The sequence below is a fragment of the Nothobranchius furzeri genome, chromosome 1 (genome assembly GCF_043380555.1).
Source record: "Nothobranchius furzeri strain GRZ-AD chromosome 1, NfurGRZ-RIMD1, whole genome shotgun sequence".
NCBI lineage: Eukaryota > Metazoa > Chordata > Actinopteri > Cyprinodontiformes > Nothobranchiidae > Nothobranchius > Nothobranchius furzeri.
In genome coordinates this window covers 85,232,485-85,376,663 of record NC_091741.1, presented here as the reverse complement: position 1 = coordinate 85,376,663, position 144,179 = coordinate 85,232,485, and the positions used below count along the sequence as shown (strand labels likewise).

General features: G+C 41.0%; 6 protein-coding genes and 1 long non-coding RNA gene across 13 annotated transcripts in view; 2 read left to right on the top strand and 5 right to left on the bottom strand.

The window, feature by feature from the left end:
• Window positions 1-9,318: 9,318 nt before the first annotated feature.
• Window positions 9,319-29,925, top strand: apln (apelin). The gene is made up of 4 exons (XM_054739174.2): window positions 9,319-9,510; window positions 9,718-9,828; window positions 24,635-24,801; window positions 29,721-29,925. The coding sequence occupies exons 2-3, from the start codon at window positions 9,762-9,764 to the stop codon at window positions 24,793-24,795; spliced, it is 228 nt and encodes a 75-aa protein (XP_054595149.1). The 5' UTR covers window positions 9,319-9,510; window positions 9,718-9,761; the 3' UTR covers window positions 24,796-24,801; window positions 29,721-29,925.
• A 32,170-nt stretch (window positions 29,926-62,095) lies between these two features.
• LOC129162886 (uncharacterized) lies at window positions 62,096-63,722 on the bottom strand. The gene is made up of 2 exons (XR_008562869.2): window positions 63,387-63,722; window positions 62,096-63,263 (listed from the first exon to the last, which is right to left on the bottom strand). It is a non-coding gene; the product is annotated as an uncharacterized lncRNA (long non-coding RNA).
• Window positions 63,723-77,000: 13,278 nt separating this feature from the next.
• Window positions 77,001-104,136, bottom strand: vimr2 (vimentin-related 2). Its single transcript, XM_015947922.3, has 10 exons — window positions 103,894-104,136; window positions 102,809-102,953; window positions 102,582-102,731; window positions 102,382-102,501; window positions 97,170-97,265; window positions 94,028-94,156; window positions 92,690-92,821; window positions 85,841-85,951; window positions 85,580-85,704; window positions 77,001-77,255 (listed from the first exon to the last, which is right to left on the bottom strand). Exons 1-10 carry the CDS (start codon window positions 104,001-104,003, stop codon window positions 77,213-77,215), a joined length of 1,161 nt encoding a protein of 386 aa, XP_015803408.3. The 5' UTR covers window positions 104,004-104,136; the 3' UTR covers window positions 77,001-77,212.
• A 1,843-nt stretch (window positions 104,137-105,979) lies between these two features.
• On the bottom strand, window positions 105,980-127,197 carry ocrl (OCRL inositol polyphosphate-5-phosphatase). 5 transcript variants are annotated; one of them, XM_070550866.1, is made up of 24 exons: window positions 126,980-127,197; window positions 126,066-126,146; window positions 124,155-124,246; window positions 123,774-123,812; window positions 123,322-123,435; window positions 121,315-121,509; window positions 120,910-121,156; window positions 118,310-118,471; window positions 117,979-118,080; window positions 117,763-117,877; window positions 117,483-117,599; window positions 117,109-117,290; window positions 116,782-116,893; window positions 116,376-116,485; window positions 115,968-116,103; window positions 114,782-114,892; window positions 114,480-114,645; window positions 114,060-114,295; window positions 113,468-113,491; window positions 108,868-108,987; window positions 107,176-107,260; window positions 106,726-106,853; window positions 106,521-106,632; window positions 105,980-106,321 (listed from the first exon to the last, which is right to left on the bottom strand). In XM_070550866.1, exons 1-24 carry the CDS (start codon window positions 127,018-127,020, stop codon window positions 106,197-106,199), a joined length of 2,952 nt encoding a protein of 983 aa, XP_070406967.1. In that variant the 5' UTR covers window positions 127,021-127,197; the 3' UTR covers window positions 105,980-106,196. The 5 variants fall into 5 exon arrangements, with proteins under 5 accessions (XP_070406967.1, XP_070406954.1, XP_054595155.2 ...); XM_070550853.1 differs by having other exon boundaries at window positions 118,310-118,468; window positions 126,980-127,156; XM_054739180.2 differs by lacking the exon at window positions 126,066-126,146 and having other exon boundaries at window positions 127,027-127,159.
• Window positions 127,198-127,680: 483 nt separating this feature from the next.
• si:ch73-335m24.2 (protein eva-1 homolog C) lies at window positions 127,681-133,767 on the bottom strand. 2 transcript variants are annotated; one of them, XM_015947935.3, is made up of 8 exons: window positions 133,493-133,767; window positions 132,455-132,660; window positions 132,255-132,378; window positions 129,911-130,063; window positions 129,633-129,776; window positions 129,478-129,549; window positions 129,321-129,401; window positions 127,681-128,421 (listed from the first exon to the last, which is right to left on the bottom strand). In XM_015947935.3, the coding sequence occupies exons 1-8, from the start codon at window positions 133,587-133,589 to the stop codon at window positions 128,018-128,020; spliced, it is 1,281 nt and encodes a 426-aa protein (XP_015803421.3). In that variant the 5' UTR covers window positions 133,590-133,767; the 3' UTR covers window positions 127,681-128,017. The 2 variants fall into 2 exon arrangements, with proteins under 2 accessions (XP_015803421.3, XP_015803431.3); XM_015947945.3 differs by lacking the exon at window positions 129,321-129,401.
• Window positions 133,768-139,363: 5,596 nt separating this feature from the next.
• Window positions 139,364-143,163, top strand: clic2 (chloride intracellular channel 2). Its single transcript, XM_015947953.3, has 6 exons — window positions 139,364-139,589; window positions 140,404-140,513; window positions 141,041-141,166; window positions 141,259-141,359; window positions 141,447-141,628; window positions 142,543-143,163. The coding sequence occupies exons 1-6, from the start codon at window positions 139,536-139,538 to the stop codon at window positions 142,702-142,704; spliced, it is 735 nt and encodes a 244-aa protein (XP_015803439.1). The 5' UTR covers window positions 139,364-139,535; the 3' UTR covers window positions 142,705-143,163.
• A 2-nt stretch (window positions 143,164-143,165) lies between these two features.
• Window positions 143,166-144,179, bottom strand: part of urp1 (urotensin-related peptide 1) — a 1,936-nt gene continuing 922 nt past the window's right edge. Inside the window, exons 4-5 of one of the 2 annotated variants that reach the window (XM_054739184.2) lie at window positions 144,028-144,133; window positions 143,166-143,356 (exon numbers count right to left, since the gene is read on the bottom strand). In XM_054739184.2, coding sequence (XP_054595159.1) covers window positions 143,325-143,356; window positions 144,028-144,133 — 138 coding nt within the window. In that variant the 3' untranslated portion in view covers window positions 143,166-143,324. Of the gene's footprint in view, window positions 143,357-143,769; window positions 144,134-144,179 lie in introns of those variants that run through there. The other variant, XM_054739183.2, reaches the window with a different exon arrangement.

The window sequence follows — 144,179 nt, the reverse complement described above, 5'->3', positions numbered from 1 at the left end:
CAAGATGGTTTGGATCAAAGATTATAAATGTTTACACTCAGTGGCTCAAAGTGAATTTAGAGGATACATTATAGATTCAAAACGTTATTTAGCATGTTCTCATTGTTAGATCCAATATGCAGACCAATACATTTTATTAGATCCTGGATGCTTGAGAAGACAACAAGTGGATTTTTTTTAAAATGGTGGAAATATTTCACTTCCTGTAGTAAAAAGAAAACATCTTCTATTTATATACAAAAGTACCAACATTATGTCAAAACAGTTAAAAAAAATATGTAAATAAATTAAAAATCATAGCAAAGGGGCACTAATCTTTTGCTCCAGGTAAAAACAAAACTACATTTCATTTTTTCTAATAAACTTCTCACAACTGGCATCACAGCAGATAAAAATGAAATCATTCACCAGCTTTGAGCCTGTTTTCAGAGTGCCTTCTCTCCCAGAAAACATTTCCTCATCTGTCATCAGCCGATTTTCATTTCTCTGTTTTGCTGTGAGTCAGAAAGACCAAGCTGCAGCACACTTGGACCATCGCTCTGAAAAGGAAAAAGAAAGAAGCCCACCGTTTCCAGATGATGTTTCTGTTCAAACAGATCAAAAGTCTGATAACTGCACCAACATTAGACCACTTTAAGCAAAGCATCACCTTTACTTAGCTTGTTTAGCCTTTGATGCTTTGCTACCGTGAAGTAAGGGTGGAAGATCACTGTGCCTTCATTTTGAGAACACTGAAGAGTAACACACTCATGGACCTGATGGTTGGTATTTCTAAGGGGGACTATGTAGAGGCCTGACGATCTGTCACTGATTTATTTTTCTGCAGATGAAACGAGATCATCACCAGCAAAGATGCACAGTAACGTTACAGGTGAGCACAGAGACTTCTCTGTGTTGGAGAGACATTCAGCACTTGCAGTGAAACATAGCGGTGATGTCAGACGGGCGGATTTCACCTGCCACTTGGGGGAGCGGGTGGGGGGGCTTACAGCAGATTTTAGTTGCTGATTAGACTTTGGAGAACACAGACATTCAAAAGGCTTTATTTATTGTTTTACAATATCTGTGGAGAATCTGCGTTCCACAGTGAGATGAGGGTGGAGTGTGTTTTGTTGACGTAATGAGTTTGGACCTGCTGCTGGAGAGTCGAAAGATGAGTTCAGCATAAAAATGTTTCATGGTTGTAACTCTATGATATCCATAGATTATGTTGTCCTGTAAATGAAACATCAGCACTACAAATCCACTTTGAATTAATTATTTTTGGACTCAAACTCTTCTAAAACTTTTTACAGTTTTTTTTTCGATTGCTAAAACTCAAAAAGCAAAAATGAGGCACAATCTTCACAACCTCTACTTCTGTTCCCAATCGCTTGACTCAATTTATCACTACTTAAGATCATCATATTAGAACTCTGATTTTCCTCCTTTACACTCTGATGTCAGTTTCACATTACCTTGCTGTCAAAACACAGCACACAATTTTCAGGTTTACACACACTTTCCACATAAATTCTCAAAGCTTCCATCAACAACACACAAATATTCAAATCTCTAAACTTTTGGGTCTGGCGAGCAATTTGCAATCAGGGACTGCAGCATAAAAGTAAGTTTCCACAAGGCTACCCAGGTGTATGAGTGGTTTCAGGAACACCCACGGTTTTCCATTTTATACCTTCCACCTTATTCCCCCTTCCACAATCCCACTGAGGAGTTTTTCTCAGCCTGGAGGTGGAAGGTGTACGAAAGGAATCCACAGAGCCAGGTCCCACTGCTTCAAGCCATGGAGGAGGCTTGTAGAGATGTGGCCTTTGAGGCCTGTCAGGGCTTCATGAGGCACTCGAGGCGGTACTTCCAGCGCTGTTTGGACCAGGAGGACATCGCCTGTGATGTTGATGAGGCCCTCTGGCCAGACAGAGACCGGAGGCATGATTCCCCATGATTATGCTTGAATGGGGGGGGGGGGGGGGGGGGGGTGTTAACTGTAACAATAAAATGTTTTGTCTCAAAATGTGTGTGTGTGTGTGTGTGGGGGGGGGGGGGGGGGGGTAGTAACTAAAAATATAATGTTTTGTCTCAAAATTTGTGTGATGTCTAATGTTTGTCTATGAGAGAAGTGGGCATTGTAATAGATTCAGTGTGTAATTGATTGTGTTCCATTTAGACAATTGAGTTTTCAGTTTTGCTCTTCAGTGTTCTTTCCATGCTTGGTAGTGTTCACCCAAAGGCTACTTGTGTTTAAGCAATGAATGGTATGTGTGTGTCATGTGAAAAAGTGGCTGTGCTTACCAAATGAAAACACGTGTTCCATTTTGGGATCATGTTACGATATGTGGTGGCAGGGTTTTGTTGCAAAGCGAAGCCACGGTTTACAAATTTGTGTGTTATGTTTGGGGTTTTGTGTGTGCAGTTTTGAAAGAAACATACAGTTTTGCAAAACGCGTTTTAGCAATAGAAAAAAACTGTAATTGTTCCTGTTTTTATTCATTTTTACAGTAAATGTTTAGGTTGCAATTTATAGTGTTTTTCTTTTTTCTTCCAGGTTTGTGTCGTCATGCGTTTACAGTGTATCATTTTGCCCTCATCCAGTCCCACATCACCACACTCCCACCTCCATGCTTTGCCTTCAGCACCAAAAAGGCTGACCCTAAATGGGCCTTATTTATTTTCAGTTTGATAATGAATGTGCTCCCAACATCCATCAAACATCCTTTTTTGTTTCTCAGCAAAGCAACATGTTGTACTTTGATCTGGTCATAGAGAGTAATGTCATGCAGAACTATGCCTGAGCTTTCACTAAAACTCCCTTGATTTCCCTCAATAACCCCTGTATCAAATGTAAGACATCTGCCAATCTCTGTGTGTGTGTGTGTGTGTGTGTGTGTGTGTGTGTGTGTGTGTGTGTGTGTGTGTGTGTGTGTGTGTGTGTGTGTGTGTGTGTGTGTGTGTGTGTGTGGTTGAACTAGCTATTTTAGAGACACTGTGTATTTTGAGCTGCAGACATTTTCCAGACATTAAGTGTTTTATGTAGATAAGTGGTTTTATTTCTGTGATCACAAACCTTTTGAACAAGTGTATTTATTTACTGACATGATCTTAAATGTTTTTGTTAGGTTTCTTTTCAAAGCAACAAAAAGTGCCGGTCATTCGTAATTTGTTGTTCATTAGTGTCGGCAGCAGGAGCTGAGTGGTATAGAGCCAAAATACAAATGGGCCATTCCCATCTGCACCGGGTCGGCCCGGGCCGGGTAGCGTAGGTTGTTTACATATCTGGGTGGCCTGGTATTTTTCCGGGCCAACCAAGGCTCATTCTCAGCCCTCTTCTCGAGGGGGTCTGCTTCAGGCCGACCAGGGCCAACACACCCACTGCTGACAGCAAATTCACACCTTCCATTAGAGCAAGCCTCTGATTGGTGGGTAGAATCAGCCCACATGGGCTTAAGACAAGGATGTGTGGAATCAACCGGGCCAGGCTGGGGCCGACTGGGGCTACCCGGCCCGGGCCGACACGGTACAGATGGGAATGGCCCAAAAGATGCCAAGAAAGGAGCAAGTTGATGAAAGTGTTAAAAAAAATTACTAAGGTGCTGCAGGAACAAAAAATCCTGAACTTGAGCTTCATTCAGAAAAATGTCCACAAGAAAAAATGTAAGCATTAAAGACGTGTTATTATATTAAGGTTAGTTCTAAGGTCAATACAAAACATCTTCATGAGGCTCTTTGCATTAAATCTCTCTCTTAGCAGTTTTTGAGTTTCAGTACCCTCCTGAATGAGCCGTTTCAGGGCTCTGTCATTTTATTAAAACAAGCAGGAGTTGGCCCCACTCAGGCTGCTATAAGCCGAGAAGCTCTAATATTTGGGAGGCGCTCAGAGCAGAGCTGCCACTCGTCTAACATTGAGAGCAGGTTCTATGTGGTTTTTCCTTATTATGATTCCATAATAAGAACTTTCTGAAACAACTTGATTTGGGAACATAATTGCTAAAACCAATCACTGACAGAAAAAGGGGGGACAGTTTTTTTCTTTGACATTTGGATCCCACAGGGCATTACAATAGGACACTAAAGGGGAGTTTTGCATAATATGTCCCTTTTAACATTTTAGATATTTGTGTAAATCTTTCCAAAAATAGGTCAATTAATATTGATTTAATTATTTTAGGTGCAATTTTAGGTACAATGGTTCTGTCACGACACGCTGGTGAGTGGAGCGGAGGTGAGGATCCAAACGCTGGGGAGGGATCAGGCAGGCAGACAAACTAGAAAACGTAAAAGGTTTTTAATGATCACTGGACACAGGACATGGAAACAACGAGGCAACAAGAGACACAGAACTGGAGAAGTTTAAATACTGGAGGGCTGGGAGCTTGGGTGATTGGGAAACGAGAGGCAGGTGGGAGCAATCAACAGAGACACATGCTGAACCAAATGGGGAGACAGGACAGGGTGTGACAGGTTCCCATTCCCATTTTGAATAAAGTTTTTGTAGATTAAATATTTCCCTTCAAAATTAATTTTATGAATAAAATAAATGTCACGGACTATGACACACTAGGACACTATGACACAAGTGTGTGAGTGAGTCACTAAATGTCAGCGTTTAGCTCTGTGAAAAAATGAAGTCTGTTCAGACAAAAATAAAAGTTTTTTTCAAGATTATACTGTAATTACTCTGCTGTTGTGTAAAGTAATTTCCTCTCACAGCCAGACCCCTATGAACAGACCTTATTTATTGGGTATTTTGTATAAAAGAGGTTCAGCATAAAACGACTGAACCCACTGAATCTTAAATCAAACTCAGCTACTGTTGACTTTTAAAGACCATTAAAACCGAATTCACAGATTAATTAAGTAACAGGATGTGTGTTAGTGAGAGTGTTTGAAGAAGCAGATCCTGGCATAAATAACTAGCTGTTTTTCCACACTGCCTTCAAAGAACCTGAAGCCTTTTTCAGCTGAATTAGCTGATAAAGTCCTGATTAAGTGAATCCACAGAGCCTCCGGTTCTTGACATTTAATAACAGTCAATCACCTGACCTGAATGGCATTAAATTAGTCTCAGAGAACAAAGTAAAGAATCTTGGTGTTATCTTTGACCAGGACATGTCATTCAAATCCCACGTTAAACGGGTTTGTAGGATTTCCCTTTTCCACCTTCGGAATATTGCTAAGATTAGATGCATCCTTTCCAGGAGTGATGCTGAAAAACTAGTTCATGCATTTATTACATCAAGACTGGATTACTGTAATTCATTACTCTCAGGAAGTCCACAGAATGTAGTTAAAAGTCTTCAGCTTGTCCAAAATGCTGCAGCTAGAGTTCTGATGAGAATTAAAAAGAGAGATCATATCTCTCATGTCTTAGCTTCCCTACATTGGCTACCTGTTAAATTCAGAATAGATTTTAAGATCCTTCTTCTCACATATAAAGCTCTTAATAATCAAGCTCCATCATACATCAGTGATCTGATTGTTCCATACGTTCCTAACCGAGCACTTCGCTCTCAGACTGCAGGTTTACCGGTGGTTCCCAGAATATCTAAAAATAGAATGGAGGCAGATCTTTTAGTTATCAGGCTCCTCTCTTGTGGAACCAACTCCCAGCTTTAGTCCGTGAGGCAGACACTTTGTCTACTTTTAAGACTAGGCTTAAAACATTTTTATTTGATAGGGCCTATGGTTAAAATCTGATGTTAGCCTAGATCTGGACAAGTGGGGGAGTAGAGGGAAGTGGAGTGTACAGTCGGTAAAGATGACTCTCCCTTGCCCTGCCTCCAACATGCCTCCATCTAAATGGCTAGATTATCCAGAGTTATCTCTGTAGTTATGCTGCTATAGGCTTAGACTGTTGGAGGATACACTGACCACTTTCCACACTCTACGACTTTCTTCTACAATCTGCTCTTTAACTGTATTATTTCCTGCTATTTCAGCTGTTAACTTTATTTATTCTCTAAGTATTTTTCTCCCCAGAAGAAGCTACAACAATGTTCTGCTGAGCTGTGGTGGCCTCATGGAGGGGGCCGTCAGCTTGAACACTGCTGCTAACCACTTAAACATTCTCCCTCTCCTGATAATAACATCTTACTTTTTTTTTACATTGAATGTGCTCCTACTAGATTACCCGTTTAATTATAGAGTCACTAGGATAAATACAATAAAATGTATCTCTTGTCAAATAGAATATTTACTAAGAAATCACAATATAACTATAGAAACATTACTTGGTATATATGTTGTGTGCGTGTGTGTGTGTGTGTGTGTGTGTGTGTGTGTGTGTGTGTGTGTGTGTGTGTATGCATGCAAGCGTCCGTGCGTGTGTGTGTGTGTGTGTGTGTGTGTGTGTGTGTGTGTATGTGGATGGGTTGATGTTGGTGTTTGTGTGTCTGTCTGCTCTGTCTTCTCGATCCCCAGTGAGTCGTGGAGGATGGCTGCTTATACTGAGCCAGGATCCTCTGGAGGATTCTTCCTGTTAAAAAGGAGTTTTCCTCTCCACTGTTGCTGCATGCTTGCTTGGTAGGAGGATTGCTGTAAAAACACTGACACTAGTCGTGACTTGATGCAATCTGCTGGGTTCCTTATATAGGAAACTTTTTTCTGATTGGCTTAATGAACTGACCTGTATTGTAATGTTTACCATGTGAAATGCCTTGAGACGACTCTTGTCGTGATTTGGCGCTATACAAATAAACTTGAACTGAATTGAATCGAAGTGATGTCTACCCACGGCTGTTTGTTTAAAACTTCCAATAAACAAACTACAGCTTTCATTCTCCCATCTTTTACTTTAAAACATCTAAATAAAAATGTCACATTATTTGCTTTATAGATAATTGCTTCAAAGAACCTAATTAGTACCTCGTCTGACAGTCGAGTTAATGGCCTCCATCGAGACGGAGGTTTGATTTGTTTTCCATTTTAATAAAACTTGATCACATCTAATGGATGCTGTAAACAGGAAGGTGGATGTGGAAGTGTTTATTTTAAATTTGAACGAAAACAACAAAAACATGAGTAACCTATTCATTTAATCATCAGTGCAAACAAACATCCGCACACTTCATTAGCATCTCAAAAATCTGTAGCTTTATTTAGAAGCGGAAGATAAACAGGAAACAAAATAACTGTGACTGTTGTCAATAATGCAAGATTTTTTCCAGATATCTGTTGACGATTCCTGCACTGCACACACAGACTTGTATGTAAAAACCAAACGCCACTCAGAGGAAAACAAGGAAACCTTTGCTCTCATCTATGTTACACTTATCTTAGGAATGTCTGTTTAAAGAAAACAACTCAGGAATCAGGAAGAGTCGTCACTGGTGACTGCATCCAGACTTCCACGGCATTCCTTCATCAAACGCTTCCTGTAAACAGCCAAGTGTTTCCTGTGTCGGGATGCATGCAGATGCATCGATGACCTCTGACTGTGTTGTGCTGCCAGGTTTCACCCTCTGCATCCCTGAATGTAAAACTAAATCCATTGATACACTCCCAGGGAATGCCATCTGTCGGGTTTTCATTACAGGCTTTGCATCAAGCTAAGACACTTTAAGCTAATAGAGTGCAAATGTTTAAGCTCGCACAGCCAATTTTCCCGTGTCACATGTTCTTATCCAGCGTCCATATTGCATTTTAACGACTAATCAGTCCACAGTCGTGAATTATCCCAGCCAACACCTGAACTCAGCACGTTCAGGATCAACTTTGCTGGCTGTTATTCCAGACGGCTTTGAAATAATTCCTGAATCTTGTGTTAAACTGCATTTTAAATTACGCCCAATCACTCGTGACAACTAAGTGGGTTGGTAATGGCACTATAATGCCCTGTATTTCTAATTAATGTACTATTAGAAGGAATTACTCAGGATTTCTGTCAGCGATCAGTGAACACCTCAAAAGACACTGTGGACAGACTCTTCTAAAAGCACTTGGGTGAATTATCTCTGGTTCTAAAAAAGCACAGGCTTGGATAGGCATCTTTTAGCCCCCAGGGAGGCTTGGTCACCCGTGAGGTGTGAGGGATTGTTTCATGTAACGCAAACGCTTCAAGTGCTGCGTGTAAAAATGGAAGGTGCTCTTGTTGTTGGATCTGGAGTGGGTGGCGGAGACGCGCTGCCCTCCGGGACCCCGGGTCCAACGGAGACAATGATTGGGCTGTGTGAAGCGGGAGCTGCAGAGTCGAAGGTCACTGGGCCTCTATTTTTTAGGTCTATACCACTAAAGTGACTGTTTAGAGACAACACATAGGAGGGGGGTTGTGTTTGAAGGCTGGAGCTGAAATCGGTTCATCCATCTTGTGTTGCTGCAGCCCTTTTCTGTTCTCAGACCTCTGGACTCAGTAAATTTTCTACATGTTAACAGTCAATCTCTGCAGAAATAATATTATAGTGAAATCAATTAAAAGTTTTGTTTATACATCTTGTTAGCTCAGCTGTGGTTTGGTGGTGCCATCCAACAGGGTGGGGTCCAATGTTTATTTTCCATAATCTGTAAGCTCACGATAAACAATACGCAATTTATGGTCCTTCCTGAAAAACCTTTATTCCCAAAAGAACTCGTAGAAACGTTGCCTTCTTTGGTGAAACGCGATAAGAAAACTTGTTGTGCTTCAAGTGCTCGCTTCACGTTTCTCACAATTCATGGCATGAAAAGCAACCTTTCCTGTTTATTGTCTGATAAACACATGAAATGACACATGATTTGGGTTGTTTTACAGCCGTGTAGGGTGGCGTCTCACTTGCAGCTTTTGTTTGAGGGAAGAATAAAATCATTTTTTAACTAAATAAAACAAATGACTTCAGGGCTGGTGAAACAAATGATGCAAGTGATGGAATCAGGCATGGTCTGATGAGTTTTTTCCTGCTGTTACTTCAAGTGTCACGGACAGTAACTTCAAACGACGCAAATGATTCAGTGCAAACGTTTAGCAAGACTGAGCTGCCACTGTGGGGGAAAGAATGGGGGTGAGGAAGAGAGCTGGTGCTGATACAAAAGGTGGAAATCATGAACCTCATCTCACATCTTCCCCCCTTTCATCTAATTCCACTCATAAGCTTGTATTTTGATCTCTGGATTCCTGGCGAAATGCCCTGTTTGCAATTCAAAGGCTTCTGAACAAGAGCATCTGTTTGGGTGTTATCATAAACCTGCATGCACCACCACCACCCCTCCCATCATCTCCTCCCTCCCTTTGCTAACTCTTTCCCCCGTTTCCTCAGCCTCTTGTGTGATTCAGGAGAAAAGGGGTGGAGATGATGGGTGCTGGTGGGGCAGGAGGGCTTGTCCATGACCCATAGAGTCAATGATACATAAGCCACATGACCAACTAGTCTTCTTATCCAAGGAGAACAGGACTCGCACACACACTCTCACACACACACGCAGGACTAGCAGCGCGCTCACAGCTTCATTGAACTTGCTGCTGATTCTCTGACAGAAGAAAAGAAAAAACACTCGCGGACCTCCGTGGGAGAGCTCAGATAAAGACGTGCCTTCAGTCTCAGAGAGGTGCTGTCACACTCATATACAAATACAATTTTAGGCCAATACACACACATTCCTAGAAACACACACACACACACACACACTGGAAAGCAAACAGTCTCTCTCTCTTTTCTTGCTCAGCTGCTCACTCTCTCTCTCCCTCTCTCTCTCTCCCCCTCCCATCCACACACACACACACGCTTACTCATACACACACACACAACACTACAGTATATCAGCGAGTGACTAGCGGAGAGCCAGAGGGGAGTGCAGAAATGAATGTGAAGATCCTGACGCTGGTGATTGTGCTCTTGGTGTCTCTGCTGTGTTCTGCCAGTGCTGGTGAGTAACCCGAGAGGCCAGCCTTGTTGCTCGTCCTCTCCTTCTGCTGCTTTATTTCTTTCTCTGTTTGCCTTCAGCCTGTGCAGGCAGCTGTAGTTGATCAGTTACCCAGCATGGTGAGTCTTGTGTGGGCTCTGAAAGGCAGGAATATCAGCACCTGGTTGTGTACAGTACTGCACTGCAGTGGTTATACTGTCTGCTATTGTACTGCTTCAGCTTTCAGTGTAAACTTAACTGAGAATTCTGGGTTTGACTGGATATTCTCCACCCTGCCTCACCTTGATGTGTGCTTCTAAGACTTGAGGATGAAATCTGAGGAGGGATTTGTGTGCCGAGCTGCTCCTCTGAGTGACAGATATGCTGGGTGTGTGGGTGTGTGTGTGTGTGTTATGAAATATAAGATATGCATGGCATATGTTGTGAAAGGTGTGGTGGATCTGATTCATTTAAGACTTGATTTATTGCAGCTCAGTTATGATATGACAGTGATTGTGCAGCAGCACCTATAGATGTGCCTCCTGTGGTGATGATGGTGATAACAAACCCTCAGTGAGGGAAACAGATCTCAGATGGGATGTTTTTGAGGGACTCTGTCCTGATGCTTTTATCTGTAAAGTGCTGCTGGGTCTCTGGAGCCAATATTAGACTGGTTATCTATTCCTTTGTGAACCAAATGTGCATTTTATCTGGAGCAAAAGCACAAAGTTGTGACAATCAGAGAAATGGGGAATCTCTCTGGTGGCTCGTGGGAGGGGATGAGTTACCAGATATGTGGCCCGTTTAAGAGTGTGATGTGCGGTCTGCAGATGTCATGCGGGTAACATTGTGGTGAGAAAAAACAACACTTAGGCCTATGTCAACCTAAAGTCTATTCTTGGTATGCTCATCCAAACACAAACTGGACTGGCTTAGAAAACACACACATACTGGATTTTATTTCAGCTGGATGAATAGAGACAGTGTGCTACATGATTTAACATAAAATATGTTGCTAGGTGTGGTAGACAGAGGCTGTGAGACACTGTCCACTCTGCATATCGATCCACGACCACAGCGCTCCTAGCTCCCATGCTCCCCGGCACATTTGTTTCAGCGACATGCTATTTTTGTCTGATGCTTGCAGCACACAGCTAAATGGGAAGCAATTATCTAGCATCATAGCCAGTGTCGCTTTTCACGCCCTGCGTGTGGCTAAGCATGTTCCTCGCCTGAAAACCCCACCGAGCTTTTCAAATGATGGCTTTTGTGGAAACCTATCCCTCTCTGCAGCCTTGTCATGCTGCCTGTTCTGCACCTTCCTGCTCCCCGGCTGCTTACTGCAGCATCCGTACAGTCATGGGGGAAAGGAGGGATAAATGGGGTGGAAGTGAGGGGCAGGGATGCGAGTGTGTTGCGGTGTTGATGGGTGTGGGGAGGGATGCTAGCTGGAGTGAGTTTGCATAGCACAAGCCTCTGCTACAGTATGCGCTGTCGCGGGAAGGTGTCGGAAGAGACTCTGCATGTAGGCTGTGGGTGTGAAGCCTTTCATCTTGAGACAAACGCATTTCACGTTCAGTGGGCTTTCTCTCTCTCAGGCATCTGTGTGTGTGTCTGCAGGGAGAGAAACATAGGCAAGGAGAGAGAGAGAGAGAGAGAGAGAGAGAGAGAGAGAGAGAGAGAGAGAGAGAGAGAGAGTGTGTGTGTGTGTGTGTGTGTGTGTGTGTGTGTGTGTGTGTGTGTGTGTGTGTGTGTGAGAGAGAGAGAGAGAGAGAGAGAGAGAGAGAGAGTGTGTGTGTGTGTGAGAGAGAGAGAGAGAGAGAGAGAGAGAGAGAGAGAGAGAGAGAGAGAGAGAGAGAGAGAGAGAGAGAGAGAGAGCTAGATAAAGACCCATATAGGGTGGGGAAGCGTGCATGTGTGATTGTTCTTATTATGGTGCAGATGACTATTAAGAACTCCAGTGCAACAGGCAATTCACCCAACAACCTAACGATACTTCAAATATTCATTCATTCATTCACTCATTCAGTACACTGAGATGAGCTGCTGAGGCCTTTTCTGTGTGATATTAGCATCCTTTAGCATCCTTTAGCAGTGCACTTCAATTACCCATCCTTGAATAGCACTCTGGCTCAAGAGTGGGCTCCAGCTTTAGACATGTGGTATCCATAATTCATCCTGATGCCAAACACTCTTCCACCCTCTGTGGAAGTCTCAGGACCCACCGGCATCTAAACAGTCCTCATCCTCAAAACATGTCCGTCACAGGCTCCGACAAGAAATCAAAGCTTCACTTTTCTTTTCCCTGCAATGGAAACACCCAGTCGGTCTTCACCGAGAGACTCATGAGATAAAAACAACAGCAGCTGGCTCAGACATGCACACACACACACACACTCATGCATGCACATACACAGGTGCAGTTTTGCAGCCTAGGTGGAACAGGTGAGGATGTCGTGAGTGTGAGGAAGTCACGGGGCCCAGATCACAGATTATCTGAGGTAGAAATCGTCTGCTTGGGAAGAGGGCAATTTCACCAGAGCTGTCAGCAGTACTATTATTCTGTATTAAACTTTGATGTATTGTTGGGGCTTGCTGCTTAGTGGCACCAGCATGTGTTCACACTGTATGCCTAAAAGTCTTGCATAGATGCTCAACCGGGTGTTATGGGTCAAAGTCCAGCCAAAACAATACATTCAAACACTAATTAAGCTGCATAAAGCCATAAAAGAGTTTACTCTGGGCTTGATATTTTTGTGAAACTGCACCTATAGATGAAAAAATAAACCGGAACCAGGAGGTTCTTTCTCATAATCCTCTGTTTTCTAGTGCATATAAAGTATCTGAGTGTGTGGACGGGATTACGGAGGCTGCAGAGAAAAGAAAAGCAGCTAAACTTTTCCAGATGTCCAGGAAAAACACAACAGCGGGCAAACAGTTGTGGTAAATGATAAATGACCCGCACTTGTAGAGCACCTTTCAGAGTCAGAGGACTCCAAAGCGCTTTACACTACAGTGTAACATTCATTCGTTCACACGCTGCTGCTGCTGCTGCTGCTGCTGCTGATGAGCTACAATGTAGCCACAGCTGCCCTGGAGCGCACTGACAGAGGGGAAGCAGTGGAGAGGTTATCACACGCTTACAGTAAAATCACTTTTTATTTTAGGTTCATGAGCTGGTGAGGAACAGCTGAGTTTGTAATGTACAGGCACGTACGCACACACACTAAGCAACAAAACTCACTGAGTCATGAAATCTATTTCATAAAGAACCCAGATTTAATCTTGATGCAGCTTCATAAAGAAATGGAGTCAATAGTCCGCAAAGTTTTCCTCTGCAAATGTTACAAAAACAAATAACACATTCTGAATTATGATGGGACTTTTTATACTTTGTCAGCCTAAATAGTTAAAGCAGAACAGTCTTTATTAACTAAGTTGTTCATTTCCACTTAAAGCCAACATCAGATACATACCTTCATGTGAGCTGCAATGCTTCACATATGAATGCATTTCTTTGTACCATTATTTATTTTCAAGCCACACATAACCAACATTTAGAAGCAGTATCTGCTTGCCTTTTCCATAGATGCTTCTAATTAAATGCATATATTACATCTATTGTGAACTTCTCTATAAATCAGAATCAGAATCAGAATAGGTTTGTTGCCATTGTCAGTGAACAAACAATTCACAAACTAGGAACTTGCTTTGTAAAAGCAATCGTTTTGTCTCTTTTTGTTGCTCTGGAGCATACGGGCGTGTGTAAGCATGCCACAAACAAAATACATCAGCAATGATAAGGAAACATCTGAGACTTTTAAAGTCACAGTTAGCATGTTGATTCTACAAGAACACAATAAAAAACTGTTTTTGTGTAAGAAGTGAAGGGATGAAAACCTACAAGGTAGCATAAATAGTATATATATATATATATATATATATATATATATATATATATATATATATATATTTTTTTTTTTTATTATTTTGGGGGGGGGGGGTAAAAAGAAAAAAAAACACCTCAGTTCCAAGGCACAGAGGTGGAGGAATTATGACGCAACTGGAACATATCTCAATATCTATAATATTTGTCCTGAATTAACTGGAATGTCGTTGTAAAGAAAGAAGAGAGGGATGGAATACTCACCCGGAGAGACGGATGATATCAGGTGTATGATGAGTTATTGTTGGAGTCAGTAGCTGGATTGTGGTCTGTGTTTATTTAACTGACATCTGACTAAATTAAATGTCTTCAACTGAATACTTTTGTAGGTTTAGAATGTGTTTTAGATACACTGACATTTAAACAGAGCAATTCTCATGTTTGGAGTATTTTAACATTTCTGTCTGTTTTTTATGTTATTTTAACACAATTGAGACCTGAGAATCACAAATAATTTGTTAAAAAATAAATTTGTTTTAAAAATCTGATTTACAATAGTGGATGTTTGCACTTTCCTCTGGTTTGTTCATGTAAAAAAGATCACTTTATGGTCAGATCAGCCTCCAGATGACTGTACATGTGTTTGAGGGAGATGAAGTACTTTGATTTAATTATCAATGAGCCAATTCCCATCCAGTAGTTTCATCACTCTGACAATCCCACCTAAATGACAAAGATAAATGACTCGATGTCAAAATTTGATTCATGTTGGCCTAAAAGTTCAAGATCCTCACTTTAGTTTTACCACAAAGCAAGGCGATCGTTAAGATGTTTGGTGTGAAGATAAATCCTTCACATCTGTTTGTTATCACTCACCGTGAGTTTCGTGAGTGATGCCCTCTAATAATGCTGCAGGGTGGGAGTTAATGAAGAGATTTGGAGGGAAATCATAGCTCATTTGGTGGAGATATGAGGCTAACCTTTGGGCTGACTGTCTCCAGAGAGCTCAGCTGTTGAAGACTTCTGCATGTGTGACTGCTGGGCTGCTGTAATGTAATTCAGAACCTTTTGAATGAATAAATCTACTCACTTAGATCTTCCCGTGAGAGCACATCCAGTGAAGGGGAAAAAAGCAAAAAAGAGTCCAAGGGGCTGACAGGAAGTGCGTTTAGATGGAAGGAAGCTGCAGCTTAAACAACGTTTTTTCATCTGAGGCATGACAACTCTTTACAGTCTTTATAATTATTGTCCTTTGAGTTTGGAGAGCACCCCTTCTGATTTGGGTGTGTGGAAGAAAGGCTGGGGGAGTGGTCTAGTGCTAACCAGACCTCATGTGATCACCAGACCTGATCCTCAGGCCCGAGGCACTGCTTAAAGCCTAATTAGAGCCAGATATTTTCAGAAACAGCTCTGTTTTCCACCACCATCCGTTATTAAAGTGATTTATGACCCTTTTGCTAACATTAAGTGTTACATTGATAGTGGTTGTAGCGGCAGGTCGGATTCCTGATCACAATCTGAGTGGACGGTTTTATTAACGGGCTGCCACACCACAGGATAAATATTGCAGACTGTAATAGTGCAGGTGGGCTTTTAAATTACTTTCAGGCTCAATTTGAGTCGAGTACGTAAAAAATACAGTGCTTTTGCATCGCTTTTCAGATGTCACTAGTGGTGGAAATGCTGTCTTTGGCAGCCAAATTATTCTGAAAGATGAAATAAATTCAGTCATTACCGCCGGCGCTGCCTTCATCAGACATCTATAGGCGCTGTCGTGGATCCAGAGATTTCAGAGGTGTGAAGACATGTAGAGATAACAGGGCGATGGATGTTGGGCTCATTTAGTGATTCACTCGCCAGGTTCTGTCTGAACTCACAACATCAGGCCACAGGATGTTCATGTCTCCCTCACTCTCAAAGAATTATGGGATGCCTCGGCGCTTCTCATGTGGTTTAGCAAAGGATGTCAAATACCTTTAAGTTCTGATCTTTAATTAAATTCTTGAAAAATGGGAAATACACCGTCTCCTCCATCTCCGGGTTCCTTCTGCAACACAGAAATCATTCGTTTGTGAAACCATGCATTATTCATCACGTCTCTGATCACAAATGTAATTTTCCCTGGGAGACTAGTTCACACGTACGTTTAAATGCTGGCCAATGGGCTTCCTGACTAATAGCATGGTTTCCCTCTCAAACCTGATGTCCAGATCAGGACGGGGCCCCTGCCTGTGTCCCTCTGTGAGGACGAGAGGCTGCCTGCACCCAGATCCCTGAACATGAACAGATGTTTGCTCAAATTGAGGATATGGAATTCATAAACAGAAATGTACAACTGTTTATCCTGTCCCTGTGGATCCAGCGGTCCCATAAACATGAACTTCAACTCACCTGCAGCTGAACATGTCTCACAAATTTTATTTCCTCGCTAAATTTGTGAAACGAATTTGGTTATCGTGTATCATTGCTTTGCCTGTACCCTGAAGGGTGATTTTACTGTGCAGTACATGCTAAAGAAAAGAGTAATAATATGTTTCAGGAAATAATATCTTTAATGGACAAATGCTGCATTTAGCAAAGCAAACTTACTGACAAAATGAGATTTTGCATAAATTAGAAGTAATTAAGCTTCTCAGTTTATCAGTTGATAAAAGAAAAAAATATTTAAAATGACTTTTTAATAGAATTTGACCTCTTTGCTTGTTTTTCCTTTCATCGGTTACTGTCGAGTCTCTAACGCTTCTGTTATTATGTTATCATTGGGTCATTATGCACAACTCACCATCTTTCTGTGCTGTTATGTGGGTCTCTAATGCCTTTATAAACACTCCAAACATGAAAAAAAAAACTTACCCATCTGTTGTCGGTGTTTACGTTTAACAATTACATGCCCAAAACAAGCCATTTCAAAAAGTCCCCATTTGTGATGTCACAAAGTAGAATGAAACACCCTCTCACCTGGAAGAAAGAACTGCTGTTGTTGGGGAAGTAGAGCTTTATTCCAAACCCTTCTCTGGGGAGCTTCTCAGCTTATAGCAGCCTGACTAGGGGACGGGTGGGCGGGGCCAGCTTCAGCTTGTTTTCTTAAAGCGACAGAGCCCTGAAACGGCTCATTCTGGAAGGTACTGAATCTTTCAAAAATAAAACTGCTAAAATTGTTTTATGTGAGAAGGATCAAGTGCAAAGAACTCCATGGACATATTTTGTGTTGGCTTAATGGCTATTAAAAATCAAGAAATACCACATTTGACAAGCCTAATGTCTGTTAGTAGTTTAAGAGTAAAACAATCAGATTCAGTGTTTTAACAGTACAGTGTGTGTTTTAGGGAGACCCAACGATCCCTTTGGGCTTTTTTTAAAAGCTGCAGTGAACCATAGTGATCTCCCTTTTTTCCCCACCTTCCTAATGGTGGAAGACATGCAGGTTCTCAGCATGGAGGAAATTATGACACAGGTGAGGGAGGGGGCTGTGTTTCACATCTGAATTGTGTGTCCATGGAAACCAATGGTTGGAGGATCCCTGTGCCCTTGACATGCAGTCCCCGGAGATGGGGGCAGTGGCTGGTATCCTTACCTACCTACTGTACCTGCACAGTAAGGTTACGTATGCTGCTGTTATCGGAAACAGCAACCCCAGCATCTCCCATGCCTCTACCCTCTGCTGTTTGCCACAGCGAGTGGAAAGTTGCGAAGTGAAATCTCCCAGTGGAGTTAGTTTGTATCATGTTTAGTAGGTTCCACTCGCAGTAACCTTGTAGCCACAAACTCACCTTTAAACTAGAGTGGGATTGTGAATAAACCATCAGGCAGTCAAGTGTTGAGGGGAGTCGGTGGCTTCATTAGCTGTCTCACTGCTGCTGGCAGGCCCTTTGAACTCACAGCGCTCTGATCATAGCAGAGTATGCAGTCTCACACCTCATCATTTCATACACTCTGATTCAGGAGCGTATAGCACCGCACTTCACAGGCAGCAGACTTATTCAAAAGGACATCTGTGGAAAGTCAGAAGCCACAAGGAGGTGTGTTTTGTTTTTAATTAGTTTTGAACCTCTCAGAGCAGGGTGGACAAGGGGTTAAGCTTAAAAGCTCCAGTAATGGGAGCAACTTCTCATGCACTTTGGTTTCCTCGGTGGATTTTGTGTGGACAAAGCCAGCCTTCAGCTCAACCACAAGCCTGGCATTATCACTCCACAACAATGCTGCATATCAAACAGTCCCTAACAGAAATACAAAAAAAAAGTGCTTGTGACCAAAATAAACCCCTTCCCCCCACCCCTCCCTTTGAGGAACACTCAGATGCAAAGCAAGGTGACTGCAGAAGAAGGCTGGAAACATCACAAGCAGTCCGAGAGCCCATTCTGGAGTCAGACTCTGTGTCGTGAAATTTGTAAATTGAGAGCCTGGTTGATATCAGCTGACATTGTCATTCTTTCTTTCCTATAAACTGAGCACCACTCACTGTGGCTGCCATGGTAACTTGGTCTGAAAGTCAGCAAGCAATTGGTACCAGTTTCTACCGAGGCCTAGATACTGGTAGCAAAGCAATATGATGCGTTTCTGCCACTAAACGCTGGATTGTAAAAGATGAAGCACAAAGCAGAACCTCACTGGTAAGCATCCTTCCATATGTGCAGGATGAGTGTGTGGAGAGGAAAACAAATCCACTGTGCTGCAGCAGCAGGGCTTATGCTAGGCTAAAGAGCATTTGGCTGGTTTCTGGCACATTTAACACATTTCATTCATGACTTAAAACCCCTGATCCCTTAATGTGCTTAGGCAGAAGGAGCATCTCTGGTCTTGACGTGATCCTTTCTGGTCGTGTGAGTTTGTACGTGTGAGCTAACTGCATGCTATGGGGATTCATTAGCTAAAGCTACTCCTCTCCTTTTTAGTGAATGAAAGAGGGAAGCACACGATGGAGAAAGCAGGCCTGCTTCTCCAACGTCATGGTATAAACCATGGATACACACACACACCAGGGCACTCATTCTTCCTGTCTCCCAACACAAATCTTGTTCCATTACACATGCACATCACAACAAACTCCCATACGCTCACAATTAATCTTGTTATCTTTATTTTTAGATAACATTTTTGTTTGCTTTTATGATTTGCTGGTTTGTGCAGTTTTGTGACATCTAATTTTACAAACAAAATCATTAGAGCTCAAATTTCTCGAGATCCCTTCCTAATAAGGCTCCTCTTATAGATGGTTAATAACATATGTTATTAATTAAACTGTAATGCTTTAGGAATATTAATAAGTGTTTATTATGCATTAATTAAGGGTGAGAAAGACCTGTTTCGTGCAAAACAGTGAGCCAGAGAGTTCTCCTGTCTCAACATCAATTTGTGCATAATAAACTCTTAGTAATGATTTATGATGTGGTAAAGATTAATCAATAACACATTCATAAACTATTCATTTATCATTTTTAAGGGGAGCCTTGTTTTAAGGTGGTGCCAGTTTTTTGTGTATTTCACTCAGTTGTGTTGCAAACAAGGAAGAAATCTCAGTTTTCATAAAAACGTGAAACTTTTGGGGACAAAGTGCTTTGAAGGAAATGCTTCTGTCAGCATTTAGACACACTCACCAGGACAATTTTAAAAATCTTAGATCTACTTCTCTTTACTGCACACTGCTCTTTCATGTTTGTTTACTGTAATCAACATACACGCTAACTCTGACATGATTGCTTCATAACACTGATTGATTCTGTTGGTATTTAGATGAAAGCTGGACCTGATAATGGAGTTCTGGAAAGCTGATAAATCACTTAAACTGTCTGAGCTCATTCCGAAGACAATCCATCCCAGGAATATTGCCTGGAAATCACAAATGACCACACAGAAAGAAATGTTAAGCCACAAAATACAACATCTTTCAAATATTCCTTATCTGAGAATCATGATCGTTAGATGCCAAAATGCCAAAAAGGGTTGTTTGCAATGCAGAAAGTTGCATCAAATCACACGTGTTGCTAGTGAAACTCACAAATACGTACCCAGCTTTGATACTCAAAGTCTAAAATCTAATCAAACAAACACATCTCCTCACCTAGTTTTCATTTTCCCAGCTTTCTGTTTCCCTCTGAAGATACCTTCATGCAAAATGCAAAATCACTGTGGCGTCAGATAAGGGACGTATACCAACTGTGAAAAAGTAAACACACAGAGAAGAGATTAGATTTGAAAAGCTCAGCCAGGCGTGAGAATGATCTATGAGATTGCACACGACAGATTCATGATGGGTTTGATGAGAGGTGAGCAACAGGCGTAAACAAACGGGTATCATTCAAGAAGACAACAAATCGATTTGCAGCAACAAAAAAAATAATTATTAAACACTGCTGGGATGAAATTATTGGGGTCATTCTTAATTGTGCACGTTTCATACTTGATGTATTGACTCCGTGTTCGACTTGTTGCTGTAGTTTGACTTCCAGGCCAGCTCAATTTAATCTGTCAGCGGCAGAAAAACCATTAAAGCTGTGGATTCATTTACAAGTGCGCACATTTGTTACGTGGTCGTTTTGGCAGCCGAACACAAAAATCAACTTTACAGCTATTAATTACTTCATTTGCCATGCTGAGTTTCTGCGCTGATAAATGACTGTGATGTATAGTTTGTTCCTGCCAGACATCAGAACAGCTGATGAGCTTGGCACCAAACCAGAGGGCAAAGACGTCTCACTCATCTGGCTGGATGGACAAGCAGGAGATGTACGTGTCTCTCTAGGCTCCGCTGATGGACTGGTGCAGAAACGACAAGGATAAACCGTCAGCAGGGCCATAATTAAACAAAGAGTGGGATCGTTTGAGCAAGACAACAACAGAAATCACCTTAGGGGTTGATGAAACTAGGACAGGGAAATAGAGAGCAGCCACACAGCTCATTATTCTGGAGACTGGCCAGTTTGTGACGCAGTCAAAAAAACATTTTTCTTTAAATGATCGCCTTCTCCTCCCTTTATAAGTCGACTCTCCTCCTTTATGTGGAGGCAGGAGCAAAGCATTCTTGAAATTCCCCCTTTATTAAACTTTAATTAGGGAACTACCAAGTGAGGGAAGATGTGTTGAGATATGATGGAAAGAGGGCAGAGCAAGGTCTCCAAGGTCATCAGAGGTTGTGGTAAGATGCCGCTTATTGTGTTTGACCAGCTGAACGCAAACATGGAAATCTCTCATGGGAAAAGCTCAGCGGGGGGGATAACACAGAAGCTAGATCTAATTTAAAATTAAGATCACAGAGATATTTTTATTTTTACTGAGGAAATGTGAACCATCGTTCATAAATTCCTGCAACAAAACAATCAAAAGATCTTAAAGAGGAGAATCATACACCGGCGTGTTCTTCGTTTGAGATTCAAAGCTGTCAATATTTATCTCACATTAAGACATTTTCCCTGCAGTCTGCAAGAGTTAATCTATACTGCCAGAGTTATCACTGAGGCTGGCTTATTTTTAGAAGCTTTCATTACACGTTGCCCTCCTGTAGCCTGATAGGATAGGTTGAGATTTGTCAGGAGAATCACGAGATGCTCTTTCCCTTGAAACCCCGGAGCGGGGCTGCGGCTGACAGCTTGCCATGACAGGAGACATCTAAATCGTCTCATTATGGACCAGGATTATGACAGGCCGAGCCATCCAGAAACGACCCCCCGAGTGTGTGTGTGTGTGTGTGTGTGTGTGTGTGTGTGTGTGTGTGTGTGTGTGTGTGTGTGTGTGTGTGTGTGTCTCAGGTGTTTGGAGCTCTTCTTTAGAAGAAGATCATAACCTAAACATCAGCTGCAGGTTAGCCGTGTGTATTTAAAGACTCCTGGTTGAAATGGATTGCTTGATGAATGGACAAACGGTGTCTGTAACTCCTCACCAGTGTCATCTCTGTCCTAGCTACACTGTAAGAAATTAAATGTTGAATTTACTCAACCAAGTTACACCAGCTGGTTCCACTAAACCTCTGAAACCTGTGGTTGTGGAGCCACAAGTGGATTTTAGGGTCTTCCCCACTTAGAGGTGTGGAACTGTGAAAAAATATGTATGATTATTTCTGATTATAATCGGTCACTCTGAGTTTTTCATGCAGGCTGAACATGAAAATAGTCTCCTACACCTATCTGCTGCATTAGCTTCTGATAGAAAATAGATGATGAAACTCAAGGATTAGAAAATCCTGACAGATCTACGTCACACTGTCACTTCATGGACTCACCCATCTTGACTCACAACGGGGAAAACTTGTTGTTTTAGTGTCCAGGAAACAAACTTGTCCATGCTGATCCAAGCGCTTCTGGGCATTCCTACCACACCACTGCAAATGATTGGACGAGTTTGCCACGCCTTTATAATTTTTTTTTATCATTTTCAATTTATATCAAATTCATAAAGAAAAAATCCACTCATTTATTTTCTAAATTGACAACAAAAGTTCTATAATAGACATTTACAAAAGAGAAAAAAAAAATTCTGACTTCAATGCAAGAAAAAGGATGTTGAATTCTGACTTTAATCTTAAAACTCTGGCTTTTGTTTGTTTGTTTGTTTGTTTGTTTGTCAGAAATCTGGGAACATTTGTTTTCACTGGCCCTAATTATCTTCCATAAAACTCGATCAAACACGATAACTTGTCTCTTTTCAACAGGTAACAGTTGAAGCTCTACACAAGTTTTTTTAGGTAGACAGGACAGAAACATCTCTTTGGAGCGTAACGGTTGCAGACCTCTGCACAAAACCTAGTTAATTAGATGTAAAGAGTAATACATATTTAATGTTAACAATAACCATGTATTTTACTCTTTACATTTAAATAGTTAGGTTTAGTGCAACCATTGGAGTGTATTTGCTTTACATCATGATGGATTGGTGTGAGTTAGGAGAGACAAAAACATAACCTTTGTCAAGTTTAATCTTTAGAAATGTTTTAAACAAAAATGGTGGATGTTAAACTTATGGTTCTGCTTGTTTTAAAGTGGTCCTCCTTCAGGTAAAAAGAGCTATTTTGTTTTCAAGTCCCCTGGCATTCTTGTTTTTCCTGTGTGCTCTGCATTTAAATGAAGAGGATGTTTAAAAGGACAAATCAAGAGGAACAGGACCTTCTTATAATACTTTTGTCAGTCTGAAAATCTACTCACACGCTCAGAGTTTTAAAATTCAAGCTCATGGATGTGAAAGAAACAAGCTGAATGCCTTCAGGACATGTCAGCGTCCTTCATTCACAGTTTATCTGGAACAATAACAAGAGGATAATGCATAGATTAGGGCTCCTAGAGGCCAAAAATGTGCTTTAGATGTGGAAATATGTAGCTAAGATTTGCTTTCTTTGTGCTGAAACTGAATTAGCTCAGTGTTAGCCCACAAATATACTGTGTAACATGGTTACGGAAGAAGATTAGTGTGGAAATGGAACTTAAGATGTCTGGCGTTTCGGGGAAATTCAGTGAAAAGTTTTAGCGAGCTGTCTGGCTCTGCATATCATCATTATTTACATCTGAAAGCTTGAAATCCTCTTCTTGTTTTGTTTGAGAACAGGCTTTTCTTTTATGTTCCTGGAGCGAGGCTGACGGTCCTTAATTAATAAAGGTTTTCTTTAATTAATTTCCCTCTGGGATTAATGAAGTATCTTTGAATTGAATAGAATTTTTCCTTCATCCTGATCGTGTTTTGATTCCTGCACTTGAGGGAGACGGATCTTATCCTAAACAAACTTTTGGAAGCTGTGGCGTTTTCAGACGCAGCTGTGGCTCACTACTCCGTCCCAGCAGCTCACACCCACTGATTCCAAAGAAAAGTGCAGACCTTAGCATCATAACGGCTTTTCTAAGCTGCTCGGCTGCTAGCCTCAGTGCGTTTTTCTACTTTTACAAGCCTCTGCCGTCAACTGGCTGACTTATCTTAAGCTGCATCCTCGCCCAGGCTGTTGTTAAAAAGCCAAAGAAGGTCATACTCTGGGGAATTCTAAAAATGGTGCCAGTCTCAGCGAGGGGAGGAGACAAGAATGTCATGACCTCGTGTGAATAATGCCAATCAGCTTTTTGATGGAAGACTCACAAAGAAAGGAAAGAATAGTTGGTTCGAGTCTGAAGGGATTGTTTATTTATTTATTTATTTTTTCAAATGTAGAAAGAAGCAATAAACTGAAAAGTTAGAAATGTGCACAATTTAAATCAGGTGAGTTTAAAATGATCTGAGAATAGGGACTCACTTCAGTAACTCGTTAGCTCATGAAATTAATAGATGACAAGCCATCAGTATTTATGCCAGATCAGCATGGTTGCTTAACCGCTTTTATATTAATTGGTATGCCTTTGTTCTGATTTCACTCAGTCTTAAATATATTATTATACATCCAAAAGCAACAAAGGAGGATCTGCAGCAGGTTGAGAGGTCACGCAGACACTCGGGGTGGACTAAACCACGAGGAAAAGAAGGGATTAAGGGGTCTCAGGCCACACTTATTGAGAGATGACTGAAAACATCTGGGATAGCTCTCAAACACACACACACACAGCTGTGCACACACTCTTTGCTAGACTTGCTGGTTTTTAAAAATTATCCCTAAGCTTCGATCAAATCCTCCGACGCGATGCTCCAGTGCGGGGCTCGGTGTCCTGTGGAGTCCGTGGAAAGTGATGGAGACATGAAACACGAGGGTTTGAGTTTCTCGCCTCTGTCGGTGGACCACACTGACCTGATGAGCAGCAACGCTGGGTGGGCTCAAAGGGGGCCCACACACACACACACATCCATTGATACTTGTCTCTGGTTTCCTCATCTATTACCCATCTGATCTCACAGCATATTGCTTCAAGCGCTGATGGATTTGCCTCATGATCATATTGTGATACCCAGAGTGAGAAGAGCTTTTGTAACACTACCTGATGAGACGTTTTTTTTTTTCTTTTTTGTGTCTAATTGATCTCCACACTGTTCTTGTGTGTCCTCCAGGTCCCATGGCCTCCACGGAGCATGGCAGAGGGCTGGAAGAGGCTTCTACGGCGAGAAAAATGGTCCAGCAGAATCCTGTGAGAGGTGGTCAAACCCACAGACCAGCCAAGAGAAGACGCCCACGGCCCCGTCTTTCCCACAAGGGGCCCATGCCGTTCTAGAGCAAGGTGAGTTTCCCGATCAACAAACCACCAATAAAACAGTCAGTGTCGCATCGTGAAAGGCCTCTATTGAGTCTTTAGAACAGACAATAGGCCAGTCGTAACTGACTTTGGCCCTCGGGGCAGCTTTCTGTTGAAGGTAGAGCTGCAAATATCTCAGGAGAAAATAGAGAAAGAGCTTTCAGAGATTTTAAACATAACTGCTGACTAAACTAGTGAGGAACGATGACTTAATAGAGGGGTTTATTGATAAAAGTAAATGTCCAGTGCTGAAATACTTTGTTGGCAGAGCGAGTTCTGATGCTTTTGATGACAAAGCTGAAAACTTTGACTCAGAGTTTAATGACTACCGCAGGGAGACCAAACTTCATCTAAAGGATGTTATTGTTGGGTCTGAAAACGCTCATCTTAGATTATTGGACTTTTCCTACCAGCTTGAAAACGTTCCTAAAACGACAAACGTTGTTTTTAAACCCCTGTCCTTTATTTTCTATTCCAGTAGACCGTTATTCTTAGAAACATCACCAGTTTTCACCAGGAATAAATCCTCACCCACTTTTTGATTAGGTAAATAAAAACCACCTTTCAAAAGATAATCATTGATGGAGCTGGATTTCAGGGAAACAACATTTTTCCTGGGAAGATTGTTTAACTTGCTGTCAACTCAAACAATACCCTGTCACATGCGTTTTGAGAGGTCACATCTCACCTGTCAGCGTCTCACAGTTTGATTTTTCTATGCAAACACATTTTGCTCCAATCACACCAAGCTTTGCTGAGAAACCAAAGCCAACAAGGAACCTCAATCAAATTTAAACAGCAGAACATTCACACGTCTCCTCCAGATGATGTGCGAGACGAGGAAACTCTATCAGACACAATGTGACACCAGGAGGTCTGAACCGGCCCACAGAGCTGCAGAGGTCCACCATAAATTCAATCCATGGTGAGAGGTAACTTCAGCCAGAGAGAGTCAAACCATGGTTAATTGGTTTTAAAGGAAAAAAGATCAAAGGAGCACACTCAAAAAAACGAAACGTTGGATTTACTTTACCAAGTCTTGTCAACAGCACCAGTGCTGCTTAAAGTAACAACAGACAGTTTAGTAAACTTTAAACTAGAGCTTTAACGTTGACTTCAGTGATTGTTGGTTACAAACTTGACCAGTTTCATATCTGACACCTCTCTGCTGACCAAAGAACACACTAGTTTTGTGGAGCGAGTAGGTGTTCTAGGAGGCGCTCTTCACCTGCTTTATGGCTGTTAGCTATAATGCTAGTAGTTAACATTTTCAGATTACCAATTGTCAATAAAAACACAACAAGAAGAAAAAGAAGTTTGCTTTTTCTGTTTGCGTCATGGCAGAGCCTGTAAGTAAAAGTAAGAGAGAAATGTCTTTGGAGCAAAGAGCTAAAACTAAAGTGAACATTGGTGCGGCCTACGCTAGTTTGAGGAAGCTAGAGGAGGCTACAAAATCACAGACTGATGGTGACATGGCTTTGTTGCTACTGGACTTGTAAGTAATAACTTTTGTTCAATGATGATGATCTTTTTGTTCAATGATGATGATCTTTTTACTTTGTGGTTTATGTATTAGTTTGCTTCATGTTAGTGTTAGCGCGTTGTTAGCACTAGCTACAGCAGGCTGCAGCAGGGTTGTTTATGACAGCAATAGCTCAGGAGGTAGAGCGGGTTTTCCAGTAATTGGAAGGTTGCAGGTTTGATGCCGGCTACCACCAGAAAATGGTGTTGTGGTGTCCTTGGGCAAGACACTTAACCCATTTTGCCTACTGGTGGTGGTCAGACGGGCCGGTGGCGCCAGCGTTTGGCATGCCTCGCCTCTGTCAGTGCGCTCCAGTGCAGCTGTGGCTACACTGTAGCTCATCATCACCAGTGTGTGAATGTGTGTGTGAAAGGATGGATGAATGATTGTGTTGTGAAGCACCTTGGGGGGTTGTATTTAGTTGTAATTCCACTTTGAACCAGTAGGGCAGAGGAGCAGGACACTGCTCACTGTTACTTTAAATGTAAAGAGTAATATACATTAATTTTTAACATTTTAACTAATAGGTTTAGTGGAAGCAGTTGACATAACTCATTTAATGTAAATTCTACATTTCCTCTTTTACAGTGTAGAAGTTTGGACTTTTTATACTCCATAGAAAATAATGGACAATCTACTACGTTTCTTAGGCCAGGTTAAACATTGCATTCCAGAGACTCATAACAAAGGTGGAAACGGTGAGGCGAGATGGTAGCACTTGAAGGACAAGATGGATCTTAAAAGTTCCCTCTGCCAATAAAAAGTGAGAATCTTCTCAGCGAGCCGGGTGTTTGGAGCTAATGCCCGGTGCAGAGCGCTGGCCCTGTAATCAAAGGAGTTTCAGGAAGCTGTGAAGCTCTGTAAAAGTGAACGGCTCACTGAGTCACAATGCTGTCTCTGCAAACCATTTAAACCACAACATGCTGAAGATTTCCTTTTGTTGTTCCTCTCCTCTCACCGGCTCCATTCACTCTTGCTAAGTTCATAGTTCACCTCATTCTTGAAGCTTATTATTTTTTCCACATAGATTCCAATTTCAACTTGGCTACAATAGAAATTATGTTGTCTATTAAACTCCGCATAGGACGTCTGACGTGTTTGTGTCCCGGTTTGATCACAGCCTGAGTGAGAGAATTAAGTCTTCGTGAGAACTAACATCTAGCATCAATTTGTCTCTTTTCTCTTAAACATCGACTCAAAGGGCTCTGCTCTTCCTCATGTTTCCTGCTTTGTTCTTCAGACTGTGCTGATGGTGGGAAAACCGCCTCTGGAAGCAGCTGGAGATGCAGTTTGTTTGATCAAAGCTAGACTGGTACTGGTTCGCAGACAGCCTGGACTGAACAAAATTAAAACACTGTTTATGTGAAGAGAAAAAACAATGATTTCCTTGACGTTGTCCATCCTCCTGCCTGTGCTATTTAGCAACATCACCCCATTTCAGTGTCAGAGGCAGCTCATCTTTTATTCTCTATGACACCTGAGGCAACGGTGGATTTTTCATCGTTACACATTCCAGATGTGAGCGGCTCGGAGAAGAAAGATTGCGACCCAGGTCAACCACTTTGAGCATCTAAGGAGACTCGGATGAAACCGTGCTTTTGAATCCAAGAGATGCCAGCGACAGTCCGGAATACAACAGGATATTACGGATTTAAAGCCAGAGGCAATCGCTGGAAAATGATCTGGAGTGTGAGAAAACTAAAGAGATTGGAGTGCAGATCTGCATCTCCTCCCATTCACTCCCAGTGTGATGGAGAATGACTTCAGCAGGCTGCTGCTATGACATCATACTAAAACACAAACACAACAACAAACAGCAACAGTGAAGATTAGACTAATCATGAGTCAGATCATGTGACGTTACACGAGAATGAAAAATGTCATGAGGAAAGCAGAATGGAGTCGTATCAGATCATGGATCATGTCTGAATCTTCAGAAATCATCTCAGGAAGAAAGAAGATAAAAGTTTTTTATTGTTAAGTTTAACCCAGCCTCCAGAGTCAGGTATAATGTTAGGCTTGTGTTCCACAGAAAGATATACGTTTGTTTTTCATACTCCTTGTTGCAGTGTTCAATCAAAGCCCGTGAAATCTGGTTGCAGCATGCCTGAGGTGGTGTTTTCTTTACGATGTGTGAGATAACACAGAAAAGGCTTCGGCAGAAGCTCACAGAGGGTCTCCTTCACCAGAGAGGATATTGAATGTCTGCCAGGGACGAAGGGACGGGATGATTTTACATCCTCTGAAAAAGACCCTTTCCTTTTATGTCTGTTGTTGGTTTGCCTGTACGACTTCCTATGACATCAGTCTTTGTGTTGACAACTAGAGCTGGAAGACAGGCAAACATTTAGAGAATGTTTACTTCAATCTGATAAACTGAGTGATGGAGGGCTCAAAATACCTCCATCTGTTTACAAGTGATACTAAACCAGGTTATAGATCCGCTAGAAGCTATTTCAGTATCCTTGGCAAAATAAAATTAAACAAAGTATAAAATATAACAAAAATAGTTTTAATCTGTTTTAAAAAGCTGACATGAATACATTTTTGAAAATGAATTAAATTAATTTAGCTATAGCAAAATATAAACATCCATTCTGTTTAGTTATGGATTTAAAAGTTGATTATTAGGCCTTTTTACAGTAAAATTGTTTTGTTTGTTTTTGAAAAGACAATATATAACACCTAAAACAGATCATTTTTCTGGTTTTCTTCCCTTCACCATTAACAGAAACAAATGATCTAAAATCAATAACTAAAATGTACTATATTTTGCGAATATCCTAATTTATTTTAGAAATCTAGACAGACCGACGCAGTTGCAAAAAGGTTTTGCTCTGCAGGTCAGTCTAGCCTCGCCCTTTTGTAACCTCAGCAGGTCTACTACTGGACCCAGTGGTTTCAGGTCAGGTCATAGCGCTCTATGTTTGTTGGGCAGGCTGAACGCTAGAACTGTGACAGAGAAAAACTACTAAGATGGCATCCAATGGCATCAGCTCAAGATGATTTAGACAATTTAGACTTAAGCAGTTACAGATATTTAAGTCATCGTATTTTGTGTATTTCCGTGGCAATGAGTACATCACGTTGTTTGTTGCTCTGATTGGTCCTATGTCCATTTGCATGTGGAAACAGTTTGAAAGACAGCCATAGAGTCCGTCCACCAACGAGCTCTGTCTATGGGTCGTGGTCAGACTATATATTCACATAATAGGACGACTTTCCAGGCTGAATGTATTGCACGGCCAGATGGAATGTAACGAGGGTTTAAGCATAAACACAGATGGAATGAACCTTCCTAACATGAATGTATGATTATTTTTTTAGGTATAGGGCAAATAATGCTAACTGTGTTTTCTCTGTTTATTTTTATGTTTTGCAGGCACTGCTTTGAGCACCCTCCCCTAGGTTCTGATTTCTATGCTCTTCCTTTGCCTTGGGGGGCCTTGCAATGAAGGGTCTACGCTCGCTCAGCCTGAAGAGTGATGTCTATAGCACCTGCTGGTTCTCCAAGCAACTCTGTCCACAAAAAATTAGGACAAGCCACTCACCCTCAGCTCCAGGAGGAATATGGGGGCGACGGGGGGGGGGGGGGGGGGGGGGGGGTTGAGCCTGAGCTACCAGACTCTATTTCTCTGTCTCCGTCTCTCTCTCTCTTTGTCCCTCACTACTTATCTATCTCTGTCTTTTCCCAAATGTTTTTATATTATTTTCAATTTTCTTATAATTTGCTAAATAGAGCCCAGTCATAGCGACCTTTCTGAGTGTCCTACACTCTTTGCATGACATGTGGTGGAGAGGGAGCCCAGTTAAAACAATCTGAGTCTTAAAGCATCTGTCTCTTCTCCAGGATGTGGTGTTTGCATGTCTCAGATCCCAGGTTACATCAGCCACTGACTTTCATTGCTGTGTAGCACCTTTAGCAGGCGAGGGTGCTGATCTTACAGAAGGGCAGAGTCAGTTCTAAATTAGGACGTAAACAATGTTCTGTTGTGATGCTCTGCAAAAGGAACAAATGGTCAAACAGAACAGGAGGAGGCATCACCTCAGATCATAACTCATCACTTAATTATTGTTATTAATGGTGCTTTGTCCCTCTAAATGTCAGGACGTCTACATGCAAAGTAAAGTTGTACTGAAAAGAGAGCACATCTTGTCAAAACTTTTTATTTAAGTGACAGAATGATTCCCTCGCTTAGGACGTTGTTCAATCCAAAGCTATGTTTGGTGTTTCTCAGCTCTTTAAAACACCTCGGGGAAGGGGGGTTTCACTGACAAGGTTACTGTAACATGTCCCACCTTGAAGGAGTCCTTTAACCCCCAAATGGCAATCCCGTCCCCGATCCCCAGCCTTTCTCACCGCGCCGCTGCCCTGCGCAGCTGCTCTACACGACTGTTAACTGGCAGTGGCAGTTTGCTCTTTCGACAGACGGCCTCGCCTTTTAATGAAGTGCCAAATAATAACGTTCTCCACAATGCTGCCAGGAACGGAAGAATGAAAGGTCAGAGAGAAACACATTACCTCTTCTTTAAAGTCTAGATACACTGATATACATTATGCATTTTAAATTTCTGCAAACATATGAGTTGGACAATGTTAGCGAGGAAAACACTTTGAGAGAGCCATTCTTAAAGCTAAACGTCAGCTCAGTTGTTAAAATGCCGCCATGATCAGCCTACACTAGTGCTCTGGCTGTTCTAATATTCTAGTATATGGCAAGTTTGACCTTTTGGACAATATTTATCACAGAAAAAATAAATGCTATGCCTTTCCCTCATACTGGAATATATTACTGTTTATATTCATTTCTGTGTTATAGTTTTATTTCCTTTTTCTCAGGGTGCTGTGATAGAGGCTTGTACTAGATCAGTCTATTTTGTGCATTTATTCAACACAGACATACAAACTTATATGAGCATATTTTCATATACTGAATCTTTAATCCCACCAGTTTATTTGTAATTTTCTTTTGCGAGTTAGTCGTTTCTGCTCATGTTTTTTTGGATACAGTTGCCTTTGTAATCTGCCTTTCCACAGCACAGGTGGTCGTGGCTTTGATCAGTTCGCTCATTAAATCCTACAGTTAATCTTTCTCAGATGGATCTCCCTAAGGTTGGCTGGGGCCACTTAGTCTGAGCTCATTGTTAAGTTGGCTTAGACCAAAACCATACCCTTCCCCCTTTTCGATTTCCAAACTCCTGCTGATTCAGATTGTAACCTTGTCACATATTAGGACACATTACATACAGTTTTTTGGGTGTTGTCGGCATGCAGGACAGCCCTTTCCTTAATAACCGTGTTTCCACTGTGGGAATTCTACTGGCTTGGTCCTCTCTGCCATTATCTACATACAAAATTAGCCCTTTCATGACTTCAGTTAAGACATCAGCATTTCACTACCGTTTTAGGAGTAAGTGACATCACTGAAAAGGCTTCCACGGACATTTTATTCTGTCAAAGTATGCCAACTGTGTGATGTAAAAAGCAACATTCAACTATCAGACAAAGCGTCATTTTTACAGAGCTCTGTAGGAGACCGTAAAGTGAATTAAAGTGTCGTGAGGGGATGTCTGCCGTAATTCTTTTGGTGTTGGGAGTTTAGAAACGGTGATTTTTTAAAAGTTATTTTCTTTTTCTTCGAACCTGCATCACCAGCAACTCTTCCAATTTTACAAATGCCAGTTATTTTGACAATGCCTGCTGATGTCATTTCCTACTGATTTATAACCAATCAGCAGGATCTGACCACAAGTACCACCCAGCAACTCTACCTGGCCAGTTCAAGTACTCTGACAAATCTTAAAATGATTCAGAAAGTGATGCTTTCAGTAAAATTATCCATAAGTTGTGATAGTGGAAACGGAATATACTTGCAGTTTAACGACGCGTATGCATGTTTAAAATGGCTGTGACGTGTAACCTGTGTTGATTTCAAGCGTTGTTTGTGCGTGTCCTTCAAAATTAACGTGACACATTCAAACGCTGCAATATACGAGTAACCAATAGGTGGAGTTGACAAAACCAGACACACTTAGCCATCATCTCTGGTTTAGATGTCTTTCACACCATCTACAATACCGCTAGTGCCCTTTTTTTTCTGCCCCAATCTCTAAATTAACCATTCACTGATTTCTTCTATTGATTGTATTTTGTTTGTATCCTACAAACCCAGTTCTCTATCCGATCAGAGTTTTCTAGTGTGCCCCCTAGTGGAATCCTCCAGTGCTACATGCTATGCAGCAGCAAATGTGAACAAAGACACAGCCTGCTGCCTGCATCAATGCAAGGTTAAAAAGCAAGTATATTCCAGGCCAACATCATTTTTTGTACCAAAAAATACACTTCAGCCCTCTAGATTGCAATCAAACCGCATAATTATCAGGTAACTAATAACTTTTCTTTTTCCCCTCTCACCATGTCTCATGCAAACGTTCTAATAAAAAGCAGAATCTTCTCAGTCCCAGCCAGAGAAGATTTTATTGAGAGAGCGTCTAAAATCACAGCGGTAATCCACCCAGCTAGGCTCACCTTGATTAAAAATGCATTAAATCCTAGGGCACTGTGAAGTGTAATAATTTCAGTTCTAGCATTATTTTTTCATACCCTCACAGACAGACATGTAGATTCCATTATTGCTCCATGAGAGTGAGACAGCTTCTGCTCAGGACGTCTTATTGGAGAAGATGATAGGAAAATTTGAGCCAGGAATGAAAGTTCAAAGCTGCAGGATGCTAAAAAGCAGACTGGGTTGTGGTAAAGGGGCTCGAATCAATACCCCCAACCCCACCCCCTTACACCCATCTCAGAAGTTACTGTTATAGGGAGCCGAGCGACGGCTCTTCATGAATGTATCCTCACCATCTGCACCTGCCATGCTGCCCTTTCAGAGACCCGAGCAAGCCAATGTTTCTGCAATTTATTATTTTCAGTTTCATTCTGGTCATCAGTTAAACCCCCCAAAATAACTAAAAACCAAATATCCCACAAATCCAAAGTTCCTGGTTGCTCCAACAAATAGACGTGACTTTGCTCCAAGATTTCTCTGTGGGGGTTTGCAAGGCTGCACTTTTTTGCAATTCCGTTTTGCTGCTGGAAAAACACACCCTTAAAAACAAGAGTCTCTCGGTATGGAACGGTTTTCCAGTGTATTGTGACAATTTTATCTTTGTCTGATTCTTGTCTAGCTGGTTGTCCAAAGCTTACTTTATCAATACAGTGTGGAAAGCTGTATCTTGTGTGGATGTAACAAAATAGAAAAAGTAGTCTGCAGCACAATATGTCGTGGACACGTGAAAGCTTTCAGGCGTTCTGTTCTTGTAGATCATAGCTCACAGCCCTCCCCTACGCGTCAGGTTAATGGGCCTGGTGGTGTGGAAGGACAAGCATGTCCAGGCTAAAACTGAAACGGTAAACCAATACATTATGCTCGGGGAGCAAAACCATTTTCCTTAATGGTTTCTTCCAGCAAAGGCTTACACACTGGAGAAACAATTCCTGTCCTCTCAATGTCTCCTTTCCAATTCCTCCTCTCTGTGACCATCTCAAGGCCTGAGTGATGTTTCTATGCACTTGTCAGCATGTTTTCCTGTTAGAAGAAAAAAATCATATTTGTTCTGCCCCTTCTGTGCTTAATTGTTTTTGTTCAGATGCATTTGTCAGGGAGTATGCAAGAAGTAAGGATGGGATATGGATGTGTGTTACAAGTGGAGATGAGAAGACAGAAGCAGGTTTTAAAATGCACCCTTTAGTTTATGTTGTCGTTTTCTATACTTGCATACGAACAATTCACTGAATGCATAGATGGAAGCAGAGCTGGCACGCTACACATTCCACAATTTTACTTTGTGAGTCTCTAATCCCATCAAACTGCATCATGTTGGCCTTCAGAGTGGGTGTCTGCAGGATCAGGTAGCTGATATTCAATCCATAGACACTTCTCCACAAGCTGAGCAATCCAAAGGATAACTAGATTCCGACTCTCACGAGAAATGACAACGATCTGTCATTATCTATGAGCCTCTAAATGAGACTTCCAACACCCAGAATAGCACTGCGCACCCCCCACCCACCCACCACCACCACCACCACCACTCCCTTCCTGCCTCGATTGTGACACATCCACCATCTTTGTAACCACTGCGTCCAAGAAAAGTCATATTCAAAACAATCATAGGAATCCATTCTGTTAGCTCCCACATAGCTTCACAACAGTGTTACTCAAGCAGATACCATTGGAACGACAATGTATTAATTCTAAAACTTCTCTTCTGTTCATGGTGTGTGCTCATATTACTCACCAGGCCAAATGTACAGTCCCTGTCTCTGTTTCGATGTTGAACTGGGCAAAAATAAATGACATGAATAAATAAATAAATGAATAAAACAAGTGTATCAGAAATGGTTGAAATACTGTGTACATATTTGAACCTTTGGTTTCTAATTTATAAAAGATAAGCTTTAGCTCTTGGAGTACTTATTTTATTTTTTCCTTTCATGCGTAGCTTTGTGTTTTTATTTTCTATTTCTGTAAAGTGTGTAAATATATCTTTATGATAATAAGTAATATTAAAAATCTTATTTTAAGAAAAAAGTTTGTCTTGTCATTTTTTCCTTGTGAAAATGCATTTTTTGTTTTGTCTGAGAAAACGTTGTTTCTCCTGAGATGCACAGATTTGATAGAAGTTAAAGTAAAATGTCACAGAGTTTTATGGAAAACTTACAAAATTGCTTAAGTTCAAAAGGGAAGTCAAAGATGAACTATTCTGATTTCATGTACTGTTGGTTAGAAAACTCAGTATAGTCTATATGTGTGAATATAAAAAACATCAATAAGAATTTCTTTAAGAAAAATCTGGGAGTTATTACTCAAAAATAGTCCTTATTTAAATGTGTTTTCTAATGGTTTCTTCTATGTTCAAACTAAACTAAGCTAAATAATCAGAATTTTGCTAAAATCAGGTTAAAACCTCTTGATTTTAAGTCCATAAGAATAACCCTAACCATTCACTGTGTCTGAAAGCTTCAATACCAAAGTTTATGTAGCTCATAGAGCCACACCAAACTCCCAGCAAACATCTGAAACACTGATGTTTTAAAGAAGTTGGAGAACATAAGCATGAGGGTGAAAGAAGGTGGAAACCTGATCTAATTTATTATTATTATCATTATTATTATTATTATTATTATTATTATTATTATTATATACATGGAATGTTGGTGATAATAGACCTTTTGCATAAACAGCTGATTTAATTGTGGGAAATTATGCAAATTGTCAATGGAAGCTATATTCTAAATGCAAACAAAATCCAAATGAAAGAATACTTTTGAAGAAATTTTATGTTCAAAACTTGTACAAGGGTAAATTATGTTGTGTTTTTCCCTTGTAGTAAACGGTTTGCTTTACAGGTTCACTGCCTCTAATATTATGTCCGCTAAAAGCTGAAGCAAGTGCAAACGTCAGGTCTAAATGACTGTTTAGCTGTTGATGAGAGGAGAAAATAATTTAATTTGCAGTCATCATATCTTTAAAGAACAATCTGACAAACTAACACACAAGCTAGAAAGTAAGACGAAAATCAGATGACCTAGTAAAATTAAACAACTTGAATGACACAACGTTATTAAGAGTGAGATCGGTGAGGACAATAAACTCTTCAACACACAACAAAAGTGACAAAAGCAGATTTATTTACCAGAAACTCCTAGAAATCAAATGTTAAGGATGAACAATAAAGTTAACCTCATCTCACTGCTTGTTATTGGTCATTCAGAACCTTTCCACTCTTTTTTGTTGCTCTTTGGATTGTGTTTTATTCTAACTTGCATTGCATTGATATTTTCTGTGCTTTTAAAACATTTTGGTCTCATCACACTTAGTCATGAATGTTTGTCCTGCTAACCAGCAGTCACAAAAGCCATGAATAGGTTTAACCGACTGACTCTGGCAAAAAATAATAATAATTGCATAAACTTCTGTGACACTAAAACACACAGGTAGAAGCTGCAGTTGCTTTGCTAAGCCCCAAGTACTGGTTCTGGCCTGAAACTTTCGTAAAGCAGCAACGTGTTTACCTGATGAACCATTAACCTTTACCTTCAGCTGAATCATATGCAGAAATTCCTTTGTGCCTTTGGAAATGTAAATCAACTCCTCATCCATTAGGGAACACTTCAGCAGTGACAGCCTGCCTTTCCAGGGTTTATAGTGCATACTAAGCATGCTGCACATTAATATGCTGCAGCTGCTGGGCATGCTAGGAAACTGCAGCGTGCAAAGATGACATCCAAGTTCGATCAACCATGTTTATCTTGTTAGAATGGGATATGTGCATTATCTTTATAGTTATTTATTCATCTGTTTTTGTTTTGTTGGTGGATGAGATGTTTAAAGTAATATTACGCGTATTCATTCCACAAAAAAATGAAAATAAAAAACGTTTGATGTGGAAAAGTGCTTTGCCTTGCATTGGAGCCACCCTTCATTCCCAACGCTCACTGGGACCACTCAAGGAAGTGTCTGGTTAACGCACAGAGCTGACATGTCATGATAGACAAGAGGTCCACCCCTGAGCCCCAGCAGACTCTGAAAGACGCCCAAGGTTATATCATCAAGCCTGGGTCAGCTGTGTAATTGGGCTGGAGGTCACCAGGGGGATATGGAGCATTACAATGAGGCTATAGAGTTACAGTCTGGAGCTGGGCACCAAGAGCTGCTAGTGGGACAGACGCCCCTTTTGGGAGTTCAAGGTTTGGCTGTGGAGAAGGCTCCAGCTCTGCCAACCAGCTCCCCAAAACAGACAATCAGAGTAATGGAGAAATGGCACGTTGGCTTTCAATCTATCAGCAACATTTGTGCCAAAGACATTCACAAACTGAATTTAGGTCCTGTTAAACAACAAGATTCCCCCAATTAGATTAGACGCTGCTCTGTGCTGATGTACCTCCATCCTCGTACCCACCACATGAATTCCTCCCAAACTAGCTGGGGGAGTAACATCTGGATTGCTCTTGGCATCAAGTCCCAGAATCAACTCCTACCACATCATAGAAGCCTTAACTGCAGCTGGCTCCCCCACAATACCACCAACATAGCCCACAGAAGTGCCGACAAACCCACACTGATGGATGTAACCCAGCTCACTGCTGTCACTCAACCACCTGGGCTCCGCTGACTAGAGCTATAGAGGAGGCTGGGATTAGAAATGAAGCACACGTGTAGCAGTATTTTATATAAAGCATGAGAATGGATTATGCCACTATTCAGTAATAAGATGATTAAACGGGTGTGTGTGTAGTGTTTATGCCAAGATTTGGTGGGAGGAGTGCAGCATCCAAGATCATTAAAAAGTTTTAAAACTCATATTTAATTTTGTCACTTTCAACGTTACCTCCTATTGTCGCGTTTAATCGAGCAATCTAATTCTGTCCTTAGCATGGAAACAAATGAATCTGCAGCTTTTACATGTTTCAGTGGGGAGGCATTTTTATCTTGTTTCCAGATCAAATACACTCAAATCAGACAATAACAAACTATTCAATATTTAAATTAATCAAGCAATATTAATAATATGTTAAATTCTCATTTAAACTATTGTGTTTGTCTGTGATGGACTGGCAACCTGTCCAGGGTGTACCCCCCCCCCCCCCCTCCCCGCAACCCTGAGTGGATAAGCGGGTAAATGGATGGATGGATGGATGGACTGATGGACTATTGTGTTTGTAACTAATATTTTGACCTAAAAGACAGAAAAGATTGGTCGTTCCTCAGCTGTGAAGATTTCTCTGAATCTCCTCTGTCAGCATCTCACTGGGCCAGGGAAATTCATGAGTTTCCAAAAGGCCTCAAAGTTTCTCCATTTCTGTACTTTCATTGCATAGCGTTGGTTTAGTTTGGTTGGACTTTTGATTGTTTTTTTTAATTAATACTCTATTTAAGTGGTTCTCAAATGTTTGAGCTTCAGACCAAATGTGCAGACATGCAACACCCCGGGTTCGACACAAACATGCTAAAAAACTAAATAATAAAGGGAGCAAAGAAAAATGCTTCAGATCAAGTTCACGTCTATTGCGTTATGACAATTTAGTTGAGTTTTTGTAACCATTATACTAGAATCATAGCTTCAGCAGTTGCTTTACTATTTTATTTAGATTTCTGGAAATCATCTCAAGACCCCCTGTGTAGCTTCCGGTGACCCCAACTTCAGGAACAGCTGCACAGTTTCACCTTACACCCCAGCTGGTGAGGGTTAGGGTTAGAGAGGGTCATGTTAATATGTGACCCACCAGTTTTATTTTCATATTTATTTATTTATTTTGCTCCATGTTGAATGTGTTTAACCATTCATAACAACAAGGGTCCACGAGGCAAATGTTGCATTTTTGTAAGTTTTATATTTGGCTTTTTGTGCCAAAAAGGCATATGGTATCATTCTTGTTACAGTTAAGTCATAAAGTGTGTTAGTTATGTCTGTTTGTCATTTTTTCAACAACCCCTTCTAAAGTTGTGTCACATTTCTCCTGGTTGCTCGCTCCCAGAGAAAGAAGAGTTCAAATAGGTTCCCAATCTGCTTCTGTAACTCCTTTAAGAAAACAGTCATATAGGAGGATCTTTGCGTACATCTTGTTTAATCTTTGTATGCTAATCATGCACAAGTGGCTGGGTGGCAAAAACGAACACAAAATGGCCTGCTATCAATACGTGACATAAACGTTTAAGAGAGTTTACCGGCTAAATCTCCGATATATCACCACTTTACCATCTAAGACATGAGGAGATTTAGAGAGAAGCTTAAATTCTGTACTGAAGACAAAATTAAAGCTACTAAAAGTCCATATGAGCTCTGAGATGACGGAAAACGTTGGTCCGATTCGTTAGTGTTTTTTTACACATCTGCTGGGGAGATATTTATTCAAATTCAACAGAAAGCCCTGGATCCTTCACTCATGAAAAATTAAAGACTTTCAAACGTCTGGAGGCCTACGATTATTTGGTTTTAAGGAAAGTTGAGCCAAACTGTTCTGAAAACAGAAAACTGTGTTCATGCTAATAGCAGCAGTTGGCTTCGACGAGCAGAGTCACAGAATTGTTTACATCATCTAAGGGTGACGGCCAAAGAAAACGGATAAGTCCTCAATGCAGCTGCAAAGCTGGGTAAGTCGTCATTAAACTGCGTCCTTATTTATTTCTTTATTTATTATTATAATGATCACGGCTTGAGACGCCTGAATCAAAATGTGAAAACAACACGACTCCATGGATTTAAAATACCACCTTCTTCTCTAACAAATACTTAGTCACAAGGACTTACCGTGAACTAAATGAGCCTCACAAACTGTCTGTTGCTGCAGGAGTCCAGGCTTTCTTCGGAGAGTCTGGTCGCTTCCTATCATCTTTTGTATTTCACAGTCGTTTACGGACTAAATCCCTATAAAACCTTTAATCAAGCCTCCCACGGGCTGAACTATCATTCACATAGCAAGAATGATCCATCTGCTTCACTTAATCCTCCTCCAAACATGCAAAACAACCAAATTATATTATTATTATTAAATATGTTGTTTCTTGCCACACACTCCCACTGACATCACAAAAGATCCACCAATGCTGACGTTTTTCACACATGTTAAGTTTGATGGGACAAAAACTTTGCAAAGGAATTTTAAAAAAACTACATTTGCAAATTTCTCAAATATTTGTTTTAAGTCCTATGGGAGAGATGTTCACAATTTAGCCACAAAATTCAAGTGAGAGGCTGGCTTACAACGGTTACCAACTGGAGACAACAAAAAAACTTGACTGTGACTAGACTGCACCAGGAAAAATAACATTTTTGCACAAAGGTTTGCAAAAAAGAATAAAACATTTGCAAAAGTCTTGTCACTAACTCAGTTTTCATATTTTTCTCATGGCTATATTTCTCCAACTAGTTCAGTTGTAGTCTGGTGAGCAATAGGCCTAAAGTGGGGGTCGGCAACCTGCGGCTCTGGAGCCGCATGTGGCTCTTCCATCCATCTGATGCGGCTCTCTGTGCTTGTAAAATAATGAATGGATATGTAAATAAAAAGCTTTATATTTTACTGCATTAATTTTACATCTGTATGCCAATTCTAAATGTAAAGATTGTCTGCGTAAACCAGTTCCAACCCGGTCTACTGTGAGACCGGGTTGACGCGTCACGCTTGTGTGTAATCATATGGGCGCTTTCTGAGCTGAAGAGGATGTGAGATTCTGGGATTCTCCTCAGACGGCTCCTGGATGTGTCGCCACATTGGAGACAGGAACAAGCGCTATTCAGCCAAAGTTTCACAATCAGGGAACATTTTCTAAGTGACAAATCTCGCTTCAGTCGGAGGAATCTTCCTGCATGCGCTCTGGTTCTGCAACGCGCTCCAAGCCCCTCTCCACATCTTCAGCTCGCTGTGGACCGTACGTACGCGCTGACAGTGAGCTGCGCTTAGCAGTGTCCATCTCAGATGTTCAGATGGGAATCATTTCTTGAGTGATTTAGCTACATCTGTGATGTGCGTAACGAATAAAATGTCAGTTCGTCTGCATGCGTCGGGGTAATTCTTTCTATTCTTTCTCCGTCAAAATAAATAGTCAAATACGGGAACTGTCCGGTCAACGCAACGCAAGCCCTGCTTTTAACTGTTCTGTTTTCTTGTGAAAATTGTTGCAAAGAGATAAAATTTAACTTGATTAACACCAGCTCCAGACGCACTGCGCCGTTATCTCCATCACTGTAAATGAGGGAAAAACAAAATGATCGGATCCTTTTCTGACCTTCCCCACCAACAAAGTTTAATTACAACAATCAAATGTGACAGAGCCTGGATTTGTATTCTGAACAGTCTAAACATGTTTTAAAAAGAAACGTATGACAAAAGGGGCATCTGCTCAGTAAAACCACCAACAGGGTGAAACATATCAAAATATTGTAGGCAGAGACGGGCTACAAGTTCTGGATCCACTTTATATAAATCGTTTTATTGATTATCGTCTTATGAAAGATAACTTTGACGTACACGAGCGACCGGTACTGGCTGCTGGCACCTGTTGTGAGCAGCTCTCTGCTGTCTGAGGGTAGGCCCCGCCCACAACGCCGCGGCTGCTGTGGCTCCCAGTGTTTTCTTTGCTGTGGGAAACGGGTAATAATGGCTCTTTGATGGGAACAGGTTGCTGACCCCTGGTCTAAAGTAAAGCTGTGAGACGAGTCCTAACAGTTTAATCAAAGATTTCCTATAATTTTCTTCAACAATAGTTACACTTTTCAGTAAATGTTCAATAAATTCAGGAAAATAAACATCTACCAACATTCTATCTGAAGGAACAATTAATGTTTGAACATTTTAATGAACTTTTGATTTGACTTTGTTGATCTGACAACGGGTGTTTGAAACATTCATCAGATTTACAAAAATATCACTTGAACACAACAACAATCTGAAATCACTCCTGATGAATTTGATGAAATCATTAAGAAATACTTTTCTCTGTGTTTGAGCAAAATAAGCACACACACACACACACACAAGTTTGCTTTTCTATCCATATTAGAACTTCCATTCATCTAAATGACTGCATTTATGCCTAACCCAAACCCTAACCAGTGCATTTCTAAACCTAACTGTAACAAAAACTTAATTCACACCTTACCTCTAAACTTCACCTCTAACCCTAAAACAAGGGGTCCGCCGTATTAGGACCAGCTTTTGGTCCTAATAAGGCTTATCGGTCTTCAGAAGATTAGTGAATATTCCAGTTTTGGTCCTATATAGGATAGTTAAACAGGTACACACACACACACACGTTTAGAGTAGCTGCTGCAGGCTCATTGTTTACTTTAGAGGCTTAGAAAAACAGGGACAAAAAAAGAACACAAACATGTTCTTAGGAGAAAACTAACTTTATCCAGACTCACCAACGTTTGAGAGGTGCTGGGATTTCTCACGTTGAGCAGTGACAGAGTGTGTTCTCAGGTGAATTAAATTATCATATTTTCCTCAAGTTCATGTAAATTGCACGCTTGTTAATGTTATGCACCTTCATTTGTTAGGTGCCAGTCAGGGTTATTTATGACACCCCCGCTAACTAACTTCCAGGTAAAGTGATATTCTGAGCTGGGACTTTTACTATAAACTAACCAACATCTGAACGACTGAATATTTTCTGCTTGAACAGGCTGATGAAGTCGTTAACGTTACAGGTCTCGTGTCTTTTAAGAGGCTGTGGTGACAGGACGCAGGTACCACAGCTGCTTTACTGCACTCCGGCTGTGTTTATGTGTTTAAGAGAAAGTTTCTGCAGAGGTCTGCATCCAAAGTGACCAACAAAAACTTCCTGCAAGTGAGGAGAGCCTGGAGCCAGGTAAGAAGGAGAAACAGCAGTCTGAGTAATTTCCCTCAGCTGTGTTAACACCAACAACTTCTCAGTGGCAACGGATCACTGAAGTGGTCATGAAAACAGGAGCAGCACAAACACAGGATGGGGGGAGGGATTGCGTGTGGGGGGGGGGGGTGACACTAAGTACCAGCGGTTGCACGATCTGCCAACAGTTTCCCCTCATTTGAGCACGTGTTTGGGATTGAACTTCCCCTGCTCTGTAGAAACCTCAGAAGCACAGTTTCTGTAGAGTTTTTCACCTCGTTTTTTAATCCCAATCCCCTTGTCAATGAGCCAAAACATCCTTCAGGATTACTCCGTTAAGTGTACAGCTTCAGCCACATTAGCTTTGTCTCAGTCTGGGAACAAAGTAAGTGCACCAGCCCGTAGGCTAATGTACCATCTGGGTCATAGCTTTCCCATCACTGGAACATCGCACGCTGATGAAGGGTGAACTTTTAGCTGTTAGCTTCTTTAAGCCTGAGGTGACATTTTCTTTTCATTCTCTTTCAAAGTACAAAGAGAAACTCTCTTCTTTACCTTTTTTGTCTACATGGTGATAAAGGAACAGCCGTGTGTCCATGCAAAGAAACACTGCATGAGTAAATCCTCTCTCGTGTGAGGTGGTCAGTAAACCACAGAGGAATTAATGTTAGACTGTAAAGCTCTGCAAACAGTTTGATGTTTTGCTGTGGAGTTAAAAAGAATCTGAGACCATGTACACATGCCATGTGATTTTTCACAGTTTGGCCTGTCAGCTGCACAAAAATGAAGATAAAAGGCATCAAAAACGATTCTTTCAAAAACTCTGGCCAAAGTGGAGATTTGCTAATTTTCCATCGTCAGCATTTGCTTGTAGGATGTAAATAACTAGGGTTTTAGGTTTCACACCGTCACTGACCGTAACAAAAACAATCTGACCTCACATGTAAGACATCACCTGTGTTTACACACTTAATTTTTTAAGCTCAATTACCGCTCTAGTAGAAGACTACAGACTAATGACGACGGTTACTGTCTACCACCTAGTAATGCCACATCCATGGATGTGTGTTAGTGATGTGGACCTAAGCTGTTAAAGGCCCGTCTCTATCTTGTCTTGCCTCTCTAAAGTCATTGAAAAGTTAGTTAACAAACAGCTAACTCACTAACTGGAATCCAGCAGTATTATTACCTCCATGCAGTCCAGCTTCAGAACTGGTCATGGATGTGTGTCTGCAACACTTAAAGTACTAAATGACATCATAAGTGCCATTGACAATAAGAAATATTGTGTGGCTGTATTTGTTGAATTGGCTAAAGCCCATGACGCTGTAGACCATAACATCTTACTTAGCAAGCTCAAACATATAGGACTTTCTCAAGCATCCGTGACATATATCTTGGGTCATACACAAACAGTGAGAACAGAGGGTTACCAATCTGCTCCTGTACCTCCATTTATGGGCATTTCTCAAGGGTCGATACTGGGCCCAACCTTATTCAAAATCTTAATAACATTGTTCACACTGTTGACAGTTCTCATGTATATTTTTATGCGGATGACACCCTTTTATGTTCATGCAATTCTTCCTTGAATGCAACACATTCTCACACCCAAAGCGTCTAAATATGACGTGTGTGACCAAGCGTCAATATATGACAATTCGGGATGCCCCTGCGCATCAGGAGAGGACGATCAGGGACACGTTGCTCCGCTGGCATCAGTGTTTGACGCCCGCGGTCACACGGACATTATTCGACTATTTAAACTTCCACTCATCCCAGTCCTAACCTTAAGGTCAGTAACTGTGACTTTAAGGTTAGGATTGGGGTGAGGGGAAGGTTAAGTATTTTACAAGTCGTTCTAATGTCCGTCTCACCACCGGTGTCGGATACCGACGCTCTGGGACGGTGCGTCATCAGTGTGTCCCTGATCATCGTCTCCTGACGCGCTGGGGTGTCCCAAATCGTCATTTTTACCTTCGTGATTTTTATCTTGAGAGGCGCTATAGAAATGATATTTTCTTCTATTTTTTTCTTCCTCAAAAATCACTAAAGCTCACTACCTACATTCCATTATCTACCTTCAATAATTCATTACAATCAATAGTTTCTGATCAATGTGCTTCTGAATATTTAAAGATTACTTTAAGTCTGTTTTGATTGCTTGTGCATATTATATATGAGAACAGTCTTTATTTCTAATTGTTTTATCTTATTTTGATCTTGTATGTATTTATCTTATCTGCTTTTCTTTGGTGTAAAACTAACTATTTTCTGTTGCTGCGGCCTCTTGGCCAGATCATCGTTGTAAATGAGAATGAGTTCCCAGTCCACTCATCTGGTTAAATAAAGGTTAGGGTTAGGGTCTTTTGAACGGCTCTTCAACATGAACAATAAGAACCGAGTCCTTGTAGAAAACCTTTGGTAACTGTAATGAAATGAGCTTTACAATAATGCTTAGCTACTGAGTAACTAGTGAGTCACAAATCAGGGAACCATGATGGATTAATGATTACCTAAGCTTCATACCCACCCCACATCAGATTTATTTTCCTGTGATTCTTTAATGATTCCTTGATGAGTACTTGATGGTTGGTAAATCCTGAACAGAATACATACCTAATCAGGAACTCATTTTGGGACCATTTTACAAAAACATGGCTACGTGTATATATGACCTAAACTGTCACTGACTTAAAATTAAATCTAAAACACCCATTCACTCTTGAGGTTTTTTCTAAGTAGTTCAATCTAATAAACACTGTTGAAAAAGAATCTTCAGCATGTGTACAGTCAGGAAGTGAGTAAAAGAGCAAATGTCAAAAACAACACATTTGTCAACATTCTGCATGACGTTGATTATCCAACTTCACAGAGGACCCTGATGATTTCTTTCCCCCATTCTTACGTCACTGAAGTCCACCTCTCCTGTCTCTTTGCCCAAAGGACCTGTAGAGTGTTATCATGTTGTCAGGGCCAGTTAAGAGGCCAAGTCTGTGACGACTGCACTGACCCCATAAGGAAGGAGGTCTCAGAGGCTTTAATCGTCTTTTCTAACCAGATACCCACAAACACTACATTTGTGGTATTTCTGAGGTTTTTCAAGAGTTTCAAGAGTTTATGGTGCCTGGTGTTACAAAATCTTTACAATAAAAGGTAAAATATCAGCCTGTCCCTTCATTTTCAAACACACCTTCATGGTAATAAAGGACTAACGTTCCCTAAATAGATTCCAATTACATCTGATCTGCGCTGATAACTCTCAACTCTGAATAGAACATAAACAGCTGTTTGCATCAGCATCAAATACAGAAACATGCAAATGGATTTGCATTACAAGATGCACTTCACTGGCACAATAATGTAGTCATTATTGATTATTGCATCAGTAGACCTCAGTGCCCTGTATTGACTGTGTTTCAGGATATAAGAAGCCACCAGCAACCACATATTGACATGTTTGTAAGGAAGTGTGTGAAATAGTCAATGAACCCGCCACAGAGGGGAAATGAACCAAACGAGTACTTTATAAACTATTGATTCATTTTCCTAAGAGGGGTTTACAACATTTTCATTCATGTGAACTCTATTTCATGAACCCAGGAGCAATATATTGATCCGACACCAGAATACAGATGCCTACCCGACATTAAAGGTACAGTGGTGTGAAAAACTATTTGTCCCCTTCCTGATTTTATTCTTTTGCATGTTTGTCACACAAAATGTTTCTGATCATCAAACACATTTAACCATTAGTCAAAGATAACACACGTAAACACAAAATGTAGTTTTGAAATGATGGTTTTTATTATTTAGGGAGAGAACTAAATCCAAACCTACATTGCCCTGTGTGAAAAAGTAATTGCCCCCCCCCCCCCCCCCCGTTAAAAAATAACCCAACTGTAGTGTTTCACACCTGAGTTCAATTTCTGTAGCCACCCCCAAGCCTGATAACTGCCACACCTGTTTCAATCAAGAAATCACTTAAATATGAGCTGCCTGACACAGAGAAGTAGACCAAAAGCACCTCAAAAGCTAGACATCATGGCAAGATCCAAAGAAATTCAAGAACAAATGAAACATAAGTTACTGAGATCTATCAGTCTGGTAAAGGTTATAAAGCCATTTCTAAAGCTTTGGGACTCCAGCGAACCACAGTGAGAGCCATCATCCACGAATGGCAACAACATGGAACAGTGGTGAACCTTCCCAGGAGTGGGCGGCCGACCAAAATTACCCCAAGAGCGCAGAGACAACTCATCCGAGAGGTCACAAAAGACCCCAGGACAACTTCTAAAGAACTGCAGGCCTCACTTGCCTCAGTTAAGGTCAGTGTTCACGACTCCACCATAAGAAAGAGACTGGGCAAAAATGGCCTGCATGGCAGATTTCCAAGACGCAAACCACTGTTAAGCAAAAAGAACATTAGGGCTCGTCTCAATTTTGCTAAGAAACATCTCAATGATTGCCAAGACTTTTGGGAAAATACCTTGTGGACTGATGAGACAAAAGTTGAACTTTTTGGAAGACAAATGTCCCGTTACATCTGGCGCAGAAGTAACACAGTGTAGCGTTATGAACATGCCATTTCTGCCCTTAACAGCTGCCGTTTGACACAGTGACAGTGTGCATGAATTGCCACGGTCGTGCACTTGCTTCTGATGTTTACATTCCAGCAAAGAAGACAGAAGAAGGACGAAGAACACTTTTCATTAGTTAATCAAAGAACTTTATTTCTAATAAAGCTAATCAAAACAACTGTTGGTCAATAATAATCAGGTGATCTGTGAAATCACAATGTTATGATTTATGTGTTTAATGAATAACAAGACTTTGGCCTAACTGAGCTAGACATACTGATCCCCATAAGGTTAACAGATGACACATTGTCAGGGGCGTAGCACCAAATTCTGGGCCCTAGGTACAAGTCTTCTAGGTGGGCCCCCATGCTCAATTGTTTAATATCTCTCTTATACATTTTTTGTCATGCTATAAGACAAGATAATAAATATGATCTTAGTTTAACCTCTATATTGAGCAAATACAAATGCCAGCATAATAAAAGTGAAATGCCCAGACTTCACATATAATTATTTTTATTTGCCAACAATGTGTTCAAACAAAAATCCTGGAATTTATTTTCCAGTAAATGCCCACTGACGGGTCTTCATGTTAGCAAAATCACTTATGAGATCTTTAAAGTCCAATCCTTTCGCTAATTGGCTTTCAATAGAAAGAAGAGCTAGGCTGTTCAGTCTATCCTGGGACATTGTTGATCTCAAATAATTTTTCACCAGTTTCAGTTTTGCTAAAAGCCCGTTCACCCCCAGCAACAGTCACAGGTAGTGTGCAAAATATCCTCAGTCCAATACAAACTTCTCCAAAAATGCTCTGTAATTGCATCCTGTAGATCAGTGGTTCCCAAACTTATTTAGCCGCGCACCCCCGCCCCCACATCGGGGCATGGCTCTCTCTCTCTCTCTCTATATATATATATATATATATATATATATATATATATATATATATATATATATATATATATATATATATATCAGATGTCAAGCTCATGTGGTTCATGATGTTAAGCTTTGCTAATACTGATATATATTGATATATTAAATACATATGACATGAAATAAACCAGGTTCTCTCTGTGAATGTAATGTACTCTAAATGTTATAATCCCTGCATTATCAGCCAAATTATAAGATTGTTCGTTTTCAAGATCAATTATAAAGAAATTTAAAATAGGCTTAAAATATCTAACCAAGTCAATAACAATCCTCTAACACCAATGTCATCATGCTATACGAAAAACAGTGGCAGCTTAACATTCCTGAGATTACCACGAATCCATCGATACCAAGTTTGTCCTGGTCCATGACTGGGAAGGAGCAGAAATATCCACACAGAGTGAACCTGTTTTTACTGCAAGGTCCGCAAATTAATTGGCGGCGGCCACCCGCGATAATAATTCTGATTAATATATATATACATGTATATATATTAATTAGTGTTTTCACTGATAACACTAATTAATTTATATTTGATCTTGATGGTGAAACTAAAGGTGTTTAATACTGAACACCTAACATGAATGCATCTTCTGAGAGCTAGCTAATATCAGCTAAAACTGTGATCACCTTCCTTCTTGAAAAACCTAGTCAATACTTGCTTCTGTTCAATTAACTTTCTCTCCTTCTCCTTCTTTTCTTTTTTCTGGAAGCCAGATTTCCTTTTCTTGGGAAAAGACATGACTGACTCTCCTGCCTCCAGCTCTGGCTGTCGGCATCTGCGATGTCTCATAGCTGTACATGCGGCCGTGCAGCCCCTGGCCGCTGGTGTGGACTAAACCACTTTGCACATTTTTAAGGGGTGATGGATGCCTCAGAGATTATTCAGTTATTATTTTTAAGGCGAAATTCAGTTTCTTAACCTCTTTATCCAGGTAAAGGGAAGTTTATTAAGACATTAAGTAAGTTGGGAGGAAAATCATCAACAAAACATTTTTATTCAAAGCTGTCTTAGGGCCCCTCCCTGCAGTGGGCCCTGGGTAAACATCTCTCTCTCTCTTCTTGTCTCTAATTCAATACAAGGTGTTTGAATAAAATTCCCTGTAGTAAAAACAACCTCTTTTGATTCTAAGGGCCCGGTCCAAAGATTAATGATCCAGCGCAGGTTTGGATCAGTGATTTCTCTGGACCTTAATAAAAGTGTAAGAATATACCAATTATATTCCGCTACAACAGCATTTCAGACAAAGAACATCATACCAACAGTAAAATATGGTGGAAGTTGTATGATGATCTGGGGTTGTTTTGCTGCTTCAGGAACTGGAAGGCTTGCTGTGATAAATGGAACCATGAATTCTACTGTCTACCAAAACATCCTGAAGGAGAATGTCCGGCCATCTGTTCGTCAACTAAAGCTGAAGCGATCTTGGGTGTTGCAGCAGGACAATGACCCAAAACAAACCAGCAAATCCACCTCTGAATGGCTGAAGAACAACAAAATGGTCACGAACCGAACTCAGAAGACCCATAATGATGCCAAACATAGTTAAAGTATATAAAAAAGTCTTTTATTTTTGTAGAGTTACCAGAGGATGGTGAGGCTGGAGACAGTCGGAGAGGAGGCGAGGGTCAAAACCAGATAGATCCGTGAATGCTACAGTGAATGCTACAATGAGGCAGGAGGCAGAATCCAGAGAATTATCTGAGGTCGAGAATCCAGGTAGTCAGAGGCAGAGAAAATAATCCAGGCAGGGAGCAGGCACTTGGGTAGGTCAAGGAACAGAAACGAGGTCAGGATCTATGGTGCAGGCAGAAGTTGGAGTGCTGGAGAATTTACTGGCAGGGCTGTAATAATCTGGCAGAGACTGGATAGCTGGATGGTACTTTTATAGCAGGGGAAGCAGGTGTGTGAGATGAGCTGAGGAGTCAGGAGCAGGTGAAGTGGATGAAGCTGATGTCAGGAACAGGTGAGAAGAATGGAGTTGATTGTGGTTGCTAGGGGAAACAGGGCTTGGTGAAGGGACCAGGTGAGCTGAATGAAGGTTAAATGAGGAGGCAGAGGAGGGTGAAGGATGGGAGTCATGACAAAAATGAAGACTTTGTAGTGGCCTAGTCAAAGTCCTGACCTGAATCCTATTAAGAAGCTATGGCATGACCTTAAAAAGGCGGTTCATACTAGAAAACCCTCAAATAAAGCTGAATTACAACAATTCTGCAAAGATGAGTGGGCCAAAATTCCTCCATAGCGCTGAAAAAGACTCGTAGCAAGTTATCGCAAACACTTGATTGCAGTTATTGCTGCTAAGGGAGGCCCAACCAGTTAGGTTCAGGGGCAATTACTTTTTCACACAGGGCAATGTAGGTTTGGATTTAGTTCTCTCCCTAAATAATAAAAACCATCATTTCAAAACTGCATTTTGTGTTTACTTGTGTTATCTTTGACTAATGGTTAAATGTGTTTGATGATCGGAAACATTTTCAAATTCAAATTCAATTCAAATTCAAAAAAACTTTAATCATCCCCGAGGGGCAATTGTTTCAGTACAGAATTGGTACTGTGGTCATTCGCAACAAGAGTCACGCTACCGTATTTTGTGTGACAAACATGCAAAAGAATAAGAAATCAGGAAGGGGGCAAATAGTTTTTCACACCACTGTATATTATGCTGCATGGTGGTGCAGTTGTTAGCACTGTTGCCTTACAGCAAGAAGGTTGCAGGTTCGGCACTCGGCTGCGGCCTTTCTGCGTGGAGTTGCGTGTTCTCCCCATGCATGTGTGGGTTTCCTCCGGGTTCTCTGGCTTCCTCCAGAGATCACAACATACCCTATAGATTCACAATTGTATGTTGCTTTGGATAAAAATGTCTGCCAAATAAATAAACATAAATAAACAATAAACTGTCAAATCTGCAGTTAGCTAGTTTTTGGATTGATGATTTTGTTTTTATGTATCAAAGTTATCTTAGACCTCTTCTAAGACAATGTACAAGTCTGGCAGAGATAAACAACAGGTAAGTAAGTGAGTAAAAGTTTATTTATATAGCGCCTTTCACAGATATAAAGCACAAACCCGCCATTCAATTTTTTTATGTCATTTAATTTTAATGCACTTTAGTTTACAGAATTTTATATTTATGATGTGATTTTAATACTAAAGTATTTGATTTGTTAAAATAGCAGATGTGTTTTAAAGTATTAGAGTGTTTCTTCCCTTAATCAAAACAAAGAAATAATACAGCTTTTCTTTTTCTCATAAAACAGGTAAACCAACCACATATAATAAGTGCATTCCTGATTAAATTAGGTTTAAGATTTGTTTTTCAGTCAAGGGCCAGGTGGATGGTAAAGCCTTTAACAGAAGTTTCTTTCACTAATATAGAACGTTTTACATAAAAACATCTAAAATGATAACTGTACAAAGCTCATCATTTGACTGGTAACTGAAGATGAAATGATGATCTATAAATACTCAGAAGGCAGGAATTTAGATCATTTTCCTGGTTAAAAGAGAAAGCCTAACTGAAGCTGTAGCTGTGCTGATCTATTCACAAGGAAAACAATGATGTTGTGACATGCTGACCTGTAATCACCAACAGCAGAACCACGGCAGACAGCCATTGGTCAGTTTCCAGTGCCCTATGGCCACAGAGGAGCCATCAGGCAATTGCAGAGATTCAGCAAATCACTGTCAGATGCCACCAGCTTGAACTTTCTAAACCGAACGCTGTTTCCCATCAGCATCAGAGAGTTTGCAGAAAATATAGTCACAAAATGTTTCTGTTAAACTAAAAGAATCTTTGAAAAAATGTTTTGATGTAAAAGTATTTGAAGAAAAATTTGTCGATGCATGAAAAGTAAGGAGGCTTAATCAAATCTGACTTGAGTTACATTCATTCGGTTCCTCTGCTCATGTTTGATTAATGCATCAGTGTGGAGATAGAGACATCAGTCAGTAGAAGGAGGGTTTGGGTGATGTACAAGCATCTCCTCTCTGCCAGCACAGATTAGGTAAAGTTCTATTTAAACTGTAATAGCACATTTCCTTAAATCACTGCCAAAACGCCACAGTGTGACACACTTTGAAGATGTTCTAGAAAACGGTTCCAATTAACACATCAGCCAGTTTCTGATGTCTTAATGATGGTCAGCTCTCAGACCTGCAGCTGCACAGAGAAAAACAGACCAGGAAACAGGGTGCATGCTTGTGTGCAGCACTCCTTTTGCCTTTTTCCTTATCTGCTCACACAGCCAGTTGAGAAGTACTCAGACAGAGCACCCAGAGACACCGCCAAGCTTTCTTGGCATCTCCGTCTCCACTGGAGAGGTGTTTTTCCTTCCATCTACACCTCAGTGGTAAGCCCAACACATATCAAGCTGCCGCAATAACAAGGACATTTAATTAGCCAGCTGTCTGAGTGGTCAGAGCAACAAAATACTTTAGAAGTAGCAAGCAGACCTTTTTAATAGCATTACAAATTATTATGTAAAGAAAATTATAATATACTATAGAAGTATGAAAGGTTGAATTATGTTAGATCATTTCCATTATATCCACTATCCCACTAGCCAAAATCTTCAGTGTTTCCTTTTCTCCTTTTGGATGTTCACTGATGAAAAATTCAACGCATGATGATGAGAATCAAAGCCTAGTTTGCAGGCAAAAGATGCACCTTGAAAGACTATCAATATCTGTTTAGCACAGATTCCAGAAAATAAACAAATACTTTCTTTGTTTTGTTTCATTACTGTTAATCTTTTAGTGAATGTGTACTTGTGTCATTTTATGTACAGTATATTAGTGTGATAGATAAAATCTAAGACTAGGTGTGTGTGTGTGTGTGTGTGTGTGTGTGTGTGTGTGTGTGTGTGTGTGTGTGTGTGTGTGTGTGTGTGTGTGTGTGTGTGTGTGTGTGTGTGTGCGCACGCATGTGTGTGCGTGTGTGCGTGCTATAAACACAGACATCAACAGATCTCTGATCACAAGCTCAATCAGGAGAGTAGTGGCGATGATGAAGGACCTGCAGGTTAATGCTGTTAAATGAAACACATTGATGTAACTGTAGGTTCAACACACTTCAGTAAAATGTAGTAATTGGGAAACAAATGCAGAACCACCTAGAAAATTGTAGTAGTCATAAATGAATTTCCTTTTAATTGTGAAGCTGTGTGCACCCTGTACAAGCCAACAGCCTCCCACGGTGCCAGCAGACAGGCAGTCACCAACACAAGGTCGATGTAGCATCTCCACTTAACCGAAAGTCCGGTTCACACAGCAGGATTTTCATAATAGTTTTTAAAGCAGGAGAGACCATGCGTAGTGATAAAAAACATCATGATTTTATCAGTTTCGGTCTTACAGTGTGTGGTGTGCAGGAAGTCGGCAAAAACTACACAAGGACCACTTTCACTCACTGACATTCCCCGCTCAAATGCAAAACATGTGAAATAAAACATAATGTAAAAAATTTTACTATTTGGAAGAGGAGCATGCTACTTGCTTTCTTAAAAATCACATTCAACAGGCAGCACGTTCTTCGTCCCCGAAAATCAGACACTGACGAGCCAATATGTTTGGAAAACCGGATTTATGATCGGAGCCTGTGCCAACATGATTCTGAGTGGACAAGAAAGTTCCTAACGTACCAAAAAAGGCAGGACTAACAGATGCTATCCTTAAAACTATTTTGGTAATTGGGTGCAATTTTAAGATTGTTGAAAGGGGCAGGACTGGTTAAAAATCTGCATGATTATCCTGCCATGTGAATCGAACTTTAGAAAAAGATTTTGGACCGTGCACAAGATAGGACCTGAAAAAAAATTATTTTTTCCACTTTTTAAAAAGTGAATCAGAAAAACCTGCTCTTATATTTAGCCTTTCATGTCCAAACAAAGAAAAATACAGTGAACACTATTCTCCTTTTCATTAGCAATAACAACAATGATGCATGCAGTGACCCAACCAAGACATCACAGAGTAAATAACTTTGTAATTCTCCCTAAATTTAACTTTCCTCCACTAATAAATGTTTAGTTTCTAAGGACATGATATGTTTACTGCTCATCATATCTGTGCTTGGTACAACTTTAGGCAAGTTTACATCCTTTTTTTTCTGCAGAGTGTCGACATGCAGCAGGTAAACAGAGACAAACCACATGGATCAACTAACAGCTAACCAGTTACATATAAGAAAAACAGTGGGGAACGCACTGAGCTATCTAGAGTACACAAAGACCGAAAAGAACAACATTTGATTAGGGATGATCTGACATAACTCAGCTTTCCAAACATCAGATGTGTGTGTGCCACACACGTGTGAGGAAAATCAAATGCACTGACCTAAATATACGGTAATTAAAAACTAACACATATTCCACTTTTATATAAAAGCGATTGATAAATTATATTTAAATTGTATATCAAATGAGAGGTATTCTTGGGATTAACCATTAAAAACCAAAAGTTGCCTTCTGCTTTGTGTGCAGCTAGCCCACACGAGGCTGCCGTGTCAACAGCTTCTCCACTTATGTAAACATGACCTCTGTTAGACTAACAACAGCCTGAAAAAAATTTCAAATGTAATCTCATTCCAGGGAGACTCACCACAAAACCAGACCAGGCACTGAGTACATATGTGCCAAACACATGGCTTAGCTGAGACAGAGAAAGAAATTCAATGACGCCTCCTGGTTTAAAGATAAATCATGGGCCAGGACTGCTCAGCGAACTCAGGGTGAGCTCCATGTGTTCCTGTCATCACAGGGTCAACGCCAGCACGTGACCTCTGCTAGAAATCGTTTGTTTCCCTCACAAATTTCCTGTCATGTTCCATTGTGGACTATCTAGTGAAGCAGAGGTTTCTTTAAACAGATGATGTTAATGTGTGAGCTTACCACACATTATCCCCACTGATGTTGGCATTCCTCAAAAAGAAGACATCTGCTATTATTCATTTCTGCTCAGCATGACAAACCACCATGACGTGCCACTGACAGAACATCTAAAACACTGTAATCTATCAAAGACTAAAAGGTTTATTTCAGCCTTTGTCTGTGTGTCTGTTCAATTTAGTTTCACCCTGAATGAGTTGATCGTCTTTACATCAATGTTTGCAATATTCTTCACTTCTTTTAATGTCTCCTGACAAGGGGGAGAAATGAAGGCCACCTTGCAAAGAAATCTGCTAAAAGTCAGCATATAGACCTCATTATCACATTAATTGTACTGTGCAAAAGCTTGAAAACTGTTGTTTTTCATGCTTTGTTTTCAAAGAGGGATACAGTGTGGATGAATGATGCATGAAGTGACAACGACCACAAGCTTTGGATCTATCTGGCATTCAGAGTCTGGATATTCCCGATATATCCTGTAGCATGAGTGGTTCTCCAACATTCTTCTTTGTTGTTTACCTCTCGTTAATCGATAGACATCTAAAAAAGATGGACTAACCTCACCCATTACTATCTAAAGACATTTATGAAGCCAAAAGGGCAGTTCATACCACCGCCATCTTTGCCGTGTCACACGTCTGTCACACACAGACAATCAAAAAATAGGAAAAGACGTGGAGCTGAGAGTTGGCCTGTAAGGATGGGAGCAAATGATTGACACCCATAAACTCCGAACAGATGTAGCTACAAGCTAACCTGAAGATAACATGAAACTTGGAGCTAATATTGACTGTTAAAACACAAGCACAGCCTCAGACCACACTGATCGCCGCAAGGCGCCTGGGCCACACATGAGCTCATGCTTCGCTCCTCCGCATTGATTGGAGATCAGCGGGAGATTAGCTACAAGTTAACCCAAAGCTACACAAAGCTTGGAGCCAACGGGGCTAGCTACGAACTACTTGAGCTATACGCTAACGGAGGTTTTCGGGCACTTTTAGCCAGAAAAAAGCAGTTGAGCAATTCAAAAGTGAAGCAGCATCAACTCAAAGAACTGCAGTGATTTTGTGGTCTTCCTTACAGAGCTTCACAGGCAACCAGGATGACTACAGCCTTGTTTGGTGGCCACGCATGCGGCTTGGCTGCCCTGGGAAACAGGAGCAGCCGACCACCTACGTCTAGCAGCTGTTCCTGGCAGGTAGACGGGAGAAGCCGGATACCTCTGCTTACCTCTGCCATTCTGCTGTGAAGTTGGCATTTTTAACATGGGAGTCAATGAGAATATGCTTGCTCCTGGTGCCAGCCCCTGGCAAATGAGGGTGGAACTGCAGTTGTTGTCACTTCCGTGTTGGCTTCAGGTCTGGGTCTGTGTCTCAGGCTAGCATTAGCAGTAGCCCTAGCTAGCGTGAGTAGTAGTTTTAATTAGCATTAGCAGAAGCTCAGGCTAGCAGTGTTTTGTGGTTAGCATTATCTCGGCCACTTTTTATATATTGTTGACATTGATGTGGGTTGGGTCATGCTAATTTAAGGCGGTGCGCCCAAGCTTACTGTATGTCGTGTTAATCCCGCTTTTCTCAGAATGAACCGTTTCTCAGTAGTCATTACAACTTTTATAATTTAATTAAGAAAGCCGGTCAGAGACAGCACAGGTGTTTCAGTATGCTAAATTAAACACCCAGCTGCCTCAAGTCAACACCAATGGTTTCGGGTGACCATCCGTCCTTTTTCTCCCGGACATGTCCACTTTTCACTCTCTGTCCAGGGCGGTTTCCTACATTGATCAAAATGTCTGGTTTTTCATCCAGGAGCAGGGATTGGAATTATGGGGGCTAGATAACTTTCAGGGAAAGATACCGTTTCTACCTATAGTACAATATTTATGGACTCAGCGTAGCGGGATTCTGTGGAGCGGAGCGCTGATCGTTGGTGCACTCGTTGCGTCCAGCGCACGGTAAATTCTCAAGGTGGTGCGACAAAACATTATTATTAACACATGATCGTTCATATCCGTTTATATCCTCTGGTACTCTGTCTTTTAATCGTTCCTGACGCGCTCCGCTCATCGTGTGCTGCTGTGATTTCACCTCACTGACGCAGCATCGAAACGCGCACTCCGCTTTGCGGTCAGGAGATCCCTTTGATCTGTTCAAAAGTAACTGATGAGGTGAAAAAGTAAGAATCCAGGCAGCAGATTTCCTGGAGAATTTAGAGGAGATGCAGGAAGATGACAGACAGACAGGACAGCAAAATAGTCACATAAAAACAAGAAAACTAAACAAAGTGTTTGAAAGTAAAATATTGGTAGATTTATCACCACTACACGTTTTATAAAACAATAAGTTATACACATGTAATATTTATACATTTGATACAATTCAGATCACCTTCAAAACTCAGTCACACACCCAGGGCCGTTTCAGGGCATTTTATGGGCCAAGGCAAAATGGAACATTAATTTACAGTCAAGGATTTAGTCAGTCCCTAAAAATCATGTGTGGAAGGAAACCAGTCACAGAGCTAAATTCAGTCATTATTATTTAATCATTATCTCTCAGAACTGCTTTTACCATATGAACCCTAGCGGCCTCTGCGCTCCTCTGGCAGGCGTCTCCTGGTCATCCCTAAAGTCAGGACACACACTCACAGCGAGGCGTCCTTCCAGTGTTATGGCCCTCGCCTCTGGAACGAGCTGCCAGAGGACCTTTGCATGTTTTATATTATTATATTTTAGCACAGTTTTATTATTTAATATTATTATTTTACTGTCTATATGATTTTATTTATTACTTATTTTCTAACTTTTGTCATTTATATTAGCTCTTTTATTATATTTTTTACTCATTTTATTCCAGTGTTTCCTCTGTAGGGGCCCTCTGCCCTGGGAGCGGTAGTCGACTGTAGCTTCCTGGGCGCTCTATAGGTGGGGTCTATGCTCCCCCTCCACTGAGCACCCTGACTTAGAGTGGAAGACCTGATGCTGCCGGGGCAGATGGCTCCTCTGATGGTGTTTCCTTGCCTTACCTTACTTGGCTCATCTGGACTCAGCCAAATATAATTTTTAGTTGTGTGTGTGTGTGTGTGTGTGTGTGTGTGTGTGTGTGTGTGTGTGTGTGTGTGTGTGTGTGTGTGTGTGTGTGTGTGTGTGTGTGTGTGTGTGTGTGTGTGTGCGCTTGCATGTGTCTGTTAATGTCTTTAACCTGTTATGGGAATCTGGGGTCATTTTGTAAAGCACTTTGAGTAGCACTTTGTTTGAAAAGCACTTTATAAATAAATCTGATTGATTGATTGATTGATTGACTGATTGGTTGGTTGGTTGATTGATTGATTGATTGATTGATTGATTGATTGAGTCAGGGACAGGACCATGATTATGAGTGGATGCCTTTCTGGGACAGGAGAAACAATAACTGCAGAAAAATATGGAGCGTTCACAACTGAAACCGTTTTCAGGCTGCACAGAAAAAGTTTAGCCTGGGGACCAGAAGAATCTAAAAGCTTGTGTTTCATACACTCTGCAGACCTCCCCTCTTTTATTTAATCTGATTTCAGCTAGAATCCCCTGGCCCATATCAATCAGATCCATTTATTGAAAATACACTGGGTTTCACTGAATAAATGAACAAAGGAGGGATGTTACTGCCTGCTGCATGAGACAGTTTGCTTTTGCAGTTGCTCCATTCATTTGCAATCAAACATATTCTTGTCTGTAACTTTTAATAAAAATCCTTTGGAAAAACTTGTTTTTCTTTTTGTATTTCAGTCATTCGTGTACAATGTCAGGCTGAAAGGTTCCTATTTCATTAGGACTACACCCAACCACATGAAGAAAATTCGAGGGTGGTCTGTGAAGAACCAAGAAAGTTTGAGCCTAATTCTGGACCTGAACCCAACAGAGCATCTCAGGAGGGACTTGAAAATGGTTGAGCTCTGACATCTCCAATTCAAACTGGTTGATCTTGAATGCATCTGTCAAGAAGAATGTGGGAAAATTCTAAAAGTGAGGTGCGCCAAGCCTGTGGCAGCATTCCAAAAATGGACTTGAAGATAATGGTGCCGTCAAAAGAGCTTCAGATTAAGAACTGAATTTATTTTGAACGTCGAAAAACTTGACTTACATTTATTTTAGTGACTGGATTATGCCTAACCCTAACCATAGCCATTACCAGTCTATTCCTAACCCTAACCTTAACTAAATCTTAATCCACTCCATACACTCTAAAACCAATGAGTAGAGCTCTGTGTGTTGTAACAAAGTGAGGATCAGGCAAAATGTCCTCACTTTGTGATCCTCACGTTAAAGATGAAAAGTTTGTCACACAAACCAGCAACCTTCTTGCTGCAATGCAACAGAGAATTCAACTGTGCCACCATGCTGCACAATGCAGTAAAAAGTAACTTAAATAATACAATGTGTGCTGCTATGCCTGTCTTTTGATTCCAATAATCTAACCATGACCGCTTGTGTTTGCCCTACAGTGATTTTTTGGTCAAAGAAAAAAAGGATAGAAAAACTTCAAAGAGTTCTAAACTTTTCATCAGCGCTGCAGATAAACATTTCAAATGGTGGAATAGTTCCAGTTCAAACTTGCAGTAGAATCCGGGTCACGCTGTTTGTTTGCTGTGTCTGTTTCAGAGAAAGTAACGTCTGTAAGTGTTGTCTCATTTTAATAGAAGCTCACAGTATAATAACCTCGGCCACTGGCCGGCCTCCACAGACCTTTCACCAAGTGCCAACAACAGCTCAAAAGCAACTAAAGACAAATCTCCAGCTTTTTGACACACAGAATCACCTGAAAAACAGTCAAACTCTGCTCCACCTGGCAACCTGACAGATTATTGTCCCCCTTAGATAAGCTTTCTTTAGAGTCCAGTTTAGGCTATTTGAAAGCCAGAAAATCAGGTTGAACCCCTGGTTGTAGCTCCCAGTATCGGCTTGTTGACCTAAAAATGGTCTCAAATTAGTGGTCTGACAGTTTACTATATAAACAAGCAATCATAACACCTTTGGGGGTGAAAATCTTTACCAGGCCAGTGGGCTTTTATCTAAAATTTTAGCATAAATAAAAAACATGTTTGGGCACTCAACACTCCAAACTACACCTCTCTAGTCAATGTTTGGCCATGAATCCCATTGTTCTAAATCAGTTCAAAACCATTAAAAATAAGGTCACTGCATGCTTTTCCATCACCCTGAGGGCCTGTCATTTTCAGCATCAACTAAATATTCTTCCAAGAGTAAAAGTTTAGGGTCTCTGTCACCATCGGGATAATCGCTCCACAGCGTTAAATGTTTGTGAGACATGAGGCAGAAATGTAAAACATGTCAAACAGCGCGGATGGCTTTTAGATGCAACATATCAACACTTCACTGAGATCTGTTTTGACACAGCTCCAAGAAGAGAGAATCCTGACTGCAACACGAGGGTGGAAATACGTCGCCACGGTCGTAATTACAAGTCAGCTGACTGAAACATGTCAACATCTGGGTGGTGAAAGTGAAAAAGATACCTGTCGGCAAAGTTCTGTCATCCAGTTGCAAAGAATAAGTATTTTATGAAGTGAAGTCATTGACTATTAGAACATTTTGATGGTTTGAGACATTTTTACTTCTGTAAAATGGAGATTATGTTAAAGTTGTTTAATAAAGACTTATTAGAATATCACTGTGGGGTGAAGCTATGCATGTGAGTAGGTGAAGGAAGGAGTTCGGTTTTGCACATTTTAACCAAAAGTGTTTAAAGTAAACTCAGAATTTAGAACCTCGGGCTGCACAGTGGCACAGTGGTTAGTGCTGGGTTCAAATCCTGGCCTGGGGTCTTTCAGCAAGGAGTTTGCACGTTCTCCCTGTGCATGTGTGGGCTCTCTTAGGGTACTCCGCTTTCTTTCCACAGTCCAAAAACATGTCAGGTTGATTGATTCCTCTAAAATTGTCCTTAGGTGTAAGTGTGTGTGCATGGTTGTTTGTCCCGTATGTCTCTGTGTTGCCCTGCGATGGACTGGCAATCTGTCCAGGGTGTACCCCGCCCGTTTGTCCGGAGATTGCTGGTTCAAAAAATGCTCTAAAGTACCCTAGTCCTTGATTGTGGCTGTACATTAAGGGTACCTAGAATGCAGTTAATCAGTAATCTAAAACTGATTTTTGAGTCTGATTTTTGTTGGAGTTTAAAATGTCCCAGGAGCCCTGAGAAATGGCCAGCTAAAACATGCATAAGGCTCATTATGAAAAGACCTGTTTTCCCTGCCCACTTTACTAGTGGGCAGGGAAGTGTGTGTGTGTGTGTGTGTGTTGGGGGGTTTGAAGAGAGACAAGTGAAAGCAGAAACTGAACTACAATCAGGGTTTCTCAGGCAGTTCCCACTCAAGCCTTATATAACATTGAATAATGGATCTTTTAACCGTCTCAGGCTCAAAATAAGTTTTGATAAAAGGACGAACAACTAAGTCCTTCAGGGGTACTTCTGAGTTAAAAAATGCTCATGAAATACATATGTGGAGTAGCCAGGTAGGTAGGTTTTAACGTTGCAAATCTGCAACGCCTCTCTTACAAGATAAAACCAAAATAGCTTCTATCATTTATTGGCTTACAAGAAGGTTAAGGAGTAAAAATAGGGGAAAACACACTTGGTTCCTGCTGTATGTAACTTTCCTTTGACTTAGTTGCAAGGGAACCAGCAAATATGAACCAATGAAGTTTAAAGCAGAATCAACAGTGGCGGCTGGTGAAAAATATTTTTGGTGGGGCTGTGCTATTTTTTTATTTTTAAACAAACTTGTGCTTTCTGAGCTTTGTGCACAACTTCACTATTTCCTGAATTAAGCACAGCTCTTTTATTTCCTGTCTTACATCATTGGACAAACTGATTAATCCAGGTGTGTCTGACTATTGGCACGCTGCCTTGCGGACCAAGGTTGAAAAATACAGCATTAAATTGCACATAAAATAACACGACCATAAATGGTAAATAGGCAATGCAAGAGGCAAATAACAAAAACATTTTGTTTAATTTCAACATTTGAGTGAACACCAAAAATTATGAGCAGGTCACTGTTACAGTAATGGTAGTAAACACTACTTAGACAAAATGCCAGAAATGTACACTGTTAAATATTTCTGGAGTGTTGTGCCAAGGTCAACTTTATACAAAGATCAAGAGGATGCATTTGTGTGTGTGTGTGTGTGTGTGTGTGTGTGTGTGTGTGTGTGTGTGTGTGTGTGTGTGTGTGTGTGTGTGTGTGTGTGTGTGTGTGTGTGTGTGTGTGTGTGTGTGTGATACCTCATTTGTACAGAAATTTTGCCCTTCTGTCCTTCTGAGTGGCAAAGCTCTCGATTAGCTTTTTATTGAAGTCAGGAATGTTTGTGACAAGCTTTTTTTCCATGGAGAGCATGGCAAGAGCATTCAGCCCATCCTGTGTCATGGTGTTCCTCAAGGAAAGTCTTAATCCTCTTTAAAGTAGAAAAGCACCTTTCTGATTCGGCTGTGGTCATGGGTGTGGTGACAAGAATCTTCTTTTGCATGGCTCAGGATGGTGTGAAAAACCTGTCATATGATAAATAAAAAACAACAGATAAGTACATAGGAAACACTTTCATAGGAAATAATGTCATCAGTATCCTCTTACAAATGTCATATTTCCCAGTTTTTGGGACAATAAAACATTTCTGATTCTCAATCAGATGTTTTTACATTTGAGGTAAAAACATCTAATTGAGAATCAGAAATGTTTAATTGTCCCAAAAGCTGGGACATTTGTTTGCTGCAGCAGAAGTGTAACAAGTAAAATGGAATCAGATTGATGTATGTACAAATTTACATGAAATACACATTTACGTGATTAAATATGTATAATAAGTATGTGTGTTGAAATTAGTTTTTACAGTTATTGCACATTAAACATGTTATTAAACAAATGTCCCGGTTTGTGGGACAACCAAGGATTTCTGATTCTGATTGTCTTGTTCACAGAAATGTAATGTACAGCTTACCTCTGCACCCAGCTGCTGTTGTTCCCTGCATGGCAACGTTAGCTCTGCTACCTAGCATGGCTAGCTTCACCGTGTTGTTGTCCATGTGTGCCCGGGATGACTCGTGTTTCTTCACCTTCTCAGAAAAATGTTTCATGTCCGTAACTCCTGACTCATCCATGCCTTATCTGTCCCAGCCGTTTTGAATAACAAACACGGAAAGCAAAATAACGCATTAGCGTGATTGCATCCAGCTAGCCAAGCCTTCCTGGTGTACCAATTTTGGGAGAAGCCTAGTGTGTACAGTTTACCTCTCTCCTTCTCCTGCTGGCTTATCTTTACGTTGGGCTGATCTGGTCCAAGCTCTTTGACATTAAGTTTTTCCACCATAGTTCTCCTCTGAACGGATACTGGAGAAGAGACTGAACTGAATTCAGTGGCTGCTGAGATCTGGTATCCATGCTGGTTGTAGTCACCGGCGGCGTCCATGTTACATCTGCGTCACGACCAAAAACGACTCTGCTGAGTTCTACCGAACACCAACAATCCTTTGGCGGTAGCTCCATCGCCCATGATGCTTCTGAAACGTTCTGAAACAACGTCGACGCTGATTGGATACATTCCCATTCCTACCCTTTGATATTTTTGTCAGCAATTGGACAGCTGGTCTCGTCCTGTTTGGGCGATTGAAAAACAGCACACAGCCTCCACCGCTCGGCAGAGCTTGGCAGAGACCGGCAGAGACCAACATAGATATATATATATATGATTTATTTTTGTTACAAAACACACAATTAACTTAGAATATGTGATTATTGTTAATTTTATTTATTTATTTTTTAAAATAAAAATTAAAAACACGGAAAAACTGGGAGGGCGGCGCCCTATCGCCCTCTACTGGCCAGCCGCCACTGAGAATCAAGAAGGTTTCAAACCCTTATCAATGCAGACATGTTGGCATGATAGAGTAAGAAGGTGTCAGGTTCAATTGGCTGAGCTGAAGTGTAGCGGAGGTTGCTTGTAGCGTAACTGCTTGACCCAGACGTGGAGTGGATAGCGTTGGGTTAAACAGAGCACGCAGCTTTGATCTGGGAACAGCGGCACAACACTCGGAAAGAGCCGAGACTGAGCCGCAGTTCCGAATAAATAAGGAAGCTGACTTACTGGTGGTAGACAGCGTGGAAAGATCCCTTTCCTGGTTTGAGGACTGGTAAGCCTGAGAACTCGGGTCGATGTCTGGTATGAACGATGACTGAGGGATGAATGAGTGGCGGCACTTCCGTAAATAGAGTCGGCGTGATGATGTCGATGAGCCACGCCTGTGATGGGAATGCTGGGAAGTGTAGTAGTCTGCCAGTTGGGTCCGTAGGGGGTGGTCAGGAGGAAGAGTTCGTGGAAATTGTAAGGCTCGAAAAAGAGGGCCCACCAAGTCTGGCGAGGATTAAGTTGACAGGCAGTCTGAAGGTGTATTAGGTTCTGATGGTCGGTCCAGATAAGGAAAGGGTCGGTGGTACCCAAGAGCCACTGCTGCCACTCCTCCAGAACCCATTTTATCGCCAGCAGTTCTCGGTCGCTGACCCCATAGTTCTGCTGTGTAGGGGAGAACTTCTGGGAAAAGTAAGCGCAGGGGTGGAGTTTGGAGTCCGGGCCTCATTGCGAGAGGATGGCTCCCGCTCCCACCTCAGAAGCGTCCACTTCCACGACGAAGGGCCAGGTCAGATCCGGGTGGAGGAGGATGGGTCCACTCACAAAGCAACGGACTAGATCATGGAAGGCACAGGTAGCCTCCGGGGTAAGACGGAAAGGGCGAGGCTGGTTGGTGGCTTTGGTGAGGGAGGTGAGATGTGCTGCAAGGGAACTGAAGTTGCGTATGAACCTGCGGTAGAAGTTTGAGAAGCCCAGAAATCTCTGCACCTGTTTCAGGGTTGTGGGTAATGGCCACTGTGCTACTGCCTGAACCTTTTGAGGATCCATCCTCAGGCCCTGGGAGGAGATGGTAAAACCCAGGAAAGAGGTGGACTCCCGGTGAAAGGCACACTTTTCCAGTTTGCAATATAGATTGCGGTCCAGGAGATGAGACAGAACGGCCTGAACATGCCGGATGTGTTCTTCGGCCGTGTGAGAGTATTAGAGTATGTCATCCAGATATACGAAAACCCAGCGGCCCAACACGTCTCTCAGTACATCTGTGATGAATCGTTGGAAAACCGCGGGGCTATTGCAGAGGCCAAAAGGCATAACTAGGTACTCATAGTGGCCGGTTGGTGTGATGAAGGCGGTCTTCCACTCCTCCCCCTCCTTGATGCAGATCAGGTTATAAGCACTGCGCAGGTCCAGTTTGGTGAAGAGGGCAACTTGGGTGATGGCGTCCAGAGTGGTAACCATGAGAGGAAGAGGGTGATGATGCCGGATCGTTATTTTGTTCAACCCCTGGTAGTCAATACAGGGCCGGAGATCCCCCTCTTTCTTCTTCACAACAAAAAACCTGCGGCACCGGGGGATGTGGAGTGGCGGATGAACCCCTTCTGGAGGGCCTCGGTTATGTAGGAGTCCATTGCCCAGGTCTCCGCCAGGGAGAGAGAGTATAGACGACCCCGGGGCGGGGTGGTACCGGGCTGGAGCCTGATCTCCAGGTCATAAGACCGATGAGGGGGTAATCTGGTAGTGGGTTCCTTGGCAAAGACCTGAGCGAGGTTGTGGTACTGTGGAGGAATGAGTGTCAGGTCTACATCCCTGGGAGGTGTTGATCGAGTCCGGGGTGCAGGGGAACTACAGTGGGTCTGGCATCCGCACACCAGGCCATGACCTTACTGGTGGACCAGGATATGTGAGGCTCATGGCGGCAGAACCAGGAGTGACCCAGGATGAGGGGAGTAGCCAGGGCCTGAATGACCAGGAAGTGAAGGGTCTCCAGGTGTTGCGTGATGGTCATGTGGATGTCCTGGGTTCGGCGGGTGAGAGGATATGGCATGAGCGGACGGCCGTCCACTGATGTGACAGGAATGGGTCGGTCTAGAGCGGTAAGGGGTATCTTGAGCTGGGTGACCAGTCTCTGGTCAATGAAACATTCAGCGGCGCCGGTGTTCAGAAGAGCCTCCAGTCGGGCCAGACCTTGGTCCAGTTGGAGGGAGACTGGGAGGGTGGTGCGATGTGGGACTAGAAAAGTGGAGACTCCGGGCGGGACAGCCCCTACTTGGACCCGGAGGGACCGTTTCCCGGTCGTCTCGGGCACGTGCCACTGTGGTGGCCCAAATCCCCACAGTAGGCGCATCGTCCTTCCTGGTAACGCCGCGCCCGTTCGTCAGGGGAAGACTTCCCAGCTGCATGGGTTCCTCCGTCAGTTGGCTGCCCTGTTGACGGGGTGACATTCTAGTGAGAACGGGAGCCAACATGGCACTCGGTCGGTTAAGGATGCAGCAGTCCAATTGGAGGGCCAGGTCCACCACCAGGTCCAGGGAGGTTGGGACCTCATGTCCGATCATCCCCTCACGGATTCGGGGGGACAACCCCTCCAGGTAAACGGCCTTCAGGCCGGCGTCATCCCAGGTCAACCGAGCAGCCGTGGTCCGGAAGCGGGAGGTGTAATGGGCCACCGTCTGGGAGCCCTGGCGGAGTTAAAGCAGTCGGGTCTCATCCTCAACCTCGCTGCTGGGATGAACAAACGCCTTCTTCATCTCCTTCACGAAGGTCTCATAACTGTTGCAGACAGGAGACTTCTGGTTATAAAGAGCCGCCGCCCATTCACCGGCCCGACCCGTCAGCAGGGAGGTCAGCAGGGAGGTCAGCAGGGCGACGCAAGAACAGGACGTGGGGTAGCGTGCCGGCTGGCACTCAAACGTCATTGCCAGGGTGGCCAGCATGCCTTCCGGGGACCCCCTGGTCCCATCCCACTTGTCTGGGAGACTGAGACGTGGTTCCATGTTGTCAGTGACGGCTGAGGCCTGTCGTTGTAGGGTCAGTGGAGGCTTGGCTATCTGCTACGGCACGAAGCTGGGTAATGTCTGCCGTCTGTCGATCTACAAGGGTGCGAAGTTGAGCCACTTCTGCACGTAGGTGAGCGAACTCCGCTGGGTCAACCTTAGACTCAGTCATCCTGTCAGGTTCGATTGGCTGAGCTGAAGTGTAGCGGAGGTTGCTTGTAGCGTAACTGCGTGACCCAGACGCGGAGTGGCTAGCATTGGGTTAAACAGAGCACGCGGCTTTGATCTGGGAACAGCGGCACAACACTCGGAAAGAGCCAAGACTGAGCCGCAGTTCCGAATAAATAAGGAAGCTGACTTACTGGTGGTAGACAGCGTGGAAAGATCCCTTTCCTGGTTTGAGGGCTGGTAAGCCTGAGAACTTGGGTCGATGTCTTGTAGGAATGATGACTAAGTGATGAATGAGCAGCTGCACTTCCGTAAATAGAGTCGACGTGATAACGTCGACGAGCCACGCCGGTGATGGGAATGCTGGGAAGTGTAGTAGTCCGCCAGTTGGGTCCGTAGGGGGTGGTCAGGAGGAGGAGTTCGCGACAGAAGGACACAGAGAAGCATTCATTTTGATTAAGTAGCTGCAGGAGTGGAATGCAGACCTCATTTATAAACCCAAGTCATCCCTAATTTGTCAAGTCAACACGTTTGCTGAGGCTGTTAGATTGTAATGCAACTGGCCATTTTACTAGCTTAGAAATCTAGACCAACCGTAACAATAGCAAAAGATCGTAATCTGCAGGTCTGACTAGACACGCTCCATTGTAGCCTCAGCAGGTTGACAGTTCTGTGCCTAGCTTATAACAGCACTATGATTGTTGGGTGGGTTTAGCACTACAGCTGCAATGGAGAAAACTACAAGATGGCATAGAGTCAGGAACAGCGCTTGGCTTTGGCATTAATTTGGGGTTTTACTTAAATCATGACTATGGTTGAAAATAACCTAAAAACGTTCAAATGTTGAAAAGGAAGAATTTCATTTTATTTTTGAAAAAGCAAATCAATTATTTTAAACAGAGAGTAAATGCAAGAAGATTTCATTTTAGACCTGAAATCTTTTTAATCACACAGCTCTTTCAGCTCACCAGGTCAACGTGGAATCTCTTATATACTGTATATATTGCAGCATTGTCTCTATTCCCTCAAGATCTTCTGGGGGAACGGATGTTTATGCAGTTGCCATGGTGAGATGTCTCCTCAAGAAAAGGAGCTGCAAAGGGATGCAGGATTAACATCACCCTTGCCGAATGTCATTAAACTCACCCTGTTGTGTCTCAGCAGCTGAAATATCACTCCCATATAGGGTGGGAGCAACCGTTTGGGAATGAGGGCAAATGATGCAAAATACATCAACAATTTATTTTTATTTAAAGCACCTTTTCACCTCAAATCAACTGGGGAAATTGAACCATCTCTTCACATGATGGAAGAATAAATATACCCACAAATGAGAATACCTTATCAAATAATACAGTTGAGATTCGTTATTTTAAATCCAGAGTAGTATTATGATTTCCTTGTATGCAGGATATCACGTTTCTCAAATATAAATACTGTTTCCCAAAAACATAAACAGATAAACTTAGAAGAGAAAGAGGAAACTGAATCGTTTTTTTCCCTTTGCTTCTATAGTTAGCCGTGCCTGGGATACATCTATAAAAATTCACAAGGACATTGTGTGGCCAAATTTAAGGAGGCCATAGCTCTAATTATCAATTAACTGGGTTATTATTCTCGCTTAACTCAGCCAGGCAGCACATACGTGCAGCTGTGTGTGCAGGATGCATTGATTAAAGCTAATAAAATACTTTGGTTCCACCGTTCACAAGCAATTTCCTGTAAAAGTAGCAATGCTTCCTGGTTTATTGTTCATTTCATGCTGCAAAAACAAATTTAAAGACACTCATGTGAAAATAATTAAAAACATATTTAATGTACTGTAGTTTTTGTGATAAAACTTGCTCAAGGCTACAGGCAGAATTAGAAGAAAGTGTGCACCTTTGACACCTCGTGCAGAGTTGGCTGATAAAATGAGGAGTTTTAGCACACTCAAGTCCTCGAGGAGCAGATCTGACGCTCTGCATGCACCCTACTCTAAACATTTGTCTCCATCTTCACAATGGCTGCTGGCTCTGGCCTTGCCGCCACCTCCTTGTTGCTTGTTTGATGATTAAATACATTTTGATTTGACGGCCCATGTTGTAAACTTCCTGTGTGGTTGCACCGTCAGTTCTGTGTTCCACGCCGCTACTTCCCAAAGGACTTGCATGAACACCATTATTATCCCTGCAAATTAGCCCAGTTAACCTGCCCCTGCTCCAGCTCACTCTTTGTTAACCCCTCATTTTTCACCGTGTCTGGATCACAGACCAAAGGAGTGCAGGCCGGTATCCCCCCAACACACACACACACACCACCTCCACCACCACCACCAATGCTCCCCAGAGCTTCAAGCCACCCCAGTCCCTGCAAATCCTAACCTCAGTGAATATCAAACAGCACAGAGTGCAGGAATGCCTCGGCTAAATTGGCAGCAGATGTTGCTGAGGGGATTTGGTTGTGAGGTGTTTTGTCTGCAAGCTGAGCTGTAAAACATCGTGGTCTTGACAAGTCTTGTGGTGTGACTCAAAGGTGAGGTGGCATGAGGACCGTGTGGTCGTTTCGTGACTCGCTGGTGGCTGATGGTCACTCAGCTGTACAAGGAAATGGCCACAGGTTAGGCTGTAGAATAGAAAAGGGAGGTTTTGTATGATCCGTACCTTTAAATCATTTCATCCACACCACTGAATTTTGTCCGACTGAGTGGTAAAATCTAGCTCAAGGTGTGGAAATTTGATCACCTTGCGAGTAACGTGCATTAAAATCTACTTTAAAACCCCACTTATGTTACAAGCGTGGAAAACATTGCCAGTCATGTCACTTTGAGCCGAAGCAGGCCTGAGACGTCTGGGTGTCTGGGAGAAAGACGAATGACTGGTGCGCCAAGAAAATGATTTCGTAGTTTCTTCCAAATTCTAAACCGGCCGTTGCTCCAGGCCACGACTGTCGACATAAACTGTGGCACATGTGATTTCTTACCCCCAGCCCAAATTATGATGGTTTGGACTACTGGTGCTCCGGCTCCACGATCCTCAGAGGCAAAGCAACAGGAACATGAATCAATAGAACAGGAAGGACTGTTATTACTAGCATTTTCTTCATGAAATTGTTGAGTAAATTTAAAGCAAACAGAGGTAACAAAAAATGTAAATCAAAGTACCTTTTCTGGTCAAATAAATAAACTATGTGTGCCGTGGGAATAAAGTAATGATTTAATTAGGAAACCATGAGACTTACTATAAACAACACATATTAAGGGCTTTTATTTAACATTATTCTGAACATTCTTGATTATTTAAACATACACATAAAAATATATTAATAAAGAAATTTTGCTATTCTAACTGTCTCATGCATGGATTATTATCATTGTGCAGCTCCACAAACCACTCAGAAATCTTCTAATCAGAATAGGATTGTTTAACTTTTGACAAACTTATTGTGTTAAAGGTGTGGCTCACTGAAAAAAATACATTTTCTCGGCTAGTAGGCATTAGCATTAGCAACTCCACGACACAGCAAAACTCCTCCAGGCTTGTGTTAGTTGTGTAGATAAAACATCAGCGTTGCAGAGCAAACAGAGGCAGAGGTAGAGTTGCATTGCTGTTATCCAATCAGAGAAGAGATGTCCAGATATCAGGAAATAACACTCCAAAACCTTCCTTCTGAACCTACTTTCTCCCCCAATTGACTTTATGATTCAGGTACATCTGAGCTTTCTTTCCCCCAGAGTATGACTGAAAAGGCATTCATTCCTACAAGAAACCACTGCAAATGCATTGCTCAAACAAGTGTTCCACACCTTAAAGCCAAATGAAAAGACCATTGTACAGTTTCTTTTGTCAAGCTGCTAATTGGCGCTAGTTGTTTGATGTTTCACTTTGGAGACAAAAAGTAAACAAACACAATTTGAGAAATTGAAGGGCTGTCATCAGATTTACTGACACGGCTCTTCTAGAAAGCACGGGCCTGGCTAGCATGCGTCTTTTAATCTTGATACACTAAAATGACCTTAAGGTGTAAAAAACTGGATTTAAGTTCTAGTGAGCAACTTTCAGGGGAAACTAAGAACAGAAATATAATGTAATGTTGAAATCTTTATTTAATTAGAGTTGAAGTATTTGAAAACTAAACATGGAATAACGTCTCCAACCCATGTGTGTGCTCCTTCTTGCAGACATGATGTTTCTACGGTGGCCCAGATAGAGCAAACCAAACACTGGCTTAATTTGTTTTATGGTGCTCTGTGGAATAAAAAGGGGCAAGAAATGTTCCGCTGGTTATGATCTGTAACTTAGCTGCTGATGTAATTTTTTTATAAATTGTGAATAAAAATAAGGTAGTAGACTGGCAGAGAGTCGAAGGGCTGCTTTAATATATGAGAAACTTCACTGTTATCAGTAAAAAGTAATAATCAGTGCTACTCAGGAACGTTGTTATACATTCTCTATTTTTGTAACAGATAAGAAACTATCATGCTGCCAGGAGATATGTTCTATATGTATGTATGTAGGTAAAAGCAGGGAGCAGCCCGTTCTCCGTCAATGTGAAGCTTACCATGAGCACTAAATTCAAGGGTGGCCAAGATCCATGCCGGCCATCTGCCAAGAATCCAATTCAGCAAATGGTTGGATCTGTGTAAGCCTTAAGCCGAAAATAAAGTCACTCTGCTTAAAACGATGCTAACATCCTTTAATTGGTATGAAAGCTGCTGCAGGAGAATACAAATCCTGGCAGCTATTTCCTTTAGACTTTTATCCTCTTCCATCCAGCATGCTCTGTGAAGTTGATTAATTGAACACTTTGGGACAAAGGGGGGAAACTTTTATCAACTTTGGCGAGACTAAACCACTGTGTGGAGTTGGGGGGGGGGGGGGGGGGGGTCATTAAAACTGATTTCCTTTATCTCCAGTGATCATAAGCGCTGGAGGGTTTGCTAAAAACATGAAGATGTCGGAAAGAGGAGCATAGGGCTTCATGTTGGCGTTGGTGTGTGCCACCTGCTTTGGGACTGAGACAAGGGGAGTTTGGGGTAAACGTGAGGTCATGGCTGTCATCAGGCTCTCGGTTATACAGGCCAAGTGGGACTGCAAATATGAGGAGGGTAGAAACTGAAGCAATCCCATGATGAGGGACATGAGGGCAACACTGTGACTACCACTATTTTCCTTCAGCGTTGCAGGCTTTATGGATTCTGTGAGCCTTTAGGTGTTTTCTTCCCTCAGGACTCTGTTCTCATCTCTCACGGTGCTCCTACAGCGGAGGTTCGTCCACGACCCCCTGCAAAAGGAGAGGGATGCCCACTTGCTTCCACCCTCAGGTATGCCAGTCCCTCCACAGGGGAAAAAGGGGCCCCTTAAATTATGATTTGTTCCCTTCTTGTTAAGGAAATACTTTCTCAATAGCTCTCTCTCCTTTGTATATTTTTACTGTTCCTGTTTTGTTCCTTGATCGACCCCTGTCTGCTCTTATTTATTTGCTTTCTAAACACCAGCTTGGTTTGCTAAACTGACGCTGCCAAGAAGAGACTTTAAAAATGACTTTCGTCCTGTGTGAGGACAATGTTTATTTGCCTGGGCGATCCTGTATTTTGGGTCTACCAATGTGTAGGTGACAGCCGAGTTGAGTCACGCAGGCTGACCTCGGTTAGCATTACCTCAGGCCTTAATCAGATTCCTCTGCTGCAGATTGAAGATGTGTGGACCGATACGAGGAGCTCAGATGTCATCATTTATCAGCCCGGCCATGCCACTCTTAATGGAAACCTGTTTCTGCACCATGTGAACATAATTGGATGTTATGTACACAGCACATGTTGTGTGAAATGGTTTCTTTCAGTAAAAAATCATGCTGACACAGTTAATTGTGTTCCAGTTCTAGTTTATTCAAAGCACTGACATCTGTGTTTGCTAGCTTTGGTTATGTTTTGCTGCATTTTAATGCTCATAGCGCTAAGACCACACAAGTTTTACAATCTTTGTCTTTCAATTTGGTCGTGTTTTTTTTTTTTGGGAAGACACTGCAGTCTTGTTGCTGACAAACCCTAATATGCATGTTCTGCAGCTGTCACAGATGCTCAATGAAAGATGAGAGTTTTAGAAACAACTTTCCAAAAGCAATATTTAATATATTTTCACTATTGTAGGGTTTGGTAAATTGAGTGCTTTAAGAGCTCAATATATATTACCTCTACTTATGACCAATAAGCTGTGATACTCTATATAAATATAGAATATCAATCCTGCTTGGTCTTTACTGTGTTTAATCAGAAGATTCTAGGATTTTTTGTTTTATTCAGGGATTGTAAACACTTCGTTTTGATTCAGAAAAGAGTTGGGTTTATAAAAGTAAGAATTTATTTTACAAACAGTTAAAACATGACAGGTTAACTAGCATTTACTGTGATGGATGGAAATAGATGTGATGTATGAAACCTATGTGTGAATGCGATGTTATCAGAACTTCCGTATCTAGGAGAGCTGAGCTCTGGATGTAAAAGAATTTGGTTTACGTAAAGCTATGAAGTTGATTATTATCAAAACACATCAGACGCAATCTGTCATGTCTACGTACCCACTCGAAGACCCTCGTGATAGATCCGGAATGTCGAAGTCCTCGGACTTCCAGGCACCGAGGTCCGTAGAAGAAACTGCGGCACTACTAGACCGGTCCTAGAGTTGTTTCCAGGTCACAACAGATGGATGGAACCGTGTGTCTGAGACTCTTAAGGAGTCTAAACAATATCAGCTTGTTCTGCAGGAAATGTTTGCTGTATCAGCTTCGCAGGTGCAAAAAGATTTTGACGACGTCTCAAAAGCTTTGACGGGTTAAAGAGGTTTTGCTTCAGATGGCTGGTCTGAAGCTTTTAATGTTCTCATGTTATGATTTGTGTAGCCAACCAGAGGTTGACAAGTTGAAGTATTACCAAGACAACTCAGAAACGCGCCTTCTTTGATCCGGATACTCTGATCTGGGGTAAAGGGCTATCTATGTGTCACACGTTTAGCTTAACTTTACTTTGTCCTTGTGTGAGTGCGAATGGTGATGACCTTGTCATTATCAACATGCTGAAACATATATTAATCATTGTAATCATAACATAACATTAATTTCAAACTTCAATCATTGAGCACAGATTAATGAAAACATTTCATTATACTATAATTATTATAAGTAGCAATAAACAAACGTTTATTTAATGATTATCTAGCTTATAAGTTTTAGAAGTTCATATTTAATTTAAGAAATCATTTTTTGATTTAGCAACTAATCCGAGCTGCGAGTGTTCCTTATTTGGAGGCATGAAGAATCCTGTAGGACGATACGGGAAGCTTGGACCTTGAGGAGAGAACATCATTGTTGACAATTCGTTATCATGTGTTCAGAGCTGCAGAGAGACTCTGAGCTCCAGCTGATGGGCTGAAGGCAGACAGATTAAAGGGAACACATGCAGTCTTGTGTCTCCATTTTGACCAGATGTTGAATGGTCAAACTGTACCTAAAAACAGACCATTGCTGGACATTACACAATGGATGCTTTTATTAACATGCATCTGGGGCTTTTTACTCACCGTCTGTTGGGTTTAGCTTTTTGTCGCCTCCTGCAGAGAGCATTCTCTCTTTCCCTCTATAACTTTTTATCATTTATGTTATACCATAAGTCTACATTTTGGTGACAGTCATTATGAGAGAGTATGGAGTAATCTTTCAGGAAGTTGATGTCAATCAATAAATCCCCCGCTATGCTCCAGAATGAATTATCTTGATAACTACTTAATACATTTTCATGATTTTAGCTTCATCAGACTGTGATCTGCAACTATCGCTGGAGCAGTTCCCAGCCGAATGTGAAGCAGCTGGAATGAGAATCAGCTCCTCTAAATCAGAGACCATGGTCTTCAGTCAGAAAAGGGTAGAATGCCTTCTCCGGGTCAGAGATGAGGTCCTGCCTCAAGTGGCAGAGTTTAAGTATCTCCTGGTCTTGTTCAAGAGAGAGGGAAAGATGGAACACGAGTGAGATTGGTGAATCTGCAGTGATGCTGGTGTTGTACCAATCTGTCATGGTGAAGAGAGAGCTGAGCCGAAAGGAGAAGGAAAAATGAGATCGCAGATACAAGCGGCTAAAATGAGTTTTCTCTGCAGGGTGTCTGGGCTCTCCCTGAGAGATAGGGTGAGAAGCTCAGTCATCCGGGAGGGGCTCAGAGTAGACCTGCTGCTCCTCCACATCGAGAGGAGCTAGTTGAGGTGGCTCAGGCATCTGATTAGGATGCCTCCTGGACGCCTCCCTGCAGTTTTCTGGGCACGTCCAACTGGGAGGAGACGTAAGGGAAGACCCAGGACATGCTGAAGTGACTATGTCTCTCACTGGAAACACCTTAGGATTTCACCAGAGGAGCTGGGCCAGTCTGGGCCTCTCTGCTTTATTAGGCTGCTGCTCCCGTGACCCGACCCTGGAGGAAGATGGACGGATGCAGAGCAAACATTTTTATCACTCAAAACATTAATCTCCATAATTAGACGCTCCACTGACTTTTTCATTTGGTACCTTCATGAGAATTTTAACAGATAAACCTTATTTGTCCTGTTTATCAATCAAAAAGCTGAACACATTTTTTAAAAATGACAGGATGTTGTGTAACTTCATTGTTTTTGTTGTGTTTATTTTGTGTATTTTGCAACAGCCAGCTGAGTAGAAGGTAGCTGTTAGTAAAAACAACTTTACGAGGGACAGTTATTCTCCTTTTATCTATCTCCGTCACAAATGTTCCCCAATTTATTACAGGATGAAGAAAGGTCAAATGTGAGTTTAAGAACACCAGGTGGTTGTGCTGCTTTATATAAAATTCAGCAAGAAAAAACAGCTTCTCTCCTCTTAGACCAGAGAAAACAGACAACAGCTTCTCTCTGAAACGCCCGAGTTTCTCATCCGGAGAGTTAAACAAGTCACCAGAGCCCAGTTGTTACTCACCATCAACACAAGTTCATGAGTGTGGCTAATCTAATCTGATCTCTTATTAGCTGCATTTTTCATCTTTATGCCAAAGCTAACGAGCTTTTCAGATCATTATTAGCTGAGAATGTTCAAACCTCATGTTAAGGATGAAGATCAGAGTTAAAATCCCTCATCGTGAACCCTTCTGCTCTCCTCAAAGTGTTGCTCTCATAAACTAGAAATCAGACATCGAAACCATCTCTCAAGCAACATTTTATTTTTATTTAATCTAAATCTCAAGTACATTTTAACGCTTGTGCAGAGACAGCAACCAAAAAATGATTTATAACTTTTATGTGCTGAAAACAAGGAAAAGATTAGTGAAGAATGCATTACCAAGCGCTTATTCTTGAAATGAAGCAAAATGGGTTGCTGCGTTTCCAAAAGGAAATAATGAATCACTCAGACTTTTGTTGTGGAAAGACAGGTGCTCATTTTGAGCGGGTTGCGGAAAAAAAACTTCATGAACGATTTGAAAGGCAAACACAGTACTGCACACTCAAAGCATGTAGCTGTAAAAACAAAAGGAGGTGAGATGCTTTTAGTTAGTGAGGAGAGGCCTGTCAGTACGTTTGATAACAGCTATAGGGTCACAGGTTAAGAGCTGCTGATCAGACAACATTTGAGTGACGAACGAGGTGATATCTGAGCAGGAGTGACTCCATGGAGCAGTGTCGTTGTGTATTTGTGTTTGTGTGAACGTCGTTCGACAAAGAGGGGACGAAACAATAATGAATCAGCAAGCTGGTGAAGATAAAACCCAGTTAGAGAAATATCTCTGCCAGACGCTGAATAGATATACACCCCCGTATAAGTTTTCGACAGGTCCATCCTTCTTGGGAGTCTCCAGGTCATCCACCATGTGACCTGTTATCAATGGTCCGGCTTAGGCCTCTAGACAGCATTAATCTATCATGATAAGCAAACATTTACTCAAACTGCTGCATTGGTACCTTAAACTTCATCAAAGTGCTGCTTTGGGATCTGTTTTTCGTGTTTCTTTATTGCCTATGTTCTAATCCGGGTGTCAGGGAAGCATCCAGCCAAACTCCATCCAGTCAATCAAAGTCTTTAATCACAGGCAGCACAGCCTGTCCTCTTCTTCCTCCACCAGACTCCTGAACCACACAAACACATCAAAAAGTAGACATTACAAATACAGGTGAAACTAGAAAAATTTGAAAATGGTGCAAAAGTCAAAATTTTCATTAATTCATCTTAGACTGAGAGACCATCTAAAGGCTCAGGAATCATTTGCAGGTGAGTCTAGAATATTTAACCTTTTCAAAATACTCTAATTGTCTGAGATTTTGAAAGTGGGGTTTTCATACACTGTAAGACATGATCAACACAAAAATAATTAAAGGTTGAGATATCTGGCTGTGCATGTAATGAGTTTACCTCGAATAATTAAATTATGGCACGTCTCACTTTTATGTTAATATTGTTTTATTAGACACACTCCACTTTGAACTGCACCAGTCCAGCAACTGCTGCATTTCAATAACTGCATTTAAATAACTAGTATTAAAGACATTTATTTTGGTCCAAGATCATTACTGGGCTGGCCCTATTAAAAAACTTCTACACCCCTGCTTAGTAGACTTAATGAAGTATTTTTAAGCCAGTGTAAAAATGACTAAAACACAAATATACATATTTGGCATTATTGATTTAATTTATTTGTTTAGAACATCAAGATGCATTACAGTGAACATTATAATAAAATACATTTTTCTAGCGCAGAGAAGAGACAACCAATAGAAACACTGATTTGATCTCATTTCAGGGAAAAATAGAACAGGTCAGATGAAGACAAGTTGGTCTTCGCTACATTTACTGCAGGTGGCAGAGGCAGAGATTTTTTCTATTGATACACAGAATTTACAGCATAATTTTAAATTTTAATAGGGGAAGACTGCATGAGGGAGCTGGGGAGGGGGTCCCCAGCAAAAACAAGAAGCTTTACGAGTCTGATGAAACCTGCTGATTTTCCATCAGGCAGTCACGGGGCAGCTTCAACGGCCCAGTGGCTATGCAAACTAGCAATGGGTCAAAGTTATTGAGCTCAGTCCGGCTCGGCATAGGGTGAACGAGGCGAAGTTGTGCTCTGCTTAAGAAGAAGTTTTATTTTTCCGCTTCAGGAGAAGTGTCCAACGTGTTTTTACTCTTTCTCCGGGACATGTCACGTTGCTAAGTTGTTAGCGCCACGCACACAATAGTGCAGCGTAGGCTATGCTGCGTAGCCTGCTGGAGGTTTTAAGGGTTCAGATTGAAAACACCCGACCTCTCACGCTGCTCACACATCGATCTTATGTTGTCGCTGTTGTGCTCACACCGTAATACAGATGCGGTGAAAGTCAGACATGCAAAACAATCAAATTTTACATAAATAAGTGATACTTAGCCTGGCGGGAGGAGGAAAACCTGGCGGGCCGCCAGGCTAATGACCACTGGGAGAAACCCTGCCAAGATCGTCAACACTCATCTATCTTAATGCTAGCGCTATTGAAACATGTAAACCAAACGCATTATATCCGCTGCTACCTTTCTAATTTTAACTCAGTAACGTATGCTGCAACTTTACCTTGCCCTGCCTCCTTCTCCTTGCTGCCTGCCGGCTGTGATCACAAGCAACAACAGAATGGTTCCTGCTGCTTCTTCGGGAAACAGCGCAAAAAAAATAACACTCGGGATCTTGTAGGCGTGGCGCTGGGATTTCAGCTATGGCGGGCCGACACGGCAACGCCTATGTAAGGAAAACACTGGTGTGTGGTGGCGTTGCTAATGCTAACGGTTGGCTTTCACCAGCCAAGACATTCTCTACTCTTTCCTGGACACTAAAACAACAGCAGCATTTCTCGTCCAGAGTCAAGATGGTTGAGTCCGTGAATATTAAAGCTGCAATAGCAAGCTTAAACTAAATAGAAGTTAAATAGAAGGTTCAACTATAAAAATTTGGGGAAAAAATGAGACAGAACAACTTCTAATGAAAATTGCTGGAATATAAAAGAAAACGACAGAATTAAAGATGTTGCCATTTCGGAATGCCAGCGCAGTCCCGGAATGCCATTCATTCCGGAACTGCGCTGCTCTGGGTGGGTGCATGTTGGAGTACCTCTGTTGACTATAGGCAAGTTTTGTCTTTTCTTGGACAATTTTTCTTCTAGTTTCTCAAGAAAAACTGTATGTTTTTGGACATTGTACGTTTGTGTTTCTGGTGTTGTCAAGCTTGGAGGACTTTTACTGCTATTTTTCACTTTTGAGCATTTGTCATGATGTGTAACCATGGCAACAAGCTGGTTTACAATCGGGAGCAAATGATTAACATTGGAAAGGCTGAAATAATACCTCAACTGAAGCCACAAATCCCAAATGAGCTAAAACGCAAGAAGCGTGGGAGCAGAGCGGGAGCAAAACAGAGACAGAGAAAGAGGAAATTCAAACCATCTCTTCCATCGATCATAATGGGCAATGTGAGAATACTGGCCAACAAGATGGAGGAACTCCAAGCCCTTTCAAGGACTCCGCCAGAGTTTCGGCAGTGCAGTGTTATGTGTTTCACTGAGATGTGGCTGCATGACCATATCCCCGATTCCTGCCAGGATTCCTGACTGTACGAGCAGACAGATATCTGAAGAGGAGCAGGAAAAGAAAAGGAGGTGGAGTGGCAGTGCTCGTCAACCACAGATGGTGCCATCCAGGTCATGTTTCAGTGAAATGTCGTCTCTGCAGCCCAGATGTTGAACTCTTGGCAGTAAGTTGTCGCCCATATTATTTGCCAAGAGAGTTCACCAGTGTTGTCTTGGCAACCATTTATATTCCACCTTCAGCCATTGCTGAAAATGCATGTGATGCCATCAGTTCCGTTGTCGCTAAGCTACAAACCCAGCACCCCAATACATTTGTGGCTACATCTGGTGATTTTAATCATGCCTCGCTCTCTGCTACACTTCCAACATTTCAACAGTTTGTCAGCTGCTCCACCAGAGAAAACAAGACATTGGATTTGTGTTATGCAAATGTAAAGAATGCATACATGTCCAAAACAAGACCTTCTCTGGGACAATCAGCTCACAATCTTGTTTTTCTCTGCTCAGAATACAAACCACTTGTTCAGAGGCAACCTGTGACAAGAAGAACTGTGAGAAAATGGTCACAGGATGCTGAAGAAGCCCTGCAGAGTTGTTTTGAGACCACAGATTGGATGACTCTCTGCCAACGATATGAAGAAGACATCGATGCCATGACTTGATGTGTCACTGACTATATAAACTTCTGTGTGGACAATATCATATCCACCAGAACAGAGATGCTTCGCTAATAACAAACCCTGGATCACCAGTGAACTGAAGAATCTGCTAAATGAGGAAAAAAAGAGCCTTCAAGGAGGGAGACAGGGAATTATTGAGGAGTATACAGAAGCAACTGAAGATCAAGATCAGAGACAGCAAGGAGGCATACAGGAAGAAGCTGGAGAACAAACTACAGAGGAACAATATCAGAGATGTCTGGTCAGGAATGAAGAAGATCACAGGCTTCAGGCAGAGGAAAGATTGCACAGATGGCAGCCTGGACACAGCCAATGAACTGAACAAGTTCTTCAACAGGTTCAGTTCAGGAACAAACCCAGCATCCTCCTCGCCTATCCCCAGCCAATCAGACATCCCATCCTCCACTGATCCTACATTTTCCTCTCACACGCCAGCTCTTTCGTCCTCTAATGGTGACATGGACTCTTCTGGTTCTATTAATCTGTTTTCAACCAAGTCAGGAGATGCTGCTGTCCCATTTACCTCCCCCTCCCACCTATCTGTCTATAGAAGTCAGGTTAAGAGGCAGCTGGAGAGACTGAACAGGAACAAGGCTGCAGGTCCAGATGGTGTCAGCCCCAGGGTACTGAAGGCCTGTGCAGAGCAGCTCTGTGGGATTCTGCTGCTTCTCTTCAACCTCAGCCTGGCCCAGGAGAAGGTTCCAGTCCTGTGGAAGACATCCTGCCTTGTTCCAGTTCCAAATAAAACTACAGACCGGTTGCCCTGACATCCCACATCATGAAGGTCCTGGAGAGACTCCTGTTGGTCCACCTGAACAAGCAAACTAGGACATATCAGGACTCGCTGCAGTTTACTTATCGCCATGGAGTTGGAGTTGAAGATGCCACCATCCAGCTGCTTCAACCAATCCACTGTCATCTGGACAAAGCAGGCAGCACTGTGAGGGTCATGTTCTTTGATTTCTCCAGTTTATTTAACACAATCCAGCCTGATGTACTTTGCCAGAAACCCCCAGAAGACACAGGTGGGGGCCTCAATTATCACCTGGATTAAAGACTACCTGACAAAGGGACCACAGTTTGTGAGGCTGAAGAACTGCACATCAAACCAGGCAATCAGTAACATTGGAGCACCACAGGGGACTGTACTATCACCATTCCTTTTCACCCTGTACACCTCAGACTTCCAGTACAAATCAGACACCAGTCATCTACAGAAAAACTCAGATGACTCTGCAGTTTTTGGGTGTATCAGAGATGGACAGGAAGCTGAGTACAGAGAGCTGGTGGAGCGCTTTGTGGCATGGTGTGGAAACAATCATCTGACCTTGAACGTGAACAAAACAAAGGAGATGATTTTAGACTTCAGAAGAAACAGGGTGGAGTCAAACACTGTTTCCATCATGGGAGAAGAAGTGGAGGTGGTTGAGGAATACAAATACCTTGGTGTTCACCTGGACAACAGACTAGACTGGAGAAAGAACAGCGAAGCCGTTTACAAGAAGGGGCACAGCAGACTGCACTTCTTGAGGACGCTTAGGTCCTTCAGTGTCTGTAGCAAGATGCTGCAGATCTTCTACAAGTCTGTTGTTGAGAGTGTAATCTCTTTAGGTATCGTCTGTTGGGGTAGTAGCATCAGAAGCAGGGACCTGAAAAGGCTCAACAGCCTAATAAAAAAGGTTGGTTCTGTTCTGGGGACGACTGTGGAACCACTGGAGGAGATAATGCAAAGAAGGATTCTCCAGAGAATCAAGAAAATGATGGACAACCCTGAGCATTCTCTTCACAAGACTGTCCGACAACGGAAGAGTGTCTTCAGTCAGAGGCTTCTTCAGTTTCGCTGCAACACTGACCGCTACTGGAGATCCTTCCTGCCAACAGCCATTGTAATATACAACTTTGATGACTTGATTATTATTATTATTATTATTATTATTATTATTATTATTATTATTATTATTATTATTATGAGCTACTACAGCAATCAATTTTCCTCTGGGATTAATAAAGTATTCTTGAATTGAATTGAATTGAATTGAATTTCCTTGTTATTTGTTTGATCAGAATTGGCAAGTAGTGCCTCAGATTAGATAAACTGGGCATTTAATCGCCTAAATGAAGGTTGCTGTATACATTAAAATTGACAGCATTTGAACAAACCACAAAACTTCAGTAGTAAAGTCCCTGGAAAGGATGAGACCAAAGTGGAGAGTTTTGGCAAAAAAACAAAAATAATATAGACACAGACACCTGAAACCACCTGTCAAGCATAGAGGTGGAGGACTTATGATTTGGGCATTTAGAAACCACAGTACCGGGGCACCTTGCAATCATTGGTGCAAACTGACTCTTAAATGTGGGACTATGATCCAAACAACAGCAACATGTCTTCAACAGAACAACTGAAACAGAGATTTGCAGCCATATCTCAACCTAATATAAACGTTGAGGTGGGACTTTAGAACTGTAAAAAACAAATCTCTGTAAACTTCAATAAACCTGAAGCAGCATAGAAAAGACCAACATCCTCTGACAACCTGAGACACTGATACGTTTAACATCATTGCTTTAACTTTTTGCTTTTAACAGGTGAATCTGTAAGCTGTTGTCTAAAGAGATGTTTTAGTTTTAGCTTAGCTCTTGTAAGATAAACAATAACATTGTACTTTTATAGTGCAGTAGGACTTCTTCATTTGTTGGTGTTCCTTTGAGGTTGAGTTTTCCTGCCTCTAGCACACTGTATGAAGCAGATGATTTTTTTTCCCTCTTAAACCGTTAAGTCAAAGAAGAGAAACAAGCTACCCTGTGATATAGCTCACACTTGCAGTAAGCAAAAGCAGCAGACATCTGCCCAAGCTGCTTTGAGATCCCTTCAGAGGCAATACGCTATCCAGTAATGGCGGTCCGGGGTCAATAAAGTCTGTAATGTAGACAGTTTGCTTCTGTATGCGGAGAATAAACAACTGCCGTTTTCATTTCTTATTCATGGTCCTAATCACGGATGAAAAAACATCCAGTAAATACACAAAAGGAGAACACTTGGCATTAGGGATGGGTACCTTTGACATTTGAATCGATCCGGTACTAATTCCCGGTACCTACGAGTCGATACCGGTACTTAACGGTACCAATTTTCGATACTTTCGAGTGTTTATTATTTTAATTCTCTTTTATAATTAAATATATATTTTTCTCAATATATATATATATAACCATATTTGATAAATATCACGATAAATAACATACAAGTTTGTATTTTAACATCGTCCTTGTAGTTTTATAAGCTGATAATTAAACTGAAGCAAACATCTTTACTGTGAACTAAATTTACTGTGTATCTTCATTCCTTTTGCCGTCCTTTTTCTTTTGATTTTTCCTACTGGGAAGTTAGAATTTCCGAGGAGAAAGCGAACGCACCATTAGCTGGAAACAACGGTGGCAATGGAAGCTAACATATCAAGCTAACGTTATCTTTAACAGTTTATTTAGCTGCTGGAGCAGATTAAAACGATGATGCCTCAAACTTAGATCGTTGTCGCTGGTTTTACCTTCATCCATTCACCCGTCGCATTTAGTAAAGTAAAGCCAAACTTTAGAGCGCGTTCATGTTCTTCTAGTCGGAAATTCGGAGTTCCGAGGAGAAAGCGAACGCACCATTAGCGAAACGGAAGCTAACAAATCAAGGTAACGTTATCTTAAACATTTTATTTACCTACTGGAGCAGATTAAGATGAGGATGTCTCACTTAGATCGTTGTCTGTCGCTAGTTTCATCACCCAGTTACCCATCACATTTAGTGAAGTGGACCCAAGCTTTAGCGTGCGTTCTTTCTACCATGCTTGCTCTGTTTACAACGGGCTCGCAGGGACCGGCAACATAACGCTCTTGCGCATGCGCAACTGTCTTGGCAGTACCGAAACGAGGCACCGTTTGAAATGACGTGAATCGGTGTTCGGTCGGTACTATGGAATTCGGTCGGTACCTTAAAAAGTACCGAATTCGGTACTCATCCCTACTTGGCATGGCTTGTGTGTCTCTCCTGCGCTGAAATGTGTTTGTGACAGTCTGAGTTTGATAATGAGAGGGAACTAAAACTGTGGCGAATTAGTAAATGTGTGTAAAGGAGGGTGGAAGTGGGTGGGCTGACATTAACAGTCTGGCTTGAAGAGTAGCTGGCAGCAGTCCACCTCACAGCTCTGACAGTAAAAGGTCCTCATTCTTACGAGGTATTTTGAGTGTCTGAGCTCAGACTAGCAGCGGGGCCCCCTTCTGGGTCAGACATGGTGGGATAGGCAAGCTGAGGCGGTAACAGGAAGTCTGCAGCATCGAGATGGGATGGCAGAAGTGCGTCACTTCACATATCAGGGTGGCAGATGTTTGAGCAATCTCATGAACTGAAAAATGACAAGAAACCTTGCAGGAAAGTGCATCACATCCAGGAGCTGTTTCCTGTGACCCCCGCAGACACGGGATGTCTGCAGCAACCTTTTAGAAAAGGAGCTGTGAAAGTCACGATGACGTAAACTACACGAATCTGGACTATGAAGTAATCCTGAAATCTAAACGGTCATTCTCTATTCTTTTATTAACCATTATTTGTTAATGTAAGAAAAATGTAAACTGTTGATCGAGATGATGATCTAATGAAAACAACTCAGGGCCACCGCAGGTTTGCCCAGTTAATTAAAAACCATGGAGCCAGATCCTCTTGACAATTTTTAAAAAATATTATGAGGGACGGTTATTTCCATTTGACACCCCCCAGACACACACCTTATTCACAATAGAGTCTGCGCACTATGATTGCAATCAGATGGTAAAGCAGCTGAATTAATGAGCACGTTTAACAAGGGATGACAAAATTATCAGTGAAATCAGCCGGTGCTGTGTTTTTGTTGGAAATAGTGGCGTCCTCTAGACTGACAGTCATACTAACAACTGAACCAGACTTTCATGAAGTCTTTGCTGTAAACCCTGCCGGTCATGTCGCGGCATGTGAGAGCTCAAAAGTGTCATTATTATTCCAAAGAACATAAAGAGGGCCTCATTCAGATCCTCTCGTGGTTATTGATGTCATTCAGCGTGTTTTTTTGCTACTTTTAGGATCTGAGAATTTAAAATGTCAGTCCTCAATCTGCAAAAGCTAGAACATTCTTTTAGATTCATGACCTGTAGGCAGCGATCTCCATGTGTCTCGCCATCTTCTCTTTCAGCAGCTCCTTGTACTCTTCACATTGCTCCTTCATCTGTGATTTGAGATCAGCCTCCTGCTGCCTTAATTCTTCCATAGAACACTGAAAATAACATGTACACACACACACACACACACACACACACAGGGTGGGGTGTACAGAGGGGATTAAATGACTAAGATTTGCTCAGACCAGTGGTCCATTACAAGCTGATTACATTAAATCACTCCTCCCGTACCTCTAATTCAGCAACTTCATCCATGTATGCAGTCGTTTTGATCTCAGCTTCTTCCTCCAGCTCCTCATTACGCTTCTCCAGATCTGTGAGCTCTTCTATAAGTTCTGAAATCTGCAAAACAAGTCAAAAGCGACATTAGGTAGCCAATAATTTTGAAATATACATGGAAAGCATGCATCAGCGTTTCAGAACTTAATCGTATTTATGTACTATGCTAGTTTACTAGGCTCAAACTGCTGGTTACTCGTCTGTGCTCATGTTCTGTTTGAAAAAGCAGTGCATTTGGTGCTCATGGCACTTTGGCACAAACTGTTCGGATATCTATACAAAGTGATTGCAAATGTCAAAAATAATTTGAGTCACAAAAGTGTCTTAATTACATCCCAATTTGTTTGCAATTGCCCCCCAGTTCAGTTCCAGTTCTGTTGCACCTGTCATGAGGCCAGAATATCCAATTTTCTGTTTTCTTTTCTCCAATCAGTCACAATTTAGCTTCAAAAGGCATCAAATCCTCCTAAGGTTGTCTCACCTTTCTGTCCCAGATTTCTGCCACAGCTTTCTGGTGAATGTTTGGACTAATTCCAACTGCGGGTCAATGAAGACCTGCTACTTACGCCAAGAATTTGAGGATCTTTGCAAGTGGTTCATGGCATTTCAGGAACTCGCTCATGAATGTTGTTTAGAATTTGTCTCCAAGAGTCAAGAGCCCAGCAAGAAACTAGTTTCAATACCAACATCTAATGCTCATAATGCTGGGATTTTCATTTTACACATCCAGTAGAAAAAGAGTAACGGTATTAGTTAGCCGAGTCATGTTCTGACCACTCAGTGACCACAAATGCCATATTAACTTGTGTTTTAGCTCTGATTTGGCCTTATTAGAGCATTTTTACCCAATCTTAGCAGCCCTGTCAGTACAATAGCCCTCCAATGTGATCCAGATGGAAAAATCTAAATAATGGATTGCCATCAAAATTTGTACAGACGCTCATTGTTTCCAGATGATGACTTACACCGACTTTAGCGATGCCCTTGACAATTTATCCAGCCTAACCCCAAGTTTCACATTTGTGGTTTTAGGGTGAAATGTTTCCACAATAATTGGATGAGTTGCAGCGGTCAGCGTGGTTTTAGAGACATTAATGCTTTCAGCTGCCTGCTACCACCGTAAACGGGGACAACGAGAGCAGCATTTCAGGCCGTGACACCAAAACAATGAAAGAGGGAGTTTTTCACTTTCACCTAGCCACCAGTTTAATGATCCACAAAGCAATTTGATCAATTTTTTAGTCCTGGAAATTGGAGAACATTGAGAGGGAACTGAAGGTGAACCCAGTTGGACCAGGTTAGAATTAGGAGCATCCCTCCCCTTGGTGTCTGCCCCTTTGGTGTCCTGTCATGAGTAATTACACCAATCACTAAAGTTCAACAATTAGCTGTCACAGCCAGATGGGAATCCAGCGGGCTGCGCTCGTATTTCAGTGAGATCATGTGAGCAAAGACAACTCGGTTACTACTCAAAGGCTCGTGATGATTTTCCAGACTGGCCGAGCCAAGAATTACCTCTCTCCTGCCTTCTGCCTGGCATGATAAGTGGAGTCCAGTCGTGTGTGTATACGTGAGTAGCGCTGTCCAACGCCATCACAGTGTGTTCTATTATATACACTCTTGAGTCGGGGCTGATTTCACTACAATCTGTTTGTTTGGCCATGTTGTGTCTCAGTGAGAAACCAGACCCGAAGCATCCATCAGAGACGAGAGGAGAAACAGAGCACGCCGGGCCGAGCTGTCCATCCGTCAGGCTGGAGTGACCCGGCGCTTGAGTGCCGTGTGTTAGAGAAAAGTAGATGATGTCGGAGGAGTTCTGTTGTGGTTACAAAGGCTCGCTGTTTATTTAAAGCGCTGGAAGTAAAGCCACAGCCACAGTAATGAGAACCAAACCACCATGTTTGTTACAGATGTGGTCAGGTGCCAGCTGTGGTCAGACCACTGATAGATGTTAACGTCTGAGAGGAGGTTGTTTCTGTTTACATTGTGTTACTTTACCTGAGTCATTCAGTATCGTCTACTGATGCCTCACTGGGCAGATTATTTTATTTTATACTATTGTGTTTGAAGATGATGAAGAAGACACTGATGAAGGTCTGTTCCCTGTTTTCCATTTGAAAAAGAAGTCTCAAGGCAGTGTGTGTGTGAGAAGTTTCACGACATTTATGACTCTGTGGGCGCTCTGAAAGACTGTACTTAATAACTGAGGACAGGGAGGGTGATAAATCCTGTCTGAGCTGCAGTCGAGCCCTTCACATCTCCTGCTAAAAGTGTCCTGAGAGTAAACATGCCGGTCAGCTGGATCTCCCACAGTGCTGCTCTGCTGTCACTCAGCACACACACACAGCTCCCTTCGTCTGCTGTGGGAAACCATTTTTACCATTTCATTTGATTTAATAGTCGATGACCGATGCAGAGCCACTCATGTATTTTAACTCTCACTTGTCACTAAAAAAGTTTAAATGATATTATGAGAAGGTCTGGGTGGGTCATAAAGTAGGCACCTACCACTGGCCACTAGCACAGCACATGTTTTTGACTGCTGTAAAGTAAAGATAGCTTAAAGCACATTATCATGCCAAAAATAACCATTCCATGTGTTTTATTTTAGTTTTGTACAATTTCAGAGTGGGAGAGCGACTCCAAATTCCAAATAACTCAGAAAAAAAAACTTCATCAGCACTTTCTCCCCATGTTTTTTTTTGGTTTGTTTGTTTTTTGCAGTGGTCTGAAGTATAAATTAACGCTTTATGAGTGTCTGTGGAAAAAAAAGCTTTCATGCTTCTGTTTCAGGATGTAAAAGTTATCCAGAGAAGAGGCGAGCAAAAAATAACAAGTTTTGGAGTCTCATTTCCTGATATTCGGAAATCCTGCCCTGATTGGCTAACAGCAATGTGACTCTACCACTGACTCTGTTTGCTTTGCAACTTTGATGTTTTATCTCCACAAATAACACAAGCCTGAAGGAGTTCTGCTGTGTGGTGGAGTTGCTAATGCTAACGGTCAGCTTCTACTAGCCGAGATGTGCTCTGATTTCTCCTGGATGCAAAATCAGCCTTCCTTGTCATGACCTAATATGGGTGAGAGATCGTTTACAATGTGACATGCTAATGTCACAGGCTTTTCTAATCCGAGAGTTTCCTCATCTATTTTCTTCCAGCTAATGCAGGAAATAAGGGTCGAAGACTATTTTCATGTTCAGCCTACATGTTAAACTCAGACGGATGATATATCAAAAATAACAAGTAACAGTTTCTCAATGGACTTGGCATTACTGGTTCAGACCTTAACTGGCTTACATCACACCTCCCTATTAGAATTCAGTATATTTTCCATAAACAACTGCAATTCTAAGGTCACCCCAGTTACTCATGGTGTTCCACAGGGTGGGATTCTTTGTTCTCACCTGTTTATCATCTATATGTTATGCATTGGGTGTGTCATTTGTTACTATGGACTTCAGTTTCACTGTTATGATGACCACATTCAACTCTTCCCATCTACAACTACCATTACTCCCAACACAGTTTATACTATAACAGACTGTCTTGAGGATATAAAGTGTTAAATGTCTACAAATTTCCTCAAACTGAACTGCAATAAATTAGGATCACTCCATCCCCTAAAATCATAAACCTTGGTGTCATCTTTGACCCTAGCCTTTCCATCTAACCACACATCCACAATATCACTTAAATAGCCTTCTTTCACCAATGAAATATTGCTCATCTCTGCCTCTTTCTATCCTTTAAGGCTGCAGAAACTTATCCATGACTTCATTTCTTCCAGAATTGATAATTGTAATAGCCTACTATATGGTCTCCCTCTTACACACCTAAAGAAACTTCAGTATGTTCAAAACTCTGCTGCCAGGCTTCTCTCACACACCAGTAGTAGGGAACACATAACTCCAGTTTTAAAAAACCTTCATTGGCTTCCCGTTCAACAGCGCATTCAACTCAAGACCTAACTCATGTAACATTTTGTAAGTGGTCACAATTGATAAACAGTCAACTCTAGAAATAGGTACTTTGGGTAGCCAGCGAACAAACTCTTATCGATAATTTGACACAGAAGCAAAAATATAGTTAATACAAATCAACTTAATACTATATTTCTACAACTTATGATTATGATGAATAACTGAAGGTGAACTGAAGGTGAATGATTATTCACGGTAAAATCAACAGAGACGATAACCAACTCTAATGAAACATGACCGTGGATGTTATTTAGAGTCTCAGGGTTTCCCTTACATAGGCGTAGCCGTGGCGGCCCGCCACGGCTGAAATCCCACCGCCACGCCTACAAGATCCCAAGTTTTTTTGTTTTTGTTGGCGCTGTTTCCCAAAGAAGCAGCGGGAACTACTATGTTGTCGCTTGTGATTACAGCCGGCGGGCAGCAAGGAGGAGCAGGCAGGGCAAGGTGAAGTTTCAGCATAAGTTACTGAGTTTAAAATTAGAAAGGTAGCAGTGGATATAATGCCTTTTGGTTTACATGTTTCAATAGCATTAAGATAAGCGAGTGTTGACGATCTTGACAGGGTTTCCTCCAGTGCTTATTAGGCCAGGTTCTCCTCCCCCCCACCAGGCTAAGCATCACTTATTCATGTAAAATTTATTTATTTTTTCATGTCTGACTTTAACCGCATCTAATACTGTATTACAGCGTAAGCGCAACAGCGACAACTTAAGATCGATGTGTGAGCAGCCTGAGAGGTCGGGTGTTTCATCTGAACCCTTAAAACCTCCAGCAGGCTACGCTGCACTATTGACATGTTAGAGCACAGCGCTAACAACTTAGCGATGTGACATGTCTCGGAGAAAGCGTAAAAACACGTTGGACACTTCTTCTGAAGCAGGAAAATAACACCTCTTCTTAAGCAGAGCACGACGTCGCCTCGGCTCGTTCACGGCCGAGCTGCACTGAGCTCGATAACATTGACCCAGCATAGCCACTGGGTCGTTGGAGCTGCCCCGTGACTGCCTGATGGAAAACCAACGGGTTTTATCAGACTCGTAAAGTTTCTTGTTTTTGCTGGGGACCCCCTGTATTTTACCGCTCCCTCTTGCAGTCTTCCCCTATTAAAATTTAAAATGATTCTGTAAATTCCGTGTAACAATAGAAAAAACCTCTGCCTCTGCCAGCTGCAGTAAATGTAGTCTCCAAATAATAAATAAGAGGTGTATTCATCTGTGTATCTCCTTTGATCCGCATTAGTGATATTTTCAGCACCAGAACAGTGAAGCAAAGAAACAGATTCTTGAGTTTGTTAGTGATTTTATTTATTAGATGCATCTAACCTGTTCTATTTTTCTCTGAAATGAGATCAAATCAGTGCTTCTATGGGTTGTCTCCTCTCTGCACTAGAAAATTTTACTTTATTTAGAAACGTGTCATAATTTCTCCCCAAGCCCCCCCCCCCCCCCCCCCCCCCCCCCCCAATTACTGTGATTGTAATTAATCTGTAAAGTGAGAAAAATCATTTATAAAACAGAATATGATTCTTATGGTATAAAAGTCCCAACTCCTTCTGTGAGTCTAGTGACTTGCGGGACATATAAGAGGTAGTTTATGGTGGTTTCCCCAGATGGCCAAGGCTAAAGATCGTTATGAACAGAGCATTTGTTTTGGTTAATAGATGCACACAACTTCTCGGGCAAAGTGAAGATGGCTGTGGACAGTGTCATGACCTTTGGCATTCCATGGCCTTTCCAACACTACACTCATCCTCTACAAAGCTCTCAACAACCTTGCCCCATCTTTTCTGTCTGACATTATGACATTGTCCCCCTAGCCTCCATCTCAGATCCTCTGCCTCCAATCTACTCTCTCAGGTAACAACATCAAAGCACCGCACCATCGCAAACTGAGCTTTTCCCTTGGCTGCCACCACCCCATGGAACTCTCTCCCTCAACACATCCGTGCTGCTGACTCGTTGTAAAAATTCCAAAAAGTACTAAAGACTCACCTGTTCAGCCAAGCACTCAAATCACATTAACCTGTTCTCTGTTTTCGTTCATTTGTCTTGTCCATTTGTTTATCTCCTCCTTTGTACAGCGTCTTTGAGTCATTGTTAAAAGTACTTTAGAAAACCTATGCGGTATTATTATTTATAATAATAATAATAATAATAATAAAAGATCAACAGGAAGTAACTGTTTAAATCTTTTTAAACTTTTAAGAATAATACCTTCAAATAGGACATGTTTATCAGTGAAAAAACTGAAACAAATACAAACAGGTGATTTTACAAATGTTGCAAACATAAAACCTCATTGTGAAGAAGAGGAAGAATTTTTTTCAGTTTTTTCATCTAGATGATATTTTAAAGATCATCTGTGATCATTTAGTTGATAAATTATGTTTTTTTAATCGAATCTTGAAAATAACAAAATGTACAACAGCATACAGTGTTATAAGACCTTGTGTTTGGAAACCACTATGAGTGTGTATGACCACAGTAAATTTGATGCCCATATCTGTAAAATTGATTGGCTCAGGTGAATGAGCTGTGGACACCATCCTATATAAGGTTGACTCCAAAACCTAACAGCTTACAGAAGTTTACCCAATGAATATTTTCTAAAAGTTTAATTAAAATCCTTCAAGTGGTTCATGAGATATTTCACTAACAGACCAGAATGAGTAGTAAGTATTTATAAAAGCACAGTAAATTTAGTCTGCAACACGTTCCTGTTCCTTTTATATACTGCCTTTGTTGTTGGTGTGGCTCCACGTTGTTGGATTGCAGCAGAACTCTCAATCTTTTAAGGAAAATTTCGGGAAGTCCACTTACCAGTGCATTCATCTCACTGACATCCTTTATCTCTGGCAGGTTTTTGACCCTCGACCCCTCAGCTCCTCCCCCTTCCAGCCTGTTTCCATCCCCTCGGCGAGCTACAGCAGAAGAGGAAGTGCTGCCCTCAAACTGGAGAAACAAATGATCGTGTGAAGAGTTACAATTGCGTAAAACAAGATTTCTAATAGAATAATCATAGAAACCCGACTAATTGGACAGGAGCTAACAGAACTGGGTGGGCTAAGCTTTTCTATGCGTGTGCCCTAATTTGAAATTAAATGGAAAAAAGATGCAGCTGAGACAAGCAGCATGACGGCACACAGGTGTGTGGGAGACAGCCGGCAATCACTGTTTGAAACCACCAGCGATCATTTTAGCATGGACACAATTGTGTCTCGTAATCGAGGCCAGGCGTGGATGGGATGCTGTCCAGCTGGTGATGGGAGCCTCTGAAAGGGAGGGAGGGAGTGAATTATTAAGATGTGTAGGGGGAGAGGAAACACACAGACACATCTAGACAGACACATAAAATCTGTATAAATGTGACGGATATTCTTCTAAAAGAACACACACAAACCAGCATCCATCCCAGTGCTGCAAAGGAGCCTGGGAAGGCGGCCGGCAGTCTGATTACGGCCCTGACCTCTGAACCGGCAGACATCCTCTCTTCAGAGGGGGTCAGACCCACCGGAGTTGGAGACTGACCCCAACGGACTGCAACCCGCATGCATAGGTGGACAAAGTGTTCTGTTTGGGTCCAGAACTCAGGCTGTGATTCTCAAGTTCTCCCATGGTGTTGTGTTAAGAGGTAAAGAAAACAAGTAGGGGGATCGCAGCGTGATTTGTGAAAGCTGAGATTTATGTCAAGACCTGACCAGGCCGTTTTGGGGTAGAGGTGAGAAGAGGAGGTGATCAGAGGGAGGACGAAGAGCAGAGTGTCTGATGGAGGTGACAGCGCAGAAATGGTAACAATGTCCTTTAAAAGACTTGCCATAAAATCGCTCACAAAAAGCATAAAAAGTTAGTACAGGAAATAAACATAAAAAGGATTTGCTCCGATGAAAAACAGCCAAAGAATATAAAGTCTGTGACGCAGTTCGTCAGTATGTTTGCTCTCAGTCTCTGATGTGCATGAGGCTTGTTAGGATTGTGTGTGTGTGCGTGTGCGTGTGCGTGTGTGTGTGTGTGTGTGTGTGTGTGTGTGTGTGTGTGTGTGTGTGTGTGTGTGTGTGTGTGTGTGTGTGTGTGTGTGTGTGTGAGAATGCATCTAAAACCAGGAACAGACCTGAGATTACTAGACATCTTCTTGGCATGTTTTGTGTCTTCGTGTTGTACCTGGAGGCTCTCAGCCAGCTGCTGGTAGAACTCCTTTACATCCAAGGCCGGAGTGATGTCAGGACTGCCAAATGTAATCACTGCTGCTCTCAGAGTCCTTTCATCTGGATTAAGTAGACTTTCCACTTCCTGCACACGTAACATACAGAAGTACACAACCATAAAGAGATTGTGATCTGTAACACACAAAACGTGTACAAAATCACACTGAGATGAAATCCTGTGTTAAAGTGAGCTCTGCCATGTATTTTATTGATGCAAAATGCGAAAGGGTCTTCCAGCGCAGAGACTCAACGTTTTAGCTGGATAATGGCAGGACTGTCAGCTAGTCAGCAGAAAACTGGCTGATAACAGCAGCTGATAAAACAAAGAGAATTTCTGTTTTCATTTGGTATTTAGCCACTTTTCCCACACTGTGAGTTATCGAGTGTGTTCCAGGGGGAGCGGGTTAAACGCCGGGCAGCTCTGCAGAGAAGTACGTGATGGAGCTGCTCCTGCTTCGGCTCTCTCTCTCTCTCTCTCTCTCTCTCTCTCTCTCTCTCTCTCTCTCTCTCTCTCTCTCTCTCGCTCTCTCTCTCGCTCTCTCTCTCTCGTGCATGGGTGCATGTGTGCATGTGTGTGTGTGTGTGTGTGTGTGTGTGTGTGTGTGTGTGTGTGTGTGTGTGTGTGTGTGTGTGTGTGTGTGTGTGATCAGCAGCTCTCTCTCTCTACCCTTTACCTTATCTCACACAAATATTATCTGTCTATAAAATTGTAGAAGTTCATCTCTGTTAAATAACGTTGATGCTCCAGGTGCAACACACCAAGCAAAGGCTTCTATATGATGCTTCATAACCTTTCTCATGCTAAAATGGTCTCCATTGCTAAAGATGGCTGTAATTATAGAGCTAGTAGTGATTTGGGGAACTAATGAACTCTGAAGCCATATTAGATAGATTTACTCTTCTTTCAAGTTTGCAAGGCCATGATGGGCAGTTTTAATTAACATTTGACTCAGCTTGTTCCCCTCCGCGACTCCTCAAAGGACTTTCAGGGTTTTTTTTAAGGATCAATAGTGATTTTCATTAAAAAGGCCATTCTGTTAGGTTTCAGAGTACATAAATGACAACTTTCAAAGTTTTTATTGTATTTGTATGATCATCCACAGCCGCAAAGTGACATTTCAGAGTTTAATAACAAAGTTTGTTCACTTGCTTCAGGTTTTAGTTATTTGACTACTTTTGCATATCGTTTAGCGTCCTTTAGCTTCTCTGCTCTGACTGGTTAAAAGATTAGTCCCAAACTTTAAAGCAAGGCAGCTGCTTTTTTTAATTCAAGGTGTGCCAGATGAACTTCGAGGCAGGAAGAAGCCCATGTGTTTCACAGCGATACACTCCACCGGAGGAAAAACTGGACTCATAACGAGCTGTAATGAGCTCAGGTTCAGGAGCAGTCAGCTCTGTGGGAGAGAAAAACACCCTTTGGTGTGTATTTAAGGGTTTGTAACTTTGCAAATCATTAATATGTAGAAAAATAAGGAATTCTATATGCTCAAATTTGTTTTGGCTTATTAGAAACGTTGGCTCTCTATACTTTATTTCCTTTTGCATTTAATTTATAATTCATGATTAAAGAAGCAAAGCGGCAGCAAACGTGTTGCTCAAGATAAACAGTTATGCTTTATATCAGTTCTTTCATTCGTTTTTTTAAAGGTTTAAAGGAAAACTAGTGAGTTTAGCGTAAAAGAGGTCTTCTCAAGTCTAACTATGTTTATTTTTTCAATTTTTGTGTAAAAAAATAAAAAATACTACAAATAAAGTGTTACTACATGCAGAGTGTTCCAATAAGACAGTGAAACTGTTTGTGTTATCACATATTTGTGGGTGGTATGTGAAGTACTGAGATTTAGTCTTGAGCCACATAAAAAAATCAAGAAATCAGAGTCTAACCTTTTAAAGGGGTTTGTCACCAAAAGTTCTCCAGATTATCGGAAGACAAGCCATTAATCTTTAGATTTTGGAAGCGTTTAAATATATTTTCAGTAAAATTATTTAGAAATCCCATAAAACAAAGTAAACTATTCAATGTATTATCTATTTTGGAGATAACTAGATGATGAGAACAGAAAAACATGGTTAATGTTTGACTTTTGGACAATATTAAACATATTTTAAGCCTTTAACAGTATTTGTCACATTTGAACAAGGACGGGTTTGCTGTTTATGTAAATTTATTCAACTTCTGAAAACTTAAAGGTTCATGGAGTAAGAATGACATCCTGTGGTCAAATGTGGGTACTGCAGCCCGTGTATTAAAACAAATGGGTCCGCTCTGAACAACTGTCGCCAGTTATGGATCAGCACCAGAAGATTCTAGATGAGGGATGAAGACGACTCATACACAGTAAGTTGATAATTAGATGAATACATTTCACTGGAATATCGATTTGTTAGTAATTGAAAAAGAGTAGGTTGAGATCTTTTTAGAGTCGATGTTTTTTCTAACTCACCGTTATCATTGCTAGCTCAACATTAGCCTCTAGCCTTTTTGCCCGATATTAGAGTAAAAAAACTGATGCTGTGGCTTCTCAGGGGTACAAGAAATAATCACTAGTTATTATTGGTTTCCATTCACTCCACAGCCACTGTTGATGGCGCAGACTTGGCAACCCCACGGACTAAAGTATGATTGGCTCTGGAACCAGGAGGAAGCTGGACAGATTGTAAACAAAGAACACATCCCTCTTTTGTCTTTTTAGATGGAGAAACCCCCAGTTAACTGAGAAGTAAATGTTTCAATAAAACCTTCCTTCCAACATGATTGACGCATTAGACATTTATGTGATAATTTCACTCTAAATGTCTTACTGTACCTTTAATGCACTGAGATGAGTGGTATTTGGTCTAATCGGTTAGATAAAAAGCTATCAAAAAGGAGCCATAGTGTGTCTTTTTTTAATGCCCAATTTGTTCTGTTGACACAGCCATTCTGCTTTTGGCAGGATCTCCTCAGAAAGGTGACAGAGGTCACTGAGCTGTTTGCCACCAGAGATCTGGACATTTCTCCATCTCTCCCGTCTGACCTAAGTGCCACATTTTGAGACAATTTTTGAAGCTATAAACAGTTCCTACTTCACCAGAAAGCGGTTACACATCACTCTCACCATCCTGTGCTTGGCCTCCATGTTGGTCAGCTGTTCCTCGTAGATGGACACTTGTTCCCTCAGTGCCAAACACTCTGCAGTCACAGCATTTACTTCCTGCAGAGACAATTGAGTTAACGGAGATGAATGCTGAAATGAAACAAGAGCTTGGAGTTCAATAAATGAAGACAGCCACACCAAACAGCTGTTTTTGGGCACCACCAGCACAAACACATTTACCCTATATCGATGCTGCATTGCAGAGAAAGGTGGGGGGGGGGGGGGGGGGGGGATAACAAGGAGACTAAAAAGCATTGTTGGCCAATCCATTTGCCAGCAGGGGTTCTCAGCTCACATGCTTCTTCTGAAAGAGCCAGATTAATCAGTGCTGGATGCAATTACTGTGGGTGCCTGCATTTTGCACACATGATGGGAGTGTTTGGTGGAGCATATGTGGATGGTAGTAACTCCATCGTGTTGCTCTGAGTTTAAATAACTGAAACTAACATTACAACCAGCTTCAGCTCAAAAGTAATTTATCCATTAGGCAAGTGGAACAAACTGCAAAAGCTACAGGAAAACACAATCGACTCATGTTCCACTCCATGAAACATATCCTCATTAAAGCTGACCTTCTGTGAAATAAAGTCAGTTCTTCACGTGGCTCTTTATTGTTTTTCTTCAGGCTCCTGTTTTAACTCTGCTTTAGGCTCATCAGCCTGATTTATCAGTCTGGTGAGTGTAGGACCTAAAAAGCTGTATGACCTGAAAATGTTTCACAGACTTTAGAGAAGCTGCAGATTCAAGCGGTATTTGGGGTTTTCTTTGCCAAATGTAAGAACCACACTTGTTCATTTGCTTTAAGATGTGGAACACTGAAAAAAAAACATATTTTTAAATCTTATTTCTGATTGCATTTGATCAATCTGAGTTTTTCATGCAATCAGAACATAAAATAGTCTCCTACACCTATCTCCTGCATTAGCTTCTGATAGAAAATAGACGATGAAACTCTAGGATTTAAAAAGCCTGACAGATCTACGTCGCACTGTCACTTAACGTTCAAGGACTCACACATCATGACGAGGAAGGTTGTTGTCGTTGTTTTAACCTCCAGGAAACAGCAGAAAATGTCTCGGCTAATACAAGCTAACCATTAGCAATAGCAACTCCACTACACAGCAGAACTCCTTCAGGCTTGTGTTTATTGTAGAGATAAAACTTCCACATTGCAAAGCAAACTGAGTCAGTAGAGTTGTGTTGCTGTTAGCCAATCCCAGGCAAGATGTTCAAATATAAGAAAATAAGACTCCAAAACTTGCTGTCTGAAGCTCAGCTGTGATGTGGCTCACCTGTAGTTCCCAGAACTAGTGCACCAGAGCTTTGTTTCTCCTGAGTACAACTTGCAAGGAATTCAATCCTACTAGAGACCACTGCAAACGTGTTGATTTAACACGTATTCAACACCTTTAAATCTTGTCTAATGGTCAGAATCAACACAGAAACCTTAATTCCCTGCTAAATTGACGCGTCGCTTCAGTCGTGTTGTTTTTTACTGTTTGTTTTATTGAAGCCACAGGAAACTACACAGAAAAGGAAGATGGGAATTTGAGAACCATGACATGCAGCAGGTGCAAATAAATAAATAAAAGTATCATTCAAAACAATCTAAGCAGGGCTTGTTTTACGATCTTGGGAGAACCACAGCTTGTTGTGGGTTGAAGTGTGTAGTGTTCACTTCTCTCCTCCACATCTCTACTCTTCATCTGCTTTCTTGCCAATTTCCCACCATGTCTTGTCACCCTGCAGCTGCTTCCAATTCAGAACCAAAAGACCGAGCCAGCAGGAACATTACAGCACCGTGTTATAAAACGGTGTTACATCTGTAAGGGAGAAATTAAAGCCTCCCCGCATCTGGTCTGGCTGTAAGGAGGATTATTTCCAGCACGAGGGATGGAGGGTGTATGGAAAAGTTGGTGTTCAAGTTTCAGAGTCCGTGTGTCCTGCTGGTCAACCCTGGTTAACGCAACACAGAAGCATGTGTGACAACCGGGGGAGAAATCCTTAACAACACTGCCACTAAGTGGTCAGAGTACATAATCACAACAGGGCTACGACAATAAAACTCTTGGATGATCCATCTATCCATCCACTGTCTATACCCTCTTACCCACGCAGGTTAATGTGGGGCAATGGTGTCTCTCTCCAGCAATCTCTGGGCAAACAGGCGGGCTACACCCTGGACAGGTTGCCAGTCCATCACAGGACAACACAGAGACACGCAGGTCAAACAACTGTGCACACACTCACAACTAAGGACAGTTTAGAGCAGGGGTCACCAACCTGGTGCCCAAAGGACCTTTTCTCCAAATAGCACATCTAAAAAATAGCAAGTCTAAAAAATATACTATACTCTTCTTTAAAACATTAAACATTTTTTATTATATAGGAAGTTTAGTTTAACTCAGATCTATTTTAGTTCAAAGGTCACTCAGCCTGGTAGCCCTTTGTGTGGCTCAATACCCATGAAGTAGCTCTCAGCTTCACAAAGGTTGGTGACCGCTGATTTAGAAACCAATCAACGGTAATGTTTTTGGAGTGTGGGAGGAAGCCGGAGAGAACCTACCTACACCTGCACAGGTAGAACATGTAAACTCCTTGCAGAAAGACCCCAGGCCGGGATTCAAACCCAGGACCTTCTTGCTGCAAGGCAACAGCACTAACCACTGTGTCACTATGCAGCCCACCTGTTGGATGATCTAAATGATTTGATAACATTATTATTATTTTGTCTCATAAGTCAGTTACCAGTTGTAATTACCTTTATAGTTGTTGATTTATTTTTATTTTTATTTTATTTATTTATTTATTTATTTATTTATTTATTTTGTATTTCAAATCAAGATAGAAGAATATGCTGTGGCTTGGTAATAAGACCTCAGAAACATCTAAAGGTAAACACTGTGGAAACCAAGCTACCATCGATATTGGCTCACAATTTCGCCAAAGTCCGTTATTATCTAAGCATGTCCTGCAGACCTAAAGAGCAAAATTAAATATTTTGTCCAAAAAAATTATTCAACTTGATGAAATACTCTTCTTATTTTCAAGTTACAAAAAAAGAGCTATAAGAATTATAAACCAATCTAACTACACAGAACCAACTAATATTTTGTTTATTAATCTGAATACCCTGAAATTTTATGATTTAGTTGAATATAAAATGGCACAGATAATGAATAAAGCACAAAATAACTTGCTTTGCCGCAGTACTCAGAAGCTGTTCAAAGTCAGAGAGTCAATATGACTTAAGGGGAACTGAATTCTTTAACAAAAATAAGATATGGACAAACATAAAGCAGAGATGTGTTTCTGTTAGAGGAGTTAACTTGTGGAATATGACTTATATGATTTAAAAAGATATAGTTCATTTTCCTTGTTTAAAAATATGTTTAAAAAAAAGAGTATTAGAAAAATACATAAATCAAGGCTGGCTGGCTGGATTAGCCTTGTTTCGTGTTTCTTGCTTTGTGGTAATCTTTATTCAATATTCATTGAGATATTTAAATGCTAATCAATAAAAAATCTATCATTAAAACTTTAGACTTCAAGCTCGTTTTTTAACCTTTGAAATTGCAGAAACCACTCATAGTTTACAAGGTGAACAGATTTGATTTTGGTATTGAATATGTTTTAAAGGTGCATTATGTAGAAAAGAAGTAAAAATGCCTTCCTGTGGTAAAATTTGGTTACTGCAACCACTGTATCAACTCTGGAGCGTTTTACCGGCCGTCATCAAATTAAAATTGTTGGCGCTGCAGTATTAGCTCCCAGGAGACACAGCACCCCCACAGTCACTGATGGTAAACAGTAGTCACGTCCCACCTTCCTTTGTTTTTAAAAGAGAAAAACTGACAATCCCCACAGCGAGATGGATGTGAAACATGTTTCAGTATAACCTTCCTTCCGAAATGACTGAAACATAACTCTTTTGACATTTACTCATTGTGCAATTCATACTGTATTCTTACATACTGCACCTTTAAATAATTAGAAAATGTGCTGTTCAATATGAAAACTGCAGATAAACATAATTTATGTCACATTTTTTTAAATAACTAATTTTGATTGTATTGTTTGACTGTTGTTGTTTTGTTAGTGTTGAGAGTTTCTTTGTAAGACACAAAAATACATTTTGATAAGATCTATTCAGCTATTCCACTTGGTAGTAAAAAAAACATTAAGATGCATTAGTTTAAAAAACTATTACTTTAGATATTTAATTGTTTCTGGTGTAGTGAAACTTACATTTACTTTGTGGTCTGAGAAACGTTTGCACCAACTACAGGATTAAATAATGTAATCAGACAGAAGGTTAAAACAGACTCTCATCAGCTCATCATTTACATTCCTACAACAAATATGGAGTTAAACAATGCTAATGACTGCAGACGGGAGCTCCACCAGACTGTATGAAGATGGTACAGCAGAGATTGGTTCAGAGGAAGCATGACCACAAAAATAAGTAAGGATTATAAACACTCCTAAAGTGCTGCTCTCTATGGAAGTGAACACAGAGGGTGATGTTGATTGTTTCCAGTCAGCTGCCAGATCATACGTTTGTAGTAACCACGAATAAAATGTTAAAGCTAAATGAGCAGCATACAGGTAGATCAAGGAGCGCACAGACAGAGATGATGAAGGGTTAAACATCAGACAACAACAGGAATAGATACGTTATTAGTCTGGTTTCAAACTAACGAAAATAGTCTTCAGTTATCACTGATAAAGGATTTAATTAGAACTTGAGCTCCTGTATCTTCACCACTCAGAGTGAATAAAGACGATTATGAAAGTGTGGGGATTGTGAGTTCAGCCTGTGAATAAAACTTAATTGTAATAAAACTATTAAATTTGCTTTTAAATGTGTCATTCAGATGGGACTGATTTGACATTTTTGCATTTTACAGAAGTGTTTCAATCAAATATCTGTCATATTCTAACAGAAACTTATGTGGACTAACAAATAATAATATTACTGCAATCAAAGGCTTCTGTAGGAATCTACCAACTTTTGATGCAACTTAAATCAGTATTCTATACTTGAATTAGGGAGATATTTATAGGATTTTTAATTCTGTCTTTGCACAAGTTTCAGTTCAGTTTTTTGAGCATCAGTTAAACTTCCATAAGCAAGATAAATTTCAACCACATCACAGCTGACAGATGCTACCTCGGAAACACCTCGCTGTTCCTGCTGAATGAGGATCCTCTGATGTGCAACCTTCTCATACTCTTGGCAAACACGCTCAAGCTCTTCTGTTAGTTCTTCTGTTTCACCAAGAATCTCATCCTGCAGACAGACACAGATGGATCTAAACAAGCTGAAGATAAGAGGATGGACCATCACAAGCACACCCAGCAGCTCTCTACCTTCTGCCTGCGTAGTTTTTCCACCACTGCATCCAAACTGTAATCAGGGACAGCTGACACCTTGCCGGAAGTCTGTTTATTATTCATCACCTCGTCCAGTTCAGCGATCTCACTTTCCAGAGCCTTGTTCTCCTCCTCAAAACAATGAGCCTGCAGATGTAGATGTAACAGAGCATGACACAGCAGAAGGACTGATTTGTTTGGTAGCTCTGGTGGTTTTTCCTCACCAGTTCAATTAGTTGAACCAGACGGTCGTTGAGGGAAGCGAGGGATGAGCGTTCCTGGACAAACCGACTCAGACCCTCTTTGTTCAGAGCTTTGGAAGCTTCAAAGTCTACATTTATACAGTCGCGCTTGTGAACAGCTGCATCTCTGGAAAAAAAAAAGATTTACATGATCATAAACTGGGCTTAAGTTAAAACAATGTTTAAAGGGTCTTTTTAATTTTCTGGTGCATTTCTGGTCCTGACACCTTTCCATTTGAGCAAGAGGTGCCAATATTTTACAATCAATCCTCCCTCAGGTGTTTGCACTTCATTTATTCTTCCTGTTGATTACTGGAAAGTTAAAATGAGGGTTTAGTTGTTTAGATTTTTCTCTACTACCTCTATAAAAACTCCAAACATAAAAAACTCATTTGTTTCCTTTCAGTGTCTGGTTTATGAAATGATGTGCCTAAAATGAGCCATTTCAAAAAGTCCCCGTTTGTGATGTCACAAACGAAGAAATTATAATAGAAGCACCTCTCATGTGAAAGAGAGCAGCTGCTGCTTGAGGAGCAGCGGCTCTACTTTAAGCCCCCTCCTAATGTTGGAGCTTCTTAGCTTTTAACAACCTGAGTAGGGGATGGGTGGGTGTGGCCAACTCCAGCGTCTTTTCTTAAAGTGACAGAGCCCTAAAACGGCTCATTCTGAAAGGTCCTGAAAATGTTAAAAATAAAACAGCTGAAATCAGTTGATGCAAGAGAAATTAAAAGCAAAGAATTACTGAAACATATTTCAACCATAGAGCTTTTATATCTTAAGAAAATAGTCGTAATATGTCCCCTTTAAGATTTTGTTCAAAAACTTAATTATTTCTGCTGTGGATACCTGTTTAATTCTAGGAGAAAATCTAAAATTGGGTTTTATGCAATTAACTTGCTGACAAATGTAAAAATATCTGTTTAAAACCAGTTTAACTATTCAAAAGCAAGAACACAAGTACTAATAAAACTAATTCGAACACATTTGATCTAATATCTAATGCAAGATTTGATTTCCAAGATAAGATTTGAGCCAATCTTGGAAAAATACGTGTGACCTGCACTGACCTGGCAGAGGCCCGGTACCGTCCTGCACACCGTGAACTCAAACCCACGTCTCTACTCCAGCTTTCATCCTCAAACAGCTTGCGGTAAGAAGACACCCTGAGCATTGCCATAATGTCTGATAGATTCAGGATAAAACACAACAGAAAAATGACGACAGCAGCTGTGTGGCAGGTTTTATAATCACGGGGAATGAGAATGTAGCAGAGAGGTGAAGCAGACCAACTATAGAACCATCATCAGCCAGGAGGGATTTCACTTGTTCCTGAGAAGTAAACTGTTAAATCCACAAGACCGTTGTTATGAAGACTTTCCAAAGGAAGTAAAGATAAAGACACACACCATGGCTCTGTACATTATTTTATTTCTTTAAATAAATTAAGAGTTCCAAAAATCTGCTAAGTGGAAAACATTTGTTTCACTGTCCTTCCAAACAGAAGTCCACACCAGGGTACAGCTGTGTGAACTAACACCTAAAATCAGAAGCTGTTGATTATATTTATGTTTCGTTTGCATCTATGAAGACAAAGTAAACAGATTTGCTGCAAAATGGTTTCTCCCAAATGTTTAATCATCAACAACACATACAAACTCACAGGCTCCAGCCATCTTTGGCAAATCTCAGCTTAAATACATCCAACAGAGGATTTTAGTGTGTTGACTTCAGGTAGACAAACGAAAATCCAAATAAGAAAATTAATTAAGGTCCTAGGAGGATTTTAACAACTTACTATAATCCTCAGCATTTTCATTTTCCATATTGTGGTGGCTTCATAAAATGAAATGCTTCTGGATTTCTAAACCATCAGCAAAAGAATCCTTCAGCTATTAATACGGTTAAATGAAGCAGGCAGGACAAATTGTGAAAACTAACTGCTGCATCTGTTGAGTCAAACGTTTAAAGAGGAAATATCCTGTAAACACAGCAGAAAGAGTTCCTTATTTCTATAACTGCGTGTGTTACATAACAGTAGCTACAGAAAACTTTAGAATCTGTGGTGCAGGTCAGAAAGAAGAGCAGACATGAGAAGAGCAATGATCCATGACATTGTGTTTAGTCTCCTCCTCAAAAATCCTGCAGCACTTAAGAGCTTTACACAGCACCAGGGCTGCACACAGGTGCAAGAAAAACACAGACAGATGAGTTTTCAGGTGTAGCGGATGTGAGGAAGAACACATGTAAACAAACAAACAGTACCGCCATCACAACAGACACCATCACAGGGTCAAACCACCACACAGTCACGAAACGTTGACTATTTACATAGTTTAAGACATGAAAAAATTAAAAACAACAAGAGGGTGGACCGCTTCTGATTCCGGTTAACCAGGGAATCAGTGTGTTAACTGACTTCTGCCATTACTCAAGAGGGTTTGACAAAACACTGAAAACATTTGCAGACACTTTTCTTTAAGTGGGTGGTAAAACTGATGTGGTTTTTAACTAATGTGGGTACAAAAACTCACCTAACGACAGCAAAAACAAAAAAATAAGAAAAGGAAAAAAAAACTGCTAAAATGGTGCAAACTTTGAAAAACACTTAAATAGCTGTTTAAAAAGTACAGATTCGTGAACTTAAAGTATCTTACTGTTGCAGCAACAAATGATTGTCATGATTTATCTAAAGCATAGAGATTCTCAGTGACAGGATGCTCTAAAACCACTTGAGGGTTTGAAACACGTACTTGCTCATACATTATTCTAACTAACTACAGCTTTAAGGACATACTATTCCTGTCTTTAGAGTAAGTAAATCTTTTGTTTAGCCTTTATGGGAAAGCTCCAAGAACTGAAATGTTGAATTTACTTAAGCAAGTTGTGTCAACACTAAACCTAATGTACATTACTCTACATTTTAGCGACGAGGTTTATTGGAACTAGCTGACATTACTTGGTTAAGTTAATGTCATTTATTACAGTGTACATAGTGTTATTGCATTCACAACTCTCACTACTGAGATTTTGGCATGAGCACCTAGAAGAGCTGAGAGCAAGGACCGGTCGGGGGGGTTACACATCCTTTATGTCATTAGAAAGTGCACAGGCCTCAGTTCAGACATCTTCTCCCAACAGTTTCCACATCCAGCATCGGGTCACCCCATGTACCAACTGAAGATATGACACAGTTTCAAATGAAAGTCTTCGGTACCTCAGATATCAGATGATCAAACGGAGGGTGCACTGGTCTCCAACAGATGACACAAAAATAAGTCTGAAACACTTAGTGCAACACAGGTCCGGGTCGACTGCCATGCTGAGAATCCGCTCCAGCCCTATCGGCACCACGGGGAATCCTCAGCCTTGGTTATTCCTCATCTCTCGCCATGAGGAAACCCAGAATGAAGTCGATGGCTTTTTGTCGATCATGTGACGTCTGCCTGCTCATCAGGTTAGGAGGTGGTCGAATGAGGAGACTGGCAAAGAGGGTAGCTGAAACGCAGGAATAAATATTATAGAATAGTTTTGTTTAATTCTGTAATGTAATAAATGAAAGTAATCGATTCTCATATTGATATGGTCATTTTAATAATAATAACCAGACTTTCTTTAATATACTTATTGCTTTAACGAACCTTTGATCTACTCTGCAGTGTGGTAGACAAATGAGACAAAAATGTCCAGTACTCACCAACAAGGCTAGCCGTTAGATTGTTATTGGTGGAGTGTTTGAGGAGTTCTCTCAGAAATGCCATCAGGTAGCGAAACACGTTGCGGTGAGCTCGAGGCAACTGGGAGATTAACTAAACATCAAAGCAGAAACATAAAACACCACTAAATTATTACAAATAGATCTCATCTAACTTTCACAGTACATGTTTGTGAAATGACTCCACCTGTTTGCAGAGGCGGCTGTCATGAGAACAGTCCAGGCACCGTTGGTAGAGTTCGTAACACAACACGGGCTCCGGCAGCGCCTCCAGGAAGATCAGCAGAGCCTCGGCTACAGAGTGGTTACAGCCAGCTACAGGAACAGTCAGGGAAGAGCCAGTTTTCATGGATTCCAGTGAGTCCACAACCACAAAACACAAATGTCATGTACTGTAATGTAGCATGAGTCATTTGGGTGTTGTGATTAGAGCTTAGATGTAACCTCTGGAGAATCTTGCATCACTTAAGATTAAACCCCAAGCTGGGCTTTCTTTATTATAAATTATGCTACCTGTTTTATTTTAATATCGGTTTGTGGTTTTTTATTTGGTTCAGCTCCTTGAGATTTTCAACAAAAATTAAATAAAGGACAAAATGCAATCATGTCTCTGGACTGGCTGAACAGTGGAGGATACGTAGGGAGTCTGGGATGCTGGTGTCAAGACAGTCAATGATGCTCTGCAGCTCCTCCTGTAAGCCTGGTGTCTGAAACAGGTCCTCCTGGAAACCAACAAGGAACATTTACACTAAATGCATTCTCACTCCAGTTGGCATCATCCACACATTCATTTCAGTCAAATTACATCACTATCTGGATTTCAATGCACAAAAATGTACCTCAGCCAAACCCTGGCTTTCCACTCAATGCTTAAGCACCGTGTAGTGTAACAGGCGCGTTTTTTGCATTTTTTTATTTTAAAAAAATTGAACATTTATTATGAAGACACTGGGTTTATGTTTACATCTACCAGCCATTAGAGGGCACTACTGCAGGTTGCCAAACAGTCTGCTCGGCACAGAGAGGCTGGCATTGTGGAAAATGGTGGACTCACCAAGTCAAACAAATGCTTCTGAGCCAAGAAGATTGTTGTCCTTCACAAAAGATCTAAAGCCCTTTCGCACTAGCATCAGCTCCACGTGGTCTGAATAGCATAGAGTGTTCGCATTAGCATAGCCTGCTTTTTTTCAGGGTGCAACCAGACTGTTTTTCAGCCCTCTTCCTGAGGTGGTCTGCTTCAGGATGATCAGGGCCAGCACACCCACTGCTAACTGATAAGCCGGCTCAAATTCACACCTTCCATTAGGAGAAGTGTCCGATTGGTGGGTAGAATCAGCCCACCTGGGCTTTGGGCATTATCATGCTGATTACCTAGGAGCTGAGAACTTCTCTGACTGCACTCCTTGCATTCTTAAGCAAGGATGTGTGGAATCAACTGGGCCAAGCTGGGCTGGGGCTGACTGGGGCTATTCGGGCGTTGTGGAGCCGATGTTAGTGTGAAAGAAGCATAAACCAGAGTGAGTTTAGGTGAAGCCTCCAATAAATAGACCCAAATACAACATTTCATGTATCAGCAGCAAAACTGGTATCCAGACGGCTGGAAATCTTGTTCTACTGCTGCAACTAAAATCTCCACACACTAGATGTCACATTGGTGTTTGTGTTCCATATTCCACCTTTAACTTCCTGTCTGGCCCAACCTAAACTGTTGAGCTTGACACGTTCTGGAAGCGCAGTGCATAAAAACTAGACCCAAAAGGTAAATTTTGCTGAGTGATGCTACACTTCTGGGATCCATCCACAAGTTGGAAACATACCCATATCTATAACAGCGGCTATTAGCTGCTTTTCAGATATTACACAACAAATATAAAGGAAAGGTCAGTCACAGTTCAGATAACGCATTCAGAAATCCTCATTTAAAAAAGGTTCATTCTGTGTGACAAATCTGTATAATCTAAATAAATGTTATCTTTGCTTTGTGTTATAGCCACATAGTGAAATATATGCACATTCAAACTTGTGATGCTTTGTTTCATCTGAAGAATGTGTTTTTTATAGAATGAACACAAAACCTTTGATTTAGTTTATTCTAATACCACATTATTACCACAAGTTCTGTGTCATGTATGAATTGCTGACATTTAAGTTAAGTACATACATTTTATTTATATACAAAAATAAATAGTAAATGCAAATAAAAATGTCACAAAAATAAAAGATAATTGAAGCTGAAAATGCCTTTATAAAACTATGGTTTTGTAAAAGCTGATTTAGCAATATGCTACATTCCTTTTTGGCTTTTTCAAATCGGTTTTAGTTTTCTCACCTGATCACAGGAGTTTTTGTAAAGGTGGTTAACCAGGACCCACACCTCCTTGGGGATCTTCAAAGGTATGTCGTCAGAACTTGCTCCATCAGCCATCAGAAAGGTCACCTTGGACTTTTCCTGATTAGCAGAAAATAATGTTTAACACAACTCTATTATGATCAAAATAATTATATAATGTTGCAGCATTGTGATTATACAACAAGATTCATGCAGTTTGACAAAAGTGTAAAAATAAACAATAAAAGGGGATCATGCGAACACTTATTGATGGAACAACAGCGAGGTCAAGTTAATCTCCGAGAGGGCTTGAATGTGAGCTGGGTATCAGGTTCTACTGGTTTCTGCAAATGAATCCTCGGCACTCAGGAGAGAGGTCCAAAAATAACTACAGCTACTCAAGCTGCTCATGAACACATGGAAAAATGGAGGGCACCATGAGGGCAATTATGTGGAGAATGGTATCACCAAAACAAGAATATGGAATACTTTACTCTATAAAATACACTGCTCAAAAAAATAAGACATCCTTGATCTGAATGAATGAAATATTCTTATTAAATAATTTGTTCTTTACAAAGTTGAATGTGCTGGTGACAAAATCACACAAAAATATTGAATGGAAATCAAATTTATCAACCCATGGAGGTCTGGATTTGGAGAAACTACAGGCTGATCCAACTTTGATGTAATGTCCTTAAAACAAGTTTAAATGAGGCTCAGTAGTGTGTGTGTGGCCTCTATGTGCCTGTGTGACCACCTTACAATGCCTGGATCTACTCCTGGTGAGGTGGTGGATGGTCTCCTGAGGGATCTCCTCTGAAACCTGCACTAAAGCATCCAGCGATTCCTGGACAGTCCGTGGTGCAACGTGGTGTGGGTGGATGGAGTGAGACATGATGTCCCAGGTGTTTCTATTAGATTCAGGTCTGGGGAATGGGCGGGCCAGACCATAGCATCAGTGCCTTCATCTTGCAGGAACTGCTGCACACTCCAGCCACATGAGGTCTAGCATGTCTTGCATTAGGAGGAACCCAGGGCCAACCATGCCAATGTTTCCTTATGGGAAGCAGAGGGCCTGGTAACACTCCCATTGCTGCTCTTTCCTCTGTTCTAAATGACAAGAACATGTCTTCAAAACCACAACAAGAAAAAGCGCTAAAGCCTTTCTTCTAAAAATGTTTGTGTTGTCGCCAGATGCCATCTTTGACTATAACTAAAAAGACTACAGCGTGATGCAGTCGTCATTTCCGCTTTTTTTCTGGTTATTTTTGAGCTGGCTAGTCCTGCCCCTCCTGGTGCTCTCTGCCTCTGAGTATCCAGACTTTGTCTATTCTACACAGAGGGCGAGTCTGGCAGCCCAGGCTAGCCCACCGCACCAGCATATGGTCTCACAAGGAGTCTGAGGGTCTCATCTTGGTACCTAATGACAGTCAGGCTACCTCTGGTGAGCACATGGAGGTCTGTGCAGCCCCCCCCCCCCCAAAGAAATGTCATCCCACAACATTACTGTCTCACTGCCAAACGGGTCATTCCACAAATAGATTCAGCTTCCTCATGGCCTCAGATGTGCCCCAACTATAGAAACTTAAGTCAAAATTGAAAACCTTCACGTTTTCATCAGTCTTTGAATAAATGCTGCACTTTCTGAACTGTATTTGCTCACCCTTTAACGTTGTTTCTTTTTCATTTTTAAACTGTATTTTCTGTCATGTTCATTTTAATGTTCTTGCTAATGGAAAGCACATTGAACTGCCTCTGTGTGTGAAATAAAGCTGCCTTACCAGCATTCAAAAGTGGCCATGCCATCAGCCAGAAAGCTGAGGAACTGAGAAGTGGTCTGTGGTCACCACCTGCAGAACCACTCCTTTATTTGGGATGTCTTGCTAATTGCTTATAATTTCCACCTATTGTCTTTTCCATTTGCACAACGGCAGGTGAAACTCAGTGTTGCTTCCTACGGGATAGTTTTATTCCACAGAAGTGTGATTGACTTGGAGTTACGATGTGTTGTTTAAGTGTTCCCTTTATTTTTTGAGCAGTGTATTTTCATAGAGAAAAATATATATATAAAAAAAGACTATGGTATATTCAACTCAAGCATATTTAAATTTTGTTTTCTTGATCAGTGACACATAGAGAAGTGAAAAAGGGGACTTTCCTCTTTGATTTCATTAAATAAAATATATGTATTTATCTTGGCACCTACATGAAAATAACGTATCCCTGTCAATATTTCCACATCCTGAAGTTCTGAAAACAATTCAGTCATGAGAAATCCCAATGGGTTGAGACTAGATAGTTTTGGCTAGCTTTTAGCACCCCCTACTGTCCATTTTTAGAACCAAAACCAAAAGCTATCTCGTTTATCTTTTTAACGCATTAATCCAGGGGTACTCAATATCCTGTGCAGCAGCTCCTCAGGATCTGCAGAAACCTGTTATTTGCCTGCTGATTGAAATCAGGTGTTGAAGCAGGGTTAAAGCTAAAACGTGCTGGAAACCAGCCTTCCAGGCCTGGACTTGAATAGCCCTGCTTTAATCTAACAGTTGAAATTTCTTCCCAGCCTTCCTTAGTGTCTACAGATGCAGTTCACCACTAGATTAAACAAGGCAGACACCTTGTCTATGTTTAAGACTAGGCTTAAAACATTTTTATTTGATAGGGCCTATGGTTAAAATCTGATGTTAGCCTAGATCTGGACAAGTGGGGGAGTAGAGGGAGGTGGAATGTAGTCGATAAAGATGGCTCTCCCTTGCCCTGCCTCCAACATGCCTCCATCTAAAAGGATAGGTTATCCAGAGTTATCTCTGTAGTTATGCTGCTATAGGCTTAGGCCTAGTCCACACGTAGCCGGGTTTTTTGAAAACGAATATCCGCCCCTCCAAAAACTTGCATCCACACCACCTCGTTTTAAAAACAAACTCTGTCCACACGTACCCGGATAAATACGTTGTTAAGGACATGCCAGACCTGTAGGCGGCAGTACTTCCCCCGTTCTTAACCTCGTCCTTCGTCTGTGGTCTTCCGCAAGGAGCAGTAATTCCGCTTGCAAAAACAAACAAGCAGAAAGCGCTTGGACAATTGATGGATCGGGTAGTGACAGAGCGCAGCTCTGAGGGCATCCATGATGCCGGCTAGTGTAAACACAGGTCGCACACGTGATGTCAGCATTTTTTGTCGCGGAAAGTGACGTTGCGGACCTTAAAACTCCGGTTTTGTCCGTCCACACGCAGACACCCAAAACGGAGAAAACGCAGATCTTCACTTTGGCCGGAGTTTTTAAAAAGATCCGTTTTCGTGTGAAAAAACTCAGTTTTCGTGTGGATGACAGGCCAAAACGTAGAAAAATATCTACGTTTTGGCAGATCCCCGGCTACGTGTGGACAGGGCCTAAGACTGCTGGAGGATGCACTGACCATTTTCCACACACTACTACTTTCTTCTACAATCTGCTCTTCAACTGTATTATTTCCTGCAATTTCAGCTGTTAACTTTATTTTCTCTCTAAGTGTTTTCCTCCCCAGAAGAAGCTACAATGATGTTCTGCTGAGCTGTGGTGGCCTCATGAAGGGGGCCTTCGTCTTGAACACTGCTGCAAACCACTTAAACATTCTCTCTCTCCTGATGATAACACTTTACTTCCCTTGACATTGAATGTGCTACTACTAGTTTACCCGTTTAATTATAGATCCACTAGGATAAATACAATAAAGTTTATCTCTCACCAAATAGAATATTTACTAAGAAATCACAATGTAACCATAGACACGACTTGATAAATGATAAATGACCCGCACTTGTATAGCGCCTCTCAGAGTAAGGACTCCAAAGCGCTTTACACTACAGTGCATCATTCATCCATTCACACACTGATGATGAGCTACGATGTGGTGATGTACTTGGTGTGTGTGTGTGTGTGTGTGTGTGTGTGTGTGTGTGTGTGTGTGTGTGTGTGTGTGTGTGTGTGTGTGTGTGTGTGTGTGTGAGTGCGTGCGTGTGCGCGTGTGTGTGTGCTCTGTCTTCTTGATCCCCAGTGAGTCGTGGAGGATGGCTGCTTATACTGAGCCAGGATGCTCTGGAGGTTTCTTCCTGTTAAAAGGGAGTTTTCCTCTCCACTGTCGCTTTATGCTTGCTTAGTATGAGGATTGCTGTATAGTCACTGACACTTGTCAGTGACTCGACGCAATTTGCTGGGTTCCTTATATAGGAAACTTTTTTCTGATTGGCTTAATGAATTGACCTGTATTGGAATGTCGTGATTTGGCGCTATATAAATAAACTTGAATTGAAATCAGCTGTGTTCATGATCTAAAACATGCAGGAATCGTGCTGGAAACAGACTGCAGCCACAGGTACTGTATGTCAGCTCAATTTTAGCTTCATTTTAGCACATATTGGCTCAAGAGGAGTATTTAAAAATATGAAAAAGTTGCAATGTGTCTATCCCTTTAAAATCTTTCTAAACCCTTTGCACCTTAGACCTGCGTAGCTGCATTACTGGTTTTAATGAAACCGTCAGCAACAGGCTCTGTAACTGTGTTAGAGACATTTGACCCAAGAGAATTATTTCTGATAAAATCAACCCTTACTGGTTTACCTTTTCCATGAAGGTGTCCTCTCCCTGAGCAAGACAACCCCCATGAAGAGTTGGAAAGGAATGATCAAGGAGAAAAGATGAAGGAAAACAAAAAAAAAAGAAGAAGAAAAACTATGTATTAGACAGAATAAGAAAAGTTAACTGATTATGCATCATTCTTGCATTAATCACTTGACATTTTCAGTCCAGGAAGGAAAATTCAACAGTTTAGCTGGTAATTAAAGGAAATGATGGCACCAGTAGGCTCCAAAACAAGATCATGAATAGAATCCCAGAAGCAGGCAGAGGTGATCGTGTGAAGACAAAAGAAGTCTGTAAATGACACAGAGGGTCCAACCTGAGTCAGCCTTCCCTTTTCTTTAGATGCTCCATTCCTATGTTTGTGTCTTCCTTGTTTGTTTTGTTTTGGTCACTCATGGCCAGAAATATACAGTTTTGACCCTCTAAACACAGCATTTGTTTACAACTGGTTACACTGTAAAGAGAGCACTCATTAAATTCCAATTTTCCACTAAACTGAGGTAAATATGCTTCCTATTTCAAATATTTCACCTGTCTGTCAGTGTTTACTGATCATGTTTCTCTTTCTTACCAGATCACATAGTTTCTCGATGGGGATCTCTCTGATCGGCTTCTTCATGCGGCACAGAGTCTCCAGAGATGTGCCAAAGCAGCTGGGCAGGTAATTTCCAGAGATGGTGATAAAGTAATCTTTGCCACGGTCCAAATGAAGCACCAGAATATCGCAAATGGTGTCTTCTCCACAGTTCAGCAGGGTGACAGAGTCTTTGCTGACGTACACCTCCAGATACATTTCCAGAGTCTCGTCTGTTCAATAGGACAAATTGTTCAGATGGGATAACTGAACATGACGTTCTAAGACAAATATGTTGACGTGTGCCTTGTGAAGGTTCAGTTGCTGTTAAACATTTTCATGTTTTCGTGAAACTTTATCAGAGCAATTCTGATAAGATAATAAAAACAATTTAATAACAGGACTACAAAATCTTACTTGGCTCTAAGAATCCATCACTGGGCTCGGCGCGCAGCCAGGGCTTACAATACTGGGAGTCACTGAGTTTGGGTATGAAGGCAAAGTGGCAGGGGACCTGACCATCATTTTTTATCAGGAAGCGCTCCTTCTGAAGCTGCCTGAATTTTACATCTGGAAATGTAAACTGTTGAAGTAAAAAGAAACTATGTAAATCTCAGCTTCTGAGCAAAATCACTTCACTTTTCTTAATGTAAAACAGGTTTCACACATATTCCAGATCACCTTACAAACATAAACAATGAGACTGTTGCTTTGATTACATTTATGTTGCTCAGAGACACGGATGGAAGGAAGTCGTTTTCCATCCTGTCCATTGCGCGAACAATCTCCTCAAACACCTTTTTGCGGCGTTGCTCATCTGCAACTTTCACCTGTAACAAAACAAACATTTATTAGTTTTTAGCTAAATGACATAGCTTGGACTGAAAGTCCCATCCTACGTTAAACAGCGCCTTGCAAAAGTGCACCATATTCTAATTTTTTAAGTTTCACTGGTATAATGAGACTAAATTACACACAGGTGAACCCGATTATTTATTCAGATGACTTCTGAAGGCAACTGATGACACTGAATTTTATTTAAGGGTATCAGTGGGGCTAAGCAGAAGAGCACTTTGCACTTTACAGATTGTTTTTGATTAAAATTTTGAGAAACCATGCATCAATTTCATTCCACTTCTCAATTGTTCCAAAAGGAAGACAGCTGGATTTTGAGACCAGTCTAACACAATAAGACCCAATGACGTGTGGGCGACGGTGGCACAGGAGTTAAGCGCTCGCCCCGTGATCGAAAGGTTGCAGATTTGAGCGCCGCTCAGTTTGTCTCCATCGTTGTGTCCTTGGGCAAGACACTTAAACCACGTTGCATGCTGGTGGTGGTCGGAGGGAGTGCTGGCGCCAGAGCTCGGCAGCCTCACCTGACAGTGCACCCCAGGGCAGCTGTGGCTACATTGTGGCTCATCCCCACCAGCATGTGAATGTGTGTGTAAATGGGTGAATGACTGTGCTGTAAAGTGCCTTGGGGGGTTCCAGGACTCTAGAAGGCGCTATATAAAATACAGACCATTTACCATTTGACAACATCGACAACTTCTCAGGGTGTAGGGAGGAGGGGAAATCGTAGGTAGTTCCAGCTCACTAAGCAACAACAGACAACTATACTTTATAAGCTTGACCATCCCATATTCAAGTCAGAACTGACGAAGCTCCCTGAATGAATGGGAAGCAAAATGTCTTCTGTCTTCTTCATTTGAATCCCTTTGCATTATCATGATCTGGACGATGGAGAACCTTCTCCAACATATTTTGTGTTGGTCTATCACAGAAAATCTCAATAAAACATCTTAGTTTGTGTTGTAAGGTGTAAATAACAGATCAAGGGGTATGAATACTTTTGCAAGGCGCTGTATGTTATATATGTGTTTACATGGCTTTGTAATGTCCTACCCCTATCTTAAAGAGGGAGCTAACGGGCTTGTGGTCGCTTGTTTTCAGCTCCATGTGACTTCGGTATTTAAGCTGCTCAATACTGCTGCCCCTCCACAGGATTCTGTCACACCACGCCGGGACTCGGCACTTCCCGCTGCAGCAAACAGATAATAGTTAAAAGGAAGAGCAAGGGCCCGGTCACAACACAGCTGCTACTGCTGACCCTGCGTTGTGGCGATAAGGACTGAAAAAAAAGACTTTGTTAAAATTCTACAAATGAAAAGAATAATAAAATTAATCCAATAAGGATATGTAGGCAGGATAAATCTCAAATTTAGTGACAGGAATTGAAATCAGACTGTAAGTTTATGTGATTGTTGATTTACAATATATATGAATAAAAAACTAAGAGGAAGCACAGCTTACCTTGAATCCCATCGATCTGTTTTAGGGTCATACTTGTACGTGGGAACGAAGGTAATGTCTCCCTCTATGAAGTCTGTGAAAGCTCTTTTGTGCTTCCTCTGATGGGTCAGCTACACATAAAAAGCATCAATAATACTTATCCATTATGCATAAAATAGCTAAAAAATAATACATTTTTCCTCTTTAACGTGTCAATTAAACTCCTCTCTCTCTCTTTCTCTCTCTAACTCCATTAAATGTATCAAAATATATTTCAATTTAGAAACATGCAGGCACCCCCATCTGGTCTGCATCATTCAGCAGCAAACGCACACTTAGTCTTTATGTGTTTAGATGTGTTGTTCGAAGATGAAAGGTCTGTCCCTCAGCCGCTGGTTTTGTGGGGACAACAAATGTGATCTTTTACCTGGTCGTATTCCTGAAGTTTCTTCAAGGCATTTTCTTTAATAAGCTGTTTCACCTCCGATGCATCGCTCATGGAGAGACGATAGTTTAGATCCCCCAGCCAGATTACCACACTGCAAACAGGATGTAAACAGGGTTAGCTCATTTACTTCATGGTTATTTTAATATAGGCTCTGCAGACTGCTGGATAACCGACACAAAATCATCAAAGGACAATAAATAAAAGAAAAACTCAAACTGGAGACGGAAACCTAAACATTGTGAGTAAAAATTAAACTCTGTGCGTTATTTACGAAGTGGTTTCAGTGCAACAGACTGAGAGACTCACTCGTGCTTGACAATATTTAGAGGGGGTTGTTCCAGAAGATGGAAAGTCATGCGAGCACATATATCTCTGTAGTCCTGATTACGGCGCTCGTAGTCTTCCACGTGCGCAGCAAGATGGGAGTTTACAAAGCAGAAGCTGGTGTTGTGGAACACAAACCTCACTGCCACGCCTCCTTTGTTCCCCTGAAACATCAGTTAAACAGGCTTTGGTTAGAACTGGAGAACATGGAGAACATGAGAAAATTCTATTAATTAAATAATTTAATTGTGGTGCTTTTTGTTTTAATTAATGCAATAAAAATAAAGATATACAAAATTGTTGTTTTTAAATGCTAATTTCAAACTAGGATCGAGTCCATAATCGGCGTGACGAACCATTTTTCCCATAATTCCTGTTCCCACATGCTCTGCAGCCACGTCTCTTATGTGTTTCCTGTGCAACTTCTTTGCATAAACCACGAGCATCATCCCAACAAGTCGTATGGTCCGAATCTAGAAAAATCATTTAAAAAATAGACTTATTGAGAAATGAAGACCAGATCATTTGCAAATATACTTTACAATGTTTGTTTGAGTTTTTTCCATTTTTTGCAAACATATTTTTTTACATTTTTAACTGAACTGACCAAAATCACCCCTGCCTTTGTCTACTCACCCTTCTGTACGTGGTTTTTGGGTGCAAGGTCCTCTCCACTGCGTCTATCCACAGATGCTCTTTTGACGAATCCAAGTAGAAAAATGCCTCTGTGCTCAGGTCCAGTTCTTGAAAACTGAAGCCCAAAAATAAATCAAACAAAAATCACATAAATTCACATTGACCATCAACACCTTTTAAAATTTCAATACAAAAAAGTCCTTCACTCATACTGACCCAATTGCATAAACATCGGGAGGGTCGGGGTCGCAGCAGAGCCAAGGATGAAGGCTGCTGTCTGGAGATTGGCCGTTAACGTTCCACGTCCCTACAAAAAAACTATAAAGCAACATGTGGCTCTTGATCAAAAGAGACACTAGCACAACTTAAGGACTTGTTAGTTTTAAAATCTGAACAAAGCATCGAGGTAACAGTTAAACTGATACTGGCTTCACTGATTTTAAATGAAAATAAACATAAAAACTGTAGTTTTAATAACACCAAAACAGAAACCCACAGAAACACCATTTCATTAATGCGCTTATAAAGCATATTAAAGCTCTTCTACCTGAAGTGTTTTATGTCCACATATTCCTTCTCCTTCTTCCCCAAACAATGTTTAATAAGGAATTCTCTTTGTCCCGATGGACTGGAGGGCATGGTTTTAGTTGTGGGACTTTCACACAAAGACGCAGGCTTGTCCACACCATCATACCCTGACCTGAAACTACTGGAATAGAAAGAGTGTGAAATGGTAAAAACAGCAGTAATGTTTCAGACAGCTTACATACTCTGTAAAGCCTAGAACCTGCTGGACCGTCATTTGACAATGCAAAATGATTTTGTTTTGCATGTTGGTCTAGCAATGCTCCATTGAAACCTCGGCAGCCCCAGCCAGGCTGGTGGCCAGCCAATCACAGCGCATTTATTTAGAAAAACTATGTAATGTTTGATATTTTTTATGTCTTCTTCCACGATGCAATGTTGGACTTCTCCGTTAACTGATGTCTGTAGTAGGGATGTCACTGTAACCGGTGTAGCAGTAAACCCCGGTAAAACAAACAAACAAACAAACATACACACACACACACACACACACACACACACACATACATACCGTACATACATACATACAGGGAGTGCAGAATTATTAGGCAAGTTGTATTTTTGAGGAATAATTTTATTATTGAACAACAACCATGTTCTCAATGAACCCAAACAACTCATTAATATCAAAGCTGAATGTTTTTGGAAGTAGTTTTAAGTTTTAGCTATTTTAGGGGGATATCTGTGTGTGCAGGTGACTATTACTGTGCATAATTATTAGGCAACTTAACAAAAAACAAATATATACCCATTTCAATTATTTATTTTTACCAGTGAAACCAATATAACATCTCCACATTCACAAATATACATTTCTGACATTCAAAAACAATACAAAAACAAATCAGCGACCAATATTAATTAATCAATTTCCCTCTGGGATTAATAAAGTATTTTTGAATTGAATTGAATTGAATATAGCCACCTTTCTTTACAAGGACACTCAAAAGCCTGCCATTCATGGATTCTGTCAGTGTTTTGATCTGTTCACCATCAACATTGCGTGCAGCAGCAACCACAGCCTCCCAGACACTGTTCAGAGAGGTGTACCGTTTTCCCTCCTTGTAAATCTCACATTTGATGATGGACCACAGGTTCTCAATGGGGTTCAGATCAGGTGAACAAGGAGGCCATGTCATTAGTTTTTCTTCTTTTATACCCTTTCTTGCCAGCCACGCTGTGGAGTACTTGGACGCGTGTGATGGAGCATTGTCCTGCATGAAAATCATGTTTTTCTTGAAGGATGCAGACTTCTTCCTGTACCACTGCTTGAAGAAGGTGTCTTCCAGAAACTGGCAGTAGGACTGGGAGTTGAGCTCGACTCCATCCTCAACCTGAAAAGGCCCCACAAGCTCATACTTGATGATACCAGCCCAAACCACTACTCCACCTCCACCTTGCTGGCGTCTGAGTCGGACTGGAGCTCTCTGCCCTTTACCAATCCAGCCACGGGCCCATCAAGACTCACTCTCATTTCATCAGTCCACAAAACCTTAGAAAAATCAGTCTTGAGATATTTCTTGGCCAAGTCTTGACGTTTCAGCTTGTGTGTCTTGTTCAGTGGTGGTCGTCTTTCAGCCTTTCTTACCTTGGCCATGTCTCTGAGTATTGCACACCTTGTGCTTTTGGGCACTCCAGTGATGTTGCAGCTCTGAAATATGGACAAACTGGTGGCAAGTGGCATCTTGGCAGCTGCACGCTTGACTTTTCTCAGTTCATGGGCTGTTGTTTTGCGCCTTGGTTTGTCCACACGCTTCTTGCAACCCTGTTGACTATTTTGAATGAAACGCTTGATTGTTCGATGATCAGGCTTCAGAAGCTTTGCAATTTTAAGACTGCTGCATCCCTCTGCAAGATATCTCACTATTTTTGACCTTCCTGAGCTTGTCAAGTCCTTCTTTTGACCCATTTTGCCAAAGGAAAGGAAGTTGCCTAATAATTATGCACACCCGATATAGGGTGTTGATGTCATTAGACCACACCCCTTCTCATTACAGAGATGCACATCACCTAAAATGCTTAATTGGTAGTAGTCTTTCGAGCCTATACAGCTTGGAGTAAGACAACACGCATGAAGAGGATGATGTGGACAAAATACTCTTTTGCCTTATAATTCTGCACTCCCTGTACACACATACACACGCACACACACACATACATACACATATATATGTGTGTATATACACAAATACATACATATATATATATATATATGTATATATATATATGTATATATATATATATATATATACACACACACATATGTATATATATATAAATCCTGGTCGGGTCATACCAGAGACCTTGACAAAATGGGACCCAATGCCTCCTCACTACCAAATGGTTCCCGAGCGTGGCTGTGGCTGCAGCTCGCCGCTCCCCAGGGAATGGGTCAAATACAGAGAACAAATTTCACACACACCAGTGTGTGTGTGACAACGAATGGGACTTTATTTTAATTTATTCACATATATAGGATGGCTTTCCAGGCTATACTACAAATGGGAATATTAAATTCATTTTGAATTAGACAGCAATAACTTATTTTTCAGACAGACTTACTCTGACTTAGTGCTAGGCACTGCAGAGTTCCCTCTGGCCTGCACTGCCGTAGGCTTGTCTTTTGGAATGGGTGTGGGAGGAAGAGGATTTGATGGCGGGACTGAGGCTTTCCGTGGAGGTAGAGGGGGAATAGGTGGTGGCTCCCTGGAGGCAACCATGCGATTCTGTTTGTTCTTCTTCTCTTCGACTCTCTGAGTGTTATTAAATTTCTCCTCAAATCCAAAATCTGCAAGCATGTGAGCTGGATCTTTTGAAGAAAAACAAAACAGAGAGGATGGAAGAGTTAAATCTGACCAGACTTGGAAGGGAGAAAGTTTGAGATGAGAACTGAAAGATCAAGAGTTTGCTTTTCCAGCCACACTAAGAGCCCACTGCTTCAATTGACTGAGTGAATCTTTAAGTTACCTGTCGTATTATGATTTGTTGAAGTGCTGTCATTGAGGCTGGATTCCAGTGCACTGAACGTGTTGGCTGAGTTTTCTCCAACACCCACAGCACTGGGTGTCTTGGCTGCTCTTTGGGGTGGGATGGGGCCTGGCCCTCTTTGAGGTGTTGGTGCAAGGGGCTCCATGGCTTTGGGTTTGGTGAGTTTGGATGCAACTGAAAACATAATCATCAGAAAAAGCCACAAAATAACCAATATATTCCTACTCAAAACACGTTAATTTAAAAATTAAAAAGGTGCAACCTCAGAAACGTAACTGAAAATCCACACTGCAGTGAGCTTGCAATGGCTTTAATTTATATTATTACATACACACACTGAGCCGATGTTAGTAAAAGTAAATATAAACAAGACAGAATACTGATCTGAAATGAATAACACAATCTCAGCTAGCAGAGTGTTTTGTGAAAAAGAGAGAAGGAGGAAGTGGTCTGCTTATTCTGCCACGAGCACAAGATACCATTATCACCAGTTGGAAAAGAAAGCAAACAGCAGGAACTGACAAACTGGGTGAACAGGTTTAAGTGAGGAAATGATTTTAAGTTTGTATTTTAGCAGCACCCTGCTTTAGAATATATTTTTTCACCAGGAAGTTAGTCACAGGGATAACAACTAGAATAAAAATTCAATATGACAAAAGGCGAAAACATGCAGCCAAGTCCACTGGCTGAATAAACCCATACTTCTTATTTTAATTCCTGTTTCCACACAGTTTTAAGCTTTTTATATTGCACTTTAACTAAATGAACTTAAAGGTCTTTGACACTCATTCTTTAAATACCCCCTCTGTGGGGAAAGGCTCTGGCACTCATGTTTTAGGTAGTAGAAGTTTGTCAGAAGAGAGAGAGAGAGAGAGTGTGTGTGTGTGTGTGGTGGTGGTGGTGGTGGGGGGGGGGGGGGGGGGGCAGAAAACAACAGGATTTGGAGTCTGACTCGTTAAGATTCATGATATGCAAACATCTAGCCACTGATTGGCTAACAGCCACAAAACCCTTCTGCTGCCTTTGTTTGCTCTTTGTTCTTATGTAAAAAATTCTACACTGATGTTTCATCTCCACAGAATGCACAAACCTGAACATGTTCCGCCACATTGTGGAGCTGCTAAAGCTAATGGTTAGCTTCTACTAACACAGATGTGGTCGCAAACCAAGGTGGACCCAGCCATGAATACCAATTATCCCTGTGATGTCGAGCTGTCCGTCTCGTTCTGACTTGATCATGTTTTGTCCATTTCCTTTCTGCAGCTAACGCAGGCAATGGGGGTTGAGAAAAATGTACAATTTCAGAATGCGTATGCAAATGAGTGACTGATTTCAAAGAGAACAACTATTAAGCTGTTTCTCTGTGAACATACCTTTATATCAACAAATACACCACACAATGTGTGCAGAAAATAATTTGCACAACACAAATCTCCCAAACAATACACGCGAACAACAAAAACTTAGGGTCAACATTTTGGTTTGAATGAACCAAAGTCTAGATCTCATTTCTGACTGGGATCTTTTAAGTAAAGGCACAAATTATGTCCTTAAAAACATGAAAAATCTCACAGAAATCTAAAAAAATATACAAGGAAACTACATATGAAATAGAGGTAGGCGATATGCTGACGTAATTTCAAGGATATTACTGTAAGTATTTGAAAAGAAAAAAAGAAAGGAGGTGTGCTGGTTGCTGATGTTAATGTTCCCTTAAAATGCTGTGGTCTCTGGAGAGTCACAGAAACTTGTAGAAAATACATTGAAGACTAAAAGAATAATGATGGAAACATGAAGGTAGCTAGCTCTGTAGCTTCAAAACCAGAAATGAAACACCATTTCTATATGTCCAGGGGTGGCAGATACATAAATACATGAGACATCAGGAAGCAACGTAATCCACCCTTTGTACATAAAAGTTAGAGGAGTGATTCATTAATTAATCACCTCCCTGCTTAAGGCTGCTGAGAGGCAGTGTAGTCTTACCTTGTCGCTGAGCACTTTTCACCTGGGTTAAGAAGAGCCGAGTCCGATCATCATCCTGAAGTTCCAAGAGCAGCTCTGGCGCCTTTTCTCCTTTGATTTGTATTCTAACACAGGCTTTAGAACCAGAAAACACACACACACATGTCAGGCACCTACAGATTTCACTAACACACAAGAAATACAGTGTGTCTGAAACAAAGCAAAGTGACGCAACAGTAAAACTATTCAGCATGTCTTCACTAAGCCATGGCAACTCGTGAATGGAGTACCGGTATGCTCCTAGATAAAGACGTTTGGTTGTAAAAACGTTCTAAAATGCCATACGGCTGGAAAAAGGCAGCGCTGTTTGATTGGCAAGACTTTTGGAAGATAAAATATGGAACGGTGCTAAAAAACACATATTAAAGTCAATGATGACTACATATATTTGATTTTAACACAAAAGTACTCACAATCTATGGAGAGGTCAATGAGCAAGGCCTCTTCAGCCTCTGAGGGAAACAGAATAAAAATTTAAATAGTGCAGTTCAAAGGTCTGGAGTGGGAGTGGCCCACTGGTGTTATAAATTATCTCAAGAAGCACTACCTGTTCTGTGTTTACTTTCATATGCAAAGGAAAAGCAGAAGCTTCTAACACACAGCGAGAATGTAACGTCCACTGGTTTAAAATGTAAGGCTATGCATGTCTACTATACTTCTAATCCCAGATTATTTTACTTATTCTGGTTTAAATTAGAGTCAGCATCTAACATTTTTTGAACATTTATTTACACCCAACATACACAGGAAAAGCTGTAAGTATTTTGACTCCGACATGGAGAAAAGCCACATACCTCGTACAATTTCAAATTTATCATTAATGGGTATGGACAACTGAGCCACCGGACGGGACACAACAGCTTCAGGGTTGGCCAGAACACCCAGTCTGTGTAGAAACAGCAAGCATTCTGCCTTATCACAACTGTTGTTTATTTTAATATCAAGATTTTCCATCTTAAACATAAAGCACATATATAAAAAACATTGCTGCTAGCACTGACGTTCATGCAGGGTGCTTAACATTAGAACAGAGAAGATGGAGTCAAGATGTGCTTTAATTATCATGAACAATAGAAATTGAAAAAACACACATGCAAAACCTCTCTTTAGTGGCACACAACAAAAACAATAACTAGCAAGCACTGTGCATCATTCAGTTAATCAATACAAATCCACTGAGCATATAAAGAAGATTAAAGTGTTAAATTATCAAACTGTTGACACAAACGGCTTCAGAAGCATGATGTAGGTTTATGTAGGCAGGGTCACATTCCTGTGCTCACTAACATCTGACTAACAGCAGAGGACAAAGAGTCTTCCTGGGCACTCACTGCCCACTCTTCCCCTTCACTTGGTCTGATTATAGTGGAGAGGACAATTATTCAGGACTGCTGGGCAAAATGTGTCAGAAGCAGTTTCCCGAATCTGTCAGGATGAGAACTTCCGATGTAAACGCAACAGAATATTCAACAGGAAACAAAATGGTTTTTTTTATTCTCCATTTGTACATTTTAGAGCCTGACGTGACAAACCCTCCAGTTTTGTCTGTTTTATCCAGATTATTGTGTCAATAATCCCATAATTTGTGTACCACAAACTGGTACTGATTGTATCCCAAGCCAATGTACAGAAGTGCATAAAAGCAAATACCACAGAAAAACACACCGAAGGCACAGAACACTGGTATGAACCTCAGGTAATGCCTTATGTCATGCAAAATCTTTCAATCATTTAAAATAAATCATGTCTATTTTGAAACATTCATAATGGTTTTTTCCCTCTTCATGACATTACTCTTTGGTGGCTTGTGTGGGCTTGCAGCCTGCAGCCTGCGTGCCCATGTGAGTCTCATTACAGCTAAAGATGAAGTGAAGGAATTCTGGATAATCTGCAGTGAGGTTACTGCTGGTGAAAGTAACTCCAAGCTACACATATGATTAAACATCTCCCTACTGTCTACACACAAAGTCTCCTTTCACCAAATAAGCCCTGGAGCTGTCCAGCTCACAGAAACCACGTTCTGCCCACATGGCATCCAGTTATTTTACACCTAAGAGCTAATCTGTGTAGTGACAAGAGTGGTGTGTGTGTGTGTGTGTGTGTGTGTGTGTGTGTGTGTGTGTATGTGTGTGTGTGTGTGTGTGTGTGTAAAGGGGCATGCTCATTCAGTTAAACATCCTGGATTTAAAATAGCCACCAGCCTGAGATAACTCAAAAAGACAAATAAATCTGACATTCAGGATAGAAAACACAGACCGATGTTGGTTATCCCGGTCAACATCAAAATAACTTGAATTTTCATTTGCACATTTTAAGATTCCATCAGTGTGACAGCAGTCTAGTGCAAAGTGTGTTTAAGAACTTCATAAAACACAAGATAACAGCTCGATTGAATGTTAAGAGCTCTATTTTTGATTATGGAACAGGAAAGTAACTTGTTAAAGGTTAACTGATGAAGCAGCTCCTGTATACCCATATAATTCTGCTCAGGTCACACACTTCAGGTCAACTGCAGCTTCCTCTGACAAAGACAGCTCTCAACAACTTGGGTTTCATTTGAATGAAGTCAAAACTAAACAGGAGCAATAATAAAACAAAACACCTTACTGTGTTATTAAGCGATTCAGCAACAAACACACAGCTTTGGGACATTGGGACAACCCAATGTCAACATACTTTCAGTAATTGTTATTTCTGATACTTACTTAAACTCTCCATTGTGTTCAATTAGTGACAGTAACCTGGACTCCTTCTGGCCAGACCTCAGCTCCTGAGCTTTTACAGTTTGAGCAGCACAATCAAGGAATCATTGAGATGGATGATGAGATATCACAACTACAGCTGTTACCCAGTACTACCGGAACAGTGTTCGAAAATCATTATGAATAAGTCTGTCTTCAGTTGAAGAAAGATGTTAATGAAGCCATGCAAACTGAAAATCAGGAAGGAAATTAATGACAAGCATTAACAACGTGAAATAAGAGAGAAAGAATAGTGCCAGTGGCAGCAAAAATCTAACAGGGGCAAATATTAAACCAGGTTGTTTTATACAAACAACATTTGAAACCTGAGCCTGGAGGCTTTTTCATAACCAGGGTAAAAGGAGAAACCTGGGCCAGATCAATCCACAAAAAAACGGAGACTTAGATCACTAGATCCACAGACGTGAAAGGAAGAATTCAGGGTTTGACCGAGCCCATCAGTACAGTAGAGGAGCGGCAAAGAACAAAAATATATGTATCTAAGCAATTTTAGCAATACAAGCTACACATATCCTCCGTGTTTAGCAGTTCTTAGTGTTAGCTGTTACTGTGACTTCAACCACTGGATAATCGCAAATAGAATGTGATGCTACATAATCATAATACATAACAAGAAAGGTAAATAAAACTGGGTGAAATTATCCAGTATTAACTAAATGTGTCGCCACAATAAATGATGTGTCACTGCTTTTGTGGAAAAGAAAATTCTTTCTTAAATCAGCCCGAATAATAACATTAAGTAGCTATCTCACAACGGTTTAGTGAATTAGCCCTCTGATCAACTGTATTTACATGGCTAGCTGTTCATAACTCATTCGCTAACTCGTATACAATTCAAACACAACTTTAAGGATATTGCCAAGCATTCTTCGTTGCAAATCCCCAGCGTGGACTCCATTCTTACCAAGATAAATAAATACGTATCACTTTTAGGGTCTTTACGTTGAGCAGATGTTGAGGCAAAAAAAAAGTTAAATCTCCACCCGGCGCTGTGGCGGCCTCCTTCCGGGAAGCTGGCTAACCGCTCCTTTAGCCAGCTGTTGTTATTGTTGCCGCTGGAAGGTCTCACAAACGTTTAATGGAATTTAGGAGTTAAAACAACCCCTGATAACTTCCATCATTCTGTCAGAAACATGAGAATGTTCAGTTTCTCTCGTGTCCCTCTCGGTGTCAAGAGACAAACCCCTCGGACAACATAACGTTATCGGGTGGTTTGTAGCACACAGATATGCTACACTTCGAAGACTCCCAGGGTTTGCTCCCTAGCTAGCTACCCAGACTAGTCGTTCTTCGCCTTCATCAGACTTCAATTTTAGTGCACTCCTTCGCATGAAGGTACTTAGCGCTCCCCAGTGTTCTGGAGGATGAACAGACACCCGGCGACTTCATGCCGCAAAAACAAATGCTTCAAACTAATAGCAAATTATTTATATTTTCTGCTTAAAAATCTAAATTACGTTGTCCAAGACAGACACAAATATTTAAAAAACAATATTTGATTTTTTTCTTGCATATTAAACAGATTCAGTTGAGAGTATTAAAAAAACTTTTCAGTCAGTTTCCTTGGAAACGTTTTATTATTGTGGAGTTGTTTGAGACTAACACCAGAATGAACAGTTATGAAACAGAATATTTTAAAGAAAAGTCAATCAAATGGATAGAGTTCATCTGAGCCTTGTCCATTCCTTTACACAAAGAAAGTCTAAATCAGAGAAGATAAATGTCATTGTGGATAAAACCATACTTGTTCAAATCAAATCTGAACAAATAGTAGTTTGAATAGAGCACAATGACTCCTTGTTATTGTGTGTTTTACATTATGAACATAGTTAATTCAGAGAGGTGTAAGTTAGGTGACATTCAATCAAATATCTCTCTGTGTGTATTCTGCTCTTTTAAATCACCGGATATGGCTTCACACAACTGTTATAGGTTTTTATTTTGTGAATTGCATAAGGACTAGAGTCCAGGTGTGGCCAGATGTCTCCAATGGGCAAATCCCTCGTCTGCTGCACATCAACCATCTCCATTGTTAGAGCTGACGGGCTGAGAACATCTGTTGTACGGTAAGACTGTGTGAGGCGACAGAAGGAGGAGGTGTCTGAGACTTCTTCATCGAAGAGGTTGTCTATGAGCTCCTTCCTCTTTCTGCGTGATGCTTTTATCTGATCATTCAGGTCAGAAACCAGATCCTTAACATCTCTCACTATGGTGGAGCGAATTCCAAACAGGCAGAGTAGGAACACCAGTCCAGCACAGATGCCAGAAACGAAGTACAGAGCTACTCGCTCCGGGAAAACTGAAGGAGAGACGAATGTGGTTATCATTGGTCAAACAACATTTGTACTGCTTCATCCTGTACAATATGCAAATGCTTTAAAGGGGTCTTGACAGTTTTTGAAGTTATAATAGTCCTATGGTCTACGCAAAGTGTTTATGAAGTTCTTTGCTCTAAATCCCCATCCCATAAATCAATCTCAACAAATTTGTTCTTGCCAGTTTCAGTACCTTCCAGAATGAGCAGTCTCAGGGCTCTGTCTCTTTCAAGCAGCACTGGTTAGTTTACAGAGAATGCTGCAGAGCACACCATGTGGCCATTCGAGGAACTGCAGTCCGCAAAATGTGCACTTCCATTATGTACAAACCTATTTTTTATTGTTTACTTAATTATTTACCTATTTATTTTAATATTATTTACCACCACCACCCATTGTGAGGTGGGGGGAATCACATGCTGATGGTCTTACTCTGTCGCCGACAAACAGGAATCGACAGCTCAGTTAACACAAAACAAATTACATTAAAGGCTGCCCGCTCCAATTTCAGAACACATTTTGTGTAATTATGTCAAAATAAACCAATTTACCAGGTTACAAAGGCATACAAGTCATTAGATGGGGGGGGGGGGGGGGGGGGGTCTTGAACAGTTGATGTCATGCATTTAGGGGCCTATAGAGGCAGTAGATACCCACAAAAGGATGCAAAAACTGAGTTTTGCATAATATGCATCCATAGACTTTTTAGTATTGTCCTAAACCAATTGTCCACTAAATATTTCACTGTGGAATTTATTTTTATTTATTAATTTTCAGAGTGTACAAAAATGGAATCAACAGTTCACAAAGGGTTTCCTTGAAATGCAAGAGTAACATGTGTTCCTATGTATCCAGCCTGATCTGCAGGCACTACTGCACATACCCCACATTTTTTCAAAGATCTCCAGAGAGTTGGTTACAAACACATTTTGAGTCTTATAGGTGGGGCCAGTGTACCATCCTCCTGCAGGAGAGAGGGGTCTGGGCTCAGTCAGCCTGTCCAGCGCAACTAAACCTGTCAAAGTCAGTGTCAGTCTCACCGTGTGTGTAGTCTGAGATCATGAAAGGATCTGTTGAGCCTCGGCCCACATCTTCTAGAAGAAACCTGGGAACTGAGAGGAAATGAAAGATTTTTAAATCAACAGAAAGCCACATTGCTTCAGCTGAAAACAAACACATGTATTCTGTTATTTACCACAAGTAAAGGACACTCGCAGGTGTTTCCTGGTACCGGGAAAGCAAGGGTCCCCAAAGGTTTGGGTGTCAGCTAGAACTGAGCAGTTAGCTCTGCCGTGACACCTGCGTGACACCCTCCTCAGAGCTACAGCTGACAAACACTCTGAAACATAAAACAACCTAATAAACACAAAACAAATCAGTGCAGTGATGCGTATAATTTCCTAATAAACAAGCTTATATTGAAATAACTGACAGCAACTGTTTCCATTTAGCTAATAAAAGTCTGTTTCAGACCCATATCATTTTGGAATCTGGGTTCTTCAGGGCAGTGAGGACTGCCATGCAGCAGGTGACCAAATGTAGCAGAGTAGATGGCGAGGACGGTCTCGTTTCTGCACGCCAACCTCAGACGCTCGTTTTCACACACAAGTCTGGTGTGGTGGTACTCTGAAGAACAAATGATAGAAATAACACCCTAAACAACTTCTTTAGCACTTTTTTCAAGAACTTTCAACATATGAACAAAAATAATGTGTTTTGATGGGCTTCCCTTCATAATCAAATACGTTCATAACTTTTAGGGACAGGATTTCTAGGAACAGCCAAGGTGTTGAGGGGATCTGTTTAGGTGGCCTAAGGGTCAGGTCTCTGCTTTTTGCAGATGATGTGGTCCTGTTGGCTACATCAGAACATGATCTCCAGCTTTGGATGGAGCGGTTTGAATCGGGTGTGAAGCTGCTGGGATGAGAATCAACTCCTCTAAATCCGAGACCATGGTCTTGAATCGGAAAAGGAGAGAATGTCTTCTCCAGGTCAGGGATGAGGTCCTGCCTCAAGTGGAGGTTTAAGTATCTCAGGGTCTTGTTCATGAGTGAGGGAAAGATGAATCTCCAGATCAATAGGTGGATTGGTGCTGCGTCTGCAGTGAAGCAAGAGTGCCCGGGAGGGGCTCAGAGTAGACCCGCTGCTCCGCCATGTCGAGAGAAATCAATTGTGATAGCTCGGGCATCTGGTCAGGATGCCTTCTGGACGCCGACGTGCCATGGGGGCTGCTGCCATTAAAAAGTGCCCTTTGCAGTCAGATGCAGATGAGGTGGGTGGTGCATGTAAAAAAATAATAAATTTGATCCAAGATCTCTTAGCAAAGCCATAACTACCCAGATGATCGTATTTAAAAAAAAATCTAATTTGTCATTTTGAAGCTGTAGCTAGGTGGAGTGTGTGTTTTCAGAGTTAATTTATTTTACAAACACTTTAGAGCACATTTTATTGTTTTATCATTAGAAACAATAATGAAAAATCCTACAACTTCTTTTAAAAGATGTACAAAATGTACACTGCACCAGCTCTTCAGGTATAGGTCTACTACAGAAAGGTTAATGAGCCAAAAAGGGATCCGTTATCTTGTCTTTTTATCTTATTTTGTCTGATCAGTGCCTTCTTAGTAGTCACAAATCTTGTTCTAAAGCTATCAAAATTCAAAACTCTATAAAATATTTACTTAAATTAGGAATAAAGGTACAAATCATGATCTACCAATGTTTTTCTAAATGGAAATTACATCCAGATGAATGTCAAACATGTCAAGAGAATGAAAAAGATCCACTATTTAAAGTTATTATGTTCTTAGTTGTTCTCTGTGAGGCTTTCAGACATGATCACAGATTATCAGATGTTTTTTTAAGTTGGGGTCAGAGTCATGGCTAGCTTATACTTCTCTGAAGGTCTCTGTGCAGAGACATGCAACACCATTATCCGTCATTGCAAGGGCCCTCCAACGGGCTCGCAAGGACGGACAGAGTGGAGTCCACTTTAACTCTCCGTTGAAAGCAATGGAGACTGCAAGCCTGTGATAGGTGAGAATGTTTCTTCCTTTACCTTTGTCCACATCACCACCCACTCAAAAAAGTTAAACAAAAGCAAAACATAGAGACATACACGAGGCAGATTGAATAACATCCCACCGAAAAAGTCAGATGATATTAATGTTCATACATTGAAGGAGTACAAGATCTGCAGCAAACTTTTTGTTTGTGTCAAGAAATTATCGGAAACATGGGTGGTGGTGACTGGATAAAGAGGTGGAGGACAAATGTGTCAGTGTTAAAAAGTCTCTGAAAAGAGCTTGGGATCACACGTGATTAGGCAGTGCATTATGGGACATTGCAGGCATGTTGGTCAGAGAAGAATCCTAACCTGAACCCTGACGAAGACAGCAATGTCGAAATGTTAGTTCATTTATTTGCACCAATTAAATATTTTACTTTGACCCGAGTGTTCCAGCGTTCTCCATCCGCTTAACCGTCTCAGGCTCAAAATAAGTGTTGATAAAAGGACAAACAACTAAGTCCTTCAGGGGTACTTCTGAGTTAAAAAATGCTCGTGAAATACGTATGTGGAGTAACCAGGTAGTTAGGTTTTAACGTTGCAAATCTGCAACGCCTGCCTCCAGAGGGTTAAAAACCTGAAACACTTCACAGAAAAAACTGAAAGTTTACATGAATGTTCTGTTAACTTAAAATATTCAGAACTGTCCTTTTTTATTTTGTGTTTTACTTTTAATAAATGGTTGCTGTGAGGTGGTTTAGACATGTTTTTTTCCTTGATATTTTTAGTTGAACACTGCTCAGTGGTTCACCTGGTCGGCACTTATAGTAGACCAGGAGGTACTTGCTGGTGAGCGGACAGGAGTCTGGTCCAAACACTGGAGCGAGGACAGGGATGTGACACGACTGCTGGTCCTGACACTCTGACAGCACCTTCTGTAACAGCAGGAGTTACATTCATGAGGGAATCATGCAATGGCAGGTTTTCAGTCAAACAGAGACGTGTTTTTACCTCGTTGGCAACAGGGGAGGTGCACTCTGTGTCCCTCTCTCCTGTCATGTTTGTGTTTACAGAGGGACATAAATACTTATCGGGAACACGTCGTCCATAGAAGGCTGATAGAACAGCAACCGACGTCCTGCGGGGACACTTGATGATGAGAATGTCTCCTTCACAAGCATGAGCTGTGTGGTTCTTCAGAATACTGTGGAGATACACTAAACAAAACCAAATTTACAGGGGGTTTATATCTGTTCATTACGAATGAGAGAATTTCCTCAAATAGCTAATTAGCAGCATTCCTCCATAACGGGATGAAGTTAGGGTCTCAATTTATCTGTGACACTTAGTCTTGCTGGTGGACAGGGTGGTGTTCTCCAAGACTTAGGGTGTAACGCTCCTAAACAATGTTTGGACTTTGACCACAAAGACACCACAAAGTCTCCCCTCCCAGTGTGTTTCCTCTCATTTGTAATAAACAGATCTGCTGCCGTCATCAGTCAGGACCCGCCTTTAGGTTAAACCTTTTTTAAAAGGGTTTTGTGATTAATACAAATGTTTCTGTTTGATTTAGTTTCACTCGAGTTGACGTTAAGTTTCCAGTCCAAAAATATGAGACAGGAAATCCCATGAAATCAAACAATTGTGAGTGTTCTGTGTGGCAGTACCAAGCACTCATTCACAATGCACTATTATTAGCCTGCAACCAAACAAAGCAAAAATGGACATGAAAATAAGTGTCACAGCACTTTTAACTTGTCACCATGATTTCATCAGCCCCACAAGTCAAAATTGCACACAATTAGACTTAAAAAACTATTATGTTGTAAAATCTTTAAAGCTAGCAGGCCACTTTTTGTTAATTTCTTAAATATCTTTCCTGTAACCTTCTAATCCTGATTTAAGTCTCTCAGTACAATTTTAAGCTGCATCTTGGAAAGCAGGATGTACAAAATATTAGGAAATGTTTTTTGACACATCCTGTCAGAAGCCCACACAACTAGAAACTCATGCATCAGCATTGTTTTACACAAGAAAAAAGTCACTTACGAGAGACATCCGGAGCTGAATGTACATCAGTCATCTTCCAAAAAAGAAAAAGGTAAAACAGACATGAAGGAGAGCAGAAAATCTGCGTGTTTTTCATTTTAAATACCCAGAAAAGAAAGCTGGGTTATTTGCACAATGTGTTGTTGTGTTTGGTGGAATTTCAATAAGGTCATTGTGCCTCAAAAAACAGCCACCCTCCCTGTTGGCGTTAAAACGAGGGGCTGCTGTGAAACTGGATGACAGTGATGGTGCAAATCATCGTGATTTTTGTCAAAATCATTTCATTTATTTATAAATTAGTTTTGTGAATCATGTCAAGTTAGCACCAGAAAGCCTCTCAAAATGTCCCATTTTGCATGTTTTCTTTTATGAGTTGTTTCTCCCGTTCTACAAGAAAAAATGGTTAACAATTAGTATTCACTGATGTTAAAGCAGTCTTTTATGCAACAGATTTATAAACTGCATGTTCATTTTGTTTATTTTGGTTTTATAAATCCTTAGTTTTAAAAAAAATTAAATTGTTTTTACAGCTTTTAAAACCAAGAAAATACATTAAACGTAGAATTCCACAAGGTTTAGTGTTGAGTCCAAAATATTTTGCTTTTATCAAATAATTGTTAAAGTTAGTTTGCCATAAATGAAAACATTTTCTGTTCCTATTTTGAAAGTTTCAGTTTTCTTTAAAACATTCTGTCCTTTAAAAATTTAATAGAATGTCAAATCTTTCTTGTTCTGAAGTTACCAATGAAACACATAAATATTCTAACAAATTAGAAAAGATAAAAAGGTTATGTTACAGATGTTGTTCGACTCCTAATAAACAACATTCTTATAACATTGTAATATTTCTTTATTATTTTCTGAGCTTATTCTTGAATAAAACATGTTCTCAGACAGTTTATGTCTCCCCAAATGTTTTAATGCATATATGTCTCAATAATAAACATTATGATCATTATTTGGATTTATTTGTCACAGCCCCTCTATATGTGGGGTTTATGTCCCCTTCTTAAGGAAATAAGCACTTCCTTACTTCACAAAATCAAGAGATGGGGTAGTTCCTCTGAAACATCTGATGTATTATGAAAGTTTATTTTAAAAAGCAGAAATGATATTAAAGAACTTTGGAAATGGTTTCAAATTGAGTCGAGTAGTCAGTTTTGAGTTTTACTAAAGATTTCCTATACCAGAAGAAAAATCTGAAAATCATGAACCAATGGCAAAACTGGGTTCAATCACATCTTAGCAACAAAGCAAACAAATTCCAAACAAACTCACATTTTAGCAATTTTTCTTCAAGTTTCTGCTCACAAACTGCTTCATATTTAAAGGGGAACACAACACTTTATTTGGATGGTAACATCTTGGCCTTACAGGACATTCTGTGTTTAAAATGGCAAAAGCAACTCTCAATCAAAAATACTTTATTAATCCCAAAGAGAAATTAGAGGGAACTTTATTAGTCACAGGATCATGTTTACAGAGATAAGGAATTTTTTTTCCCAAGAGGTCACCTCCAGCGGCAGTGTTTGTCCAGGGAACGTGTGTGTAATCCTCTTTATGAGACATAGCATTCCTCCTTCTTTTCCGGAGAAAAGGAAGTAAAAGATAACAAAGTGTTTCCATAACTGATGGACATTATTTCTACAGTCATTTCAGAGGAACCTCTCGTGTAGATTTCCATTACAGCATTATTCCTTTACAGTATGTTTGTTCATCCTCTCATTCTGAAAACACATTCAAATTCAAAAATACTTTAAAAATCACAGAGGGAAATTAATTGTTGTTTTAACTCATTCTTCATGAGGAACAATAAAAATAATAAAATATTTTTAACAGTACTATCCTCATATTAGTTCATAATCTTCAAAGAGTCACTATATGCTGATGACCGTGGGCAGGAAAGAGATGATAACTGTTGCCATGACAATCAAAAGTAAAAACTAGAGGATAACATACTGACAATTATTCAGCTATTCACATTTTTTTATCTCCCATTGTAAGGTCCAGTAAAATTCCTTTAACCTCCCACTGGGAGCATGAGTGTGGATTGAATAATTATATTTTCCTTGGAATTTTCCTGATGCCTTGCTGGAAGAGAAGATCAGTGTTCTTGACAGTTTAGACAAGCAGGTCATGACCTCGTTTAATAAGTATTTAAAAAGAAAGAGGATGCATTTTACCCTCTAAACCTTTTCTGCTTGAATTAGATTTCCTGAGAATTGGATGTTATTCATCACATCTAAGATTTCTTTGTCGTTTTTTGAAGAGATTTTTTATTCTCTTTAGAATATTAACATTTTAACTCACATCTGTTTAAAATTCCTTCAGTCTGTTGCATAATGCAGTGTTTATTGACTCATTTCTTTGGGGAAGTGAACCACACAGCTCTGGGAATTTTACAATAAAACATCCCCTACTTGCTCTACGTGAATAAGAAGTGAAACTAGAGACTTCATTCACTTTCACCTTCAACTTAATCTGCCACTAGATTTGTGGACTGTGAAACATCATTTATTCGGGGGGAGTTTCAGAAAAACAAAAAGTAAAAACAGAAGTCTGAATACTAACGTCCCACAACAGTGAGGTTGAATCCAAAACAACTAATTTCTCAAAACACAAAAGTTTAAACTAAAATACACATTGATTTTGTTCAGTGTCTTAAATGCCACATATGATCTTTATAAAAATGTAGTTTGTGAAAAGCTTCCACTACAGAACATGTTTCTTTAGTGCTTGAATGCATAAAATGCAGCTAAAGATGCGCCAAAACTACAAGTAAATGTTTTACCTTTGTCCTTGTCCTTCTTTTATTAATTTTTTTTTTCAGATGTAAATGTTATTTATTTAATGATGCATAATGTTCAAATGCTAACTAATTTTTAAAGTTGGCTAAAGATTGTGGTTCTTGTAAAAAAAATTGTAATGCATCAAGTAAATTAGTACATTGTCATTTGGCGTTAGCACTCTTGGGTGTTTTACAGTAGGGAGCACTTGCTACACTTATTGCGATAATATTTCTCCGGCAGTATAAGGTGGTTGTTTGTCGTCTTGCTGTTAGCTTGCTGTTACAGTTCCCAAATTACTCATTACAGGGAGTAAAATGTCACAATTGACTTATTATTCACTTCACACATACATTTCGCTGGAATATCCAGTTGTTGGGAACTGAAAAGTTTTAACTTGAGATACCGTAAATCCTCTAATACAGGCTGGTATTCAATTAAAGGCCGGGTCTCCAATTCTGGTCGGTGTCGGAGTCAGCGGAGGCAAATAATGGCCGGTCTCTTATTGTGGCCGGATGGAAAGTGGTAACTAATAATGGCCGGTCTCTTATTGTGGCCGGATGGAAAGTGGTAACTAGCAAGTACGAGCGTCCCAGCGGCAGGGTTGTAGTCCCCAAATCAACCAGCAAGAGGCAGAAGAAGTTCACACAGACCTATTTTAGGCTTTTTCTTCAATGCTTTGTAACGCTACAGACACGATCCTCTATCACGATCCTACCACACAGAGTCACGGTGTCAGTTAACCATGCTAATTCAACCCGCTCCACAGAACACACATCACCTTCCCTGTGGCTTACATAACACTCACACAACACGCAAATCAACACATAGGAACTAGCAGAACGATAGGAAACACATATAACACAATACCCAGAATGCACCTGGCTTACAACCCCAGCCAGGTCATTACACTATCAAGTTCAAAGAGAACGTGCTGATTATGCTGCAGAACACTCTGGAGAGCAGCAGTAGGGGGTGTATGAACTACAGTAATCCCTCGTTTATCGCGGTAGATGCGTTCCAGACCTGGCCGCGATAGGTGAAAATCCGCGAAGTAGGGACTCCCAGCATGCCCCTCGCGGGGATTCCCTTCACGTCGCACCTACGTCACAAACCGCGGCTATAAACGGAAGTCGCCTTTCCAGCTCACCACTCAGTCATCGTTTCTTCAGATTCACGATCAGAGTTTCCAACCTACCGATCAATCCAACGAACTATCAGCTCATAGTAAGTTATCTTACTTACTTCTGGAAAGCCCGGCATTTCCGTGTCACTTCGTTGACGCTCGAATGCTCGGGGGTTTCCTAGAGCACCGACGCTATCACTTCCGCGTCTGTGAAACCACGCTCCCTATTGAATTATCGTATGATCACATTCTCTTTGATCAGCAACGCGCTGTGCCGGACCGTAGGTACTGACACGCGATCGTTCATGTCGGTTCATTTCCTTTAATGTTTTCTGTCTTTTAGTTGCGCCTGATGTGTATCGCTGCTGTGGAGCGGGGCGCTTCACCTTGTCCTCCGACGCACAGATCACAGCAGGGAGCGCTCAGCTGTTTTCGCGGTCGGTAGATCTGCCTCCTGAGCACGGCCACAGTAACAATCAGGTGTCGCCACCTCAAAAACTAATTTAACACGCGATCGTTCATGTCAGTTCATTTCCTTTAATGTTTTCTGTCTTTTATTTGCGCCTGATGTGTTTCGCTGCATGCTGTGGAGCGGGGCGCTGCGCGCATCACCTTGTCCTCCGACGCACTGATCACTGATACAGCCGCCAAACAGCAAGCGCTCCGCTGTTTTAGCGGTCGATAGATCTTTTAGAACTGCAGTTCAAAGGTAACTCATGAGGTGAATATATATGAACCCAGGTAGCAGTTTTTCTTTAGGATTGAGAGGAGATGCAGGAAGATAATAAACAGGCAGGACAGAAAAATAGTCAAACAAAAACTAGTTAGTTTTTGTACCTGCTGTTGCAACAAACAGACACCATTGAAGGTCATCAGAAGTGAGGAACAGAAAATGAAATAATTATTTTAATGTTTAGAGCAGCAGCAACTCCGAGAGGCTGCAGGCGCATCAGTGAGTTTGCGGCCGCTGCGCAGGGGGAGGGGGGAGAGGGCTGAAGCAGGAACTACCGTTGTTAAAAGAAATGTGTTTAACTTTGAAAATGTGGGCGCAATTTTAATTGTCAAAAACTCCAGTGAACCATTAGTTCATTTTGCTCAAATAGAAATAGAGGCCTGCCTCTAATACTGGCCCTCCTTCCAATAAAGGCCTGGAGCTTGATGAGCTTGAGTCAAATACAGGCCCGGGCCTGTATTAGAGGATTTACGGTATTTTATTAACTAATTGCTTCTAATTCACTGTTAGCATTGTTAGCTCAATATTAGCCTATAGCTGCTTCATCCGATTTTAGATAAAAACAAATAAAGCCATAGCTTCTTGAGTTACAAGAAATAACTTCTGAGTCATTCCTGTTTACTGAATTCAGTTCTTTAAACAACTCTTGAGCTTTTTGTTTGCCAGTGTCGAATTGCAAATGCACAAGCATTAGCTCACTGGAGACACAGCAACCCTACAAACTTGCTGATTGTAATCAGTGACTATGTCACTCTTTATTTATTTATTTTTATTGTTTTTTTTTAAAGGAAAGAAACTGACAATCCCCCAACCAGCTGAGAATGAAATTTGTTTCAATGTTAACTTCCTTCCAACATGACTAAGACATAAAACTGCTCTGTGACTGTTTCACTGTAGAAATTTTACATATTGCTCCTTTAAGTAAAAAAAAAACCATGCATTTTATACGATTTTATACCAAAGCTAATATGACGCTTTTGTTTTGTAGAGTTCCATTGCTGCTGGATTAAATGCCTGTTTGAAGTCCTACAGCCTTTGTTTGTATACAGTGAGAGGTTATAGGTCACAACCCACCACACTATCAATTCCTGTGCATCATAATGCGCAAAGGAATCTTGTGTTTGACTCAGCTGTTGAAAAAAGAAAGACAGCAAAAGTGTCCGCCCATTTTTAAAGACCCTCCCCTCCCTTAGCTTGTCAAGTATGCTCTGAGCCAGACTCCCTACAAGGACTCCTTCAGACAAACACCAGCAGCAGTGGTGGCATAAACATCAAGGAATAAAACACTGCGAACTACACGCATTCAGTTAGTCAGCATTTTCTCTTTTGCTCTGTGGATTTTTCCCAATAATTAACTGAAGTTGGACTTTTAGAAAGTTTTCTTTTTGTTTTCATACCATGGCACTTCGACAAAACTCAGAAAGGGAACCAAGCATCGAGTTGTTTATTAAGGTCAGTCTTCCTTCAATTTCCAAACTTACGTGATGGGTGAAAGTTCACAATAAATGTATTTGCATTTTTTAATTGTTTGGTTTTTTGGTTCATATTTAGATGTGTTGCTCATCTTATTCAGATTCAACACAGGAAATATATTTTTATAAGAACAGAGACAACCAGTGGATTTTTTTTAGACTGGGTCTGTGTTCAGGCAGATGTTGAGGTGTTTTAACCCCACTGAGGGTGACGGCAGTGGGGCTGTTATCAGTGAACTCTGACTGACTGCATGTTATCATTGCACACCCAGAAGAAGCCAGGAGCATGGAGAGAGACTGGCCTCACGCCTGAACTCGACACACCCACTTTAGTCCTGCAAAAACTCAAAGATCGTCATTAACCTCTTTTCTACATTTTTAATCATCAAAGATCTTTCCAGGTTAAATACGTTCAGTTGGGACATCAAGAATTATACAAAATATGAATTCCTGTTGGTTTTCCAGCCATTATGGAAAGCTTAGCTCACACTCTACACAAAAAGGAAAAGGACAGTTTAAGTGTGACATAGTGACATGGGGCTTTAAAGTGTAAGCAGGCTAAAACTGGACGGCAACTGGGAGAGTCTGATTTCCGTTACAGGACAATGCCTGCGTTTCCTTTCCACAGAGAAAAATAAATGGCTTTTAAAGATCCTGGACACTTCTTTCACTCCCAAAACTCCCTTTAATCAAGAAAAAGGAGGAAATTTTTTACTTTAAATGATAAAACAAATCATTCCTGCTGCACACAAACATAAAATGACATTTTTTGACAGTATTTGTTGTGTTTTCAGGCTGGGCATGATGGTGAAAACATAGGAAACTGCCCGTTCTGCCAGAGGCTCTTCATGGTTCTGTGGCTGAAAGGAGTCAAGTTTACAGTGACTACCGTTGATATGAGGAAGTAAGCAGATCTCCGCTAGTAAAGAAAACAGGACTTCCTGAGCATCTGGTCATGGGGAATTTCACACAGTTAAAAAGCAGAAAAGCATTTTAAGTAATCCAAACCCTTTCTCAGCAGCTTATTCAAATTCAATTCAAATTCAAAAAAACTTTAATCATCCCCGAGGGGCAATTGTTTGATGCACTTTGTTCAGTGGAGGTGAAAATGGAAAAAGGCCTTTTAAAACCCCAACATGTACAGAGTCCTCTCTGTCACCTTTAACAAACACCTTCGTTAATTAAAGTGTTACTGTGTGAGTCTGCCTATGAGTCAGGAAACTTTGAAAAGACGCTGATAAAGAAGTTATTCATAGGCAACATACATGAGTCCTTTAAACAGATGACCGCTCCCAGAGGCGTGTAAACCCATCAGCCTGTAAATATTAATACAGAGGGACATGTCTCTTAACAGTCTCAACAGCCTCCTCTGTGTCCACTCTCGGGGACAGCTCTGAATCACACTCCTGATCGTTTTCATGTCCTCTCCAGGAAGCCGGCTGAGCTCAAAGACTTGGCTCCTGGGACCAACCCTCCGTTTCTCCTCTACAACGGCACCCTTAAAACAGACTTCATCAAGATTGAGGAGTTTCTTGAACAAACACTGGCTCCTCCCAGGTAAGCTTGCATTTAATCATTACAGGAATACCAGTGGGAGTGGGAGTTTGGTTTCAGAGCAAAATGAAATTCCAGGCTTCACCCTTTTTTAGGTATCCTCATCTCAGTCCAGTAAACAAGGAGTCATTTGATGTGGGTGCAGATATTTTTGCAAAGTTCTCTGCTTTCATCAAAAACAGCCCAAACAACGCCTGTAAGTATTTTTTTTATTCAGATTTATAGCACGATTGCATCACATGCACCGCCAGAGTTAAGGATCTTTGCTTCTGACCTTCTACAGTGCAGGAGAAGAACCTTCTACGAGAATTTAAGCGTTTGGACGACTTCTTAAATACCCCCTTACCTGAGGAGATCGACCACAACTCAACAGAAAACATCACCGTCTCCAAGAGGAGGTTTCTGGATGGAGATCGCCTCACCTTGGCTGACTGCAACCTGCTGCCCAAGCTGCATGTGATCAGGGTGAGACTCTGACCTCATAAACTCAGATGTTATTACTCAGCAGGGTGGGAATGGAGAAGGCCTCTCTGAAGAGTTAGAGCTGGATGTTATACACTCTAAGAATGCTAGAGAAATATTATACATGTCAGAGAACTGATGGCCAAAAATAATCAGCAGCTAGGATGAGAATCAGCTCCTCCAAATCCGAAACCATGCTTGAGTCGGAAAAGGGTAGAATGCTTTCTCTGGGTCAGAGGTCATGCCTCAAGCGGAGGAGTTTAAGTATCTTGTTCACGAGTGTTCTTGTTCACGAGTGAAGGGAAAATGGACCGTGAGATCGACAGGCAGATTGGTGCTGCGTCTGCAGTGATGCCGGTTGATCTACGTTCTAACCCTCACCTATGGTCACGAGCTTTGGGTAGTGACCAAAAGAATGAGATTGCATTTTTCATTCTTTTCTGCAACAATATTTCTAAAGTAACACAAATAAATTAATTATTATAAGGTAATAACAATAACAACAATAATAACAATAGTAGTAGTAGTAGTAGTAGTAGTAATAATAATAATAATAATAACATTCAAACACCTGCATGTTCTTTAGATAGATTTAGTTTACTTTGTTTTGTTTTAGTCTTTTTGTTGTTATTGTTTTACCAAAATGCCATAAGGTTAAGAAATTAATGATATTTTTTATCATCTGTGTTTCTCATAAGCAGCCGCTCTAAAATAATTATTTACGGCCATTTCTGCACATTAGAGTCATAGCAGAGACTGATGTTAATTGATCTCTCAATCAGTAACAAAAGTCTTGTGTATTTAGAGAGAAAAACTCAACAATGTTTATGCACTAACACCAAATAAAATAATTTAAATAATTAGTTTCTTCCTGAATTTTTAAAGTAATTCTCAAAAAACTTTTTTTTTCTTTCCAGGTTGCTGCCAAGAAGTACTGTGATTTTGACATTCCTAATCACTTTACGGGTGTTTGGAGATACCTGGAGACCGCCTACGAGAGGGAGGAGTTCAAGCAGACGTGTCCAGCCGATGTAGAGATTGAGAAAGCTTACTTCAGCGTTGCCAAGCAGACAAAATAAACCTAATCCTTTTGTTGCATGTAGGGATGTCGCTCTGTGGAGGGCACCACTGCCATAAAAATAACCCAATGGCGATGAATCAGACACCCTAAAAACTCTGATGACATGTCATGCTAACATATATATACTGGTTTTTTATAGTTACACACAGATAGAAAAGGCCAAAGGTGCAATTGACTATTAATTATTAGGTAGTGGAGTTGTTGTTTATAGTGTAAATATAGTTACTTTTAATGTGTTCTCATTTTAAACTCAATTGTTTAGCTCAGAGACACAGTTAATGACCCTGTAAATTATGTATGACCATTAGGCTAGGTCAATAACACACTATTTAAAAAAATCACACTAGTGTGTTTTGAATGTTGTTATCATTTATGGTTGCGCAAAGTTGATATTTACAATTCAATATTGCAAAGAGATTAAACTAACATATGAAATAATAAATTTACATCACTTAGATGGCATTTGTGATATTTAAGTTTATTTTCAGTCACAAAACAAGACCAATTCGCAGCTTCAAAAATATATGTATAGGTGTATATTTATACCATTTGATGATGAGAAAAGAAAAACCAAGATGGACGAGGAAGATGTTTGCAGCAGGGACACACTGCTGTCCTCTAATTGGTCACACAGTATTTCCAGAAACACGCTGCAAAGACAAACATCCGAGGCAGAAATCAGACACAACTTGGGTTTTCCTTCAGTGTCCAGCATCTATGTCTATCATGAATACGTTTTGATCCACTCAGACGTCCTAAAATCCAAAAGTTTTATGGAAAACTCAAATCTGTGCTCACGGAGCAGTCTCTCAAGAAATCATGATCCTAATTAAGTTTTTCTACATTATAGTAACAGGAGTTTATCATTACATATTTCCTTCTTATTAATGTTCTTAAGTGTCAATTTTTTGCAACTGGTATTTTTTATTATTTACAATTACATCTGAAACATTCCTTCAACAGATATAAATATGTCACACTTTATTAGAAACAAATACAACGTAAATATATATATTATGACACCATAATAAGATAAATAATTGGTAGTGCCAACATTTAATGTAATATTTATATTATTAAAGTTTTATTTCTGTTAAAAAAAACTATAAATTCTTAATAATAAATCAAAACTAATGTTGCTGCTCATACGTCACAAGACAATAAAAAGGTTTTGGAATTTGAATAATGAAAACATTTAAAACTCATTTTAGGCACAGATTTGCTGACCTGTTTGTATGTAAAAAAAATCCTCTTAAATAAGTCATAATGATTTGAGGTGAAGTCTCATCTTCTTCTAAATGAAAGATTAGATGAATCTCACCTCTCTTGTTAGTTTTTGGCAGACTCTGCTCTGATCTGAGGAAAGTCTGAGAGCGAAGCTTGTCTGCTGCCGCCAGCTTTAGGACCACGTCCTTTAGGTCCTCCACCTGGAAAACAGTATGATAGCACAGATGTGACACATCTGGATTTAAA

Bases quoted from the DNA above. Each gene is read 5' to 3' on its own strand.
- apln (XM_054739174.2), top strand. From the start codon at position 9,762: ATGAATGTGAAGATCCTGACGCTGGTGATTGTGCTCTTGGTGTCTCTG. The intron at 9,829-24,634 runs GTGAGTAACCCG...TGTGTCCTCCAG, and splicing joins GCTGTGTTCTGCCAGTGCTG to GTCCCATGGCCTCCACGGAG.
- vimr2 (XM_015947922.3), bottom strand. From the start codon at position 104,003: ATGGCAATGCTCAGGGTGTCTTCTTACCGCAAGCTGTTTGAGGATGAA. The intron at 102,502-102,581 runs GTAGAGAGCTGC...GTCTGTCTGCAG, and splicing joins AAAAACTACGCAGGCAGAAG to GATGAGATTCTTGGTGAAAC. The intron at 94,157-97,169 runs GTGAGAGTGATG...TTACGTGTGCAG, and splicing joins TGGAGGCCAAGCACAGGATG to GAAGTGGAAAGTCTACTTAA.
- ocrl (XM_070550866.1), bottom strand. From the start codon at position 127,020: ATGGAGTCCACGCTGGGGATTTGCAACGAAGAATGCTTGGC. The intron at 117,600-117,762 runs GTGAGTAGACAA...TGATTTTTCTAG, and splicing joins CAAAAACCACGTACAGAAGG to ATTCGGACCATACGACTTGT. The intron at 114,646-114,781 runs GTAATCAAAGCA...TTACTTCAACAG, and splicing joins TGTCTCTGAGCAACATAAAT to TTTACATTTCCAGATGTAAA.
- si:ch73-335m24.2 (XM_015947935.3), bottom strand. From the start codon at position 133,589: ATGAAAAACACGCAGATTTTCTGCTCTCCTTCATGTCTGTTTTACCTT. The intron at 132,661-133,492 runs GTAAGTGACTTT...GGTTTTGTTTAG, and splicing joins TTCAGCTCCGGATGTCTCTC to TGTATCTCCACAGTATTCTG. The intron at 129,402-129,477 runs GTGAGACTGACA...TCTCTCCTGCAG, and splicing joins GATCTCAGACTACACACACG to GAGGATGGTACACTGGCCCC.
- clic2 (XM_015947953.3), top strand. From the start codon at position 139,536: ATGGCACTTCGACAAAACTCAGAAAGGGAACCAAGCATCGAGTTGTTT. The intron at 139,590-140,403 runs GTCAGTCTTCCT...TTGTGTTTTCAG, and splicing joins GCATCGAGTTGTTTATTAAG to GCTGGGCATGATGGTGAAAA. The intron at 141,629-142,542 runs GTGAGACTCTGA...TTTTCTTTCCAG, and splicing joins CCAAGCTGCATGTGATCAGG to GTTGCTGCCAAGAAGTACTG.